Source organism: Tenrec ecaudatus, chromosome 8, assembly GCF_050624435.1.
Source record: "Tenrec ecaudatus isolate mTenEca1 chromosome 8, mTenEca1.hap1, whole genome shotgun sequence".
Taxonomy (NCBI): Eukaryota; Metazoa; Chordata; class Mammalia; order Afrosoricida; family Tenrecidae; genus Tenrec; species Tenrec ecaudatus.
In genome coordinates, this window is record NC_134537.1 from 19,408,636 (window position 1) to 19,552,814 (window position 144,179).

Consider the following 144,179-nt stretch of genomic DNA (forward strand, 5'->3'; position numbering starts at 1 on the left):
AAACACCAAATTATTGTGCTTGTTTGTGCATTTCTCGTGGTGCAGAGAAGTAATTCATGGTAGTCAAAATTCGTTTGAGAAAACCATTCTGGTAAACAGATTCCCAGTAACTGTGTAGTCTAAACTGCGTTCCACAGCTACAGTCAAGAACCGCGATGATCACTGTTAGCTCCTGGTTTTGTTTTGTTTAGAATCATTTCAGTGTTGCTAAAAGGTGCTTTATTCTAACTATAAGAAATACCAGACTTGTTAATTTCTAAACGAAACCGATTCCCATGAAGTGTCATAAAATACCCTGCATCAGAAAGAATAAAACATCTGCAAAATTCTTACTCATTTTTCCATTACCCAAAAAGTAGTAGAACCTGCGGACAATGTTCATTCCCCATTCTGATGCAAGGAACACTGACATGACCTCATAACTCATTTGTCTCTGTAACCGTTTTGCAGGACGAGCAGACTGACAAGCTGTGGGGTGCTCCGTGAGCCCAAAGTTTCTGCTGCTCAGGGGCGCTTCAAGGGGATAGTCAGCCCAGGGACTCATGAAAACTACATTGCTAAGCTGCCAGCAATAGAAGAAAGCATACTGAAATTTCAGACTGAAAATGAGCCCTTGTTTTCTTGCTATTCCTGAAATCCTGACGGACACAATGCAGCAGAGGCAGCTAAGAGGGGGCCTTTTGTTGCGGATAGAAGATGCAGACATCGAGACGAGAGATTTGAAAGAGCTCAATGACTCAGGAGAGTCAACTATGAAATTATCTATCAAAATTAGGCTTATCTTTTTAAAAATAGATTAGGTGACTAATGGTGAAGAATACTGAGACTACCAGGGGCTTCCAAAAAAACCAAATCTTTCTTGGAAGAAGTACAGCCCTTCTGTCTCTAATGGGGCAGGATGCTTCTCAGAAGCAAGGGTGGTAAGACTCATGTACTCTGGACAAGTTATGCTTGGGAAGGAACAGCATGTGTGGTGAAGTAGAAACCAAACGAAAACCAAACTCACGGCCATCAAATTGATGCTGACTCACAGTGGCCCTACAGGACAGGGTAGAACTGCGCCTATGAGTTTCAGAAATTATAATAACCCCTTATGAGAGTAGAGTGCCCCATCTTTCTCCTTGGTCAAGTACATGAGAAGAGGAGGGAGAGAAACGCAGTCTAGGAAATGGATTGACAAGGGGGCGCCACAATGGACTCAGATACAACAAATGGTAGATGGCCTTTGATTAGTTGGAGTGAATTCAAAGACACCCAGGAACAGCAGTGGGCAACCCCTGCCGACCAGGATGTCCACCATTCCTTCAGCCTCCAGGAAGACCCTTATACCCCCACGAACACCATGCCTTACCCATACCAGCGCTCACCCCGAGCAGAAGGAGTTGTCCAATATCCACCATCGCATTGCGATTCTTGGCAAGGGCATTCTGGCTGCAGGTGAGTCCTTGGGTAGACACCGAGAAGAACTACTGCTTCTACCGCCAGGTGCTGCTGACTGATGCTGGTCAGGTGAACCCCTTCATTGGGGGTGCCCTTTCCCATGAGACTCTCTACCACAGGGTGGACGATGGGCATCCCATCCCCCATGTTATCCACTCCAAGGGTGGTGTTGTGGGCATTAAGGTCGACAAGGGAGTGGTGCCTCTGGCAGGAACCCCCTGCGAGACCACCACCCGAGGGCTGGCTGGGCTGTCTGAACACCGTGCCCGGTACAGAAAGGAGGGCGCTGACTTTGACAAGTGGCGCTGTGTGCTCAGGAGAGGATGACCTTACCCCTTCAGCCCTCGCCATCATGGAAAATGCCAACGTGCTGGCCTGTTATGCCAGCATCTGTCCGCAGAATGGCACCGTGCCCACTGTGCAGCCAGACTCACCTGATGCCGAATGTGACCTGGAGCGCTGCCAGTATATCACTGGGAAGGGGCTGGCTCCCATCTACCAGCCCCTGAGTGTCCACCCCGTCTACCTGGAAGACCCCTTACAGAAGCCCAATGGCAACGGCTGGCCATGCCTACACACAGCAGTTTTTGCAGGAGGAGATTGCCATGGCAACTGTCACAGCACAGAGCCTGCACAGTGAGCCTGACCTCTTCTGTTACTGCGGTCACCTTCATGTCTGGGGTCCAGAGTGAGGAGGAGGTGTCCATCGCCCACAACACGATGGACAAGTGCGCCTGCTGAAACCATGGGCCTTGACCTCCTTTGAGCGAGCCCTGCAGGCGTCTGCCCTGGCGTGGCAAGAAAGAGACCCTGAGTCAGCCCAGGAGGAGGAGTCAAGCGAGCCCTGGCGAACAACCTTCCCTGCCAAGGAAAGTACAGCCCAAGTGGTCAGGCTGGGGCTGCAGCCAGCAGTCCCTCTTCCTTTGTAGTCACCATGAGTCAGCATTGGCTCAGTTGCATGAGGTTTCTATTGTTTTCCTTCTCAGACTGTCCCTTCTATTATGCACTGCTTTGAATGTCTCCTTAACACAGGCCTTTAGCCTATGTTACCATCTAATCTGATGGCTCCAGTCTCTCTACTTTCAAAGACATCGCTAATATTCCAGTCACAGGTTAATTTGGTCTAATTGTCTATGGTAGCTGTTAATTGGGTGTGAGATGTTGACGGTCCCATCTAAATGCTTCAGTACAGGATTTAGAGATTTGAGTGCACTCGCAAAAAATTATAAAAGGAATGGACAAAAGGTTTCTAAACCACAGGAAGAAATTGCTGCCTAAAACTTGACAGTGAAAAGCAGACTAAATAAAAGTGGTTATTTCAACACTCGAAATGAGTCAGTATTGGCTAGCTTTAAGCCACAGAACAGACCTGAAAATTCATTCACACTCCAATGCTGAGAAGGCAAAAAGGAGCCCCTGAAAATTATCACTGAGCTGCATGCCTCCATTAATTAGGCATTGAGTCATTTGTAATAAAAAATTACTATCACTTCCCACTCACTGAATGGCAATTATCAGGAAAAATGGAAAATAACAGGTGCTGGCAAGGATATGGAGACATTGGAAGCCTTATCTGTTACTGATGGGAATATAAAATGGTGCAGTCATTATGAAAAACAATTTGACAGTTTCTCTAAAAAATAAACATAGAATTATGGTGTGATCCAGTAACTCCAATCCTAGGGAGCTACCCAAAGGATTTGGAAGAAGAAACTCAAGACACTGGTCCAACATTGTTGGCAGCATTAGTCACAACATGCAACAGGTGACAACAACACAATGCACCAATACATGAACAGATCAACAAAATGTGTATACACGGGGACTTCAAAGAGAAGGTGGAAGGAAGAATTTTCCTATCTTTCAAGATCATTCCATTTTCCACAGACTCTTTGAAGTCCCCTCCTACATTCAATGGAGTAGCATTCACCCATAAAGATATGTGGAAACCCCAATACACATTACAAATGGATGAATGTTGAAATATTATGCTGAGCAAAAGGCCAGTCATAGGGGACAGAGACTCCATGATCTCTCTCTCTCTCTCTCTCTCTCTCTCTCTCTCTCTCTCTCTATATATATATATATATATATATATATATATGAAACACATAGACTAGGTAAAGGTATCGAGATAGAACTTTCTTAGTGGTTCTTAGGGCTGACGAGAGTTGAGGGGATTAATTGCATAAGGAGTGGGGTGATAGAAAAATGTTTTGAATTAGATAGTGGTGATGCTGTATTGCAGTGTGGTGAAATAACTAATGCCATTGATTGCACAGAAAAAAGAGTTAAAGGGGCAATGCTTTGTAATATATGTTTGGCCACAATAAATCTAAAATTTAAAAAATCTCTTCTCTCTTCAAATGGGATACTCACAATGCCAATTAGAGGGGGAGAAAGCAAAACTAAGTAAGAGAAAAAATATATCGAGCATATGAAACTGACTGCTGTCGGGTTGATTCCAAACCCTTGTAGCCCTACAGAGACCCGCTCCACGGGGCTTCCGGGGCTGTTTCCCAGAGCAGACAGCCTCAACTTCTCCTGCAATCTATCAAGGTGTTCATGAAAGAATGCAATGGAAGCCGAACACTTTACAAGCATAATTGTCTTCATGGGATGTTTTCCTGTGGCTGAGAGGATAGCAAGTGACTGCCATTAGCTTGTTAAATGCTTCAGTTAATATAACAGGATGCTTACTTCCATCTGAGCATCATGGATTGCTTTGATGCAACATGACACTGGACCACAGATGTCAGGCAAATTACGCCTGTTAAGTCTGGCCCATGCCTTTCTAAGTCCATGGAAATGTGGGCTGATTTTCCATTCCAAATTGGTGAGGGCAAAGCTGAGAGGCTTCTGTGGCAGGCATCTTTGCAAGGAGAGTGTCTCTCACGATTTAATTTCCATAGCAATTTAAGGAAATGTTGTGGGGGCGGGGAAAGGCAGTGAGTTGGTAGAATAATTGCTTAGATCTGACAGGGTAAGAGAAACTTGAGCAGTTTCATGGGTATAATATTAACCTCCACACATTTCCAAAATGGCCTTTTTATTTAGGAAAAAAAATCTTCTCAATATCTGTGAATAGTTGTTCTGAATCTGAGTGGCATCATGACAGGTCAGAAATTGCCACAAGGCATAACAATATATATATTTTTTAAATCCAATCTGAAGTTTCTTGTAACGGTCAGGAAGGAGGTTTTAAAATATACACTGACATCTCTCAAAGATTATAAATTTGTGTTCCTTCCAACTTCTGTTTTATTAGAAATCCCAAGTAACAATAGTCAAAATAAATTTAGACTATGATGATAGATTGTGCTTTTTACACTAAGACACAACATTCAGACATTTTCTACAAAGGTAGGAAGTTGTTTGTTAGAATTCAGTCTTCAATAAAATAGTTCGTGTTTATGAAAATCTCTGTATTACACAGAAAATATAAGGTAGAAAATATTTCAAATAGTTAACATGAGACTGGATGAAGAAGGGACTAAAGAGTTTCCTTTGAAGTCAGATACATATGATTTCTATCCCAGCTATAACTCTCATCAATCATGAGAACTGAGGAATCACTGAACCTCATGGGATCTCCACTGTGTAATCTGTAACAGCACTAAGAGTTCCATTTCCTAGTCCAAGAGGAAACAGAAGCCATCGAGTCAATGCTGACTCGTAGCGACCCTATCGGACACAGAAGAACTGCCCCTGTGGGTTTCTGAGACTAATTTTCAGAGGAGCAAAAAGCCTTGTCTTTCACCTGTGGACCAGCTGGTGGTTTTGAACTGCTGGTTTGGGGTTAGCATCACTACTTGTAACCTACTATAACACCAGAACTCCCGCTCCTATCCTAGGATCACCATGAAATCAGTTATCCGCTTAAATAAGGCTTCTCTCACAGAGCCAGGTTGTAGAATATACTCAGTACTTTCCACCCAGGAAGAAACACCTGTTGTTCTTGATACCACTGCAAGTTAAAAGTGTGTTCCATTGTGATTCCTATTGTTTTCAGCCCTTAAAATAAGTTGAGCCAACTTTAGGAGGGACAATGTTGACTGAGTTATAATTCTTATTTAATTTCACACTATATGTACAGATGCGTTGGCTCTTTGTGTGCTGTAAACACAACTTGAATCTTCTGAAAACAGTATCTTGAGATTTCAGGTCAAAAGTAGTTGCGGGAGGGTGGGGGAGGGCCGGGATTGTTCAAAAGATTTTTTGAATCGTTTCTAGGGAATTTGAAGATGAAATTACTTTTGATTTTTTTTTTAAGGAAAGTCTATCATGTTCTACTCGGATCACATCACTCTCTGGGCTGCAGGATTCTCTAAAAAAAATGAAAGAAATATCCAGATAATTTCCCTGACATTCAAGTATGTCCATATCATCATTCTGTTGGGAGTTCTGACTTTATTCTTCATAACATGTCCCTCAGAATGAGATTCTGATTGAGCATACACCATAATTTAAGATGCCTATTGACGTAATCACTGTATTTTGTGCAGTTAGTTCGCAATCTCCTTTCCCCATTCTCATGCCGTCTCTACATATCCAAATCATATTATCCTGAAAATATCACCTGTTCTCCAAAGTCATCCCTAATTCACTTCTTTCCTCTAAACTCCTCTAGAAGCCTCCACCTCTCTTTTTGATGAATTATAAAATGGAGATTGCATATTGTTCCCTGTGTCTTTCTATTGGAGAGTCAGAACACGCACCTGGAGGTGAAGCAGATAGAACTGACAGACGGTGGACGTACAGAGAGACCTTTCTGGCTCAGGATCAGGTCATTTCCTTGACCGCATAAGACAAAGCATATCACCTTTCTGAGCCTCAAGCTCCCTGAGAAAAAAGATGAACACTAAAAACACATAAATGAGTAAGCATACCCGCTCTTGACATGGAAGTGGTGAAGGCAAGAAAAACAAATAAACAAAAAAACCTCTGCAAAGTCTGAGCCACGGTGATGAAAAATCATAACAGGACCACGTCTCATGCCTTGGAAATATAGCAGATCTCTTTTTCAGAAAACCAAAGGGAAAAGTTGGAAAGAGCCAGTAGACAGAACACCTTAGCTACAGTGGAGCGCTCCTGACCATACTAATACAGTGTGGGCTCATCTAGACGCTCCAGGAGTGCTGGCCCCCGCCCCCTCCAGACTCCGGATTCAGTCTGTGATGCCCTTGAAGGCCATTGCAGGATTTCACAAGTGCAGATTTCATTCCCACTACAAAGCCCACCTCAAAACCGCTCTCTACTCCAGGGCATCTGCAAGTCTATGGCAAACCACTTTCCGACCACGGCATTTCTGTACAGTAAGCTGCATCATTTCTTCTGGGGGGAAATGTCTCTTTCGATTCACTGAATGCAATCCTAAAAATGTGCTTCTTGTGTTCCTTTATTCCCCCTTGTATTTTTGCTATATATCTGCGTGTGTTTCTCATGGACTCTGGACTCTTTAAGGGTATATTGGTATTTCCTCACTACAAAGGGCTTCTGGCTTGATAATTGCATTATTCTGAGCAAGTGAGTGAAATTTTTTTTAGAAGAAATCCAAAGGGTCATTGAAGAGCAAAGAAAATACCTAAACTTCTAACATGTACTTGATGGTTTCATTTTTCAATATGAACCCTTTTATTCTAGTTGAGTGGTGGAAATGGCTGTTCAGATGATTTCGCTTAGTGCTGAATTTTGCAGTGAGGTTACTAGAGAGCCCCTAGAAAATTAAGATTTGGGCCCCAGCTTCTCCCCTTTCCCTAGGAAACAAACACTTATCGATCCTAAGGCAATTCACACTAATTTTGCTATCTTGCTTCTGATTATTTTGTTTTCTGGATTTTCTAATAATGAACATTGATCTTTCCATTTAAAAACATGTTTGGCAGATCACACCACTGAAAAGGTCATGTTAATGATTTCTCATTAGTACACATCACAAAGTATTTGCTAATAAAAATAGAAGGAAAATGTGTCAGTATATTTGAGAAGAAACGTAGCAGCTACTCACCTTGATTTCATTTTATTTATTTTAAAACATTTATTGCTTTAAATTGTTTTCCTGGCATATACCTCATGTATTAGAAAATGCAGTCATTCAATTATATGAGGAAGCGTTCTGCAACCATCCCAATAATTTTCCAAACATTTTCTTGAGTACTCGTTGTTAGCTTCCATTTCCTCCAAACTTCCTTGTGGTGCCCTTTGGTAATTATGCCTATCTCTGTAGATTGACCTAACCTGAGTTTCATATACAGAAAATCGTACAAACCACAAACATAAAGCAAGCAGCAACAACAAAAAACCTGAGCAGAAGAATAAAAAACAACAATGACTAGACAAACGTGGAAAAACCTCAAGCAAAAAGAAAGCAGAACATTATAAAATCTGAAACGACTTTAATATGGGCCAGAAGGTACATGCGACCCGGATGTGCAGGCTCAGTGAGCTTAACAGTTTTCCCTGAAAGCAAGGCTATCACATCCTTAGAGCACGTTCAGAGGGGATTCATCAGAGCCTTAACCCATATGGGACCCTGAAAATGGATTTTGGACCTCTACTGTCATCCATGGCTTTCTGCACACTGAGCGTTCACAACTTAAACTCTGATACTGTTCATCCAGATTTGGATTTTATTATTTAAGCACACAGCGGGTATGCTTCTTCCACATGGACTTAGTGGGTGCCTCACTTAGATGGCTGCTGGTTTTCAGACCAGCCTTTAAGACAGACATTAGTCTTTCTGGTAGCTAGGCACCGTCATGTTTCTTCATAATACTTTGCTGTAGCACTCAAACCTTCAGCGAGCTCTTCACAAGGGTGAATATTGAGTTGGGCCATGTCATGAGAACCGATTGTTCTTGGGTTAGGGCTAGAATTAAATGCAGCAACTCTCGATCTTAAAAGCAAACTCACTGCCATTGAGTCATCGCCAATTCACGGAGACCCTATAGGACAGGGTGGAACTGCCCTGCAGTTGACTTGAACTACATAACTCTTTATGGGAGCGAACAGTCCTATCTTTCTCCCAGGAAGCAGCTGCTGGTTTCAGACATTGAAGTCAGCACACCAGAATATAACCACTAGACCACTTAACTTTAGGCAACTCAAAAGGAAATACCAAAATAAACATGCCAGGGGCACAATTCTGAAAATAGATAATACCTGGCAAAGATCGATAACTTAACAGATTCCGTCTGGGAAAAGTAGCTCCAAGATGTCACTCGCTTTAATGAACTGATGTTTACTGCCATGTTTTTAAGGTAGATATAAAGTTATTAGTCTCTTAGAACCAAATGTTAAAGGTAAGCCAAACATTACCACTTAGACAATTATTTGGGTGTGAACACAGTTCTCAAACATATTATTTATAGTTCTTAATAATTATAAAAACTATTCTTTCTAAGAATACAATTGGTTGTGCCAATTTTAAAATGTTCAATTGTCCCCATTCCAATCGTCTCAATAGTCGTTTAGTGTCTGACTCCATCCTGTCTCAAGCTTTGCCACATCCTTGTCGCCATAGAACCCACCCACCTTGAATCCTGCATCCAACAGGGCACAACCTTCCACTGCAACAGACCTACTAGAGGTCTTTCCTGTCTGGTCAGTTCTTCAGTGCCCACCGCAGATGAAACCTCATCGGTAAACACGTTTCCATGCCTTCAGTCAAAGTCATACTTCCTTCCTACGTACATTCAAGGCGCATAGCAAACAGCAATGCTTGGAAAGCTCTCTCAACTGATTGTCATTACCTATTCTTTGGCTTACCAAGTAGATTAGCCCTTACAAGCAACAATGGCTCATTGGTCTTTTTAGCGTCAGTGATAAAATGGAACTTGAAAAGTAGTAATAATGGTAATAATAATAAACATTGCTGTCAAATCGGTGGCAACTCAAGGCAGCACCCTATGTGTCAGGGTATAAATTTTCTCCACAGATTTTGTTTTTTTTTTAAATCATTTCATTGATGCCTCTTATCACAGTCCATTATAACAGCTCTTATCACATACATCCATTGTGTCTAGCACTTTTGTACATATGCTGCCATCATTTTCAAAACATTTTCTTTCTACTTGAGCCCTTGGTATTAGCTCTTTTTTCCTCTCCATACCCCACCCTCTCTCCCTCATAAATCCTTAAAAAATTATACATTGTTATTATTTTTTTCATATCTTACACTGACCAATGTGTCCCTTCACCTACTTTTCCGTTGTCTGTCCCCCTGGGAGGGGGTTATATGTCGATCATTGTACTCTGTTCCTCCTTTACTCCCCCACCTTACCCTTACTCTCCTGGTATTGCTACTCTCAATATTGGTCCTGAGGAATTTATCTGTCCTGGATTCCTTGTGTTTCAAGCTCTTATCTGTACCCGTGTACAGGCTCTGGTCTAGCTGGATTAGTAAAGTAGATTTGGGCTCATGATAGTGGGTGGGGGAAGAAACATTAAAGTCTAGAGGGATGCTGTATGTTTCATTGGTGCTATATACTGCACACCCCCCTGACTGGCTCCTCTCTTCCCCACGACCCTTCTGTAAGGGGATGTCTATAGATGGGCTTTGGGTCTCTACTCCACACTTCCCCTCATTCACACTGATATGATTTTTTGCTTTCGGTCTTTGATGCCTGATACCTGATCTCATCCATATTTCTGATCACACAGGCTGGTGTGCTTCTTCCATGTGGACTTTGTTGCTTCTCAGCTAGATGGCCACTTGTTTATCTTGAAGCTTTAAAGACCCCAGACGCTATTTCTTTTGATAGCTGGGTGCCATCAGCTTTCTTTACCAAATTTTCTTATGCACCTATTTTTTTCTTCAGCGATCTTGTCAGGAAGGTGAGCCTCAGAGAATGCCAGGTTATTAGAACAAATTGTTCTTGCACTGAGCGAGTACTTGAGTGGAGGCCCAATGTATGTCTGCTACCTTGATATTTAAAATATAAATATATGTACATAAATGTATTTCCCTATCATTATGTATAAATATCTTTACATATGTCCATACTTGTATTTAGATCTCAATAAATGTCCTTTGCCTCCTAGTCCTTTCCTCTATTTCCCTTTACTTTCCTCTTGTCCCACTCTCATGCTCAGCCTTCCTTTGGGTTTCAGTGATAGCTCTCAGTTATATTAACCTTGACCAAACCCTGCCAGGCATCCAACCCAACTCCTCCCACAGATTTCAATCACTTTTCCTTTGTTGCTGGGTTTGTTAACACCAACTTCCTTTCCCCCACCTCTCCCTCTCCCATGTCCCTCAGAACCGTGGGTCCCTTTGTTTTCTCTCTGGATTGTTTATTCTGCCTATCATATCTAGATAGACATGCAGAGACAATAATAAGCCCCAAAACAAGACAGAGCAAAACAAAACAACAAAAGATAATAAACAACAAAAAAACCACCGGGCAAAACAGAAAAGCCTACAAATAGTTCCAGCTGTGCTTTTTGATCTTCAGGCGTGTTTTCCGGTCAAGTCTGATGGGTGCCACACCCTGGCCCCAGAGTCAATTTTTGGTATTCCCCTGGGATTTCATTGCTTTGTTCCCCTTACTGCTCTGTTGGGCGTTTTGCCCAGGTATGGTGGACTCAGATTAGACATAGTTCCCGCACTGTGCCTCCAGTGTTGTGCCCCGTAATGCTATGGGTCAGCGAGGGAAGTTATGTCTCATGGTGGGGCTGGTTGTATTGTCCTCTCTGTGCACTGGCTGCTCTGAGCAAGAATATCATCCTAGGGGGTTGGTGGGCCAGGATGCGTTCCACCCTCTCTCCTTCCCTCTTCATTTGTTCCTGTGTTTGTATCGGACACACCCTTCTTCCTGAGCTGGAGCTTCAGTGCTGATCTCTGAAGTGAATTCTTCTGGGGGGTGGGGGTTGTCCATGTAGTTGGGATTGGGGCCAGCCGCACAATCACTATTGGTTCCCTGCTTCATGCTGGTATGTTGCATTCATGTCTTGGAGCACCAAGTTACAGTGTGTCCCTTTCTCCCTCTCCTGTCTCCACAGAATTTTTAATGGCTAAGTTTTGGGAAGCAGGAACCACACTTGTCTTTCAAGGAGCTTCTGAGTGAACTTGAATTTCCAACTTCTTGGTTAGCAGCCAAGACCCTTAACAATTTGCATCACCTAAGAATTCCAATGATAAGACTCTCAAGTATTTATTGGGCACTTACTTTGTGTAAGGCATTGTCCTGATGATGTTACATTTATTTAACTCATTTAATTCTCACAAGTTCCTGTAGGATAGGTATCAGTTCCCTTGTTCTAAAGATGCAGAAGCTGAAGAAAAATGAAAATAATTTATGGGATAAAGTTTCATGGCTAAGAAATTGTGGGAAAATGATAATAGGCACGAAGCGATATTTGGTGAAAAATAGGATGAATTATTATCATCAATCTGACCTCCTGTACTGTTTACTGTGCTCCCTGGGGAGAATCCGGTCCTTCCATAGGCATGCATCACTCAGTCTTCCTCTTCTTTTTCCTATCAACATCTGCTCAGCGTCTTCCTCTGAACTTGTCATTCTCTACAGGGACACCGTTTAGGTTACTTTGTCAGGAGGGAGATTTCTGCAAACACACGTGCTCTAGCATTCAAATGGATTAACATCCCACCCACCACTGTGGAACACACCACAGTTTGGCTGTGGTTAGGGGCCATCTTGTCAGTTCATGCTGCCCAGTCCTGCCGTGTGTTTTACCATCAGTGCTATGTTCTCCTCAATTTCACTGACTAACTCTTTTACCATGCACGATGTCCTTCTCCAGGGTCTGATAACGTGTCTAAAGGGCTTGCAGCAAAATCTTACCATCCTTGCTTCGAAGGAGCATGCTTACTGTCATTCTTCCAAGACAGATGGTTTTGGTTTTGTTCTTTTGGCCAATCATGGATTTCTCTATATTCTTCACCAACACCACGATTCAAAGGTGTTGGCCCTTTTTTGGTGTTCTTTCTTTATTGTGTAGATTTCTTGTCATGGGTTGGGACTGGCACCCCTTAGCCCTCAAAGTGATGTTTTTGTTCTTCAACACTTTAAATGGGTCTTCTAGAGCAAATTTCCCTAATGAAATATATCTTGACTACTATTTCAGTGGATATGGATAATATATCCAAGCCAAATTATGCCCTGGACAATTTCCTCATTTTCTCCATTTATCGTGTTGTTTACTGGTCCATTTGTGATGGTTCCTGTTTCCTTTATGTTGAGGCATTACTGATACCGATAGTCTTTGATATTCCCAGGAAGAAGTTTCAGAAGTCTTCTTCATTTTCAGCAAGCAAGATTGTGGCATCACCAGAATGCAAATTTTTTATGGAATCTTACTCCATTTCTGATGCTGCATTCTTTTTCATAAAGTCTAGCTTCTCAGATACTTTGCCCAGCAGTCCATATTAGGGGGAAATATTTTAATCAAGGACTCCGTCTACTATTAAAATATAATTTTGATGAGAAAATATAGCATTATTCATGTGTTTGGTTCTTGAACAGTAAAGCTGCTGCCCAACCCATGTAAGTATACACAAAGGCGGAGAATTAGGATGTCGGCAAAGAATGGGTCCTTTCCCAGAAAGCACACACATCATAACAAGAGCTCCCGATGGAAGAGTGAACACTCACTGTAGACATAGCTGCAATTCTCCTCAAAACAACCGTAACCAGCAGCTGCGTTCATTCACCATTTTACTGATTAAAACTCAAGGGTCATGATGGCTTCTTCAGTTCACCTAAGAACACACAGTTAGTTCAAAGAAGCTTTTAAAAGCAAGTCTATCTGTATCTATGGAAACCTTAATGGCCCTCCAAAATCTGCTACCTCAAGTTTATCAGCAGAAAATCATCCTGGTAAATCACAATAGGATAATTAGTGCAACCCAGGCATATTTCATAAGCTACATAATATTATGCCACTATATTTGGGCCTGAAAAATAATAAAAATGCTTCCGATGTAAGCAAACACTTAATTTGGTCTATTTTACTTCGGTGGTGCTTTCAGAGTCCTCTTGAAATGCGGGGCACTCACTTGAAACTGATCTGATTATGGATTTTACAGTTAATTGGTTTTTGCATTTGAATTAATTGCATAAATGTTCAAAGAATTTCTGAGAAGGATTGTGCTCAGTTAAAATTGATACCCTGGGAAGCATCACAATCTTTAATATGAACATCATTATTTTATTTCTAAGGATGTTTTCCTTTTTCCCTAATCTCAGAATCTTAAAGCCAATGACACATTTTGCTTCTTAACATGGCTCTTGGTGAGCTAAATTTCATGACGTGTTCTGTGGGAAATGGGCCTTTGTAGTTTCACTGATTGCAATCATCAGTAGTTTGCCAAAAATTGGAATGAAATTGCTATGAAATAACAGATGCTTGTTTTATTTTTCCTCAATCGGACAACATCGTAACTACAACTCTTTTTGAAATAACTGTGGTATCATGGTGTAATCACAGTTTATGCAAACACCATACATTCCTTAAGACATTCCTTAAGACATTTCCATACACATTATTTCACTGGATTCTCAAGAATATCATATGTATGTTAGTCTGGGCTGGCTAGAGAAACAAATCCTGAGGCACTCAAATATATCTAAGAAAGAGCTTTATTTAAAGAGTAATTGTCCACTAAGAAAACATCCCAGCCCAGTCCAGATCAAGTCCATAAGTCCGATATTAGCCCATGTGTCTGATACCAATCTATAAAGTCATCTTCAGACTCATGAAACACATGCAGTGAGGGTGTGGATCCTGGTGTTGTAAGATCTCAGTGCTGGCAGGGGTCTCCATGTGGCTCCTTCAGCTACAGGCTCTAGTGTAGCTCCATATGACTTGTCTGCAGGAGTGTCTTTCAGGGAGTGAGCATGTGTCCTGCACCCAGCACGCTATTTATCTCCTTAGCACCTCCAAATTAAGTCATCAAGCTTTGACCTGATTGACAGGCAAAACTCCACCCTTTTCCTCTTAAGTCTCAAATTGACAACATATTATGTAACTACCACAATACTTGACTTAAAAATGGGAGCTGTCGAAAAAAACTTGAGGCTTGTAAAGGCTATGGATAAGTTGCTGATGATCACAGAAATAATAAGAATTAAAACTAATATAAAATAAATACTAAAAACTAATATAAGAGCAAATCCCATGGACACTGAGTCAATTCTGATGCACAGTGACCTTAATGGGGTTTCCGAGGCCATATAACTTTATGGGACCAGATTGCCTCATCTTTCTTTCATTGGATTTGAACCTCAAACCTTACAACTAGCAATTCATCACTTACCACCAATGCACCTCAAACCTTACAACTAGCAATTCATCACTTACCACCAATGCCACCAGGGTCCCTGAGACTAATTTGTGATTGTTGAGTAAGTTGTGAATGATAGTATATAAAAGTTACAGTTTTGACTCTCGATACATTCTTAAGAAGGATGATTACTGGGACAATTAAAAACATAAAGGGTTAAGTCTTAAAAAATACTGATGTTCAGTAATAACTTAGTTATTCCAAGCCACCAAAACAAACTTAGTTTTTTATTCTTTATGACATATTCATATCTAGATGGATCTAGATAAATAGTATTGGGTTACTCATTGATTCATCTAAGCCATTCTCTGACAGATACTGTGCTAACTATGAGGAAGATAGAGGTGAGAATTACTGACTTGATTCAAGAAACCTTTAATCACAGAGCACACATTGAAAAAGGAATCAATGACAGTATAACCAAAATTCTAAGAGATTATTTTTGCAGGGATAAAATTTATCCCTTGGAAAGTAGAGACATGCATGAAGGATCAATAGAAGTTAAGTAATTTAAACAGAAGAGAAAAAATAATTATTTTGCTTTGGTTCCTACTTTACAGCCTTTGTGAAAGAAAATGTTTTTCAAAATATGATTGTTCATTAATTTGGAAATTTGTTACATCACTGAATATAACAATGTGGAAAGCAAGGATATACTCTCTCCTGGGGTTTTCTAATGTTTAATGACATGAGAACATTATGTAGCTCTTAAGTAATGAATCTGGACAACAGAGGAGTGTGTGCTCTTGGAGGATTCTTTGTTTCCCTCTCCCAAGCACGCAATCTATGGTCATAATTCTGTCCTGAGAACGATTGCAGACAAGAATGTGGGTGGGACGGTGGAATATCATTTTTGGATTGGAGGGAAAAAAAAGGAAAGTACAGCTGCTCCTCACGTCACACTCTCCTTTAAACTTTGCATTAAAATGCCAGCTTATTATACAGTTGCTACACATTCTGTAACAATAGAGTCGGAGTCTGATCTTTCTCTCTGTTGTGTTTGGAACAAAGACTTCCTGCTAATTTGTAATATTTTTTATAAACATTGCAATTTTTTCAAAGTGTCACTAAAATTTCTTATAAGATTTGCACTTTGTGTGACTGAATATTCAGTAGTTACAGTCTTAAAGTTTACATAGCATCTGTTAGAATATCATTATGTGGTATAGTGCAATTCTAATTGATAGCACATTTTAAAAAGTCAACTCTAAACTTAAATTTTATTTTTTTACATAATAGACAATGCCAGCTCAGTAACAGATAGCGATAAAGGAAAGTTAATACAAGGAAGGTACCAACAAAAGGTAAAAATTAGAATATATTTTAAAATATATTCCCCAATACTGATTTTACTCAAATTCTTTAACCTAGAAATTTCTAGAATGAGTCTTTAGAACTTTAATCAAAAGTAATTGATGTGGCATTGACTCTGACTCATGACAACTCAAGAGTGTCTGATTAACACTTTGCTCTACAAGGTTTGTGATGGCTGATTTTTCAGACAGATTGTCCGGCCTTTCATCCAGTGCACTTCCGAGTGGACTCAAACGTGCGACGTTTTTGTTAGCAGCAAAACTCATTAACTATTAGTAACACCCAAGACTCCTTTAAAATTTTGAAATCACAAAATATCAACATTGGATGGAACCTTTGGAAACAGTCTGCTTTTATAAATCAAGTAACTGAATTCAGTCATGAGATGACTTCAGAAAGGCCACAATACTAATTGCAATGCTGGAGTGCCCCAATATCTTGACTCAGAGTACAGTTCTCTTTGACTTTCTCCACCCTCTCAGTGTTATATTTCATACCAAACCAAACCCACTCAATTCTGACTCAGCTGCCCCTTATAGGCTTTCCAAGGCTACCCATGCTCATGGGATCAGGATAGCCTCGTCTTTCTACCACAGAGTAGATGAGGGGTTTGAACTTCCAACCTTGAGGTTCACAGCTCAATGTTTACCCAGCATTGTCACTAGGGCTCCTTATATGTCATGTTGTTAGGTACTGTTGAGTTGGTTCTGGCTCATAGCAATCCTACGTACAACAGAGCAAAGCACTGCCATCTTCACTCATGTTACGTTTGAGTCCATTGTTGGGCACAATTTGTCAATCTGTCTCTTTAAGGAGCTTCCTCTTTTTGCTGCCTTTCCACTTGACCAAGCATGATGTGCTTCTCCCAGGGCTGGCTTTTACTGATAACAGCTCCAAAGTATGTGAGGCTTTGCTTCAATTTCAAAGAAAGTTCAAAGGGTTTTTGAGCTAATTTCATAGAAGTTTCACAATATTTTCAAGCAGAATTTCAAATGATTCTTTTCTAAGTTCAAATGCATATGTGTGCTTTTATGGTATTTATATGAAAAAGATAACACATAACTAGCTCATATTGGTCAGTGTTCTTGACCTTTTCTGGCCCTAGGAAGAGGTCTATATGGTTCAAAGAGTTTACAAAAAATATTTTATAACCCATCACTGACAAATGGGAAATTGATAAAGCTAATGGGAAAGCAGAGACATGAGTGCCATTGATTGCTTTACCGCCCATGTAGCTCTGTGTATGTATCTAGCTGTAGACCTATCTATGGGTCTCTCTTGGAATCCTTTATGTATCATCACTCTACTCATTCATCTATGTAGTTTGTGGCAGAGTGACATTTCTTAATATGGCCTATCTATCCATGTCTCTATAATTCACTGCCATCAAGTCAATTCTGACTCATGGTGACTCTGTATGACAGAGTAGAGCTGCCCTGTGAGTTTCTGAGACTGTAACTGTTTGCAGCATATAAAGCTCCATCTTTTGCCCATGAGCTGTCTGGTGGCATCGAACTGCCCATAACCACAATGCCAACAGAGTTGCTCATGTAACCAAACAACTGGCTTATCCAAATAGGGCATTTGGAACACGAATAGAGAGGATCGGTCCGCTTCAATGACCCTTCCCCTAGCGATAAAGAAGAGCCATCTTTGCAGAAGAAGCAGAGAGAGAAAGCTTAGGACCACACAAAAGAGCATGTTCCAGATCTCTGTCTGAAATGCAGATGACCCAAACCAGAGACACCAGAAACTGTGGCACGAAGACAATGGGCCAGAACAGGAGGAGCAGCACTGAGATGGGGCAGTGAGACAGAGGGACAGGTGGGCTTCCTAGTCCATGGAGGCAGACGTCAATGAGGCTAAAGACTAGAGAGAAACTTGGCTGCTGACCAATGACCACCTTTACTGTTTACTGTTCCTGCCTTGAAGTAACCTATTAACCCCACTAATAAACCTCCATAATGGTGAATGTGTATGGATTCTGCATGGCCACTGTAATCAACGATCAAACCAAGCTTAAAAGTAGAGTGCAAAAGAAAGGAAGGTTGGTGTCAGAGTAGGTAAAGAAAGATGGAGTGGAGACATGACTGACCCCTGCCTTTTGGCAATATGGTAGCCAGAAGAAGTTAGATATTGTGCCCCACTCCTTTATTGATTAGTTCTATCCACTGGTCTATGAATTTGCGTATGTATTTATCTGCTCAGGTGAGCACTTTGCCAGAAAGTTGAATTCATTATGTCTCTAGGAATAGAGACAGTAATAGTCATTTCTAAACAGAGTAAAGTTTAGAAAAGACAGAGTAATAGTAATTATTAAATGGAGTAAGGTTATCTCTATCACAGTTATCTTTCAAATCGAGAAGATATATATGTATCACCATTTGGTAGGCCGAGAACCCTAAGTTGCAGAGTGGTTATATGTTGGATTTTGATACGCACATCCATAGTTCAAAACCACCAACCACTCCATGGGAGAAAGGTGGGATTTCTACCCCCGTAGTGCCAGTCTTGGAAACTCACAGGGGCAGTTCTACCCTGTCTTTCAGGGTTCCTATGAGTCGGCATCGACTTGATGACAATGAGTTTGATTTGGGTATGGGTGGGGGGGTGGCTAGGCTATGTACTCCAACTTCACTACTGAAGCAATTAAGTGTAAGATGTGAACCCAACTTCTCCAACTCAAGAAATAGAAGACAGAGGATTTTTCCAATGTATTGATTTGTTTATAATTTCTATTCCGAAAAGTTTTATCTGAAAGTTTCCATGCAGAAAATGAAGCGTGCACAGCAGGATGCCTTGCTATAAATAGACTCACTGGGTATTTAAGGTGGATATTATTTTTATAAAATGGTCAGGTAGGAAGGGAGAACCTAGCCCTTATAACAGGCATGCTGTAGAATGCTAGTCATCAGGCTGACAGCAGAATTTATATCTAGGACAGAGGCACTTGAAACACATCTAGGAATTCTGAGCAACAGAGAAAGGATAAAACAAATCCTCAGATAATGTTATTGCTATTGCTAGAAACCATCAAGTCTCTTTTTGTACAACAAGAAAAAACACAGCCTGGCTCTGCACTATCCTCAAAATATGTTGCGACGTTTGAGCCCATTGTTGCAGCCACTGCGTTCATCGATCTCCGTGGCTGAATGATGCCATGGCTTGGGCCAGGCACACTTTATCCTCAAATGGACATTTTTACTCTTTAACATTTCCCAGCAGTCTTCTGGCCAATGCGATCCTGGGTTTGATTCCTTGCCTGCTACTTACATGAGTCTATATTGTGAATCCAAGAAAAATCAAATCTTTCACAAAGTTGGTATTTTCTCCATGTATCATGATGTTGTCTATTGGTCCAGTGGTGAGGACTTTTTTTTTAAACATTAATTCATAATGAAGGGTAGATTCTTTGAAAAACCAAAATGTTTGTTGAGTCCTCTATCAATTAATGTTACAAGACATACATTCAGTAACTTTAACTTAATTATATGAGAAAAAATTTACTAGGAGGTACATTGAAGTTTTTTTAATTCTTTTTTTAGTTTTTTCCCTACCCCTACCCCTAACACTTACCCCTACCCCTACCCCTAACCCTAACCCTAACCCTAACCCTGGTACATTGAAGTTTTGAAGAGAGTTCCTGATTATTGAACTACCAGAACTTGAGGTCCAAGAACCAAGCAATATCTCACATTGGAGTGATTTAACTTGCTCTATTCTTACAACCTTGAGTCTAAATAAGATTACAACTAAATGATGTCAGCTAGGCTTAAACCTGTCTCCATTTTATAAGCAAGTAAAGCATGTGAATATATCTCTTTCAGTGCATTTTCACGTAGGATTACTTTCTAAATATTGTTAATCTTTCAGTATTTACCTGTAGGTTTCTTGATCCCTGCTCTGCTTCATTTTTTACCATAATCACCATTTAAAACAATATGACATTCCATCATAGGACTACCCTGCAATTCATTTTGTAAATGGAACTTTTATGCCCACTATTTGCAAAATTGAATTTGGTATCCAGGTTGGTATAAAATATTTTGAATTCAGGATGATTGCATTACAAATTACTCTCCTTTGTGAAATGTCTATTTACCACCGTCTCAACAAATACAACAATGACATATGTTGTTAAGTGGATACTTTAATTGTGTGTGTGTTGTTTCCTAACACAAAACCAGAAAAAAATTAAACAAAAACTCACAGGGGAAAAAAGTGTTTTGGGTTCTCTGAGTCTGAGTAAGACAAAAATGTACTTCTAAATGTGTATGCTAAGTCCATACCGAAGAACCAAGCCTAAATTCATTGAGTCAGTTCTGACTTATAGCTACCCTAAACAAGATTTCTGAGACTGCAAACCTTTATGGGAGCAGATTGCCCCACCTACATTGGATGTTAAATCATTATTGTAATTCCTAGAACAATTTGGTCACATAAAACAGTAATACAGTGTTTATTTTAAAAAAAAACCAAAGAATTTTCCCCCACTGAACTTAACCCTATTGAGAGATGTAGAAAATGATTGTGTTTACATTATACATAAAAAGATGAAACACATAAGGTATCCATATAATATGAATTCTAAGTCTAAAGAAACACATGAGTCTAAACCATTTGGAATTGTAACACTTGAATTGCATTCTAAGCAGTTTATAAACATGGAGGATTTATCAAACCACTGGGTCACACTGTCCACTGGGGGATAGTGCACTCTGTTGCTTTCTAAGCCACAAGTTAGAATCAGTGTGGAGTATAAAAAGAGACTATACGCCCAGTCACTGAGTCGCCGCCGAGGACTCAGCAGCCTCCCCCTCGAGCCCCCTCGCTTCCCGACGCTCCGTCCCCCCTGCCCGCCTTCTCCAGCCGCCGCCTTCCGCAGGCCGTTTCCACCGAGGAAAAGGAATCTTATCGTATGTCCGCTATCCAGAACCTCCACTCTTTCGACCCCTTTGCTGATGCAAGTAAGGGTGATGACCTGCTGCCTGCGGGGACAGAGGATTATATCCATATAAGAATTCAACAGCGCAACGGCAGGAAGACCCTGACCACTGTCCAAGGGATCGCTGATGACTACGACAAAAAGAAGCTAGTGAAGGCCTTTAAGAAGAAATTTGCCTGCAATGGTACTGTGATTGAGCATCCAGGATATGGAGAAGTGATTCAGCTCCAGGGTGACCAGCGCAAGAACATATGCCAGTTCCTTGTAGAGATTGGACTGGCTAAGGACGACCAGCTGAAGGTTCATGGGTTTTAAGTGCTTGTGGCTCACGGAAGCTTAAGTGAGGATTTCCTTGCAATGAGTAGAAAAATTCCCTCTGTCCCTTGTCACAAGTTTAAAACCTCACAGCTTGTATGATGTAACCATTTGGGGTCCACTTTTAACTTGGACTAGTGTAACTCCTTCATGCAATAAACTGAAAAGAGCCAAAAAAAAAAAAGAGACTATACATTTGAAATATAACAAGTATTTGAATTTGAATTCAAAATTAATTTTCCAACTAAATGAATAAGCTTTGGAATTATATGACTAAGAAAATAAACTATTTTAAAGTTAATATTTTTTGGAAATCAAGATTTTATAGACACCTATCATCGTTAATTTGGTAGTTTATTCTCTCTAAATGTAATCTTACTAAGTAATTGCACAAAGGGACATGTGAATTAAAAGATATTAATTAATATGTTATTTGATATCTAACAATAAGAATTATTTGAAATAACTTAGGTATATACATTTGATGAAATATTATTAAAGAATGAAATGGTTTTTGAAACAAGAACAATTATATAACAACATACAAAATGTTTATGTTGTACTTCTCCGGTCGTAAGCAACAGAAATAAATATTGCCTACGTAAACCAAAGGATATAGCGCATCTCAAAGAGTAAGAAGAATAGAATGAATGAGAAGAGAAAGAGGAAGAGAAAGTGGACAAAGAAGAAAAAGAGGGAGGAGGCAATCAACCACGGAATCCCACTCAGAAAGGGTAGACCTCGGACCCAGGCTTCAGGAGCTTACGCCATCCTCGTATTCACCTAGAACTACGACTAGGATGATATCGCCCTAATCGCGACCATGATTCTCTGTCTTTAAACTCAACTCTCCAAAGTTACTGCCACCACGTTGATTTCAACTCCCTGCTGACATAGTGGGTTACACATTGGACATCTACCCATAAGGTCAGCAGTTGGAAGCCGCCACCCACTCTGAGGAGGAAGATGATGTTTTCTACTCTTAGAAAGATGGACAGTCTCAGAAATCCACAGGAATAATTTTACTCTTCCCAATAGGTCACAATAAGTATGAGTCTTTAAAACACTCTACTTAAATTCAACGTGTCCAGAGAGAATCTAGTAGTCAAGAACATCTTTTTAGTCAAGAGTCTACCACTTCACTAAGAACACTAGACTGGCAGGTGTATCAAAACAGCATAAGGGTGGTGGTGAGGAGACAGGAAAGTAAGAATAATATATTAATAATGCAATTAACATGATGATCGTTTTATTGATTATTTTCCAAGTTTTATTCATTGAGGTGATTTTTTGCCCAGAAATTTCAAGTTGATTTATTTGAAAAGAAAAAGAGCAAAGATAATTGGCTTAGATAGGAACTGAGTTTGCCACCTTGTGCCTATTAAAACTCTTACCAATTGAGCATGTTTCATGGATGTAGAAATCAATATCTATTCATATGTTTTGATGAGAGATTTTTTCTCTAGTCTAAATTCAGGACTACATAGAAAGGCCTCACAGATGATTTGCCTTTCTCTTACATATTTCCAAACCGCTCTTTAGTTTACATCGATTACTTATGTAAAATTGAAAATATGTTTTGTTTTGAAGTAGCAGATTAGCCTTTCACTGAAAAGTTTTTATTTAAGTAAAATAATAATAATAAAATAAAAACCCGGGGTTAAATAAAAAGTTCATTTCATTGAGCTATTGGAAGTACAATCTTTTTTTTTAACAATTTATTGGGGACTCATACAACTCTTATCACCATCCATACATATACATACATCAATTGTGTAAAGCACATCCATACATTCCCTGCCCCAATCATTCTCAAAGCATTTGCTCTCCACTTAAGCCCCTTGCATCAGGTCCTCTTTTGTTTTCCCCCTCCCTCCCCTTTCCCCCCTCCCTCATGTGCCCTTGGTAATTTATACCTCGTTATTTTGTCATATCTTGCCCTATCCGGAGTCTCCCTTCCCCCCTTCTCTGCCGTCCCTCTCCCAGGGAAGAGGTCACATGTGGATCCTTGTAATCAGTTCCCCCTTTCCAACCCACTCACCCTCCACTCTCCCAGCATCGTCCCTCACACCCTTGGTCCTGAAGGTATCATCCACCCTGGATTCCCTGTACCTCCAGCCCTCATATGTACCAGTGTACAGCCTCTGTCCTATCCAGGCCTGCAAGGTAGAATTCGGATCATGGTAGTTGGGGGGAGGAAGTGTCCAGGATCTGGGGGAAAGCTGTGTTCCATCGGTACTACATCACACCCTAATTAACCCATCTCCTCTCCTAAACCCCTCTATGAGGGGATCTCCATTGGCCGACACTTGGGCCTTGGGTCTCCACTCTGCACTTCCCCCTTCATTTAATATGGTATATACATATACATATATACATATACACACATATACACATACATACACACACTTATATCTTTTTAGAAATTAACAACTTTATATTTAATTAAGCATGGGCATTGTGTACAGAAAACTAAACCCTACTGAAAATGGATATAGCGTACTGTATATTGAAAAGCAAGGGACTGTGTGAAAGGAGGGCAGGTGGAATTCTCAGAATGAAATCAGTGAGTCCGCAATCAGAATCGAAAGACATTTATTGAAGCAGTTCAAACAAGGCACTAAATAAAGTTCCATCATTTTGATGGCTGGTGATTGGTTAGTGCCACAAGGTAAGAAGAGGTAAGAGTTGGTGGAGCCAGGAGGTAATTAGAGGACATTCTTCCTTAGAAACAATTTGCTCACAGGAAACCTTTGTTGCCAACAGTTGCCTAGGAAACTCCACATCACACTTTTTTCCTGAGACATTGTTTCCGGAAACATCTTAATGGCCCCTGGGAAACAGTTTATCAACATTTTCCTGATTTATATACAAAGAGGAAGGGAAAAGATTTTAAAATGTAACAAAACAGAAAAACTTCCCTTAGCTACACTTAATTGTGGACTTTGAAGAGTAAATTTGGAGGTTAGCAAGATGGGGTCCTAAGCTCTAAAACAGTCACATTATGTTAAGACAATACCCTCCATTTGCTTTCTCTTTTTCAAACAGCCTTTACATTGATAGACTGCTTTTCTTCCTTTACTTTGGAGCTGATAATTTATGATACATTTGCTTTTTCCCATTTAACATGTAACAGAGCAGTCAGTTCAAGTACAAATTCCAAAGGCATTTTACAGAATTTAAAAACTGTATTTGCAATTTATTGGAAAGGTATCACTTAAGTTAGGACCACAGCCTTAGGTGATTGTGAAAAAGATGACCAGCCAAGGAGGGTAATTAAAAATGAGTTTTCCATCCTTTCTTTGAAAGGATATAGGTTAAAAGAAGGTTAAAAAAAAGACCAGAAATAGAAATTGGAATGGAACGACATGGTGCATTTTTATAATGTGTTTTATCTGTCTGCTGTGGTGGAGCAGTGGGGTCTTGTACTGAACTGTTAGCGACCAGGTCAGCCGGTCGAAACCCACCAGGCGCGCTCTCCTTGAGAGAGACGCAGTTTTCTGTTTCTGCAAAGATTACAGGTCAGAACACCCCCCCGGGGCGGGGCACTTCTGCCTTGTCCTATGTTGTCGCTTGTGGTCGAAAAGGACTTGATGGCAGTGAATTTTGATCTTCAAATTTGTTGAAAAAAATGGCGGGAAATGATCTTATTACTTAAAATATTGACAAAAACATTGCTATGCAGTTTTAATAATTATAATCAGGAGCCCGGTGTTACAATAATTAAGCACTTAACGACTAACCAACAGGTTAGTGATTTGAAGCCGCAAGTCAATGGGGGGGGGGTGGGAGGGGGGGGAGGAGAATACCTAGCAACCTGCCCCCTGTCAAGATTACGACCTTACACTTGATGGGGGTGGTCCTGCTCTGTCTATGGAGACAAGTTGACTCAGCAGAGACACCATGCCAATAACACGCCGCTTTGCATGAAGTATCACAGGCCAGAGATTCACATCATTTTACTGCCATCCTGGTTTTGCCCTTTTCTGGCTTGATGACCTTGAGTTGGTTGCTTAATCTTGTTAAGTATCAGTATACTCTACTTAAGAAAGGAATTTGACACCGTTTGCTGCTATTCATAATTCACAGGGTTATTTGTGGATTAAAATATACACAGATCTATTATGGATGTGCTTGTGTGAGTATATATATATATATATATACTCATATATATATATATGGTATGTATATTTGGATTAAATGAATGTATACATTACAGATGTACAATTTTATTTCATACATTATATGGAAAAATGCTTTAAAATACCTAGGCATTCAAAGAAATGTAAAATGATAACATGTACTGTCATTATCACTGTTTCATGGTAAGAATATCAAAGAGAGGCTCAAATATCTAAACGATGCTTGGTGTCTGCACTATTGATACTTACCACTTCAGAACTCAAGAAATAGAAGTATTAATAAAAATGTCTTTTGTACCAATAAAGACACTACATAGATCTTTTGAGTTTTCATTGACATCCATATTATTAAACTGATTAAAAAAGCCATTTTTCAAAATGTATGCTATTTGAAGCAGCGTCCAATGAATTCTTCATTTCAATCACTTGGAAAAGTGGCAGATTGACAAGGCCAGACAGACCACGTTTATCTCATGGAAAAGGCAAGAGCAAAAGAAACTTCTACAGGCCTAGGCAAATCAATACCTCACCACAAGGAGCAATAGCGGTTTGTTCTCTGTGGGCTGTTTCATTCTGCAGGGACTCCTACAAAGGGCCTCATCTGCACCAGTGGCTTCTGTGTCACAATCCATTAAGAACTGAAATGGAGTCTGCAAATTTTCTTTATAGGCTGTGGAACAATGCGATAGAGCAATCTTGAGAACAGAAACAAATCTTTGTGTGGAAAGCCTTCTCTAAAGGCAGGCTAAAGGAAGCTGAGAGAAAAACCAGGTGATCTTCCTGAAGACCAGTCTTACAGAGAGCCCCGAGAGCCCCAGGTCAAGACCTGTTTGTCCACACGGGGCCAACGTGGATATATGGTGGCCTTTACAGGAGACATACAGTCCTTGCCCCATACTCAACTCTCTCTCTCTCTCTCTCTCTCTCTCTCTCTCTCTCTCTCTCTCTCTCTGTGCGTGTGTGCGTGTGTGTGTGTGTGTGTGTGTAAGACATTGAAGATATAAAATTTGCTTTTAGTTACAAGACCTTGTAAAAACCCTGTAACAGTAGGGCAGACCTAGTTTTGATTCTCAATTAGAAATAAATGAAGATATTAGTTTAGACAAGGGTTCAGCTAGACTGTTCCTCAAAGGTAAGGATGGAGAGGCTTCATCTCATATTCTTTGGACCTATCATCAAGGGAAAACCTGCCCTGGAGCAGGACATCATGTTTGATAAAGGAGAGGGGCAGCAAAAAAGAAAAAGATGTTCGACAAGATAGATTGACACCGTGGCATTAATGTGACCAGACGTAACAATTATGAGGAAGGTGTAGGACCATGTGGTATTTCATTCTCTTGTACATAGTGTCCCTGTAAGCCACAAGTGATTCGACTGTTGCGAATAAAAATATGCGTAAGGGGCAGGGTGCACTTTGATGATTGTGATTCGATCATTCCCAGAATATATCTTCACTTCCTTCAAGTCTCCTTATACTTATGCTCACCTGTCCAATTTAATAATTAGAGCTTTATACTTCTGGATTAAGGTTACACTTCCCCTCCTACCTAAAATAAAAATAACAAGTGAAAAATATTAAAATCAGAATATTTACCTCAAATTTAAATATATCCAATCCAATCTTTAAATTCAGATCCTCCAATCTTACACTGGGAATGTGCACATCAGGGTTGTATCCTCTCAGCATACTAATTCAAACTGTATGCTGAACAAAAAATCAGGGGGACTGGATTGCATCAATAAGAATTCAACATCAGGACTGAAGGAAGGCTTATTAACAACCTACGATATGCAGGTGACACAACCTTGTTTGTTGAAAGTGGGGAGGACTTGAAGTGCTTCCTGCTGAAGATCAAGGATTAGAGCCTTCAATATGAATTACAACTCAATGTATAGAAGACCAAAATCCCAGCACCAGACATTACAACCGTAGATTTGTGTCTCCCTACCTTGTGTGCTCTACACCCCCTCCCTTCCTTTATTTACCTATCCTTGGAATTCCTTTGTTTGCCTCACTCTTTAAAAAGAGGCTTGTGTAGCAATATAGAGAGACCTTGACAAAAAAAAAAAAAAAAAAAAGAAGACCAAAATCTTCACAATTGGACCAATAGGTGACAGTGCTCATAAGAAATAGAGAAAAGATTAAAATTATCACGAATTTCATCTTGCTTGCATCCACAGTCAATGCTCATGGAAGCAGCACTTAAGAAATCAAAAGATGCATTGCATTAAGTAAATCTGCTGCACAAGTCCCTTTAAAGCATTGCAAAGTAATACTGTTACTTTGAGAAATAAGGTGCACCTCATCCAAGTCATGGTATATACAATTGCCTCATATGCACGTGAAAGTTGGATATTGAATAAGAATGACTGAAGAAGAATAGATACATTTGACTTATGGTGTTGGTGAAGAATATTGAAAGCACCATGGACAGCCAAAAGGACTGACAGATCGGGGTTGGAAGGACAGCCAGAGTACACTGTTAGAGGCAAGGCAAGGATGGCAAGTCTTTGTCTCACATACTTTGGACAGGTTGTCAGGACCAGTTCCTTAAGAAGGACATCATTCTTGGCAAAGTACAGGCACAGGGAAAAAAGACCTGAACAAAAGAGGATTGACACAGTGTTTGAAAGGTGTCAATGAATTTGAACATATTGGGAAGGGGGTGTAGGACCAGGTATCATTTTGTCCCATTGTACATAGAGTTGCTATAGTTGGAACTGACTCAAGGTCATCTAAGAACAACAGTTGTACTTTGTCCTCAACTTGGAATTTAGCAGCAAGTTCCCTTACACTCAGAACTCTGATTATTCCAAGCAATGCCCTGGAGATCTTTACTCTCTTTTGAAGTAGCCCTGCTTTCCACAGGTCCTGAATCCTTAGCTCAGAACCCATTCTTCCACACCTGAACTTCCTTCTCTCAAGTCTATGTTCCTTTGTCTTTCATATTTTGGTTTCTGATACTTAACTCCTCGACTGTCTCTTTGTAGTTTATTTTGCATTTCCCACTGGATTTGGTGTCCTCCAAAGACTTAAATCTACCACCTATCTCTCAGTCAGCAATGCAGTGATAGTTCCTCTATTCTCGGATGATGGAGAAATGCCACCAACATTTCTAACACCAACAGGTTCATCCATGGTGAACAAGTGTCAGTGGAGCCTCCATAATAAGAAAAGGTAGGAAGAAAGGCCTGGTGATCTACTATTGGAACTTAGCCAAGGAGAACATAATGTATTCCAATAGTACATTGTTCAAATCATTTTCTTTAAACAACTCATTAAGAGGGCTCATTATCTGCTGTAGGACATCAAGAGAGGACCATTGTGGGCAAAGGAGACCCTTAGTGGGATGGATTGACACAGTAGTCACGCAAGGACTTGAACATGCCGGTAATTCCAATGGTGACATAAGACCCTTTTGTTCTGTTGTACTAACAGTTGAGCAATGGTCTATCACATATCATATATAAATGATATAATCTACCTGATTAGTGACTGGAGAGCTAAATGACAGAATCTACATGAGGGAATTAGCAAGCAAGTGCTCAAACATCAGTATTTATCAATGGACGGCAAATCTCTGCCAAGGGAATGGGTGAAGAGGTTTGGAGCCTGTCTGCATTCTCTTTTCCTTTGTGGGATACTGGGACAGAGAAGGATGATAACATGATCTTTCAAAATTTCCCCACAGAATCTCCTACAGCTATTGTGTCCGAATTAGCGCTAACAACACACGTACAGAGAATAGTAAAAGCGTGTGTACTTGTTGAAGGAACACACATTGAACCACTTAGAGGTGTTGGGGAGCAGCAAGGGCACTTCTCGTTTTTAAAAGCCCGTCTTTCCCCCATTCTGGCACACATGCCGTAGAGTGGTATCCAAGCTACATTGCAATAACACCTGTGCCATTTTCCTGCCCTAACCCATGTTTTCTTGTGGTTTCAGACTATTTTCTTTTCTTTTTTTAATCACCTTTTTGTGAGCTCATAAAACTCTTAACACAATCCATACCCATCCACTGTGTCAAGCACATTTGTACATTTGTTGCCCTCATTGTTCTCAAAGCATTTGCTTTCTACTTGAGCCTGTGGTATCAGCTCCTCATTTTCCCCCTCCGTACCCACCTCTCTCTACCTCATGAACCCTTGATAATTTATAAATTATTATTTTGCCATCTTACACTGTCTGACGTCTCCCTTCACCTACTTTTCTGTTGTCCATCCCCCAGGGAGGAGGTTATATGTAGATCCTTATAATTGGTTCCCCCTTTCCACCCCACCTCACTCTCCCTCCACCCTCCCAGTATCACCACTCTCCGCACTGGTCCTGAAGGGATCATCTGTTCTGGATTCCTTGTGTTTCCAGTTCCTATCTGTACCAGTGTACATCCTCTGGTCTAGCCAGGTTTGTAAGGTAGAATTGGGATCACGATAGGGCGGAGGGGCTTGGGGGTGATGGCAGGGGAGGAAGCATTTGAGAACTAGAGTATAGTTGTATGTTTCATCATGGTTACACTGCACCCCTGAACCCTGACTGGCTCGTCTGCTCCCCGCGACCCTTCCGTAAGACTTCAGATTATTTTTGATTGACAAACACTCCATGTTGTCTCCTGCCTCTATTTTCGTGCATGCCCTCTCCTTCCCTTGGAATGTTCATCTTCCCTTTCCACCTATCATGAAGTGCTGTTTGTCAGTAAGCCCGTGAAGCCTTATCTTTGGATACTACATCCAGTTATTGATTTTGCTATATTCAGACAGAAACAACCATGAGTGTAAGTCAATATCACCATTTCAGTCACTCTCTCGGATTTGTGTTTTCATATCCTGGTCTCACTCTCACTCACTGCCATCGAGTCAATGCAGACTCATAGCTACCCACTGTGGGTTTCCGAAACTATAACTGTTTATAGGATGAGAAAGCCCAGTCTTTCTCCCGAGGAACTGCTGGTAGTTCTTAACTGCCAACCATGTGGATCACACTTCAACACATAACCACTACTCTACCAAGCTCCTAACACAGAAGTTGTCATGTCTTATGCATCTAGCATCCAGTGTCTTCTGTGTGCTGAACAGATTAATGAGTTCTTTAGTACTTAGATGATAGATAGATAGATAGATAGATAGATAGATAGATAGATAGATAGATAGATAGCTATAGATTGATTTTCAACCTTGGAGGAGATTTTTGTTAACCTCCTATCAAATTCTAGTTGCAAAGTTGTGCTCTGTTTCTGACATTCTGTGTCTCTAATCCTGTTTATAACCCACTTCCTAGTCTGAGACGAAGATTCTCTTTATTGAATATTCTAATAGAAGCATCAAGATTTGAAAAAGCTGCATCCATATACTATTCTAACCACTCCATGTTAAGCTAAGAGTTGGTGTAAGCTAAGAGTTGGTGATTTAAACCTACCCATCAGCACTGGGGTGGATTTGGGGGTGGGGGTGGGTGGGAAAGAGGCCTAGAGATATGCTTCTATAAAGTTCAAGGCCAAGAAAGTCCTAAGCATAAGTTCTCTTTCTGTGACACATAGGATTTCCATAATTGGAATCTACTTGAGGGCAATAGAACTGTTTGTTTTTTTGTTTAAGATTCTGACAATACTCATGCACATAAAATAACAAGAGCATTGACTATGTTGTGCCCCCACTACGGTCAATGCTAGAGCTATTGGTAAAATGCTGTTTTTTTGTCCTCAAGGAGTTCTCAGAATAGGGAAAGAGACGGAAAGATGAACAACTAAGTGTGACAAAGTTCACTATACATTCAAGTGTAAGATTGCATGAGAACAATCCAGGGCTGGATTCAGATGAGGGCTACAAAAGCTGCAACCCTGGCTGGGGAGCTAAATGGAGAGTCACATTCACTCTGTGAAAAACATTCCTTTGACTCTCATCTGCTCAAAGTTGAGTAAATATTAAGTCGTCGTTGGCTTACTGTGGAGTAGAGCTCAACTCGTACTGCTCCGTGTCCAACAGGACTCTTCTCAAGCTATGTGCCTCGGCCAAATGGTGCAACGAGTATGACTGAAACCCAGTTGTAGAACAGACTGTTTTCATCTCCCTTAAAGACTCACCACTTTGCCAGGATGCCTGCAGACAACGTAAAAGGGGTGCATCACAGGCGGTCTCCCTGTAAATGTACCACATGGAACATTGGAGAGAAACACGTGTGTCCCTGGACTATGCAGCTGCCAAAGCTCTCGGCAGGAAATTTTCATTCTCCTTGATGTTTCCAGTTGTTTTTTAAATTAAACAAATGCATAAGTAGACTTTTTCTAGTACTACCCTATTCAAGGGTTCGGCAGATACCCTGCAACCAAGGCATGAAAACATCCATCGTCTCTGCCCTTGAACAAGTAGAAAGGGCATGTAACTTGGATTGAATCAATAAGGTATGGGAAGGCCTTGGTATTTAGTGTGGTACATAAACAACTGGATTCTTTTCCAGGGTTCCAGAAGAAGCTCATGAACACAACTCCAAGGGAAGTTACTGAGCAGCAGCTTTGCAAGTGGCCATTATTATTATTAATTATTAATTGTCCCCACCAATCAGATACCCAGGGCTGATCCTACAGCAATCTTTGGATTGCCTTCCATTGACCTGGACATGGTTGTTATCTTTCAGTGCCATTGAGCTGCAACACAGCCCAGGCCTGTGCATTTCTCAGAACTGTTACGTAGGAGTTCGTTGTTGAAATCATGGTGTCAATCTGTCTCATTGAGGATCTTAGTGTTTTTAGCTGGCCCTCTGCTTTGCCAAGATAAATTTCTTCTCCAGGCACTGATCTCTCCTGATACAATGTTCAAAGAAAGTGAGATGGAGTCTCGCCAACCTTGCTTCTAAGAAGCCTTCTAGCTGCCCTTCTTTTCAGACGAATGTCTGTTTTTTGGCAGCCCACCATCCTTGCAATATTGATTGTGAGCCCCAGAATTCAAATGCATCAATTATTTGTTCTTCCTACTTCAATGTCACACTTTCACATGCATATGAGGTGATTTAAAAGATCATCACTTGAGTCAAGAGCACTTAAGTCTCAAAGTGACATCTCCATTCTTCAGACATCTAGTGCAGCAGATTGACCCAATGCAGTGCTTCCTTGGATCTCTTGACTGCTGTTTCCATGAACAAGGGAAAGGCCTTAACGTCAAGCTTTCCTCCATTCATCCTGCTGTTGCCCATTATTTCAGTTTTGAGGATTTTCATCTCCTTTACATTGAGTTGCAAACCACATCGAAGGCTGTCGTCCTTGATCTTCAGAAGTGTGTGCTTCAAATCCTCCACACTTTCAACGTGCAACGATGTGCCATCATCATATTGAAGATTATGAATCAGCTTTCCTCCAATCCTAATGTCGAATTCTTCTGCATATAGCCCAGCTTCTCTGATTATTTGCTCAGCATAAAGAACATGAAAAGAAGTATCCCCAAGGCACATATTCTTGATTTTAAACCAGGCATATTTCCTGTGGTGTTCCAACAGCAGCCTCTTGATTCCTTTCTAGGTTCCATATGACAGCAAATAAGTGTTCTGGAATCCCTGTTCTTTTCAATGCCATTCAAAGTTGATCCTCCCTTTATCTTCTTCTCCCTTTTATCTGGAGAGGGCACTAAATCCAAAGTATATATTCTGCAGACTAATCAATTAGTCTGTTAACATGTACAAGATGTAAATACAATTTGGGAAACTTCAAAAGGTAAGGCATACACAAAGTTCCCAGAGGTAAGTTTTATGTCTTTGTTGACAACCCCGCCCTTCCGCCCAATACACACATGCTTTTTAGTTTTTATTTTCATTATCACCTATTGTGCATATCAGGGTCTTTTCTCTCACCAGTCCTAAATTCTAGAAAAACATATCCATACTTCAATGCCAAATTCATCTGGTCCAAGCACCAACGGAAGGTTTCTTCTACTTAGTCATCTTTGGTCCCAGGATAATAATTTTCTTCCTTCTCAAGAATATTTTATCCTGCTTTGAAATCATTTTGCCTTCTTTTGTTGTTTCTCTGAGTGATCTAAGCTCCTTCATTCATTTGCTTCCATAGGATACCATTCAAGGTTGCTATTTCTCATAAAACAAAAATCAAAAAGCATAAACCTCTTTCCCAATGCCAACAATGAGCTATCAGCCTCCAATAATTTACCTAAAAATACCTATGATGAGAGTTCCCATTTGTAAAGCAGACTACTGGTTCACAAGTCAGCCATTTAAATATGGAGTAACCCAATTGTTAGGCTACATCAGACCCACCCAGGTTAATGGGTTTGGGAGAATACCCTTGTAAATTAATGTGACCACAGCTCTGAAACTAATCAACACTATGATGGTCCACCCTAAGGTAAATCCCAATGAATGAACCAGGCCCTGCTGCAGTCTCCTGAAAACTGGAAAAACTAGGGACTTGCATCTAGCTAATGGAATATTACAAAAGTGATGGGATAGTCCCTCCCATTATTAAGCTTTATGAGGCTCTATTTTTAAAGACTGAAGGAAGAGATCTTCCTCCTGGCTTTGGAAAAGTAAATTGCTATCCAGATGGAAGGCCTGTGAGAAGGTAATGAGTCAATGAATGGTGGGAAATATTTATGCAAGAAAATGGGGATTTCTGTGCTATAACTGCAAAGATCTGAAGTCTGCTAGCACCCAGTTGATCAGACAGGAGATTCTAGAATATTCCAGAAGGAGTAGGAGGTAGCCTCTCTGTCCCTTGGATCGATGCTTTTTGAGAGTCTAAGCAGAGAGGTCATCTAAGTCATCACAGAACTCACAGAGACAACGTGAGATAATAAAGATATAGTGATTGAAACCACTAGGTTTGTGGTAATAGAAACCAAATACATATAGGATTTTTGGACAGCTTCGTCATGTCTGAGAGCCTGCAGTATCCTTTCAGTTATGTCACCATACCTACGATGTCCCTCAGGCTCCCCGATGGTTTAGTGGGGGTACATGTACAAAAGTCAGGAATTCAATACATTTTGGGAGTGTGGGGGTGGGGGGATAAGGGGCAGGGTGTGGGGGTGGGAGGATATGAGAGACATAGTTTAAACCATAGTCACTTAAAGAGGATATGACATATTCTTCTATAGTCCATAAGAATTTGTAAGCATATAGTTTGCATATTGAGTACATGGATATGGAATAAGACATTTAAAATCTAGCTCAGTACCTGGTATGGTAAGTATAATAAAAATAAGCAGAATGAGATGAGAAACTGATTCATGTTTTGAATTTGTGACCCTCTTTTGTAAAATATTTCCCGGATAGCTTCTGCAATATGTATCGGAATTTTTGTCAGGTGCCTATTTTTGAATACTAATAAAGCCTAAAGAGAATTGCATAATATAATAGTACCTGATTAACTCCCCCATGTTCTACAACCTGAAGATGTTTCCTGTGTTAGGTCGGGTTCTCTAGAGAAACAAAACCAAGACACTTATAAATATAAATATATATATGACATATATATGAGAAAGAGAGAGAGATTTACACAATGAGAAGGAATATAGCAGCTAATTAGTCCACACAGCAGGACAGAGTTCAACTCACTTTCATGGAACAGTTAATATCTGTCAACTCATGGGAGCTGCTGGTACAAAGTCAAGGAAGCAGAAAGTAGAGTCTGCCCTCAGGGAAGACAGGCAGATTGGAGCAACAATGGTCTAGTGTTGAGAGCTTTTTTGCTTAATGAAGCAGGCCCAGGTGGGATTTTGAATCCACAAGCAGTGTGGCAAAGCAGGTCTTGAAAGAGTCTCAAGCTCTAGTGACAAGATCCATGGTTTGACTCGGCCCACAAGTAGTACAGCACATGGTTAAGGCAAAGAGCTAGCTCAAGCAACAGCACACTTGTCTGGTCACTAGGAAGATACAGAAAGTATCTCGGTCTCCCTCCAATCAACCTGCAATCTGATTGAACTCTGCCCACATGTTGCTATGGAGGCCTAGTTGGTACCATAAACCTATCACCTTTCCCAAAGTTTCTATGGTTCTCTACAACCTGTATTTGTGCTAAACATGTTATAATGGAGAAAATGTGGGCTTGCTGAAGAGAGACCTGTCTCTGTGAAAATGTTTTTTTTTTTTTGTTTTTGTTTTTGTTTTTTTAGGATCCCATGCAACTGGGAGGCACTGACAGCAATAGAAAGAAATTCTGGATCATTATGAGGGATGCTGTCTTTAACAAGAGCTGTCGTCATACTTATTTCCACCCAGAGGAGAAGCAGAATAAACTTCTTGCAAGGCACTCTCAAAAGAAGAGCTCTTCTTGCAGGAGATGTTAATTTGCAATCAATAAAAGCAAAAGAATCTTTTCCAAAATGTCTAAATGGAATTCACTATGTAAATGTATGCACCACTCTCTCGTCTCCTGTCAGTAAGGGGTGAGTCTAAAACATTCAGTACACTGGTTACACCTTCTGCATAGAATGTGCTTCGATTTCTTTTTTCTTCACCTAGTCAAACAGTCTTCTTTTAAAGTCCCAGTTGAAATGCTACTTTCAATTGGGTTTGTACAATATCCTATTTATACCTCGATTTGAAACTTAGTTATTGCTGCATGTATGCTTTTCCGCAACACTCTAAAAGCCTGAAATGATCAGAACGGTGTGTGTGACGGAGGTATTTATACTTGTGCCCTGAGCTCTTGTAGCTGCTGTCGGGAGCCATCAAGTCAGCATGGACTCACAGTGACCCTGTCTGCATGAGAACAAAGTACTGCCCCTCCTCCCTGCTCCATTTCCACGAGCATGACTCTGTTGGAGCCCATGGTGGCAGCCACCTGTTGAGGGTCTTCCTCTTTATCGCTGCTCCTCTCTTCTACGAACCTTAGTGTCCTTGTTCAGGAACTCAGCTCACCCGGTAACCTGCCCACAGTATGGAAGACCATACTTCGCCATCTCCATTTCCAACGAGCATTCTGGCAGTTTTTCCAGGACAGTTTCGTTCATTCATTTGGCAGTCCACTATTTATGTATTCAATATTCTTCACCACAATTATAATTTAAATGTATCAACCTTTTTTCTATCTTCCTTACTTATTGTCTGTGCCAATCTGTGTATTTTAGAGAAGCAAATCCACAGATATTCATGTATAAGAGAGGGTTTTATACAAAGGGTAAGTGCACATCAGGAACACATCCCAACCCAGTGCAGTCCAAGCCCACAAGTCCAACATTAATCCATATGTCCAACACCAATCCACAAAGTCCTCCTCCATCTCACAAAACACACACAATGATGCCAACTGCAGGAGGAAAGCCGAGTCTGTGAACGTGTAAGCATCTCAGTGCTGGCAGGGGTCTCCACACAGCTGCTCCAGCACCCAGGGCTGCATCGGGGTAGGTCCATGTGGCTTCTCCTCGGGCATGTCTTGCAGGAAGTGAGCCTTGTCTGCTGAAGCAGGAAACTGACTAAGGCAGCTTCACCCTGGTCCGACCATCACAAAGCAAGAGACCTGAGAACTAGAAAGGCGAGGCTAACCGAGCCATTTATCTCTCAGCCCTTCAATTAACCCCACATGTGTTTATCGGCCAGGTTGGCACAATAAACATTAACTATCTCATTGTGCAACTTTCACATTCATATAAGACATGAGTTCCAAATTCCATCATTTGGCTCATTTGCACCTGAGTCCTCAAAGCCACATCTTTGCTCTGTAACTTTGGAATGAGGTCTTGTGCAGAGACATACCCAATACAAACCATGGTTTGACTTCTTGACAGCTGTTTCTCTAGGCTCTGGATGTGGATCCAAGTGAAATTAGATTCTGATCATTTTCATCTTTTCTCAATGTACCTTATAATAATTTTTATTGGTCCAGTTGGTAAGATTTTTGCTTTCTTGGTATTCAGGTGTGATTCGTTCCAATGGCTATAGTCATTGATCTTCATCAATACGTACTTCAAACGTTCTGGGCATTCAACAAACAAGGTCGTGTCATCTGCCTATGACTGATTAAGAGACTTTCTTCAGTCCTGATGGCACAGTCTTCTTTGCATTGTCCAGCTTCTTGGCTAATTTATTCAGCATTCTGATTTAATAAATATGGTGAAAAGATACAACATTGACACACGCCCTTCCTGTAGGATGCCTGTGTTTATTTGAGTGAACTGATTTTCTGTGTATGCAAAGGTTCTAGAGGAGTAGCATTAGGTGTTCTAGAATCCCCATTCTTCACAGTGTCAACTATCATTTGTTTGGCTCCTCACACACGAATGCTTTGCATAGTCTATAAAACACAGGTAGACAGCCTTCTGATATTCTCTGCTTCTAGCCAAGATCCTTCTGACATCAATAATGTTCTAAAATAGGCCCTGACTTAGCATAATAATCCAATGTATGTCTAACAAATAAAATTGCTTACAGAGATAATGCATCCAAAGTGAGAAGGGCTCCCCCCAAATATCCCAAATTCTCTCAGCATTACACCATGGGTGACCCTTACCCAGGGGTCCTCAACCACCAGTTGTCATTTGAAGATATAATACAGTACATGTCATGATAAAATTAGTCCTTTCGAGGAATGTTTATTATATAATGCTATCTCTACTGATATCCTGGCTTAGAATTTTGTTCTTGCCAGATAAAACAGGACAAGGAATGAGAACTGCAGTATTTTGAGACTCCCAGTGAATGGCACAGACTCCTTTTAGTACACATTACCAGACACACAGAACTTCATCTCTCAGTGAGGCCTGTGGAAAGAGGAACCTCGGGAGATCTGATGTTACAATAAGTCAGCTGGCCAATGCCTCATCCTCAACTTCTCCTGGTGCCTTTAGCCAGTTCAGACAGAGCCTAATAATCCCACTTACTTAGTATTTGGTGTCTTCAAAGCTCTTTAAAGCACTAAATAATCCATCATCTCCAACCCCCTGAGAGATCAGTGAAATTACCATTCTGCCTTTACAGATGGAATATTTGAAATGTAAAATAGCATATCCCAGTCCAGACAGGAACTAGCACCATGATTAAGTAAAAACTCTGAGTTCCCAACATCCAAGACTTGGCAAAGGAATGTGCCACGTTGCCTTTTTAGAGAGAAAGCATGGAAACCCAGGGGGGAGGCAGAAGAGAGCACTATGAATTTTAACTCGGTATGGAAATCTATTTCATTTAGGCTGCAGTTAATAGGTAATCAGCTCAATTTCTCCCCCTCTTGCCTGTCAACTAGCAATGTGAGGTCACTTATCAGGCCTTACCCAAGGTGAGAGAGACAAAGGGGGACACGAGGTAAAAAGCGGGTAGGGAGTTAGAAAGGACATTTCTAGGTTGCCATCTCTAACCCCCCCCCCCAGGAACCCAGAACAGCAATAACAACAAAAACAACCCCCTTCTTAAGAAACAGAGTCTCATAACTTACGGTGGAATCACATCACCAATTTAAAAATTTAAAAATAAACTTTAAGGAGGGTGTTGATCTAGGGAAGCCTTCTTTGCTCTGGGCCCCTTGATCCACATGTCTGGTAGCATGTGTTCATATTCCTCTGACTCTGATTACTGGCTAATCAATACAAAAGTAGGTGTGTCTGGCAAATCAGCACCGGATGAGAGATTACATCCAACTTGCCTCACCGGAGTCAAAGTTCAGTAAATAAATTCATCCCAGAGGGAGCTGAGTTGTGATAACAAGGCCAGTCAAACTCCCCAGGAAGTCATTTGACTTTCCCCAGACACGAGCTGGCTGTAATAGCTGATAACAGGCTGCGGGGATAAGGAGAGCATCGACCATAGATGCAATATTCTACTCTGGGTTTCCTCGTCGGGCCACTGTTTGCCCTTCTTTGGCTTCTCTTTCCTGGCAAGGGGCTAGAAGCACTACCTGCTCAAGTCCAGAGCCTGAGAGTGCTGGGACTAAGCCCCTGTAGCTGTGAGGCCAGGTGATATGTATATATATATTCCAGTGAAAAATGAGCATGCGTGGATACATGAGGCGCCTTGGCTGGGAATTAAACTCAGGTTGTCCTATATGATGTATGAGTGGTAGCCCTGTCCATGTCCACTCTGTCAGGTAAGCATAGCTAACCACAAGGTTAGTAGTTCAAACCCACCAGCATATGTACAGGAGAAACATGAGGCTCTCACTCCTGTAAAGACGTGCAGTCTGAGCAACCCCCCATAGGGTTATCGTGAGTTAGAATCAACCCAGGTTTAGTAAACGGTTCGGACTCGTGGGAGCCTATAGGGCAGAGAGGAATTGCCCCTGTAAGTTCCCAAGACTGTAACTCTTTAAAGAAGTAGAAAGCCTCCCCTTTCTCCCGTGGAGAGGTTGGTGGTTTCAAACTATTGATGTTGCCATTACAGTCCAATGTGTAACCACTCTGCCACCAGGGCTCCATGATGAAGCGTGAGGATTCTACTACCATCGAGCCACCAATGTCCTGGATGGAGAACAGGGATAGCAACAACCGCATAGAGGACATATATATATTTTTTCCCTTTCTGAGTGTGGTATAGTCTGTGTAAGACATTCAGAATCAATCTTGTGGGAGGTTTTTCACCAAATACTGCGAGGGAAGCAGGGCGTGGATTGTTATCTTCACCCTCAGGGAGTCCCAGAGCTTCAGAGATGCCCGGAGCAGCAACAATCAGGAAGTGACTGAGGCAGAGTGGGACTTCAGAACCTGCAATGGCAACCCCACCTTGTTCCTACTCCCGGACAGTTTTGCTCAGTGTTCAACTCGCTTGTTCATGGCTTCCAAATCAAAGCGATCGATCTATGTCTGATCAAAGGCGAGCGAGAGCGAGAGCCCGATGACCTCCTAGTATCTTTCCCCTCCCGAGCCTCGATCGCTGCACTGGTGGCTCTAACCGCTCTGAAATCAAGCCAGGGCTTCTACAGCGGCTTTTCACATCTGACATAAGTGATGATGATGGCCTTTTGCTGGGGGCCACCCACCATCCCACCTCCCGCTTCCCTGAGGGATTACAGATCGCCAGATCGCCGGAACCCTCATTGCTCAAGCACTCACTTCTTCACTCCCGTGGGATCATGTGCTCTGAGCAAGGCGCTTCCAGTCTAGCAGAGAAGATAAGCATACGCTGAGGCTGTTCTCAGTGGCTTCATTCCCCCTGTAATATGTAAGCAGTGTGTTTTTGTAACCAACCAGGCTGTTATGTAACCAACTTTTAAGGTTCCTGCAAAGGTGACGAAAATCCCTTTGGTCGACAATATATTTTTATTATTTGCACCATTGACATCCAGGAGGGTGGGGGTGGGTGGGGAATGGAGTGGGGGCAGACTACTTATAAGTGCTCACTAAAGAAGGTGCGGAAAAAAAAATCCCCTGAGGCCCCGTGCCACTAGCCTAATAAGGTAGTGGGGATTTTGGGAAACCTGTCATTCTGGACAAATGACTGCCTGGTAACTCAGGTGCGCATTTGCCGGCGACTGTCTGCCACTGTTCCAAGCAGCTTGCCACACTCTCTATATAGATGATTTCATCCGCTGTTGGAAGGCAGCAGCTGCTCTGCAGTGCACACAGACACGCTCCAAAGACGCAGCCAGGCCCTATCTGATTGAGTACTTCAACGCTGCAGAGATAGGCGCCTTGGAAATATTTAGATAAAATACCTTTAGCCAGATGGAAGCTGGCCAGGACGCCAGGATAAAATCTTCATCTTACAGAACTGCCAGAGAGTCTTGGCTGGGGGTATCCATGGAGGGCAGCAGCATCAGGAGAGACGCCACTCTGTCCCCTCCGCCCGAGCGCTGTCGGCATGACACGCAAAATAACAGGAGCTTGGATAAGTCCGCATTCGACTGTTTCCACCTCCTCTATCCATAACAGACAGAACAGAGCAGACCCACTGGGAAAACCTTCAGAATCATAATTATAAATAGGAGTCCCTAGATAGTGCGAAGGATGAAGCACCTTCCCACCAACAGAAAGGTTGCTGATTGGAACCAATTCAGAGGTGACTTGGAAGAAAGGCCTGGAGATCTGCTTCAGAAAGATCACAGTCATTGAAAACGTTATGAACACAGTTTACTCTAGCACACAAGCTAGAGTAATCAACTACTTGCACTGGCTTGGTTCATATTCTTTCTCTCTCTCTCTCTCTCTCTCCCCCCTCACCCCCTTTTTTCTAATTAAAACAGCTCCCTGTTTCATATTCTTACAAAAGACTTCTTTCCCCCGGCTCTCATATTTCTAGTCCAGGAAATCTACTAGCTGAGTAGAAACAGATATAGCCTAAGCATCTCTTTTTCCCAGGATTCATTGTTAGTCTTGTGAAGAGACACAAATGGACAGTTTCGTGGACTGAGGAATGAACTGGAAGCAGTTTTCCAGGCTCCACAACAAAGGATCCATGTGGTCCCACCCACCGCTTGTTGACAGGGCCTCCCTTTCCCATCTGTGAGTGTTAGACACGAGGTCTAACTTTGAGCTTTCTCTCAGCCACGATCAAACCTGTGGGACAGTTTTTTCAAGCAATTCTCTTTTGGAAGATATTAAGGAAGGAAAAACAAAGGAGGTTAATAAAAGAAAATACCTTGTATTTTCATGTAACTTACTATTTAGATAAAATGTGTTATTTGGAAATCTCCTTTTGGGGCAAATGAAGTAGTGTTTTCATTTAGATGAATCAGAAAAAGAATTTGGACCAGGGGTTTCTACAGACACACACCCCAATTTATATTCACTTTCTGATGCTTGGACCTGGACTTTTCGCAGGACTCTTTCTCAGCCACTTCTTTTCTCAGTATTTCTGAGAAAGGTTCCTAAAGTTTTTGGCCTACTACCCACTGTTCAGGAGGAAAAAAAATTACTCATCACTCCAGGCAATTAAAAACTTTCATATTCTAGTCCATAATCCAGGATAAAGTGTAGATCTCTGTTTTTTAAAGGTCCACCTGGATGGTTCCAGAGCTTCCCAGGGGGCAGAATCACCTACTTTGGGAAATACTGAGTTTAAAAGTGCTTGAGTCCTACTCAAAATGTTGGTATTTTGGCCCATGCAGGGGAAACATGGAAGAAAGGCCTGACAATCTCCTGATAAAAGGTCATGAAAGCCTGAAGGAGCAGTTTTCCCTGACACACATGTGGTCACCATGAATCAGAACTGACTTGATAACAATCATTTGGGATTTTTATTGTGTTTTTCCCCTCTCTCTATTCTATCAGTGATGAAAGGATTGTTGATTGACTAATAGAAATGCCCCCTCTAAGTGTGATAGTTATGTGGTCACTGAAAACTACCTATGCAGGGAATTACAAATTCTGAGCTTTGTGTCAGGATGTGTATTTGGATTTAGGGGTTTGGGCATAAAGGACACAGTCTTTTCTCTGTAGATTCACAGTCTAATGAGAAAGCTAGATTAGTTAACCCATAATGGACAAGCAATATGGCAAATCAGAGAACCAGGCACAGCGTTTACAATTGGGAAGAAGAGTTAGGTGGTTAGGTGAGGAGGCTTTGTGGAAGTGGATAGGTGTTGCTCAGTTGGAAAGGGATCCGCACTAGGAGAATGTGGATTATCTTCAAGGTGGGTTCTGGATGCATTAAGTACTATGTGAGTGAATGGAATGCTGGTGGTCAGTTATGAACTGTAAGCCAACATGGTGCACCTGCCAAAATGATGGGGGTCTTTGCTTGAACATGCAGAAGGCGAAGTTCATAGGCAGGTTGATATTAGAACCTAATGCTCAAAATTAAAGATAGGTGTGCACACTAATAGACAATCATTGGAATTCATCCTATACTTTCTTTTTATTGTCATTTAGGTTTCCTAACCCACTGAGGACAGAGGAATTTAAATAACAACCACTGCTAGGCAGAATTCCTTCAAGAGAGGTTCTTTAAGCCAAAATTTTCCCTATTTATAATCATTGTTCTAAGGAAAACTTTGATCTTGAGGAAACAGGGAAGTCAGAGACTAGGAAATTAACATTAAAGTGGAACAGAGGTCAGTGCTACGTAAGCCTCCCATAAAATTGTTTTTAAAAAAAACAACACCTCAGGGATCAGATGTTTTCTTTGCACTGGTTTTAAATGAGTTATTTGCTCAAGATTCTTTAAAAATTATTCTTACACTATTAGTAATATAAGGAAGCATTTCAAACAGGGATAAGAGTTACCAATATTTTTCAAAGTGTAAAGGAAACATTTCAATGTGGTGAAAATATGTACTATCGACAATTAAACTACTCCAACGCAAATAATGAAAGTTTTAGAAATTTCTCAGCAACTTTTTCCCCACATCCCACAACTAACCTAATATATGGTTTTCTAAGGAACCTTCAGAGCATAATAGGATGGAAAACATGAGAAACTGTCATCTATGTGAGAACATTGAGGGATATTCAGAAAAATAAAATGCACTGCCTGTTGTAGGAAAAGCACTAAATAACATTACAGAGAAGTTAAATTAAAAAGACCTATTTCTGTCAACTAAAATGAAAATCAAAGTCAAGCCCACTGAGTACGAGTTGATTCTGACTCATAGCGGTTGTATAGGACAGGATAGAATTGCCTGTATGGGTCTCTGAGACTCACTCTATAGGAATAGATACCTCATCTTTCTCCTGTGGAGCTGCAGGTCACTTCAAATTGTAGCCCATACACATAGAAGCCCAAGGTATAACCACTACATTTTACTTATTCTCTAGTTCAGAAATTATCATTTAGGTCAGAAGTAAATTACTATAATGTAGCTTTCCCAACTAATAGAAACAAATTTTGTATGTAAAAATCTATATGTATTATAGTTCAATTCTCACCCTGACCCAAGTTTTTTTTCCTAGCTCCATTTTAAAGTCGGGGAAAGAGACCTAGAAAGTTAAATGCCTTAAATATGGCTCAAAAATTTTTTACAGCGTTTTTAAGAATCCAGATTCGACACTAGGTCCATCAATTCCAATGTTCATTGAGCCACTGCCGATTTTGTAGAATCTAGCTAGAAATAGTTTTTACTTTATTGCATCATTGAGGACAATAAAAACAGGCATACACTTTGTGATGCATGGCTTATATAGCTATTTCAAAAGTTACTATCCATCCAGACCAGTGGTCTTTGAGTTTCTTTGAACTCGTATCAACCCAGAGTTGAGCTGTGCTTCATCGGGGTTTGGATGGCCAGTATTTTGAGGATAGATCACCAGCTCTTTCTTTTGAGATGTCTCTGGCGTTGTTGGTAGGTGCCATGCAGTCGGTTCTAAATCCTAGGGACCCTGTGCACAGCTGAACTATCATGTGTCGTCCTCACAATTGTTCTGATGTTTAAGCCATTGTTGAAGACACTGTGCCTTCCTCTTTTGAGGGGTCTCTCTCCACTCTGCCAAACATGATGTCTTTCTTCAGGGACAGGTCTCCCCTGACAACATGGCCATAGAACGCGAGATGAAGTCTCACCATCCTTGCCTCTAAGGAGCATTCTGGATGTACTTCTTCCAAGGTACTTCGGACTGGACTCAAACATCCAACCTTTTGAGTAGTAGCTGAAAATATTGAACATGTCTTCACCTAGCTATTCAAGGTCTTGTCACTAGAGCCACTCTCGTTTATTTGTTATTTGTAGCTGTTCTTCTGCTACCTCGAAGATTTGAATTAGACTCATAAAGACCCTTTAGACTTTAGTAGTTCTCAACCTTCCTCATGCCGCAACCCATTAATACAGTTCCTAATGTTGTGATCCCCCAACCATAAAGTTATTTCGTCACTACTTCATCACTGTGATTTTGCTACTGTTATGAATCACCCAACCCCTGTGAAAGGGTTGTTTGACCCCCCAGTGAAAGGGTTGTTTGACCCCCCAAAGGGGTCGTGGCCCACAGATTGAGAACTGCTACTTTATAGAAAGCATTTGTTCTATACATTATAGATACCAAACTATTGCCTCATATGCACATGAAAGTTGTACAATGAACAAGAAAGACCAAAGGAGGATCTAGGCATTTCAATTAGAGTGCTGGTGAACAATACTGAAAGTATCATGAACTTCCGAAAGAACAAACAAATCCATCTTGGAAGAAGCATAATCAGGATGCTCCTTAAAGGCAAGGATGGTGAGACTTTGTCTCATGTTGCAGGAGAGAGCAGTCCCTGGAGAGGGATGTCGTCTTAGGTGAAATAGAGGGGACATGAAAAAGAGGGAGGCCCAGAGTGGGATGGATGGACGCAGTTGCTGCAGCCAGGGGCTCAAATGCAGGAGCAATTGTGAGGATGAGGATGGTGCGGGTTGGGCAGTGTTTCTTTCTGTTGTTCATAGGGTCGCTCTGAGTTGGAATTGGCTTGATGCCACCCAACAACGAAAACAAACCAATACACCAAAAGAACAATGTTAAAAGAATCACCTTTAGGACTCAACTAAGTATAAAGTTTACGGAAATGCCCTTTACTTTTGAGGAAGGCGTGTCGATGAGCTCCGTGATGGTTGGTCTACAATAATCACAAGAGTGAATTCCATGCTCAAACAATGCCTGTATGCTATGTCTCCTACATTGTAAGTAGATTGGCCTGAGTCAGTGTTTACTGTTTGGGGCGATCAAATTGCTTTAGGTTTATGCTGATCTCCTGTATAGCAGAACAAAGCAAGATTGTTGAGAGATCCTGCACCAACTTCATGATCATTTATTTGCACACTGGGATCCATAAATCGTGTCCATTCATCCAGCCGAGGGTTTCCTTTGTTTTCTCGGACCCTCTGCTTTACAAAACATGATGCTCTTTTCTGGTGGTTGATCTTTCCTAAATGTATTTTCAAAGTAAGCAAGCCGAAATAGCTGCATTCTCTCTTTTAAGAAGCATCTGTTTGTACTGTATCAGCCAAACACTGCAAGTCATACTTGCAATGCAAAATCAAAACTTGCTGTATGTGGTCTAAGTTTGAGGAAACATGTGAAAATACTAAGATAGATTAGTACCAACCCTTAAAAAAAAAGTAAGTGCTGTTCCCATGTATTGTTCCAAATATTCATTTTGCAAGGACTTATTTTTAGGGTACCATTTTAGGCAAGGATTCAGGTTATGGAATACCTGCTTGGCCATGCTAAGGGGATTTCTTTTCTCTGAAGTTGATAAGGAACCACGAGGGCTTTAAAATCTTGGAGGGACTCGGGGAATTCTAGGAGGTAACAGGCCAGCTGATGGAGGGCAGTCCAGAACTGCCAGCAGTGCACAGGTGGAAGAAAGGGATGAAATGTCATTGAAGTAAGGAGACTGGGAATTTCGAGAAAGGATAGAAGCTGTAGTGTCAAATGAAGCAGAAAAGTCTTGAAACCCATCCGTTGGGTCACTCAGTTAGAAGGGCATTAGTGACTCCCCAAGGCCAGTTTCAGAAGGAGGGTAAAGTCAAATATTAGGCAGAAGTAGACTAAAAAGTGAATGGAATGATCTTAGAGACTCTCCCTGCTAAAAAATTCAGATGCAGTGGAGAGCTACGAGTCAGTTGTCTATTGAGAGTTCCAAGACAAGTGAAATTTGTTTTCTCCTTTTTTATGCATAGGAAAGGTTTCAGCGTGCATATAGGCTGAGGAGAGTGAATCAGGGAAAGGGCGGGGCCAGAGATTTTGACTGAAGAGGCTAATTGGATTCCATCAAGGAAGCCTACTAGGGCATGTTTTTGCAGCTTGATAGAGTGGGTGGAGTTGCTGGCGCTGGTAGGGTGGAATTTGAACACAAATGGAGGCATCCTTTCTTTCCCACAACGGAGGCAAGGGAAATGAATTGAATGGCAGATATAAATAAGCTTGTTGGGGTTTATCTGGGGAGGACTTGAAAGATATTGGTTTTTTGACCTTGGTTTTCTAAAGGAAGGAGGAGACAAGGTCATTAACTGAGATCAAAGAAGATAGGACTAGGAGGGAATTTGGAGGGAACAAGTGAGTTTCCTTAAATGAGGCTGCTGCATACCTGGAGGCAAGTAGGGTAATCCTCTTTTCTCCTTCCACTCCCACTTAGGCATTAAGTAAGCCTTTCCAGCCTCTGAAAAGAGACTTTCTCCCAATGACCTTAAACATTTCTTGCACTCTACTGATGCTTCAAGGTAGATCGCTTTGTTTTCTCATTTTCTTAGGTTATTTGCCACATCTCAGCTGTCATCTGTTGGTGCTCCCAAGATTACATAACTTTGAGGAAGGATTTTGGACACCTAATTCAGTTACTTACTTTAATCATGGCTTACCTCCCCCTGGGCTTCCTGTTTTAGTTTATTGTCATTGTGCAAGTACCTTTATGCGGTTAGAGATTTCTCTTTTCCAGTTTTATGTGAGATGCAATTATAAGGACTTTGTTTTTTAAGATCTTATCATCAGAAAAAAAGTTCAGTCTTCCATTTTTAACATTATACTGACCTCTAGAGTACAAAAGATTGAATGCCACCAACAAAGGAAAATAGCAAGATAACCAGGATTTATAATGACTTGTTTTTTAAATTCCAGTAATCCTCAGTAAGGGCGTGTTAATTGAGGAACAGCAACTTTCTCTCTACTTTATATGGGCTTCCAAATAATTAAACTTTTCATACAAGATTGCAAGAGAAATAAATATGAGAATATTAATGCAGACCTACCCACAATATAATATTTTTAGAACAAGATGAGCTTAGAAACAGCCATATATTCACATTTTACAATATCCTCTCTTTAAAGTGTGGAAAAGACAATTGTTTAAACGGTTAGACATATCAAAAAGGATAAACAAATGGGAATTTCAGGAAGATGAAATAGAATAAAGATGGAATAAAATAGAGAATTAGAGCTAAAAAGACTAACATTCATTCTCAACATTTCCCCCAGTTTCCTCTCCCTCCCCCTTTAAACATAAGAAGCTGGGGGCCTCAGGAAGGCCTCTATGATTTGCAAACTCAAGTCCCCTGCCTCCTAATCCATGGTCTTCCTCGAGTAATGCTGCCTCTTCAAGTGGAAATAGAACTGAGAAGAACAACAGAGACTCAGATCGGCAATGACAGGTGGCCTCAATACCCAAGAGAAGTGGGAAGAACACAGCTAGTTTTCATTCTACTGTGTGCTGAGCAAATGCCATTTGAAAATGGGCCAACCTTATGCTTTCTGAGCTCAGACAACCCAAAAAAGTCCCCTATGGATGGTTCCACTGGACCTTGAAGATATCATATGTGTCCGATATAATGTTTCTCTATCAGATGCCTCCAGACTAGATTAGAAGAGATTCCATTTTTTATTCTGCTTACTAGGCCCTAACATACTATCTGCATGTACCTAGCCTGCGTAGGCAGTCATCTAATGTAATCTAATTGAGGAAATAAGTGTCATTATCCAAGCTTTATAAATCTTGATTCAGAAGAGTTAAATAATATAGGTTTCACTTTGATTTGAAGTTGCAAAACTGGCCTTTGAACCCATGTTATCTGATGATGAGTTCCTTTCACCCACCCTGCCTCCAGTAGTGAATGACCTTCACATTTAGGAAAGGCATATGTCTAATGATGATCTGTTTGGTGGTGAGTTTGGCTTGTTTTCTGAGCAGCTGTTCTTATCTATTAAATTTCAAACCAACAACTAGAGGCCCTCGTAAGGCACTAGACCATCCCCTGGGTCTTAATAAGTCAAAGGAATAGTTGTCCATATGAAGACAGTTCCCAAGGGGGTACCCCAAGGTGGCTCCAGAGACTTGGCAGTAGGGAGCCAGTTTTTTTTTAATAAAATGAGGTCAGACTCAAAATGAGGCATAATTTTAAAGCATGCTCAATTTCAGTAGAACCACAGCCTTCTCTCTTCCTTCCAATCCCCACCCCCAAACCAACAAATAGCACACTGTTTACGTCCTTACATCCACATTGTTACCTCCCGACACCACGGAAAGTGTGGTCTCCTCAGACTAGGCAGCTGTGGATGCGGAGTCAACTTGGGGATAACCAGAAAGTTGACGACATTGATTCTCTTAACCTTTTATCATCTACAGACTTCCTCTGGCTTCCATTTTGGTATCAGCCAGTTCTCCAAGTCAAAGCAGTGGGGTCCACTCCCTATTTAAAAAAAAAAAATCACACAGTAGGCTCAAGTCTTACTAAAATGTTGAGGTTACGTAACAGCAACAACTAATGCTCAGCCCAGAAGGAAATGTATTTTTGGAAGTTTCAAAGTTTTTACACAAAAAGAGAAAAATATCAGAGTCATTTTGGTTCACCTATGGAGATAGCCAGTCATGTTGACATCTTGCTACTGAGAAGATTCCCTCCCAGCATCCAGATAAATCTCAGAAATGCTATCTCAATACCACAACAGTCCGGAACGATAAAGAGACTTACTTTCTAAACTGAGAGTCAAACTGCAGAGAAGCCTGCATTCATCCTTGCTGATCCTTCAGGTCAGTATTTAGAGAGTGCCTCCGTGCATATTGAGCACTGAGCATTGCACTCTCCTGGAAGTGCTCTCTGACTTGTTTCATTTTAATCTCCTCCACAAAAGCTTATTTAAAAAAGGTCATTTGTCCCCGCTTGTAACTTTTCAGAACTTATTCATCTTTTGAAGATCAGAGTGGGAGTGACATTCAAAATTTGAACCTCAACCATATTTTCGTGATTCCCTGTAAGGGAAATAAGAGTCTCTGTGTTGAGGTCTAAAATCTGCAAAATAACTTCCCAGTCACTGTCTGCCCAGATGTTGACTCCAGACATGAACTAGGATCTGGGTTCTAGTTCTCAAACCAACTACCTGGGTTCAATCCCAGCTATAGTATTGATCATAGACATGGTGACCCTCCTCCTCCTCAGCTCCTTTATTGTAAGGTAGGGAGGAAAATGGTCTCTACTTCATAGTGTTGTTATGAGGATTAATGGAGAAGTTTTAAAAAAACAACAATAAATAAGACACCCAAACTGTTGCCATCAGATGATTCTGAGTCACGGTGACATGGGGGGTAGGGGGGGGGGCAAAGAGAATTAGCTCATAAGATTTCCAAAATGATCATCTATGCAGAAGCAGATTGTCATGTCTTTCTCTCGTGAAGTGACACATGGGCTTAAACCACCACCATTTTGTCTAGTAGCCAAATGCTTAGCCACTGCACCACCAAACACAAAGCACCGAACCCATTGTCCTCTGGTCAGCTCCAACCCAGAACTGAACCTGGGACAGGGGAGAACTCTTCCATCCTTCTGGAAGCAGACTGGCTCGTTTTCCCCCCTGGAGTAGCTGGCGGGTTTGAATTGCTTTCCTTTCTGTTAGTGGCCCATGCTTAACCTACAGTGCCATGCAGACGCCTTCCATTGGGATAAACCACGTAAAATCCTCAATAATCATCAGGCCTTTAGTAAGTAGGCTGGAAGTGACAAGTAGGCTTACCTTGAATGCCCACTCCGCCCCTGTGGAGTAGCTGTCCGGAACAATAGACTGAGAAGCATTCAGACTAGGCCTCTGAGTCGAACTTAGGGGCAAAAATAATAACACTAATAGTCCACTCCCATGCAGGCGATTCTGATTCGTGGTCACTGTTTGCACAGTTTCTCATACTGCACAGCATGCACAGAAGAGTTGGTGGCTTTGAGCCATTTGTCTTGGGTTTAGTATCTCCATGCCCAGAGCACTAAGGGGCAATCCAGTGATTTTAAAAAAAACAAACAAGGATTCAATGAAATAAACAGGCCAATGAATGAAGGAATTTATACAAAACACATGCTGAACTTAGTCTCATATTTCTCAACTCCTCTCTTCTTGTTTCCTAATTGCAGCCCACAAATAAGTACTTCCACGAAAACTTCAGCTAGCCTCAGAGAAAAGGCATTAAAAACATGTAGCATCTCTCTCAGTGCGCAGTAATAGACCTAATGCACTTGAAGCTCTAAAACTCTATGACTCACTTTGCAGAGCATCCTGCTTCAATCAGTTGTCCCAAGTGGGCTTTGTCTCTGGGATGACGGAAATGACATCATGCACAGAAGCAGAGCCACACAGTCCAACTTCCAAACGGTAAAAATGTGCTAGGTTCACAGTAAGTTCCAGTCAGAGGATTACATTTTCCATACAAAAACAGCAACAAAAGCCCATCTGTCTGGCTTTTGGCTTTATCTAGCACGTCTTAGGTTCGTGTCAGAAACAGTCACATCTTCCTAAAGTGCATGGGGGATGGGGGAAGAGGGTGTGGGGGGATGCTTATCCTTCTAAAGAAAAGGGGGAAAAACCTTTAGACAGAGGGATATGATTTTCAGATTCATGATACAATGACCTTGAAGGGACTTAGGAAAATTAAAGGAAAAGTCTCCTCTGAGCAACTTTGGAGAAAATTACTGAAAACGCTATTTTAAAAGGATTCAACAATAAACAGATGTTTGCATGTTCAAAAGTAGACTTTAGCATTAGTTTCTCTTGTCTTTTCCCAAGACAACAAAAACAAATTGTCCCGTGTGCATTCTTATTTTTTGTAATATGCGTACACATCTAGAGGAGAGAGGAGCCAGGGTGCGAAGGCTTAAGCCCAAGCGAAGGCAAGCAGAGAAGACGGGGCTGGAAATGATCGGCCCCAGGAAGGTCTATTTGTGAAACTGGATTTATGTACAGATGAAAAGTAAGGCGCATTGTATTACCATGAGCTTCATAAGACAGAAAATTATGAGTCATTTTTCATTATTCATATTTCATTATAAGAGCATCTAGCAAGACTCAAAGACTATTTCAGAATGAATTTATGTGCAAGCAGACCCAATATCCACTTTTCAAAAATGTCTATGACATTAGGTTTCCTCTGAACTGAACAACTGGGAATTACTGGCATATTGGTATATAAATATGTCATTAAGTTTCTAGTGAAATATGAGTATAAAACAGCTACTATTTGTATAATTTTTAATATCTTCTTATGTATTTTTCATGTGCTTTGACTCATTTAATTCTCAAAATTACCCCAAGTGGTCACTATTATAATATTCATCTTAAAGATGTAGAAACAAAATCCCAGAAAATTTAAATAACTGTCCCAAAGCTCAAAAGAAATTATGGGCAAATCCAGCACTCAGGGGTAGAATTTTGGGTTTAAACTCTATACCATTTCCAGCAGTGACAGCAGCAAGAAAATTGTGGGTGGCGGGGGCAAGGGAGGGAGGGAACCTGGTGCATACATATAACAGATTTCTTCTACGGAGTCTGTTTGTGGAGACCGTCTCATTAGTTTCTCAATATTTCAGAAAGGTAGAAGGGAAACTACTGTATTCCCATTTTGTATTTTGTTTCCCTTCACATTAAACCCCAACAATATTTGCTACTTCTTCAAGAACGCACAGCATCCAAAGCCAATTAAATTGAACAGCCCTCTTGGACACTGCTTATGGATTCAGCTGAAAGCCCCCGAGTAGCTCAAACAAGCAGTGGACAAATTGGTGCAACGCGCTGAGGTTATTGGCAAAATTCACCTATTGAAGAGATGCAGCTCTGACCCACTTTAATTACTTTGAGCCGGATCCTGCCTCTGCTGTCGAAGTTCTCCAGGAGGAGAGAGAGTGATCGCTAGGCTGGGCTTTCAATGGCTCCAATCGACCAGCCGCCCTAATCCTTTAAAGAACAGCAACAAGCTGAGGATTCTTAATAGATATAAATCCCAAATAGAATTGGTACAAAAATATTTGATAAGTCTGCAAGTGATGTCCATGTGTATAAAAAACCTGATCAATGGATACTAGCTTGTCCTTGGGCAAACTGCTTCCTAGCTCTGAACCCGGTTTCCCTCTCTTTGAAACAAGGGTGGTGTGAAATGCTTGGTGGAGCCATGACAGCTAAGGGAGGGCATGCGTGGGGCCCAATAAATGTCACCACCAACTTTTTTCATGTTTCTGGATACTTCAGCTTGATATTTGAGGATGTGGCTTTTGCAAGTGGCTGCTCAGTGATTTTTAACTGATGCCGAGGCTCTGTGTGCAGAGTAGAGTTGCTGCATATGGTTTTCACGACTGACTCCTTCAGAGGCAGGGGTCTAACCCCACATGCTTTCATGTAACTGTGGGCTTAGCCTACCACAGGAATAGAACCCGCTGAAAAAAATCCCCCATTTTGTCAGAGATGGAAGTGATTTGCAGTGGTGAAATGATACTCTTTCATGCTTCATTTGCAGCTGTTGGCCTTCTGGGTCCCTTCCCATGGAAACCTCTGGAAAGATCTTATATCCCCGTCAGTGTTTTCAGTCCAAGATTTTTTTTTTCAGTCTCAGAAAGCCATCAATGTCTTTTCTCAATAAGAATCTGAAGCTGGCCTAGAGACTTTGTAGCTTAAGGAATGAGTTTTCTGCAGTCCAGCCTCCAGTAGGAACAGAAAAGGCCAGCAAACCTTTGCCAGACGTTCCCTTTTCCTAATGGGGCAAATTAGCTGAAAACTCAGTCCCACAATCTGGAAACGTGAACGATAACCTGTAGAAAATGTTGAAAGGAGGGTGACACCGGGTTGGATAGAGAGGCACTGCTTTTGAGCAAGGTCTACCCCCCCCCACCACCACCTTATTCTACTCTGAAACCTGTAGTTCAAGCACTAAGTTTTCTGATCACAAAGTAAAAATCGCCAAGAGCATCACATTTGGGAGTAAAAGTGCTGAGAATGAGAGAAAGTTTAAAATAGAATTATGTGTTTCTTCGGTGTCAGGATACATAAATTTCTCTCTTATCACATAGCTGGTACAATTTCAAACTGCCTATAAAATAGATTCTTTTATTTCAAAGCCTCAGAGGTGTTTGTTTTTATTAAGTAACCAGTGGTGTTATACATGGGACAGAAAACAGGGATGATTTCAGATCTTGCTAGGACATATAACATGCATTGCGTTATGTATCTACAATTCACTTGTCTGAACTGAGACTGCTTCCATTCCAAAGAATTAGGACCCTACTGAGGTCCTAGAGCACAGCTGTTCAACTCCTTTGGGAATATTAGGAATTGATATGTGGCTGGAGTTCATGTCTTAAGGGTTCCTCTTACTTGCTTATGGTATATTATTCAACTCTGAAGTACAAAGAAACGTCCACTTTCTGACTGTCTTATCCTCCACCCTGGCACCTAAAATGAAATGAACAATATTTAAAGTATAGACATAAGCATTACTGCAGGGTAGTGATGGATTTCTCTTTAGCAACTAGGCAGCGTGGTGTCTCATTCCTGACTGAAGACCTAGGACAGCAAATAGAGCGGATCTCTGACAGTGAAGAGACGACGCAGAGAAAGGGCGTCGCTGCCAGCAGGCAAGAAAGGAGCGCGCACGCCCTCAGTCTTGCTCTTCTGTTTCAACTCGGCTCACGTTTTAGAAAGGGGTGCCTGAGTTAGTGGCCCTGTAACAGAAAGACCACAAGGGCATGGCTTCGTTTGCAGGACCGATGTTTCTTTCCTAGTCATCCAGGAAGCTAGAAGTTCACACTGTGGCTCTAGGGAGAGGCATTTTCTTTTCTGTTTCATGTTTTAGTAGCTGTCAGTCCACAGGCTTTCCGAGTTTGCAGACACATCTACCTCCATTCCATTGGCTAGCAGCTGTCTTCCTCCTGTGTCAATCTGCTCTTTTTATAATTCACAAATGATTAGGTTTAGGAGACACTCTGCACTAAGATGATCTCATTAACCTAACAAAGCAAATCGTCTTCCAAGTGGGATTTTATTCACAGGTATAATACATCCACGGGCATTGGAGTTTATGATTTCAACACATATTTTATGGGGACATAATTCAATCTATAACAAGGTGAAAGGCATTTTCTCCATTTTGGCTTGCCGTTATTCCAACAATGTCTTTAAAAGAATAGAAGTTGAAAAAAAAAAAAGAACAGAAGTTCATTTTGATGTGGTTCAATTAATCTTTTTTCCCCTATCATGTATTATGCTTTTGGTATATTTTATGACTTTATGATCATTTTGCCAATTATTAATATTATTAAGCAGTTTATTTTATATTTTTATTCACTACCTTTTCTTCTTTGAGCTGTCTCCTTATGTCTTTCACCTAGTTTCCTATAGTGTAGTTATTTCTTCTTCAATAATCAAAGTTCATGAAAGTATCCTAAGTACTAACATTTTAAAATTTCTTATTCCAAGGTATGGCTTCCTTTTCACATTTGGAAATTATATTTTGATACGCAAAGATGCTAAATTTTAACATAGTTCATTTATTATTTTTCTCTTTATGGTTTGTGGGGGGTTTTTCACAGGGGTGGGGGAAGGCAGTAATCTAATGTTTATGAACTACTTCTCTATCTCAAGTAAAAAATATATACTTTTCTGTTTTTAAAAATCCAGCTTTGATTTTCACATTTTACTTTTCAGTCTGGTCGGAATATAAATGTTTCATGTTAGAAAGTAGAAAAGCTATTCTTTCCATGTGAATAGCCACTTCACTTCCAGTTCCATCCAGAGGGGAGTCTATTCTTTCCCACTCTATTTTACTTCTGTCATAGAGCATTTGCAGGCAATCTTTTCTGTTCCTGAATTTAATTTTCTATAAATATTCCAAAACTGCTATGGATTTACAATATCTGATAGTGAGAGTTCCCCTACCTGATCCTTTAAAAATATAGCCTTTGATGGTCTTTTTAAACAAGTCATCTTCAAAAGTTTCTGGGGGATGAAATTGCATAGTATTATGTTATTTCTCTCGTCTATTTATTTTCAAATGTTTTATCTGACAATACTTAAACATGTATAGATGAGCTACAAAGTTTTATATGAATTCTATGAGTTTCCTTCATTTCACCAAGGTTCTCCAAATGGGAACTCTCTCTTTCCATGCTTGCTCTCTCTCTCTCCTTCTCTTGCTCTGCGCATAACTCTATGCATGTACACTTGTGTACACACACACACACACACACACACACACCACTTATTTTCTGAACTGCTTGAGACACAAGGCATATTTATCCGGAGACATTTTAATGCTTCTTCCATAAAACATGGGCATTCTATTACACGAGCACAGGTGGGTTTTCAAAATTGAGAAATTAACCTTGAGACAGTGCATTTATTTACTCATTATTTATTTAAAATTAACCGACTCCGGCATTTTTTAATTTTATACTAAAAGGGGAAAAAAACACATTTTCTTGTTCTCTCTGGTAGTCCATATAAGGATGCCTGGTGGCAATGTCAGATAAGCACTGGACCGCTAGCCATAAACTTGGTGGCTCAAATGCATCAGCAGTTTAGAGGGAGAAAGAGGAGCCTGTCGGCTCCTGTAAAGACTGAGTCTCAAAGGCCTGCTATCGGCTCACAATGAGCCAGAACTCACTCAGTGCTGGTGCGTTTGGTTTGGGTTTGCAGACGTTATACTTCTTCCGGCTTGGCAACCTATCTCTTTAGTTGCCATGATCCTTATTATCTTTTAATCTCTATGTACTTTTACAACTTCCTTCAGGAATATTCCACAATTATCAGGGAAAGGGTTTTGTCATGTATGAGTATTTTGTTTACATTATTTCTAATAATTTTATTGCTTTCTTGGCAATATGTCAAATGGATTTTTAAATTTTTTAACTCATGCGTTGCTTACTTTGAATGCATTAAAATGAATTTTTCTCTCTATTACCCTTATATTCTATGATGTTGCTAAATTCATTTTAATTTTTGGTTGTTGTTCTTTAGAATACTAAGGATCTCCTACTTAAAACAAATCATGTTATCTATAAAAAGAGAAGAGTTGTATTAATGATTTGTGCTGTTTAGCTTGCTTTGTTGAAATCGCTGGCTGCTTTAGCACAATCTAAATAAGGGGAGTGAGATCTGGCTTCTTTAAATTATTCACAAACTGAAAAGGTAACTATTGAATATTTGCTTTGAGGAATTGCTCTTATATTATTAATATTCTAAGTTTTAGCCATCAACCAATTTTGCATTTTGGCCATATTTTTCTACTGCAGTGACAGAAATGAACACATCAATAGTGGTTTTGGTGTTAGGGTACCTTCGGGCTAGTTTCTCATCATTGCTTCCTCACGTACAATGGCTCAAAATCCTGCCCAGTCCTGCGCCAGCCTCATGAGCATTTGCATATTGGAGCCCATCGATGCAGCCACTGTGTCCACTTGTCTCCTGCAGGCTCATCCTGTTTTTTCACTGGCCTCCACTTTATCAAGCATGAAGCCTTCTCCCGGGACGTGTGCTTCCTCATAACCTGGCCAAAGCATTCTTTGTTTGTTAGTCAAAGTTTCTAAGGAGAATTTAAGCTGCACTTCTTCCAACACAGTGGTCTGGCGATCCGTGGTACATTTATTATTCTCTGTCAACACCACAGTTCAAATACATCCATTCTTCTTCAGTTTTCTTTACTCGTTGTCTAGCTTTTGTTTGAATATGAGATGATTTAAAATACGATGGCTTGGGTCAGGTATACTTTAGTCCTCAAAGTAACCATTGTGCTCTTTCCACGCTTAAAGATGAGTTGATTCAAGAAAAATGAAATCGTTGACAACTTTGAATGTTCTCTTTAGCATCATGCCACTTGTTGGTCTAGTTGCAAGTAATTCGGTTTTCTACTTGTTGGGTGTAGTTTATTCTGAAGGGTACTTTTTATCTTCAGGGATAAGTACTTCATGTCCTCTTAACTTTCAACAAGCCAGGTTACGCCATCTGCATTTATAGTGAATTCTTCTAATCCTGACGCTGTCTTCTTTTACATATCATTTAGCTTCTTAGGTGATTCAGTAGTATACTGACAGAATATGCTAATTGAAAGCAGGATTTTGAAACGTTAAAGCCAGTTCAGTCATGGTGTAAATAGCAACATTGGACCAGATCTTAATTTTAAAATTTGGATGAAGTGAAACAACAATAACAACAACAACCAATATGATGGAAGCGCTATGTGTCAGTCTGGGTAGACTAGAGAAACAAATTCATATGCATGCATATGTGTATAAGGCAGAGGTTTATATACAAGAGCAATTGAATATTGAGACAATGTCCCAGCCCAGTCCAGATCAAGTCGTTAAGTCCAATATTAGCCTTTACACCCAATACCAATCCGTAAAGTCCTCTTCAGACTCACAGAATGCATGCAAGGAGGTCAAATGCAGGAAGAACACAGGCCAGTGGGTTGTAGGTTTTGTGGATCCAGTGACATGTATACACATCTCAGTGTTGGCAGGGGTCTCTACATAGCTTCTCCAGTCCAGAGGTCCGGCTCCGGAGGTCTGGCTACATCAGGGTAGGTCCATGTGGCTTCTCCACTTCTCAGGGTGTAGCACCATGTGTCTTGTCAGTAGAGCATGTCTCAGGGAGTGAGCAGAGAGAGAGAAGGTATCTCTTGCCTCTCAGGAGGAAAACTACAGGAATTCTGAGAATTCTCAGGAGAGTGCCATGCCTACACAGAGACTTCATTGGTTATACCTTGATTGACAGGCCAGTCTCCACCCCTTCACTTTTAATCCTTTCAATTGACACCAGATTATGGATCTACCACACTCTGGAATGGCAGAATCAAAAGAGTTGTTGTGAGACCTTTCAGGAGGCTTCAGCGGGAGCTTTTCTTGTTTTCAAGATGATGGACAGTGATCCACAGTCAAAGCATTGCTGTGGGCCACCATCTTTGAGTTGGGCACCCTTGATACTGACTCCATCTATTTAAAGATCTGGTTGCTATTCAGTGGACATGCTGCCCTTGTTTGCTAAGAAGGAAGTTAAATTTCTAGCACAGGGTTGACTAGTAATCTTTCCCTTCCTGGTTATTGTTCCATGTCATCACATTTTACAAATTTGAGTCCATTTCAGTTTATTTTCTTTCATTATGCCTGAGCCAAGAAGAACTCATTCAAAGTCCTGGGTTAAAGGTCATAATCTTGACAGACAGCTTTCCCGGTTTTAAATTATGCAGTATCACTTTGTGCTGTTCAAATGATTGGCCTTTGATCTATTGTTCACACTAATTTTTTTTTCTTGAGCATCATCATGTGTCCTGGAATTGTTGTTATCCATGATTTGCTATGATCCCCATAGTCAAATGCTTTTGCACATCAGTGAAATACACAGGTAAATATCTTCCTGATATTCTCTGATTACAGCAAAGACCCATTTGATGTCAGCAGTGAAATGCCTCATTCCACATCCTTCCCTGAATCCAGTTTTCTGTCATTCTTTAGTTAACCATACTTTGCTGACTTCTGCAGTTTGATATTGATCAAAGATGAAACTAAGATGCAATATCTGGTGATTGGAATATGAACCTTGGAAACAATGAAGAAAGATCAGCAGCTGGTGATACAGCCTTGGTGATAGAAGCAACATGAGATATCACATGATAGAATTTTCAACTCAATAATTTATTGAGAATATCTTTTTTCATCTTCAGAAATAATGAGCAATCATGTGGCCTTTTTTTAGCATTAGATTTTCAGTATCTGACAATGCTTAGATTCTGTTAATCAGGATTTCAGTAGCTAATTACTCAGACACGAATATTATATCCCTTCTTCGAAGCCTATTCCAAAAGCTCTGCTAACACCTGCTCACTTTGGGTGACCCACTGGCATTTGAAATACCAAGGACAGAGCATCCGGCACCACAGCAACATGGAAGGCACCACAACACAACAAATGGAGAGACAAGATAACAAAAACCCCATGAAAAGAAGGGGAACACTATCGGAGATGGCGCCAGCAGATGAACCCCCCAGGTTGGAGGGCGCTCAGTAGATGCACGAGGAAGAGCTGCGTCGACCATAATGACCAGGATGGAGTAAGACCTGCATGTAATGCCTTTAGGACCTTCATTTGCTGATGGAACATGGCTCAGAATGAGTAGCTATGGCTGCAAACATCAACTAATAATGGGAAGGTCCAAATTCTGTACAAAGTATGAATCTAGGGAAACTAGAAGCTGTAAAAATTAAAATGGAACCCATAAAATTGACATTTTAGTCATTAATGGCTAAACTGGACAGACATTTGCAATTGGAATAAAAAAATCATACTGTTTACCATGCTGGAACTGATAGAATCAAGAAGAATGGCATTGCATTCTTAGTCAAAAAGACATTTCCGTTCAGCGCTGTATGTGATAGCATTATCTCTGACCACATTCAAGGAAATCCAATCTATACGGCTATTATGCAATGTCTGCACCAAACCCAAAAGCTAGCAGGGAAGAAATTGAGGAATTTTACCAACATCTCCACTCTGAAACCGATCAGACATGCAATCAAGAAGCAGTGAAAATTATTGGAGATCAGAATGCAAAAGTTGGAAACAAAGAAGGAACAGTAGTTGGAAATATGGCCTTGGTGATTGAAATGAACCTGGAGATGGAATTTTACAAGATCAAGGACTTCTTGATCGCCAATGCATTTTCCCCCCACAACATAAAAGGCTTCTGCAGTGAAACACAGAGAAATCAAACTGACCAGACCTGTAGGAAGAGACCCTGGAGAAGCTGAATATCAGCAGTTCAAACCAGGCCAAGAGATGACTGTGGAACAGACCATCAATTGTTCATGTGTAAGTTCAGAAAAAAAAGCTGAAGATGAATAAAACAAGTCTACAAAAGCTAACATATGATCGCGAGCCTATCCCACGTAAACTTTCAGAACATCTGAAGAGGATCTATTCTGCACGGAACACTAATTAAAGAAGGCCTGATGAGCTTTGGTATGACGTTACGACCATGATATATATGAAGAGCGTGAAAGGTCATTAAAACGACAGGAAAGAAGGGAAAGATCAGTGTGGATGTCAGAGGCCAGAAGAAACTCTGAAACTCACTGTAAATTTCAGAGGAGCAAAGGCATATGGGGGAAATGATGAAATCAAAGAGCTGCGCAGAAAATTTAAAAACACAGCTCAAGAAGACAAAGTAAAATAGTATAATGACATGTGCAAAGACGTAGAGTTAGAAAACCAAAAAGAAGAGCATGCTCAGCATGTCTGAAGCTGAAAGAACTTAAGGAAAATGTCCAGCCTCAAGTTACAACATTGAAAAGGTTCTACGGGCAAAAGATGGAAGGATGCATGAAGCACCAAGAGAAGGTGAAGGCTGAGTCGCTGTACCAAAAAGAACTCATCTACAGTCAGCCACGTCTGGAGGTGGCACATGAGAAAGACCCAAGAGTAGCGAAAGAAGAATTTCAAGCTGAACTGAAAGCTTCAGCCAAAATCAAGACTCCAGGAGTTGATGGGATAATAATTGAAATGTAGCAGCAAGCTGAGGGACCACTACAAATACTCACTTGTCTGTGTCCGGAAATTTTGAGGACATCTACTTGGCCCACTGAGTGTAAGGGATCTATATTTGTACCCATTCCCCAAAAAGGGTCAGCCAAAAGAATGTTCAAATTATAGAACAATATCATTAATCTCAAATCTTCTGCTGAAGACCTTCAAAAGTGGTTGCAGCAGTACACTGAGAGGGAGCTTCCAGAATCCAAGCTGGAGTGGAACGGGACTGCAACAGGGGACATCATAGCTGATGTCAGATGGATCTTGGCTGACAGCAGAGAATACCAGAAAGATACTTACTTGTACTTTATCGACTATGCCAAGGTATATGACTGCGTGGATCCTAACAAAAGAGCCTTCAGAAAAATGACAATTCGGTAACACTACATTCTGCTCATGCAGAAACTATGTGATCAAGAGGCAGTTGTGGAAACCTAAGGGTTATAGTGCATGGTATAAAATCAGGAAAGGTGGGCTACAGAGTTGTGTCCTCTGACCACACTTAATCATTCTTGCACTGAGCAAATCATCAGAGGAGGAAGGCTTGTTAAAACATGCCATAAACTGATGACTCACCTGGCTTGCTGAAAGTGAGGAGGACTTGAAGCACTTGCTGATGCAGACCCAGGACTGCCCTCAGTGTGGAGGACACCCTCACAACCGGACCAGTGGGTAACATCATGGTAAACACACAAAAGTTCAAAACGGTCGAGGGTTTTGTCTTGGTTTGATGCACAACCGGTGCTTGTGGAAACTGCAGTCAGCGAGCAAATGACACATTGCATTGCATCAATCTACTGCACAGACTTTTCAAAGTGTTGAAAGGCAGGGGGTTCTCTTGAGTGCTAAGGTCTGCATGACAGAGCCATGATATTTTCAAACGGCTCATACGTGTGCAAAAGTTGGACCTAGAATAAGGAAGACTGAAGAAGAACCCATACACTTGAATTATAGTGCTGGCAAAGAATATTAAAAATGCCATGAACTGCCAAAAAAACAAACAAATCCATCTTGGAAGCAAAACAGCTAGAATGCTTCTTGGAGGTAAGAATGTGGAGGCTTGGGCTCACCCTCTTTGGACATTTTTCATGGGAAACCTGTCCCTAGAAGACGTCATGCTTGGTAAAGTAAAGGAGCAATGAAAGAGACGGAGACCTTCAACAAGATGTATTGACGCCATAGGCTCATCAGTGACGGGCTCAAAGAAAAGAACAATTATAAGAAAGACACAAGACCTATTTCATCTGTTGTGCATAAGGGGGGTTGCCGGGAGTAGGAACCAAATCATCTGCACCTGACAACAACAATAACACACATGTGGACACATGGAGGGAAAAAAAATAGAAATCCAATTGATTGCATCTCTAGAAAGAGATAAGGTGGAAACTCAATATCCTCAGCCAGATCAGGCCAGGGACACCCATGGAAAAGACCATTAAATGCTCGTATGCCAATTCAAGATGAAGAAAATGCGAACAAATCTATGAGTCAAAATAGGGACTTGGCTACCAACCACCTGAATTTAGAGACCATCTTTTTTTTAAAACGTTTTATTAGGGGCTCATACAACTCTTATCACAATCCATACATATACATACATCTATTGTATAAAGCACATCCATACATTCCCTGCCCCAATCATTCTCAAAGCATTTGCTCTCCACTTAAGCCCTTTGAATCAGGTCCTCTTTTTTTCCCCCTCCCTCCCTGCTCCACCCTCCCTCATGTGCCCTTGGTAATTTATACCTCGTTATTTTGTCATATCTTGCCCTATCCGGAGTCTCCCTTCCCCCCCTTCTCTGCCGTCCCTCTCCCAGGGAAGAGGTCACATATGGATCCTTGTAATCAGTTCCCCCTTTCCAACCCACTCGCCCTCCACTCTCCCAGCATCGTCCCTCACACCCTTGGTCCTGAAGGTATCATCTACCCTGGATTCCCTGTGCCTCCAGCTCCCATATGTACCAGTGTACAGCCTCTGCCCTATCCAGCCCTGCAAGGTAGAATTCGGATCATGGTAGTTGGGGGGAGGAAGCATCCAGGATCTGGGGGGAAGCTGTGTTCTTCATCGATACTACCTCACACCCTAATTATCCCATCTCCTCTCCTAAACACCTCTATGAGGGGATTACAGACCATCTTAAGAATCAGTTTGACTCACTGAACACTAATGATTGAAGATCAGAAGAATTGAAAGATGACATCACACGTGAAGAAAATACCATTAGAAAGACAGAAAGAAAAGATAAAGAAGTATTGAGATGAGACTCTGAAGTTTGTTTTTGAATGAGCTAAATATACAAGATACCATGTAAATATTCTCCTTTGTTCTATTAATATAGTGAAGTAGATGATTGATTTTAAATACTAATATAATACTGCATTAACATGATATATCTAAAATACTGCATTAGAATTTTTAGATATTACTAATTCTACTTTCCAATATTTTGTGAAAAAAATTATTAAATACTTTTATTAGGGGCTATACATCTCCCATCACAATCCATACATTCATCCATTGTGTCATGCACATTTGTACATATGCTGCCATCATCATTTTCAAAACATTTTCTTTCTTTGTGTCCTTGATATCAGCTTCTCAGTTTCCCCCTCTCTCACTCCCCCTCTCTCCTTCATGAACCCTAGATAAGTTATAGATTATTATTTTCATATCTTACATCATCTTCTGTCATCCTTCACCCACTTTTCTGTTGTTTGTCCCCCTGGGAAGGGGTTATATGTTGATCCTTGTGATCAATTTCTTTTGTATGTTTTAGAAGACACATTAGTATAGTTTCATTTATTCCTTATAATATCTTTCCCAGTTTTATTATTAATATAATGTATAATGATGATCTTAATATATTTAACTGTGATGTATTTTTCTTCTCCATTCTAGAAGAGTATGGTTATAATTGTATTTTTTAAAATAATGTTGAGAATCCACTAGTGAAGCAAATGTTAGAAGTTTTCCTTTGTGTGAACATTTTAAACAATGTATTCTGCTTACATGACACAATAGTCAGGGAATCTACCTGTCCCTGGAGACCCTGGGTGAGTCAAAAGGTTAACAAGCTTGGCTGCTAGCCAAAAGGGTGTTGGTGAAATTCCACCTTTCTGTTTGGGCTGAGTTTGCTTTGTGCTTGTCATATTTTATTTTTAACTTTAAACCCTTGATTTTAGATATATTTTGGACTTGTTTCTGTTTGTTTAAATACGATCATTAGTACTTCAGGCTATGTACATTTCTGCTAAGTGCAATCTTACCCAATTCCCATGAACACTGATAGTTTACATCTTGTTATCATTCAGGTTGAAATCCGTGTGTGTGTGTGTGCGTGGCTTGTTTCTTGACTCACGGGTCAGCAAAGTGTGTTGTTTTATTTTGAAAAATATATTTGAGAGATTTCAAATTATTTTATGGAAATCCATGTCTAATTTATGCATGCTTTGCAGAAGAAAATATAGTGAGCATTGTCTTACGGCCAAGATCGACAGCTGAATGACTGTAACCTATGTGTGTCCTTGGGGGAGGAGGGGGAAAGTACATCTTTGAGTTGTAGTGTGTTCTCTTCTACATCTATCAGTTAGATCAAGGTCATTGGTAGTTTGCCAAAGTGTGAAAATTTTATTTCACTTTGGCTGGTTACCTTTTCTCCCAGTTTGTGAGAGTGAGGTGTTACAATACTTATTACATTGTTCATTTGTTCACATACCCTTGAGCATCATTTATATTATAGAACCTTATGCGTTAAATTTCTATACATTATAAATTACACAAGACAATAGTGTAATTTTTGCTTTAAATAACCATATATAACTTAAAAGAGACTAGGAGAAATTTTTTTTTATCCATATACTCACGATTTCTGAAGTTTATGATTCATTCCTAGATATCTTAGTTTCCCTCTGATACAAGCAGCCCAAAACTTCCTCTAGCATTTCTTTTAGTGTGGGATCTATGACAACACATTGTCTTGTTTCTTCTGAAACCAAAATGTTGTGTTATCATTTCATCTCCATACGAGGAGCACGTTTTCCTCAATATAGAATTCTGGATTGGTAGATTTCTTTAGAAAGCTATTATTCTACTATCATCTAGTTCCCATTATTTTAATGAAATGTCCTCACCCATCGTGAAATTGTTCCACTGCATGTTATGTGCTCTCTGTATTGTCTGATTAATACCAGGGTTTTCTCTCAGGTTGTAGTTTTGGTAATGACTTACCCTGGTTTTTTTCCTTTAATTTTCAAAATCCTCTTTGAGTTTTTATAAGGTTCTTATTTATGTGACTTTATATCTTTTACCAAATTGAAGAATTGCTCACCATTAGTTTCTCAATATTTTATCCTATTGTCTTTTCTTCTACACTTTCAAATTTTCACATGCTAGAGTTTTGAAACTGCTTCACAAGTCCTTGGAGTACTGTTGATATTTGTTTTGTGGTGGGTATACACACACACACACATATTTGCCAATTCAACAACTTCCAAATTTTAAAATTTGGTGGCATTTATTTTATCTTGAGCCACCATCATCGTATTCTTTTTCTAAGATAATCTACTGTTGTTAATATAAACTCAAAAACCCTCTAACAAAACCTCACTTGCCCCTCCAGCTCATCCCCAGAAACTCTTTTTCATTTCTTGACATTTGCTTATTGGGTAACCTTTTTACTTTTTTCCTATATATTCACTTATTTTATATTATTGACTTTTTATTTTAAAATTTCATTTACTATATCACCTATTTTTATTTTTAGACATTTAAAATTTTATTACTCCTAAGTATAACTTAATTACCAAACTGAAACCTGTGGAGATTGCTTTAACGTCATTTTCGATACCTAGGTAATTTCTAGCTTAAATATCTATATTATTTCTGTTTTGTCTTTTGTAGCTTGCCTTTCTTTGGAACTAGGTATGTTGTCTGGTTCTTTTGGAAGTATTTCTGTCCAGAAAGTCTGTGAGCTTTCTATCAGAAGTTTGTTATTTCTGTCCTGCAAGACACAAACTGTCCACTCTCGGGACAAATCCAAAACAACAAGGACCTCATACCATTCAAGTCACTAAGTTTGTAGCTCCGTCAAAAATCTACACGCCATTGTTCATTCTCCAGAACCTCCAGTTGGATTTGTGTGTGTGTGTGTGTGTGAGTTTCAGATTTCAAACCCTTTATTTGTAGGAAAATTAGTTTACTAGACATCTACTTTTCCAATCCAGAATAGCTAAGTGTCTTTATTTGCTAGATATAATTTCTTTAGAATAAAGATCTCAGAACCCTTAACTCTACCTCCTGAACTCCTGATATATGTCACTAAATCATATACTTTAATTACCCACATTTTAGGGCAATGAATGTTATTATTTTAGTATATAACTAACATTAACATAAAGTTGTCTTTATATTTAGACGTGTCTGGGTCTTGGACTCCTTCCTATACTTCTAAACTTCTGAGATTTTCCAACAGCTTAAAAAAATTCTTGAGTATTAGTATATGTACAAATTCTTTCACACATTGTCTGAAAATGGTTTCTTTTCCCTCTTATTCTTAAAGAATATTTTTATCAAACTTAGAATTCAAAACCAGCTATTATTGAGAAGATAACTTGCATGTCTCCAAGCCTTCTTTTTTTCTGTTAAAAATCCAGTTATCAATCTGTTGTTCCTTTGAGAATAATGTATTATTATTATGCTTCTGGCTGATATTAAGATTTCCTCACTGAATTTAGGTTCTAAGTAGTTTTATTAGAATGGCTGTTTTATGATGATGACATGATTTCCTTTTTAAATGTCCTACTTTGAGTGTCAAGAAGGCACCCCAGCCTAGTCCACAAGTCCATGGCTCAATGCTAGCAGGAGCCCTCTGTGGACTCATGTTGCTGCAGCCCGATGATGCAGAAAGGTAAAGGAGGAACCCGGAAACTCACAGACCAATGGGTGCAGAGTCATGTGGCCCCAAGGTCAGTGGAAACATGTCATGTCAGTGCACCAACAGTTCTCAGGGTCAAGGGGCCCACAGGAGGCTACCCTTAAAGACAAACAGAGTCTCAGCCAGCAGGAAGGCAAAAAGAACAGAAAGAGGGAAGACGGGTCCCCATTCTCTCTTATCAAAAGACCGTACCTCCCTAGAAGCATCATCAGGCTGGACTCTGCTCTTACACAAATACAATTTGGCATAAAATCTAACTGCCAAATATGTCTTTCCTTAATTTTAGAAAATTCTAGATTATTATCTTTTCAAATATTTTCTTCTGGTTTATTTTCCCTTTTATTCTAAGATAATCTGTTTGACCTCTTTTTTCTTATACTTTTGTAATTTTTTTCTTATTTTATTCTGGTGGATTCATTTCTTACCTATCAATTCCAGTTCATTAATTCTTTCTTTGACTATTGTACTTTTAATTGCATCAATTTAGCTCCTAATTTCATTATTTATAATATTCAATTATAAAATGTACATGGGGTTCTTTTGCAATTTTCAGTTCCCATTTTCAATTCCAATCTAAAAATCCATGGGCTTAATAAAACTTTCATTAAATGACTTATAATGACCCACTGTCAGTTTCCAAGACTGTATCTGTTTATAATAATGGAAAGGCCGGTCTTTCTCCTGTGGAATCAGTGCTTTTGAACTGCAGACCATGCGCCAGCCGTCCAGTTTGTAACCACTGCACCAACAGAGCTCCTTGGACTTAATCAACATACCTAATTTAAATAAGTATTCTTGGAGGAAGTACAACCAGAAAGCTCCTTAGACAGTGACTTTCAACCTTCCTAGCGCTGTGGCCCTTTATACAGTGTGGTGGTGACCCCCAACCATAAAAATTATTTTCATTGCTACTTCACAACTGGAATTTTGCTACTGATATGATTCGAAGTGACCCCTGTGAAAGGGTTGTTCGACCCTAAAGGGGCCGCAATCCACAGGTTGAAACCACTTCCTCAGAGGAAAGGAAGATGAAACTGTCACAGATGGTGCCTTGGGAATGTTGTGAGGATAGACCAAATGTGTCAGACTGGAGGCCCTTGGGCCACATGTGGCCTCCAAGGTAATCTTTTGTGGCCCTCAATGCTCTGAAATAAAATAAAAATAGAAAAAATTGGTATGAAGAAAATAGCACTTAGGGGAGATCAAGGAAACACCGTACACACAATTCCCTCATTAATCCTTTAACTACTGAAGACAAGTGTACACGTGGCCCAGTGCCTTTCCTGGGGGGCTGTGGGCGTGTATAAACACGCTGACTCAGTTCCGGCGACATTTGGAAGCGATATGTTCTGCCACTCTCAGTGTCACGTCATGTAAACAGATCCCAACAGCGAAAAGGTTAGAAAGAGCCCTCTGGGTTGTGCTGTTATGAATTATACCTAGCGGCAGCACTAGCTGACATTTTCAGAGGGAAGCCATTACGATTGTGCGTCACGTTGGTCAGCCGTCCAACATTGTGTGTTATTTATTAGTTACTTTGTTATAATTTCCGGTCACAACATAAGAGGTAAGTGAAAACTAGTAGGAGGAAAGCACTGGCAAGTTTTGGGTAAAAAAGGATAATTTTAGTGTTATAAATACATTAAATAAAGTAACTGTTTAAATAAAAGCAATTATGCAGTGTTTTAATTATCCTATCCCTATCCCTGAATCCTCACTTCAAAAGATAAACTTAACAAAATTTGTAAATGTGATGTGGCCCGCGGGAAATCTTGCCTGCTGAGTTTGACACCCGTGGGATTGACTAATCCTTGGAAAAGGACTTCATCTTGTTAAAGTAAAAGGACAACGAAAAAGACCATCGACAAGGCGGCTCCACACGTGGCTGTAAGAAAGGGCTCACATGGAAGGGTCACTGCGAGGATGGCACAGGACCAGGCAGTGTTCGGGTCTATGAAGCTGAACCTGCGCTATGACACCTACCAACAATTTCCATGACGTCTTTGTTAACTTCAGTGTCTGGAGTCCCCGCGGCTCCGTTTCTAAAGTTGACTTTATTAGTAATATTATTTATCTCAGTTTTTTACTTAATGATTAATATTTTCATGTTAATATTATAGTTCTAAAATCATTTGCAGGTGTAGTTGGAATGCCAGAATGAGGCGATCATTTTCCCAGAAGCATGGAGGCCTTTGCCTTACCTTGCCTGGTGTTATTCAAAACTTATAAATGCAAAATAGATCTACAACACTGCAAGAGACATTTTTCTCGTTTGGTTTTTTATTCAGCCCGTCGAGGGTCCAGCTAATCATAAGGAATGCTTATCAGAACTTACTTCGGAAGGTCCAGAATTCCAAGACGCTTGTCCTTAGCCTGATTAGGCTGTCATATGGGCATTGGTTCCCTGCCTTTCTGCTGCCCCTATGTTGCGGTTGTTTAACTTTTCATTTGATCTCAAGGGGAGACATGGAGAGATCGACCTAGCTTGTCATTATTAGAAACAGGAATCTAAAGTTGAATAATTTAAAATGTTTTATAAGAAGACACCAAACTATTTAGTTATAGGATTAGGATTTACTTTATCAATTCCAGGATATTATGGAACCAATAAATATTACCTATTATCATAAAAGTAATCAAATGTCTGTACTTGAATATAATTTTTTTAATTTGGTAAATATATTCTAGTTATTATTCCAATAAGGGAGGTTAGGTTTCAAAAGCATTGTTTTGAAACACTACAGTGTACTTTTGATATACATGTAGTATGACTTTCCCATTGTATCTCACATTTAAAATTAAAGTCCCTGGACATAATCATTACTAGATATTCTAGTAGTTGGCTTTCTACCCCCTTCCTTTCTTTTGTATTTACTTAGAAAAGTCAGAAAAAATATATTGTATTTTATACCTTTGTTATTAATTTCCACTTTTATCATTATTCTGGTTATCATATTTCTTTGGTGTTTAATTGGACTATTTTCTACTTTATTTGCTTGGTTCATATGCTTTTATAGTTCTTCAATTTATAACAATGTTTTTAATGGCAAAAATTTGTCAAGCAGTGTTTCTCTGGCTACATCATTATTTTAATTACTAGATAATCTATAATTATTGGTTTGTTTGATTCATTCCTTAATCCAAGTGTGACTGAAGGTAAACATTTTTCAGTTTTTGAAGTGCAACTAAATCATACAAATGAGTTAAAATATTTGAGGAACAGTGTTCTTCAGATGTGATCCTCATGAAATGTAAGGATGTTCCCTGAAAATGAGATCTCAAATTATTTTCGGACAAACAAATGCCATTTTGGTTAGAGGGCCAAATATTTTGTCCAACCTTTCACCCTCAAGGATTAATTTTAAAATATTTCCTCAGTATTAAATTGTAACTTATTTTTTCCCTAATAAATAAAAAGCATTTATTTAAATTATCTCCACTAACATGGTCTCCAGTGGTGCCTGCCTTCTGTTTTTCTACTCCCGGCACAGTCGTCTACCCATAAATGTACTCCGGATTCATTGATTTGCTGCCAATGAACAGAAGAACAGACATCGCTTGTGAGATTAGGCGTTCCAAAAGAGCTGCGGCTTTTACCTCTGGGGCTCGCACTTGCTCTCTTGCTGGGCTCATTCTTGGGAGGACAGCAGCTATGTCATGAAGGAGTTTGAAAGTGCATCTGAGACCCACCAAGAGCCACATTTGTGAAATCAGTGGTGAATTCTTCGACAGTTGAAGCTGAAAACAGCTGCAGGTTTGGCCAATGCCTGGACTACAACTTTCAAACACCCACAGATCCAGAAGAACTCAACTGAACTCCTCTCAGATACCTATCAGTAGAATAATAAATGTTTGTTGCTGCAAGCCACTGCGTTTTTGATTAATCTGTTTGGCAGAAACAGTTGACTAGCATAACTTTCCCTTTAGTTTTAATCAATATCAAGTAATACAGGAAAATCTCAAGTTGGAAAGCGATGTATGTCGGGTCAGGGAGAGAGTGTGGTCAACTCAAGTATGATTAAAACAAAATTATGACCATGTCTCAATTGCCAATATGGAGGGAAACAAAACTTATTTGCCTAGGGGAGGGAATTACACGCCTGGCTACTGATCCTAGTGATCAGGAAGAAAGGAACCCAAGCTTAGAACTAACCTAATGCCACCCAGTCCATTTTGACCCATAAAAATCCAATTGGATGGAACAGAATTGCTCTCTGGGGTTTCTACTGATGGAAAAGCCTCATCTTTCTCCCCCAGAAGAGATCGTGTGCTTGAACCACCAACCTTTTGATTAGCAGGCCAATATTGAACCTTTTGTGCCATCAGGGAACCTGAGCTTGGTACCAGAGGAGACGGATTAAGTGTATAGTCTAAAACCCTCCAAGCAGCTGCTCCACATGGAGATTAGACCATGGCCATGGTATGATCTTTGCAGTTCGCAACCTCACACAATCATCCTCAGTTTAATTATAGATTTTTCTGAATAATATCTTGAAGGCAGTTGAGCATCAGGTGCAGGGCAGCGCCCCATACTCCAATGTTTTATTCTTGAATGCACTTAGCCCAAAGGATTGTGGTTTTAATTGAAGGCAAATGCTAAGATTTTTTTTAGCGAAGTATACTTAATTTAAATCACGTAGAAATGTTATGCTCTATCCAATCCTTTAGGGAGAATCCTCAAGAAAATTACATTTCCTGCTGTGTGCTTTATTTCTCTCATGATATGAAAGATGGGACTTTTCCTTCTGGAGTGTTATCTCCGACATCTAGTTTGGAAAGTGATGAACGTGCAGCTTCAGGAAGGCCTAGCCTTTGTCGCAGGAGACATCCATGGACAGACTGTGCCTGGATGTCCATACTCGTGCACTCCATCAGGGCCATAGTTTCCTGTGAAAATATGGATTGGGTCCTGTCATGTGACTTGTAGAGAGTGGGTTATCTTCTTTCAAAATCGCTTTGCTAACCATCAGTCATCATTGGTGGAAACATCTTTTCTTCTTCCTGCCCCATCTTGTCTAATAATTCAACAAGCATTCTTTCTCGATCATATTTTTGTTGTCTTTTCTCTGCTTGTTCTTCTTTCCTCCGATTTTTCATTTTACTATTGCTGCTCCAATTTCTAATGTCCTTTGAAAAATCGACATAAAGCGTCTTCCCTCTTTCTTCACTGTTTTCACTTGTCCGATCTGGAAATCTGAAGCCGAACGCAAACACCCAGAAAGCAAAAAACCATGATTCTCACTCAGAGGGACAAAGTTCAACTGTCCCACAGGGTTTCTAAAGCTGCCATCTCTTTCTCCCCCAGAGCAGCTGGTGGTATTGAACCACTGACCCTTCTGTGAGCATCCAAGTACTTACCTACTGAGCCACAAAGGCTCCAAATTTGACACAGAAATTTATATTTCCACTGCAAAAAGGCTGCCAACACATATCTTCCAATGTATGACTATAAATATCAGTCATTTGTGGAAACATTGTTTAGGTAAGTTGCTCTCACAAGCAGTACAGATAATGGATAATATCTCAGTTTTTGGAAACATTATTTAGCCTTCTGACTCGGCTAATTAACTATGTGGCATTGGAGAAAGTTTTATCGTTTCTCTGAACATGATTTTCCTTATTTATTAAACAGTATTTATATAGGAAATTGCTTTGAGCTTTAAAAATAATAATGAATGTTAAGTACTTTAAAATATCTTTGATACATAATGAATGTTTTCCTTGCCCCGAAACATTGGTTTGCTAACTATGCTGTCATATTATAGACCTTCCATATAATAGTAAAATAGCTATTTTCTCCATTATTAAATAAACAAGAAGGGCATTTATCCTGCACAGCAGCCATATTTGGGAAATTATATGACCTTTGTAATGGAGTTTACTTCAAATATCTTTAGTGTTTGTGGATACTTCTTGGCTAAATAATAATATGATAATCACTTTTTATTGTGCTTATCAAATAACAATATGTTGAGAAGGAATTCCTGAATGGAGCAAACAGTACATGCTAAAGCTACTAATTAAAAGGTTGTTGATTCAAATCCACAAAGAAGCATCTTGGAAGAAAGACTTGGTGGATGCTCTACTTCTGAATGATCACACACCCATGGAACATCATACTATGGTCAAGTGAAATGTCTTAATGTGACTTTTTCTCCAGGTCTCTGTACTCCCACCAAATGTTTCAGCAGGACCGTGCAAATAGGTGTATGGAATACTAATAGAAAGGATTAGTCAGATTTGGCTGCTACTTGCTTGTGTATAAGGTGGTCATCCCAGAATAGAGGGTTCTCAGGGACGTCAAGGAGAAAGAACCACCAGTGGATCACGTTTGAGATCCCTGCCTGAAGTGGCGAAGGCCAAGATCAGAGGCACTAGAGACCACAGCACACCTGAGACCAAAGGGACTCATGCTGCAGCAGAGCGGAAGGGCTGCACACCTGGTACTTGGGACCGTGAGGCAGTAAAGTAGAGCGGCACACAGGCCCTTGCCCATAGAGGGAGAAATCAAGGGGCCATGTGGTTGAGGGGTGGTGAGCCAGAAAAGCTTGGCAGTTGACAGAGGAGAGATATTGCTGGGGATCAATGATTGTGTCCTTTGTGTTTTCTGATCCCAACTTCTAGTAGTCTGCTAACATATTAATAAATTCCTATAATCATGAGTGTTGTCTGTGATCTTTGTGTGGCCACTGCAGTGAATGAATTATGAAACCCAGCGGGAAGAATGATTGTTTTGGAATAAAGAAAGACGGAGGGTGAAGGCACGCCTGACTTCTGCCTTGTGGTAATTGGCCTTTGCCTGGTTCGGAGTTGGATTCTCCTCTCCCTTAGGCAGTGGGAAGAGCCCCACACTGTTTTTCTCACCTACAAAATATGGTTCTACCTTGGGATCACCATAAATTGGAATTGGCTAGATAGTAACTTTTGAAATGTATTATCCTGGAATTGTACAGACAGGATTACCAAGTTATAGAATTTGAAAACTGCAAGCAATCTTGGATAGTTTTTGATGCACCCTTAATTTTGAAGATGAAGAAGAGAGCTAAACTTATAAAAATGCCGTTCTCCCAGATTCCACTCTTAGCACTAGTTCCCCTTCATCAATATGTGGGATAAAATCACCTCCAGGGAATCTTGGAGTCAAGTAGATCTCTGCAACTAGTTTTTCAACACAAAATATTTGAAGAATTTGAGAAAGGAATTTCCCTTACAGAAAAATCTTTGCAGATTAATTGCTTTTTTGCTGAGCCCGAGCATCTTTTCCCAGAACTGTCTATACACCTGCCTCTGAGCCTGCTTCTCCTTGTGTGTAGGACACTCACTAGTCCTTGGAGGGAAGAATGGATTTTCTATTTAAATTCATTCAAGCACATTCAATCAAAGTGCATTAGAGGTAATAAGTGCACTTACTGAGCAAAATCCCCAAAGTGTACAGCTTTCTCGCGGCCACTATGTTAAGTCTTTTGGCAAAATGTTTTTGTTTTGTTTTCCATTTCAAAAGCATTATAAAGAGAAAAATAAATCTTCTTCATTACAGATTCCACTAAAATGTTCTGAATACCAACTAGATCTTAAGGACTTGAGAAGGCACTTTCACGTACATCATCTTAATTACTCCCACACCTTTGAAGGGTCAGTGAAATCTATGTGTTACTAACAATAAGACAAAAGTATACACAATTAGGTTACCTATCTGCATTCACAGATATAAACGATAGCCCACATTCCAACCTGTTTCCATTCCAATGCGTTACACTGTAATTCCCTCTGAATTCTCTTGGGCTTGAGTCATTTCATTGTTTATGTATTTGAGCCTAAAAGGCAATAGTAAGTAATATTCAACAAAATGAATTTAAATAAAACACAAACCTATGATTTGGCAAAATGCTTTAAATCAGAGGTTCTCAACCTGTGGGTTGCAACCCTTTGGAGGTCGAATGACCCTTTCACAGAGGTCGCCCGATTCATAATAGTAGAAAAATGACAGTGATGAAGTAGCAAGAAAAATAATTTTATGGTTGGGGGATCACCACAACATGAGGAATTATATTAGGTCACGGCATTAGGAAGGTTGAAACCCGCTGCTTTAAATAAATTCACTTATTGATACTTACTCAAAACCCTAACTACATAAAGTTCTAACCATAGTGTCCGCTTACTTTTACTCTCATTTTAGTACATTAAAAGCACCACTGTGTCTTTCCACATGCTTTATGCATTTTTATAATTGTATAATATTTCATTATTATGACAATAGCTCATTCTGTACTCTACTAATAATACAATAAGCAATGTAATGCACATGGTTGTATTTTCCTTATGTTAGACAATTTCATTGGCATATTTTGGATGATAAAGATGGACATTTTAATGTATTTTTAATTATGGTATACTGACATATTATGTTCTAAAATGATCATATCAATTTAAGTATTTAATATTTTTTCTTGGTTTCTCTTTACCTCTTTACCAGATACCCTTCCCTCACATGAATAATCATGGAATTATGATTAAAGAATAATAGACCAGTAAGACATAACCATAACACACAAATATGCCCCTAATAAAGATCATCAAAAACATCAATTAAATCCACAGAGTTCAAGAGAGAAACAGCTCAACAGTAATAGGAAACTTCAATATACTACTCTCAAAGATAAACCTATCATCAGAAAAGAAACTCAGTAAAGAAACAGAAGAACGAAAAAACACAGTCTACCAACTCTATCTCCTAGGTAAGTACAGAGCGCTACACCCAACAACAGCACAATCCACATTCGCATGAAATACCCTAAAATAGATCACATGTTCAGCTACAAAGCAAGATTTAACAAATCCAAAACCATGAGGCCCTACAATCCATTTAATCAGACCACAATGCTGTAACATGGGAAATTAAAAAATGGAAAGAATAGAAACACAAAAACAAAAATTTGGGGACTAAACACCATCCTACTTAAAAACAAATAATTAATAGATCAAATAAGTGATGAACTTAAGTAACTTTTTGAAACAAACAATAACAATAACAACACACAAAAGTCTTTGGAATACAGCAAAAGCCGTTATTAAAGGACAATTTATAAATATCAACGCACCCATGAAAAACAAAAGAAATCCTAAACTAACACCTTAATACAATACCTCTAGCAACTAGAACAAGTGCAGCAACATAAACTCCACTTCAACAGAAGAACATAAATCATAAAGATCAGAGCAGAAATAAATGAACTGGGGAAGGGGGCATAGAAAAATGAACAAAACAAGAAGTTTGTTTTTGAAAAATATTATTAACAGTAAAAATCCTCAAGCAAGCTTAACAAAGGAAGTGAAGATGCAACTATCTAGAATTAGCGAGGTGCCTTCCCCCTCTGTCCCTACGCGTCTCTGCTAACTGGGACTCCATATGTGCTGCCCAGGGCAGCTTCATGAGGACCGCCAGCCTTGGGAGCCAATCTTGGCTCCATTTGACTCTGCATTTGATTCTGATCTTCCTGGATAGCTCTGCACCATCTGTTCTCAGCAGCCTACAGCTCCATGAGTTAGGAGAGAACTTCAACTAGCATTGGACCTTCAATTTGAGTTGGACTGGGCTGGATTACCGTATTTATATAAATTTTTTTCTTTTATATATATGGGTGTTAGTGGTTTTATTTCTCTAGAGAACCCCGCCTAACAGAACACTTTTTAATAAGGTTGCTCTATTGATTTGTGTATGTAAATCATATGCCAATAAAACTTTAAAAAATGCAAAGCTATCACCAAGATAGACAACATTAGACCAATATCCCTTATGAACAAAGGCACAAAAATTCTCAATAAAATCCTGATGAATAGAATAGAACAATATACAAAAAATAATAATACACCATGATAAAGTAAGATTCATACCCGGACCTAAGAATGATTCAACATTAGTGAAACAATTGATGTAACCCACCACATCAACAAAACAAAAAATAAGAGCTGCATGATCATATCAATTGACACAGAAAAGGCAGTTGACATTATCCAACAGTCATTGCTAATAAAAATACTCAACAAAATAGAAGTGACATTTCTCAATGAAAGGCCAACATCTCACACAACCCACTTAAAGAGACAAATCAAAAAACCAAAGTTATCAAAAAACAACAAATGCTGGAGAGAATGTGACGTGAATGGAATCCTCATGCACTGTTTGGGGGACTGGACATATATAAACACGGTGGAAAGTAATATGATGCTACTGAACACAATGGAGAAAGGCAATTCCATACAATCCAGCAATAACTCTGCTGGACACATACCCCAAAGAAGTAAGAGACATAACACGAATAAACACAGGCATTCTCAAGTTCATGTCAGCACTGTTCACAATAGAAAAAAGTTGGAAACAATCCAAAACCCCACCAGTAGAAGATGACTTAAGAAACTTTGGTACTTACACACAACAGGATACTACGCAGTGTTGAACAAGATTGATGAAATTATGAAGCACCTCATGACATAAATGGACCTGGAGAATATTAAATGAAGTTAGTCAATCACAAAAGGATAAATGTTGCATGAAGTCATTAATATAAGGACAATAACCAAGAAAAAGACAGGCATTGAATCTTGGGCCTTCTAATCACTAATCTCCCAAATAATGTGTTAGGGAGTCAATTTAATGCTTATGATCCATTATCTTGCACTAATTTGTACATCTTATAATCCACTTCTTTAGAGGAAGCCCCACCTTAGCTGGGGTCAGATTTTTATTTAGTGGGGAGAGAGACAGGACAAAATAGTTCTTAACGTACAAAATTGTTCCATGGTTACTTCAAACTAATACACACTCCTATAAATTTTTTCAGTGAATTTCATTAGGGACTCAGGAGGAGGTGTCTGGGGGTGGAGATTCAAATCTCTCAGAAAAGGTTTCTCTTCTGTTGGTGCATAGACCAAGGAGAGCCAGCCTTCCCTTGGGGAAAATACTTATCATTACCTATAGTGTTATTATAAATTTACTGACATATAGTTCACATATCATACAATTCGGTAGTTCAGTCATATTAAAAAGAGTTGTGCAATCATCACTACAATCAATTTTAGAACATGTTCTTCTAGATATTTGTATCTTTCATTGTCTTCCATGCCATGCAGTGGGGTGGGGTGGGGGATCAATTTCTTTTTTCTTGTACTCCTTGTTAACTTCCTATTTCCCCCAACCTCCATTGCCATGGCCCTAGGGAATTATTAATCCAGTTACCATCTTTCTAGATTTACCTATTCTGGATTTCCTATGCAGAAAAATATGCAAAATACAATAACAGCAACAAACTAACAATAGTGACAAAAATAAATCAGAGAAATACATCGATCCAGAGGACAGCAGAAAATATTTAAACTGGGACAACTTTAAAATGGGTCAAAAGGGAAATCAAATGATAAGGTGTTCAATTTTAACACAAATGCATATGCAATAATCCACTTTACAACACACCCTTGTCTGATAAAAAGGTTTTCATGTCCCTGGAAAGTGCTCAGAGGGGATTCATCAGAGGCTTAAGAACCCATGTGGGGACCCGCAAACGGCTTTTATGTATCCACTCATCCATCGCCTTCTGCAGACTGGGTGTTCAGCAGTTAAGCTCTAATACCATTGTCCTTTTCTGATTTGGATTTATTATTTATAATCCTTGGATCATGCAGGCTGGTGCACTAAATTGGCACCTCAAAAGGAGAGTCTAATGTCCCATTTTTCTATTGCATGTGACCTGAGTTACTACGGGCTAGATAGAAACTAGATCAAAAGTGTATGATTTGAAGCATAATATCAGATGTATTCTCCCCTTCGGGTCTGTATATGTAGTGTTAAGATTTTTCCCAATTTCAGGTTGCCTCTCCCATTTTACCCATTAACAGATGTGTAAGCATGTTTTGACCAAGTTTCTTTTCAGCCCTCAGTGACCCTCTTAGATGTAAAATTTGATTTTTTTCTAGGTATACAACATTCCTCATAGACCACCTCAGAATTATGTGGTTTAGAAACCTTAGTAAGGGAACTGGACTTCACATTAAACACACCTCTTGCAGATTAAAAGAACTAAACTCTTCTTTTAGAGTTAAACCTGAAACACCCTAATGTGAGAAGCAGAGGGCTGTTATCCCAAGGTCATGAATTTGGAAATCGGTGGACTTTGCTTCAAATCTCGTTTTTTTGTGATCAAGCAATAACTGTAAAATTTAGCCTCCCCATACTTGCTATTTTCGTACTTTCTTTGCTTTGGGGACATGTCTTCGACCTGCAGACGTAATTTTGCTTTACTGAAAGTGGTAGTTACACACTTGAATGTCAACGTGAGTATATACGAACGTATGGGGGTGGATTTCAGACTGTCAATCAGGTCACAGCCTGATCCTGATGCTGACTCTGTATGGGTGTGGTCTTCTCATCAGGAGGGCCCTGGGAACCTCTTCCTTCCTCTGTGCTGCCACCTTCCTGCTGGCTGACCCAGATTGCTGCCAGAGCCTGACATGCATCCACCTCCATTGGATCCACAAGACTTTGCACCTTGTGATCTTCCTGCAGTCTGCGTCATTGCATGTGGCTGTGTGAGTCTGAAAATGGACTTATGGACTAGTATTGAACTTATCCACTTGACTTTGCCTGGGCTGGGATGTTTCCTCAATATACAATTACTTCTTGAAATAAGCTCCTTCTTACACATACATGAGTGTCTGTGGATTTGTTTTTCTAGTCGCCCTGGTATAAAACACTAAATACACAAGATAGCCTGTGTCTAATTTCATCGCTTTGTTAAACAATATTTAAGTTTTTAACCCATATAAGGAAACATCCCACTTAGAGTGTTCCTATATGTACATGCTTTACATTTATCAATAGTACTTTCAATTCTATACCCTTGACTGTCTGAATCATACTATTATGAGAACTATAAAATAGCTCATGTAGGTTATTTAAATTGTTCTCAATAAACTGATAGTGATGTCAGTTGGATCTTGGCTCACAGCAGAGAACACCAGAAAGATGTTTATTTACTGTGCCAAGGCATCTGAATGTGTGGAATGTAACAAACTATGGATAATCCTGAGAAGAATAGGAATCCCAGAACATTTCATTGTGTTCCTGGGGAACTTGCACAAGGATCAAGAGGCATGTGTACAAACAGAACAGGGAATGAGGCATGACTTAAAATCAGGAAAGGTACTTTGACAGGGTGGTATCCTCTCACCATATTTATTTAATCTCTATGCTGAGCAAATAATAAGAGAAGTTGAATATTATGAAGAAGAATGTGACAATAGGATTGGAGGAAAGTATATTAATAACCTGCAATATGCAGATGACACAGACTTGCTTGCTGAACATCAGGGGGACTTGAACATTTAATGATGAAGATGAAAGATTGATCGCAGTCTTTAATATGTTAGTAAGAATAAATGTTCTCACAGTTATATTAATAGGTAATTTCATGATAAATAGAGAAAAAGTTGAAGCTGTCAAGGATCTTTGTATTGTTTGGATCCACAATCAATGCTCATGCAAGATTCAGTCAAGAGATCTGTAAAGCAGATTCACCTAATGCAAAAAACAAACAAACAAACAAACGTGTTGCATTAGGTAAATCTGCTGTACAAGATCTCCTGAAAGTATTGAAAAGCAAGGATGTTACTTTGAGAAATAAGGTGCGCCTAAGCCAGGCCATGGTGTTTTCAGTTTCCTCATACGCAGGTGAAAGTTGGACACTGATTAAAGAAGCCAGGAGATGAACTGATGTGCCTGAGTTGTGGGGCTGGAGAAGAACGTTGAAAGTACATGGAGTGCCGTAAGGACAAACCGATCTGTCTCAGAAGAAGTACGGCCAGATACTCCTTGGAGGCCAGGATAGTGAGGTTTGTCTTGCATATTTCGGACATGTCCTTAGGAGAGACCTGTCCCTGGAAAAGTGGGTCAGTTTTGGTAAAGGATAAAGGCAGTGAAGACCTGGGGTTTTAAGTGACTCACTGGCTCCTAACAACAACAAAAACCAGTGATAAATATCAACAATAAATTTAAGAAGGGGTTTTGAGTTTGCGCTTACTCATCAATTTTAATCGAAGGAAAACTAGTTATTACAATGTGGCCTGGCTCAATACTTCCCCTAAGGAAGTAATCACTGAAGGTATGATTGCTACACCAAGGTGTTGTGAAGAAATCAGACGGTGCCTCAGAATAGAATCTAAGATCTTAAAGGCTTGTGTTAAAATAAGCAGCCATTTATGTGACATGTCAACTAAGACCATACAGAAGGATCACCCTTACTCCTTTATGATAAATATGATATGATATGATAGCTCCTTTATAATCGTGTTATCGAGTGATGATAAATAACTAGAGATGTAAGTGGCTTTCCCCTCAGAGTGCATTGGAAAGTAGACAACTGCAGAGAAATTTAAGTTAAAATTAACTTATTAAATATGTTAAATAACATTTAACATTTGTTTTCCCTTTTGACACATTGTTAATTTGTTATAATTTCTATTATCTTCTGTTTTCTCTTGGATTGAGATTTTTTTTCTGTGTTTTATTTTATTGTCATTGCTGGAGTCTTTTTCCCCTCAATAATTCATACAATTGAATATCTCATACAGTCAATATCATACAATTGAATAGCTCAGTCTTTCAATCATATCAAGGGGGAATTGCAAAATCACCAGCACACCTGTCTTAGCCACCCCCCCCATGGTTAAATCACCTTTAAAATGAGTTATGCACGTAGGATCATTTATAGTGCTCCCTGCCCACTCCAGCCTTCATAATGACTCCCGAAATCCCCTTTCCCCTCTAGTGCCCTTCCTCTACCCCTGAAGACCCTACAGCACTTTGCATCAGTCACAATCCTTTCACGGTCCCTCCTCCTGTGCTTCAGGGCTGGAAAGTCCACAGGAAACCACGAAAAACAAATTGCTCTCAGGTGGTAAGGATAAGATCAGATTAGGATAAAGACAAAAGTACAAATAATGCACCAGTGGGCGAAGGCCCTCAACATTCCAGAAGGCAGGGAAGAAAAACTGTCACGGAACAACTATGAGATGCTTGCACCCAGTACAAATTCAGGTCGTGTCTATAGGGCGGCTGACTGACCAAGTATTAAATTTGGTACAGCATTGTGTTAGACAGGGATCTCTAGAGAAACAAAACCAGGACACTAATAATTTTATATGTATTTATAGATAACATAAGAAATAAATAGTTAATTAATCTATGAAGGAGTACAAATGGCTCAGTGCAACTCACTTCCGTGAAACAGCTCATACACTGGCAGTCCAAGTTTTGAGGGCCGCTGGGTAGTCCTCTGTAGAGCAATTCAGGCTTTCCGGGCACAGGCAGCAAACAGCAAGCAGGTCACCAAGTCAGTCAGATGACAGGGTCCGACAGTCCCTAGCTCAAAAGATGTACCTTCCAGTAGCGTGGCAAAGCAGGTCTTGAAGGAACCTCAAGTTTCAGCAACACAGTCCACGGTTAGGTGCCCCACAGGTAGTGTAGCTTGCAAATGGAGGCTCAGAACAAGCAAGGCAGCCGCACACCCGTGGGATGATCAAAGAGTAAGAGAGCAAGAGGCGAGCCTTGCTGAGCTATTTATCTCTCCGGCCCTTCAACTAATTTCACTTGAGTGCTTTGGCCATGTTGGCACAACAAACCTACCTATCACAAGCACAATGAAGCATACAATGGCTTCCACCTGCTGGTAGGGATGTTCAGGACTCTCGCCTGTGGCTAGAGCGAATCTGCCAGGGGCTCATTTTACTAGACCATCTGCAGATGGGCTTGGGGCTCCCACTGTCCTCCACAGCCATCTACAAATTGGGTGTTCATAATTTAGCCTCGATACTTTTCTCCTCAACGTATTTGAATTTTTGTGTGATCTTTTGGTCACTCGAGCTGGTGTGCTTGGTTGTGTTTTGTTTTTTGTATGAGTGTCTGTCTATGAAACGCAGGATAGGTAATCCATAGAAACAGTTACTGGATTAATTGTTTCTTAGGGTTAGAACAGGGGACAGCTGAGGGATTATAGGCAGTTAATAATGGGTACAAGAATGAAGAAAATGTTCTAAAATTGATTCCGGAAAATGCACAACTCTTTGTAACATATCGAAACAGTTGGATTGTATGATGCATGAATTATATACCAGTAAAATTATTTTAAAGTTAATGAAATCTAGAAATGGAACCATATTTTAATTTGAATTGTTTGGCTTGGGGGGCAGTGTATGTATCCTCCCCTAATCTCATTTGCTTATGACATGGAGCTGTATGTCTATTGAGTATAGGAGATATTTGTGAATTTATTAGATGGCCTTCTCTTTTACAAATTGTGATTGTTACACAATTTCATGCAAACTTGATAAAAGAATGAAGGGGCAGAGTTTTTAACCTGTCAATTAGGTCACAGCCTGATGTTCCCTCCTTGTGGGTGTGGCCTTCTCATGAGGATTCTGGGGACTTCCTCTCTCTTGATTCTGCTATCAGAAGAGGCAGACCTCTCTCTCTCTCTCTCTCTCTCTCTCTCTCTCTCTCTCTCTCTCTCTCTCTCTCTATCTCTCTCTCTCTCTCTCTCTCTCTCTGTTACACATTCCTGTTGACAAGCCACATGGAGCCATGATGATGGCACCTGGAGCCCTGGAGATGTGTCCACTGCCATTGGATCCACAGGTCTCTCCACCCAGTAGCCTGTGATCTTCCTGCACTTGGCATCACTGCATGTGCTGAAGGAGTCTGAAGAGAATTCATGTGCTAATGCTGGACTTAAGGGCTAATGTAGAATTGACAGACTAGATCTGAACTGGGCTGGATGTTTTATGCATACATTATTACTTCTTCATATAAAGTTCTGTCTTATACATATATGAGTGTCCCTGGATTTTGTTTCTCTAGTTGACCTGGTCTAACATACAACTAAATTAGACTATGGCTTTTTTTATAATACTGAATTTGGCCAGAACTACCCACACTCAGTATATCCCATTAAGTTAAAAATTTAACATGAAAAGACTGTGGCATAAAAAGCAAACAAAATGAAAGCATTTTATTCTGGAAAAGGCCCAGCAAGCTTCTAAAACACTTTATACAAGGTATATTTTCAGAGCTGAATTTTGGTGATAAAATATCATCTCAGGTAGGTCACTGGGCACATGGTGCATTTCTTGCTATTATTTTATAGATATATTATTTAGCATTACAGCTATTTATAAGAATGATATTTCCCATATTTAAAAAAATTTAGGCCAAAGATTTTTTTCTCCTTTTTTGTAACTATAAATAAAAATTGGCTTTTAATAAATGATAGTAGTATATTTATTAATGAATTACTATTTACTGGTCAATTGTATTTCATTCATTAATATGCTTAACAGCCCATAAAACCAATTATTTAAATAATAAAAGCCTATGCAAATGAATTCATTTCAGGTCAAATTTGTTTATTAGCTATAAATGATCTAAATTATATAAATAATACAATTCAAAATATGTAATGTTTTAAATAATATATATGATACATAACAACATAAAAATATCTGATATAGAATTAAGTGAAATAATGTAACAAAACAGTATTTTTATTACGATCATATTTTGACATAAAATATAATAATTTCTATGTAGAGAAAATAAAATATCTCCAAGGAAAAGGAAACAAATTAATAATTTCTCTAAAGTATGAGAATTCAGGGGTACCTATGATTATTTGAATGTTTATAATAAGCTTGTATTTATTTATAGGAGAATAAATGTAAAATTGAAAGAATAGAAGAACAAAATATATCTTCAGAGTCAATAGAGGCTTTCTATTTTTGTTTAAATCATTTTATTGGGGTCTCATACAACTATTATTATCACAATCCATCCATCCATCCATCGTGTCAAGCACATTTGTACATTTGTTGCCTTCATCATTCTCAAAACATTTGCTTTCTACTTCAACCCTTGGTATCAACTCCTCATTTTGCCCCTCCCTCCCTGCTCCCACCTCCCTCATGAACCCTTGATAATTTATAAATTATTATCATTTTGTTATGTCTTACACCATCTGACATCACCCTTCACCTATCTGTAGATCTTTGTAATTGGTTCCCTCTTTCCACCTCACCCTCCCTGGGTCACATGATATTTTCCACCTGAATGCAGTTATTTAAAATTATGACACCCTGTCATTAAGATTTTTATTGTAATTGGTAGTAAACTTTCTTTAAAACAACCAGTCATTTCTTTTTCTATAAAATGAATTTTAATTTTATTTCAAGAATTATATGACAAATTCCTGAAATCTACTTGACAAAATAATTTACAATGTTTGGTTTTGGGGTTCCAAAACACTACCATCATACTGACTCCAACTCATTCTCCAGGCCTTGAGTAAATGCTGAGTAACGGAGCACCAAAGACAGGGAACCCTCTGACTAACGGTGCACCAAAGACAGGGAACACTCTGACTAACGGAGCACCAAAGACAGGGAACACTCTGACTAATGGAGCACCAAAGACAGGGAACACTCTGACTAACGGAGCACCAAAGACAGAGAACACTCTGACTAACGGAGCACCAAGGACAGGGAACACTCTGATTAATGGAGCACCAAGGACAGAGTGAATGCTGGCTAATGGTGACGACTCATGGAACACTAAAAACAGAGTAGAGTCACCTATGATTTTCCAAGACAGTGACTCCTGATGGGAATAGAAAGTCTCACGTGTTTCCTCCAAAACTGCAGAGCAGTTGGGGATTTGAACCCGCTGTCCCACAAGGCTCTTTTCTGGTTCAGGGAAACCGTATAAAGGGTCTCTGGGGCTATGACGTTTCATGGGAGCAGATGGTATCATCTTTCTCTTGAGAAGTGGCTGCACTCATTAACACTGAACTATTGTATGAACCCAAAGAATTTGTTTCCTTTTAACATTGATTAGAACGATTTATAGTTGTTGTGCTCCAGATTAAAAGAAAAGTATATTAAAATTTTAATTTATACATTAAAGCAAAAATAATACAGCCCATTATATTTGAGGGGATTTGATATAATGCTAATTGAAATATTTCAACAACTGATATAACAATGCAAGCACTCACTAGTCTATGACAAGAAATTTGGAAGAGAGTCGGCTGGCCAAACGACTGGAAGAGATCCATACCTACACATATACTAAATAAAGGTGATCCAACAGATTATGCAATTTAACAAACAGTAACATTAATACAACAATCAAGTGAAGTACTGATGAAGTTAATTCAAAACCTGATGTAACAGCACACCAACAGAAAGGTGCACACCACTGGACTGGGCTGGGATGTGTTTTAACTATTCAATTGCTCTTGTATATAAACCTCTTTCTTATATTCATATAAGTCTCCTTGGATTTGTTACTTTACTCTACCCAGGCTAACACACCACAGAAACCCATGGACCTGGTTCACAGGGACTAAAGGAGAGATGGTAGTGGGTTGGCTGGTCTGAAGTTTAACAGCATTATGCAGAACCTGAGCCTATGGCATAATTTAGCTCAGTGAAACTACAATTGTTGATCATTTGTGATGGGGCACATGGCCGAAAGGTAAGGTGGCCAATGGGCACCCTGGTGAGGCTAAGTGCGGTGCCCCACATGAGAGGGCCAGAACCAGATCACATGAAGAGAAGATTTTGAGTCTGTGAATTGGTGCATATTTCTTCTGACTTTATGGACTGCCTGTACTAGTTGCAGTTTGCTCATGGATGCAGACTTTCAAGGTTATAACTGGAATGAAATTTCTCCATACCAAAGAAAATGCTTGTCTCCTCAGAGCACTGGGTTGATAGAAAGGGCAGTATAGAAATTGAATACTGCAAATTGGAGGGATAAAGGCATGAAGTGGTTGGCTTACAAACTTTCATGGGTGGGGATTATGTTAAAAGGATTATGTTGTAGTATCACATAACTATAATTGTTAGGCATAGAATATTTTTGCTTGTTTACTTATACAATATTATATTTAAAAGAGGCTGGAAAATTTTGAGTTGTATACATTTTAGTTTTATCCTGTCAGGTACAAATATGATTTTACTATTGTCTTTCTTTTAAAAATTATGTATGGCTAAAGATCTGTGTAGAGGTGTCAAGTTGACAGGAAGTGGTCTATGCTAGTTACATAATTTCATGTCAACTTGAAGATATGTAAGACTGCAGGGGTGCAGTTTGCCTGTCAGGTCATAGCTCGTGGTGACTCCTTTGGGCATGACCTTCTCAAAAGGAGGGCTCTGGGAGCCCTCACTTCTCTCTCTACCTTCACCTTCCTGCTTGCAGGCCACTCTAGGACTTGCCACAACCCAGTGATGTTTCCATTTCCCTTGGATCCACAGGCTTTGCCCCAACTGGCCTGTGATACTCCTGCATTCTGCATGAGTCTGCAGAGGGACTTTAGGACTAGTGTTAGACATAGGGGCTTGTGTTTGGGCTGGGGTGGGATGTTTTCCTGATACACAATTACTTTCGATCTAAAGCTCTTTCTTACATATATGAGGGGTACTGGATTTGTTTCTCTAGTCCACCTGGCCTAGCACAGCGTCTGAATCCAAGGTTCGTCTATTTGCATCAAACGTTGGTATTGCACAACATAATTGACGGCGACAATTGAATATGTTAAAGATCTTTACTATAACTATAGTGAGTAGTAAAGGAATTGAGTAACATAGTGCATTGTGAACTGGGCTAACTGCGAGGTCTGAAATTCAAGCTCACCAGTGGCTTCACAGGACAAAAAGGAGGTTTTCTGCTCCTAGAAAGACCTATAGCCCCAGAAACCCTTGGCAGCAGTTCTTCTACTCTACCCTGTAGGGTTGCTATGAATCAGAATTGACTTGATGGCAGTGAATTCATCTTAGATATCAAAGAAAAGAAACATCGTATCAATTCAAGAGAAAGACCACAGATCAAATTCAGTGCCTTTCATGGATATTTTTCCCTACTTATTGAACAAGGATCTGCATATTTTCATTTCACTTTGAGCCTTGCAAATTATGTAGTCAGCCCTGTCTTTACATATTGAGAAGCTGCCATGTTTGGGTGGCAGATATACCATTTTTAAAAATTCTGATTTTAACTTGAAAGCTCTAATTTTACCATTGACCACAAATACTGTCAGTTGTTTTTTTTTTTAATGACAGGTTCACTTGATTCTTTTCCAAGAAAGTACCTGTCAACTATCCAATTCTGAAGAGTAACAATTTCTTTCGCATAAAAATAGCATTTCTTGAAAAGGGGCTAGATCAGTTTTGTAGGTAGCAAAAGCACTTTGTATATACTTCCCATTTTGTGGCACAGACTACTAAAAAGATTTATAGTTAATAGTTCAGATGTAATAAAATCAATACTTTTTATTGTTTTAGACATTTGTAAGGGAAATTGAGATATACACCCTACTGAGTGGCAATGAAGACTACAATGCCTTTCAATACAATTGATTATCTAAATCTTAATTCTTGGTATGACATCCACAGCTTGCTTCATCTTCTGTGAAAACAAGAACACAGTGAAATTATATTTATATATGTATATGTGAGAAAATTATTATAGAAATCATTTGGCCCACATGGAACAAGCACACCAGCCAGTGCAATCACAAGGTCTTGAAGGGATCAGGTATCAGGCATCATCAGAAAAAATAATCTTACCATAGTGAGTGAGGGGTGGGGGGCAGTGCAGAGTAGAGACCCAAAGCCCATTTGTAGGCCACTGAACATCCCCTTACAGAAGGGTCTCAGGGAGGAGATGAGCCAGTCCGGGTGCCATGTAGCAACGATGAAAAATACAACTTTCCTCTAGTTCTAAATGTTTTCTATCCTCCCTCCCCCAACCACTATCATGATCCGAATTCTGCCTTGCAAGGATGTACAGTGGTACAGATAGGAACTGGAAATACAGGGAATTCAGGGTAGATGATCCCTTCAGGACCAGTGGTGTGAGTGGCAATACTGAGAGTGTGGAAGGAGAGTGGGTTGGAAAGGGGACCCGATTACAAAGATCTACATGTGACCTCCTCCCTGGGAGACAGACAACAGAAAAGTGGATGAAGGAAGACATCGGACAGGGCAAGATATGACAAAATAATAATTTATAAATTATCAAGGGCTCATGAGGGAGGGGGAAGCAGGGAGGGAAGGGAAAAATGAGGAGCTGATGCCAGGGGCTTAAGTGGAGAGCAAATGTTTTGAGAATGATGAGGGCAATGAATGTTCAAATGTGCCTTGCACAATTGATGTATGCATGGATTGTAATAAGAGTTGTATGAGCCCCTAATAAAACAATTTAAAAAAAAGAAATCATTTTGACCTCATGGACCTCTTAAAAGAGTCTCCAGAAATTCATAGACCCCATTTTGAGAATCATTGTGATAGTTAAACCAATGTAATGGAGAAAAGAAAATAGTATACTTTCTTTTAAATATAGTTACTATTTAGAAAAATAAAATATAAGCTTTATTATTATTTAATATATAAATGAATACTCATTTTTGCATGACTAATCCTTATGTTCGTCTACAGTAGGCAAAATAGCCTAAGAATAGTAAAATTTCCTCAACCCCAAGACCTTGACAGAGATGCCTTTATTCTTTTGTTCTTTTACATAATTTTTAAAAACATTTTATTAGGGGCTCATACAACTCTTATCACAATCCATACATAGATCAATTGTATAAAGCATATCTGTACATTCTTTGCCCTAATCATTTTCAAAGCATTTGCTCTCCACTTAAGCCCTTATCAAGTGGATCTTCTGATAACAATTTGCAATTTATTTAGACTACTTCCCTCTGCTTCATATAGTCCACTATGCTTGGAAATATAGAGAGTCAGGGAAGGGGGAAGCCTCCATGAGGCTGTGAGAGCCACAGTGCTCAGGCGCAGCAGTGACTGAGACCTGGCTCCGGATCGGGTGGTGCTTGTTCTGTTGTGCACAGAGTCACTATGAGTCAGAACCGACCCAATGGGGCCTTAACAACAGCAACAATTGCCATGACAACTTTCAAATAACTTTCCTATCTTTTTACAAAGAAACAAGGGACTGAAAAATAATAAACTGCAGCAAACAAAAATAAAATGACAGAGCTAGCATTTCTGTTCCTGAACTAAGCTACCACCAATCAAATTATGAGGGAAAACTCAATGACAAACGAACCAGAAATGACCACAAGTCACTCAGATGTGTTCAAAAGTTTCAAAAAGACTGAGTATAAGGTTCAGTGTATAACACCCTACCAGGGGGATGAATAATGGAAAAGTGGTGAGAGGCAACAGAGGATGATGTAAGCTATGGAAACAATAATGTATAACTTATCAAGCGTTCGTGAAGGAGGGAGGCGGCGGAGGGAGGAGGAAGGAATGCGGAGCTGATATCAGGTGGTCAAGTGGGAAGAGAATGCTTTGAAAATGATGATGGCGGCATATGTATAAATGTGCTTGACACACTGGAAGAATGTATGCATTGTGATGAGATGTAAGAGCCCCCAATAAAAGTATAACTTAAAATACTATCAGTAATTGTAAGTTATATCTATATATGTATCTATCTTAGACTTGTGCCTATAAAATATATGATATATGTATGTATTACATAATGTATTTATAGTATCTTATATATCTATCTCTACCATCTATCAATCTATGTATCTTTTATAACTTGAGACTTCAACGATAATGTTACCTGTATATATATGCATTAGTGATTATTCATGTGTGTAGGCATGCACATGTTAGGGCCCATAGAGTCAGTTCCAACCCATAAAAGCCCTATGGGCTACAGAACAGAGTGCTGCCCAGCTCTGCACCATCCTTGTGATTTTCCCCACACTTGAACATGTTGTTGCAGTCACTGTATCAATGTGTCTGCTCAAGGGCCTTCCTCTTTGTCATGGCACCTCTACTTTACCAAGCATATTGTCCTTCTCCAGGAACTGGTCTCTGATTATTTGTAATTATGAAAATAAAAAGAAATACAATTACATGAATTAAAAAACTAAAGATATGGGTCAATGAGGAGAGCGTTTGGGGAACTGCAGAGTCTTGTTTTGCACAAATGAGGTTCACAAATAAAAAATGGAGCAAAAATTACCAAATGATAACTTAAAAATTGGCACAATAATAATATTAGACAAAATAGAATTTAAGGTAAAATATCAATAGGGGTAGTGACCAAAAAACATGAAAAACCAAATTTCCATATAGAATATATAATAATCATAAATATATCACTGAAAACAATCCTATTATATGAAGAAATAAATTAGTATTAAGGAGAAACTGGCACATCCACAAAGTAGGAATTACAAGATAGACTAAAATTACTAAAGACATAGGACCAATGGCCATTAGTATTTGCAAACAAGTTTTAATAGATTTGGCAATATATATTAAATTAGACAGTCATTTTTGTCTATCCTACATTATAAATGATGGATATCTTGTCAAACATTTTAAAAAACTATAATAACTGAAAAAGGACCAGTTAAAAATACAAAGCTATTAAAAAGGAGACCTAAGCTGTTGCCATATTTTTAAGTGATGAACAAAATAAGACATAAAACAAAGTAAGGTATGTGTAGTATGTGAATACAGAAAACACACCTGCATATATTTATCAATGAAATATTTATTTCAATGTTTTATAAAGCATGTACTAACTAAACTCCTGAACATAATTATCTTTGAGAAATGGTGAAGGGAAATGTTTGCATTTTAATTTACACCTATATGTATTTCTTGAAATTTTCTAAGACAAGAAGTTACCTATATATTAGTGGTATCATACAAAAACCAAGAGAGAGTCTGTAGCTAAGTCTCTAGGTAATGTCAGGCTACTATGACCAAAACAGATAGTAGTCTTTGAGTTGACAAGAATGTGGGGAACTGTGGAAGGATAAATGTGCATAATAGAAATGTGTTAGTACTGACATAATCTAAATTATTTTGGAAAATGGTTGTATATAAATCTGTATTAAATAAAACTCATTTCCAGGGTGGAGGGAAGGTGAGGGAGAAAGGGGAAACAGATTACAAAGATGTACATATAACCTCCTCCCTGGGGGACGGACAGCAGAGAAGTGGGTGAACGGAGATATCCGATGGTGTAAGATATGACAAAATAATAATAATTTATAAATCAATCAAGAGTTCAAGGGGGAGGGGTGAGGCAGGAGGGAGGGGGGACATGAGGAACTGATACCAAGGGCTCAAGTAGAAGGCAAATGTTTTGAGAATGATGATGGCAACAAATGTACAAATGTGCTTGACACAAGAGAAATATGTATAGATTGTGATGAGTTGTACAAGCCCCTAATAAAGTGATTTTAAAAAATTGAGAATTGACTCAGAAAAGACCAAGATTTTAATTTTATTTATTTTAAAATCATTTTATTGGGGACTATTGGTAAGGTAGAATTTGGATCATGATAGTAGGTGGGGGGGGGACATTAAAGAAGTAGAAGAAAGTTGTATGTTTCATTAGTCCTATACTGCACCCTGACTGGCTCAACTCTTCCCCATGACCCTTCTGTAAGGAGATGTCCAGTTGCCTACAGATGGGCTTTGGTTCCCTGCTCTGAACTCCCCCTCATTCACAGTGACGTGATTTTTTTTGTTCTTTGATGCTTAATAACTTGATTCTGTTGACACCTCGTGATCACACAGGCTGGTGTACTTCTTCCATGTGGTCCTTTTTGCTTCTCAGCTAGATGGTCACTTATTTATCCTCAAGCCTTTAAGACCCAAGATGCTATATCTTTTGAAAGCCGGGCACCATCAGTTTTCTTCACCACATTTGCTTATGTACCTGCTTTGTCTTAAACGATCATGTTGGGAAGGTGAGTTTCATGGACTGCCAGGTTAATAGAACAAAGGGTTCTTGCATTGAGGAAGTACTTGAGTAGAGGTCCAATGTCCATATGGTACATTAATATCAAACCTATAAATATATGCACATAGATCTATTTCCTCATATTCATACATGAATATATTTACATATATACATACCTGTATAAATGTCCTTTGCCTCCTAGGTCTTTCCTCTATTCCCTTTTACTTTCCTCTTAAGACCAAGATTTTAAAACAGAGATGTGTAGTTATTAAATATGAGTATGTTGCATCCTAATTGTGCTGTAAGAGATGAGTAGGGAAGGATTCTGCTGAAGAATAAGCTGCCTTGGGTGTCAAAATTATATAAATTCAACGAAATCAGGATTGATTCATTTTCTCTTCATAATAAATTTTCCTATAGCAACAAGTTCTCATTGGTTCAAAAGCCCTTAAACATTATAAAAAGTAAAAAACTGGAACTCAATGAGACTGCTTTTTTTTTTCTAAGTCTCACAAGTTTGTTTGTTTTTACCTCTACCGGATGAAGCCATAGTATTTTATTCTATCCCTCACTGGAGTAGAAATACTTGAGCTTTTCTTCTCTGATAAATGTTCAGTTGACACAACTTTCTGCTTTCACAGATTTCACTGCATTATCCTTAGCAATAACTTTGTAAGAGTTTGAATGATTTCTATTATTGTTAAGGCTCCAGGGTTTCAGTTCTGACTCTGGACAATCATACATACAAAAGAAGTAGGCGCTTCCTGGTCTACTTCATTCTCTTGATATGTCATGTCATGTCATGTCATGTCATGCTATGTTATGTTGTGGTGATGTGATGTGATGTTGTTATGTGATGTGATGTGTTTTGTGTTGTGTTGTGATGTGGTGTGGTGTGGTGATAGGGTGGGGGGTGTGGTGTGGTGTGGTGATGTGATGTTATGTTATGTGATGTGATGTGTTGTATTGTGTTGTGATGTGTTGTAATGTGATGCTGTGTTGTGTTGTGACATGACGTGACGTGGTGATGTGATGTTGTGATGTGATGTGATGTGTTGTGCTGTGCTGTGATGTGTTGTGTTGTGTTGTGTTGTGATGTGATGTGATGTTATGTTACGTTATGTTATTATGTTATGTGATATGATGTGTTGTATTGTGTTGTGATGTGATGTTATATGATGCTGTGTTGTGTTGTGACGTGACGTGGCGTGACGTGGTGATGTGATGTGATGTGTTGTGCTGTGCCGTGTTGTGTTGTGTTGTGTTGTGATGTGATGTGTTGTGGTGTGTTGTGTTGTGATGTGATGTTATTATGTTATGTTACGTTATGTTATTATGTTATGTGATGTGATGTGCTGTATTGTGTTGTGATGTGATGTTGTGTTGTGTTGTGACATGATGTGACGTGACGTGGTGATGTGATGTTGTGATGTGTTGTGTTGTGACGTGACATGACGTGACATGACGTGGTGATGTGATGTTGTGATCTGATGTGATGTGATGTGTTGCGTTGTGATGCGATGCGATGCGATGCGATGTGATAGTCTCCTGACTGTTGTTAGGCTTGAGCTCCCTGTTGTAGGCATAGGGCCAGTAGTCTTGTGAGGGTCTTCTTCTTCGACGGACCCTCTCCATTACGAAGCGTGCTGTCTTGTTTATGCAGACATAATTATCAACGGTGGTATTTTCAAGGAGCTCGCTCTAATATTAATAGCAAAAGACTGTTCTAAGTTCAAGATATTCTTGAAACACATCCCCTGTGTGAACCATGACATGGAAATAGTCATCAGGAGACCAGCTACAAACCATGACCAAGAGAACAGGAAACTGCAACATTACTGACAGGATGTAGTTGGCTTCAGTCCACTATTGTCTAATTTAAAATACACCTAGCTGGCAGCCAAGAGTTAGCCAATTAATCAGTCATTATTTGAACAAAATAACTTTTTAGAATTGCTTATATTTGTACTTGAGGACTATCTGGAGAAGTATCATAAGGAACAGAAACATGTCTTTAATCTTGGATCAGAAGTGTGAAAAGAAATTATTTGCCTTTGAAAACCTATAAAGGGTGGAAAGATTAATGAAAATTAGGCCAGGAAAAAATATAGTGAGTCCAAATTCAAGATGTCAGCAGGATGATGCTCTCCCTAAGGACTGATCTTCCTTTATCTCCTCCAGCTTCTGGCATTCTTTGGTTTCGATATCTCTCTAGATGTTGTCTTCCCCCACTGTGTGTAGGCCTGTACCTAGCCCTCATTTTCATAAAATTTCATTTCACATTCAGAAGGAAATAGGAGTAGGGCTAAGTGATAATATCTTCAAAGAAAGACTTTTTCTACATAAGTTCACTTTCACAGATGAGAACTCAATATAGCTTTTGAGGAAAACAATTCCATCCAGAAGAACTCTCAGAAAATGGATGGATGGATGGATAGATGGGTGAATGAATGCAAGAATGTTGATACAATCTCATATGTTTTAGAAATTACTTATTAAAAAGTTAAAAGGAAGCCTTATTATGAATAATAATGTACATTTTAAGAGTTTCTTGGAAAATAATATCCCCAAAAGAAATACAGCATAATATAAAATACTAAGGTATGAGACAAGAAGAAGAAAACAACTAAATGGATCAAAGAAAATAATTGATTTAAATATAAGGGAAAGTAATAGTGAGGTACTGTATTAAATAAAAGAAACCACGTCAGTAGTGAACCCAGACTCATTTCTTGTTGATTTAAATTTATTTAAACTAGCTGAGCATGAGAGCTTCTGATTCAGTAACACAGATCAAGCAAGATTTGCACATAATGAGACTAGTGCTGACAGCCCAAGATGATGGCTGAATATGACAGAAATGTGAAAAAGAAAACTGATCACATTTTTTTACATCTCCAAATGCTGAAATGGCTGGCTGTAAAGATCACATTTTTTCACATCCCCAAATGCTGAAATGGCTGGCTGTTCCCTTCGCAGCAAGATGTTTAGATTGTCAGAGCATTTATTTCACATGTGGAAACATTACCCTATCTTCTCAGTCTGCATTACACCAGGGAAAATCTCTCTCATGTACAGCCAATTCTTCTTTTTTTTTTTACTCTCAAGGCAATGAGCCTTAATTATTCCCTGTAGATTAACTCTCCTAGAACAAATACCATGCAATAGTGTGTGACAACGTGAGCCCAAAGCTGGAAGGAGTTAAGGCGAAGCTGGCCTAATCCCAAAGCAAGAGAAAAAGCCTTTGGCTCTGAGACCCTAGACTTTATCCAACTCATTACTTAGATCTTAGAAAACATCAGAGATGCACGAGAGCTACGCAGCACATGTGGGTGAAATATTTATAACATCGTGTTGTTTTGAAACTGTCAGAGAAAAAAGCACATATGCACTGGTATAGGCAAACAAAGCACGTACATGTGAAAAAAAAGAATTGGAGGGAACATAGCAAACTGCGAACAGAATGGATTAGTTTGATTTTTGAAATGTTTCCTTTTCCTGACTTACCCCATTTCTGTGATGGTATTATAGTAACTATTAATTTTAATATATAAACAGAGTTTAGATCTTAGATCACTCAGATTAGTTATTATTCATGAAAAATAGCAGTGTGTAACTTGAATTTTTCCCCAAAGCCTCACATTTAAAGATAGACGATTAAGTCAGTTAGGCAGTAAGATTGTAAAGGATTTAAGGAACGGTAGATAAAACTTATGAGAACATTTTTCTGATCACAAGGAGAGTATCTCTCCTCACCAATGCACTCCCTAACACATCTTGAGTCTGAATCTGTTGTTCATACCCTCTTTAAAAATATCAATAGAGCTCTTTCTCTTGGCCTGGGACCAGGCGCGGCGGGGTTCTAAAGCTCAGCCAGTCAAGGCAAAGATTAAGGCCTGGACCATCAAGGCAAGAAGAAGGTACAGCTGCTCAAACAGCTGGATGATCTGCAGGTGCAATTGTCGCGGCTGCACGTTGCCAAAGTGACCGGCGGCACAGCGTCCAAGCTCTGCGAAATCTGAGTTGCCCACAAATCCATTGCTCAAGTTGTCACCGTCATCAACCAGACTCCGAAGGAAAACCTCAGGAAGTTCTACAAGGGTAAGAAGGTGAAGACGCTGGATCTGTGGCCCCAGAAGCCGCCGGCTCAACAATAAACAGGAGAGTCTGAAGGCCAGGAAGCAGCAGCAGAAGCAGCAGCTATATCCATTGTGCAAGGACGCAGTCAAGGCCTGAGCCAGGCTGCAACAAAACAAACTGGATGGACAAAAAATCCATAGAGTTATTATGGTTCTTTTGTTTGTGTTTTCTCTCTGAACCTAGCCATGCTAGATAAACTGATCATTTCTATCCATACGGAGGCATTCGGGAGAAGAATACCCATAAAATAATAAAAAACAATGTAATAAATTAATGAACTGCACAGTTTGATTAGAGAGTAAAATCATATAGCAGTTTCTTTCCAAAGAAAAACTATAAACTTCTATAGATAAGAACAAAGATGCGATTGGGGCAATAATGCCCATCACCCCCAGATGCATATCAACGTTCATCTCAGTTACTTTACTTAATGGCATTCATGCTTGCTGATTTTGAAGCATATTAAACATTATAGTTTCCTTATATAAAATGACTGGGAAAAAATAATAAAAATTGTAATAGGAGGAACTATGATTATTGAGAGCATCACACTGGATTTAGTACATAGGTTTTTGAAAGTCATTCAGATAATAACCGATTTATGATAGGAGATCTTCTAAATGTAATGGCTCAAATGATATTACAGTTACTTAATGTGAAAAGGATTTGGAGAAAGGTAAGATACCATTTGAAACGTAAGGGAAGATTAAATATAAAGCCTCCTTTCACACGGGAAAGAGAAGAAAACAAAAAATGGAAGTGAAAAACTTGGGCAAAAGTACAGTTGTCCCTGTTATTAATTCCAGGCATCTGGATGCAGAGGGATGGTGCTTACACAATTTTGGATGATGAGGAGGAGGGTGAGTGATTTTGTGTTTGTTAAATTTTGAAAATCATTTTATTGTGCTTTAGGTGAAAGTTCATACAGCACATTAATTCACACACACTAATTGTTCAGTGGCATTCGTTTCAAACAGAGATTAAGCATAAAAATAATTGTTTGGCTAGTCAAGCTAAATTTTCAGTGTTGAGGACTTTCTAGAAAGATTTCTTGTAGGATGTTTGAACTGAGCGACTGGCAGTTGCTGGGGAGAAGTTGATCAAATATTCCACTTTGGAAGCAATTGCTTTATTAGAATTTAAAACAGAAACAGAGAATGGAAGCCTTCATAAAATAAACAAAGATTAAGGACAGAGGATCAAGAAATCATGCTTAGAAACTACCCATGGTTGGGAGACTGAAAGAAGAGATAGCAATGTTGAAAAGATAGAACATGAAGAATTGGAACAAAGCTAGATCAGTGGAGGGAAAAAAGGAGGCGTTGTCAGTGAAGAGGCTCGAGTTGTCAAGGAAATCAGATGTCACTGAGATGTCAAGAAAAAGAGGGCTGAGGAGCATTTTTCAAATCTGATTATAGGGCCTTGCAGTGCCATTTGGAAAGACGGGCTCCAAATCAGCGGTCGATGCAGAATGTGGTCAGAAACCAAGTTTGGGCAGCCAAGAGGTCAATCCAGTTAAGCCAATAGCTACAAAGTGCAGCAGACTTAGTAAGAGGTTGTTGATGATCCCTTACCACTCCTCCTCTGGACACAGAGATGAGGTTTATAAATGTAAACACTGAAAGATGTAAACAGCAAAGGAAGATTGATGGTCCCGACGAGAGGAAGGTAAGTATGACCATAAGTTTTTAGAAAGGGAAGACCGTGGAGGTCGATACCAAGAACCCAGTCAGAATGGTGAGGCTCAGAGAAGAAGCAGAATAGAGCTACAGAGACCAAGGTAGGTAAGAGGATTTGGAAAAAGGATTTTTACACACACACACACACACACGAGAGAGAGAGAGAGAGAGAGAGAGAGAGAGAGAGAGAGAGAGAGAGAGAGAGAGAGAGAGAGAGAGAGAGAGAGAGAGAGAGAAAGCACGAGCCCTGCTGGCATAGTGGTTGTGCATATGGGCTACTAACCACAAAGTCAGCAGTTCAAAACCACCAACCACTCTAAGGGAGAAACACTAGGCATTTTAGTCCCATAAAGAGTTACAAGTCTTAATTGTACAAAACTCTTCTTAATATAATTGAACTATTGAATTATATGATATGTAGATTATAGGACAATAAAATTGTTTAAAAGGAATAAAAAGTCTGTTTCAGAGCATGAAGGGAGAAAAGTGCCAGAACCAGCCATGCTGCCTGGTGGGTTTTTCACTCTCCTGGGTATCTGAATAAAATCTCTACATAGATTCCCCCCTACTCATCCAAAAGGAGTTTCAGTCCTGTAAAACCAGAGGGGTGTTTCTACACTGGCCTATAGAGTTGCTATGAATCAGAATCAACCCAATGGTAATGAGTTTGTTTATATATATCTCAATGTGTGTGTGAGGGGGTGTCCCCAAAGGAACAAAATTATGCTGGGCAGAGAGGAGCTTTCATCGTATGCATTTTCCCTGCGGGGTGAGCATCCAGCAACTTGCTCTGAGTTAGTGCACCCAGTGGCATCACCTGGGAAGGTTCTCTCTGGTTACTGAATTTTTCGGTAAAAGCAGTTTCACTCGAACCTCATTTTTTGTGATGGCCGATTTAAGAGAACAGTGTGCAGCTTTGGAATTGTGTCACATGCTTGGGAAAAAGTACTGCAAAAACTGTTGTGATGTTGAGCACAGCTTACAAGGACAACATTATAGGAAAAACTCATGCGTGTGAGTGATTTTCTTGTTTCCTAAAAGGTGAAATTTCAATTGATGACAAAACTCATTTTGATCGTCCCATCAACTTTCTGAACAGAAGAAAATGCCGACTCATAGTGTATTTGAAGCTCATTCCACCAGGTCACACTGTTAATCAAGCTTTCTATTTAGAGTTTCTGAAAAGATTGCGTGACAGTGTGCAACAAAAAAGGCTTGATTTGTGGCAGACACTGGACTGGTTTTGCCACCACGACAATGCACCTGCTCATGCAGCCTTCTCAGTGCACACGTTTTTGGCAAAAAGCAGCACACATCTCTAGCCCCACACACCTTACTCACCTGATCTTGCCTATAACACTTATTTTTGTTTCCACAACTGAAGAGAAACAAGAAAGGACAGCAAATTGATGAAGTAGAAGAGGTAAAGGAAAAACTGAGGGAGGTGCTGTGAGCCATCCAAACAGGTGAGTTTGAAAAATGCTTCCAAGAATGGAATTACAGATTTGACAAGCGTATTAAGTGTAATGAAGAGCATTTTGAAGGTGATAAGGTTGTTGGTAGAAAAATTTAAATACATAGCGTTAAAAAAATTTCCAATTTTTTTGATACCCCCTTGTGTGCGTGTGTGTGTGTACTATACTGACTGTTCAGAAACTTGCTTCACTTAATGGTACAAAGAAGGTAGATTGGGAGGTGATTATTACAAAGGCACAGGTTTGTGACAAACCTAGTTACTAGGTCCTAGTATGCTCAGTGTAAGGTACAAAATTTGGTGTAACTGGTGTAGATGTGCATCAGAAAGCGACAGCCATTAAGAGATTCCAGGGAAACAGTGGGAATCACTTTTGTTGCCACCTGAATAATAGCTTTTCTGGGACCTAAGTCACCTCATATGACCCCCAAAGAGAATCTCCTAGTTCCTCATCTGGTGCCCTTCCCCCTCCACTGAGTCCACCTAATGTGAATACTGACCAGAATGGAGTACAATTGAATCTGGGCACAGCTGGTTGGATGTGAGGGCATTTCCCATAATACAAACTTCTCCCTGCCAGTGTGTCCCCTTCCATTATAAATTGAAAAACTAGTTAAGCACTTGACTAACAAGTACAAAAAGGAAATCAATGTAATTCTGAGTTCAAAAAAAAACATAAACAACTCAAATGACCATATTAAAGTTGTCTGAAAATGTGTTCTTCCTTAAATCTTTTAAAATAGTCCATAAATTATTGATGATAATTATTTTTCAGGCCAAAACAGTGCTTCTAATTCTAAAACACGAAAGGTAAACTATTTAATTATTGTTACTATTTTGTGAATACCTCCAATATTACTGGAAGTTGCAGGGTTTCTAGATAATCCAGGGCTTTTTCAGATGTATGAACACAGGTAGGCAACAACATTTTACCACATACTTACTTAGGTGCCAGCAGCTCTAGTAGGGTAGTTGGTTGTGCGCTGCACTGCTAACTGCCAATTGAGCAGTTCAACATCAGCCGCTCTGACAGAGGACGATGAGACTTTCTACTCTATTAGCGTCACAATCTCGGAAACTCACAACTCTGCTATTAGTTGGGATCGACCCAATCGCTGTGAATTTGAGTTTGCTTACTCAGGTGGCAGGAACCATTCTATGCATCAGTGATAGTAGTGAGGGAAAAAAGAAACAATACCTAATTACACAAATGAATCTATAAGCCACAGTGTGGAAAGAAAAGTATTAGTACTCTTTAAGAGTGTCACACACACACACAAACACACACACACACCCATATCTTAACATGGACTGGATAATGGTGAACTTTCGCTGGAGTTTTAAAAAAGTGACATTTAAATGAACATCAAAGCAATGATAAGTATCTAATAAATGGAGGAAGTCGGTGGGAAACTCCTTTCAAATCAAGAAGAAGAGACCATATGGCCCCAGGGGCCCTATAAAACCTACTTCCAAATTTAAAAAAGTGCTAGTACATTGACCCCAGTTTATGGTGACTCCATGTAGGTCAGAGTATAAATATGTTTCCTGGGTCTTCAGTTGGCTGGTTTTTCAAAGGCCTTTCTTTGGAGGAAACTTTGCGTGCTCTTGAAACTCAAACCTTTTGGTTAGAAATCGAGAGGGTCGAGATTTCCTTTTAAGGGAGGTGTCAGATCCCTTACTCCCTGAAAGCCTTATAAAGGAGAATTGTTTCCTTAAGGACTTTAAACCCTTTGTTTCCTTGAGGTCTTCATTTCTAATAAAGCAAACAGACATCCTTCAAGATGGTAAGCCCAGGAAAACTCTCCAACAGGACAAAGAAAACAGGGAGCTAGCTACCCCGGGTTTGGAAAACAGGATGTGAGATTATCAATAGAAATGCCTGCGTGAAGCAAAGTGGCCAACGTCCTTAACTACTCTCCCAAAGGTTAGGAGTTTGAAGGTTCCCAGGAGCTCCTTTGAAGGCCAGGTAATCTACTTAGAAAAACTGGTCATTAACAATCCCTATGGAGAACAGGTCTCTAACACACTTGTCATCGCAGCCCATGCCATGAGTTGAAATAGAATATTTCTAGATAGTCAGTAAAGGGATATGTCAAATCACTGATCTTAAACATCTATCTAGCTATCTATCATCATCTAATTCTAAGTATATATATATATATATTCTAAAATAAGGAATCTGAGGCAGAAGGCATTATAATAACGTAACTTTTTTTCCAGGTTTTTGAGAGCAGACTTGGGAGCTTGACAAGAAATAAAGAACCAAAGATGTATCCTTGGCCTTTTCATGCCAGACAACTTCTGGCACAGGGAATACACCATCTTATCCTCTCCTGGAGACAGTGCTGGAGAATGACATTTTGACAGTGCATTGCATTTATCTCACTTTCTTCCCATCGTGTCTCTCCGCATGTGGTTTCACATTGGTGTATGCTCATTTAGCCAATGGGGAACTGCTGCATAAAGAAATCTGAAGTCGATTGGAAAACAAAAATACCTCAGTTCCCAAACAAATCATTCTCTCTGACATATAAAATTTATGATGAACTCTTTCCCCCCACATCCTTTGAAAGACTTGCAATAGTGATCTCTTAAGCAGCCTGACAAAACGGGATGCTGTTTGTAGATGAAATCACACTAACGAGCTCGGCAGCAGAAATGCTGTAATCACTATCTTCCCATCTCTAGTTCAGCTTGGATGGTTTTTTGTTTTCATTTTTGTTCTTAAGTAAGTCAAGGTAGCCTCCAATATCTCATCAAAGAAATCAATCAAATGCGGTAGCCAAAATGGTATTCCAGAATCTATTTTTGCATGTTTATTAAAGTTTACATAAAGCTGTTCAGAAGCCAGTTTTACGACTTTCTGAATTCTAAATTACACACATGCTATTGAGTGTAAAATTGTGGAAGCACAGAGCTGGACAGCCTAAACGAGCTACATTCCCCATGACAGCTGGATCTGTGAAATCTTAAACGGATGTAAATAAGGATTTATGTCATTCTCTCTAACGCCCCAACCCCTACTGAGCGAATAACCCATAGATTTGAACGTTGTAGCAATCAGTTCAAGTAGCAGACCAGACTAGTGCAACCTGCTGATATATCTCCGAGTTTTCTTCTGCTTTCTCGTGATTTTGGAGGGTCTTTCCTTCATTAATTTTGCACGTTTTCTTCGAATGTTTCTTAAAGTAGAGATTCTCTACAGTGAGGCTGTTAAATGAGGTTGGGCAGGCACCAGGCAATGCTTGCTTCATTCCCTGTGAGCATCAGACAACTGTCATTCTGCTAAATTCAAGGTCATTTGCAGACAGATTTCCCTTCCAGCCTTCTGGATTCACACACACACACACACACACACACACACACACACACACACACACACACAGTCCAAACTTAAAAACAATGATTTGTCAAAGGAGTCCTGATGGGTTTGGAGACCTAGTTTGTCTCCAACCTCCTTTCTTCTTCCTAGTGTCTGAGGACATCTTTATAAGGTAATGCAGTGTTTGGCTTAGGGGTGTTGGCCTGACATTCCCACTGCAGACGGATATTTTTAAAGCATGAGGATCAATATTATCCTTTTAGCCAGGACATCCGTGGCTACCATGTTAGGTACTACAAAGTACATACCAGAAGTCGAATGACCAATAAGTTAGGGTGATCTGCAAATACAAATTACCAATTATTGTTTGGAATTTTTGTGAAAAATTACGGCTTCAGCCTTTGCAGTATTGTTTTATAAGCATAGTTTTACTCTGGTAATTTCAGTACTTTCCCTGAATTCTAACCCAGTCACACTGTTGCATATTCAAACTATAGACACCCCCGCCTCCCAAAGGGCTGCTTTTCTCTGTGCCTCATCTTCTATATTCCTCGTACCAATATCTTAAATTCATTGGTGTTTTAATAAAATATGCATAAAATGAAGAAATTCCATACTTCTGAAATGATAGAAATTTTCTAGCATTAAATGGTAATCATTCCATTGACTCAAAAGTGTTAACTAGTTCCTCATGAGACTATTACTCTCAACCTGGTCTCTCCTAGGCATCAATGGTATCAATGGAAAAAATATTAAGTTACTTTAAATATTTCAAAAATGAAAATAGTAATCATGCATTTGCCAGTAATGAAATCATGTAGCCTGACTTAAATGTCAAGTTTCTTTGCTTTGGCTGGAGTTACATCTTACTTTCAGCATTACTAAAATGGCACCGGCATTTTGATGATGGCTCCACTCCATGGATACATTGTAGTACACAATACATCTTGTGAAATGTCATGTACTATAACAGGAAATGCGTGTCATGCCTGTATACATTGAACAGTCATAACAATTAACATATATTTTCACCCCACCTGCCCAACAAAATAGGCTACGCTGCATTGCCTGGCCAGGATAATAGCATTAACCTTGAACATCGGTGGATTTATGGAGATAAAATGTTTGGAATCTTTTATAAGACTCATCAACTGCTTGATGAAGAGCAGAGAATAGGATGGCTTCTTTCAGATGCATGATTGTGCCATGCCTCCGGCCTCCTACCAGCCCATTCATCAGCTACAGGACACTCATCAGCTTTCTGCCATTCGGCACAAACCAGACCTGGGCTATTGGACAGTTACTCTCTTATACCCCTCTCTGAATGGTTAAGGCTCCAGAGGACAAAGGTCTGGGTCGTGTTCTTTTTGTGAGTGTTGTATTTTTGGTGTCAACTCATTAGTTTTGACTCATAGTGACCCAACTACAGCAGGAGGACACGCTGCCCATCCATACAATCGTTGCTGTGTGATTTCTTGATCACGGCTTGCACGATCATTGATTGTGGGTCCAAGCAACATAAATAAGCCCCGTGAAAACTGTAATCTTTTTTCTGTTGATGAGGGGGTGGGGGTGGAGGAAGAACTCTCAATGAACTGCATTGACACAGTGGCCGCCACTATAGATTTGGACATTTAGCTGTCTGCAGATGGTATGGGATCCGGGAGTACTTTGTTCTACTGGACGCATGCCATCCTCTCATCAGATCGCATGATTCAGAGCCGTCTCAGCAGCACTTACCAACAAAAACTCCTTCACCAAGGCACAAAAAGTTGACTTAAGGACTGTAAATCAGGTTAGGAAATAGGCCGCCAGCTCAGGTCCCAAGAAATGGAGGTCAAGTGGAGGTCAAGTCAAATGTAGAATCAAGGACAAGAACATGAACTTTGTGGACGTTGCTCAACGAAGCTGCAGAAATGTGAAATGATCAAACGTGAAAGGAGGTCTTCCTTACTTAGCCAAACAAGAAAGCACAGCCAGGATTCAAGTCACATGAAGACAATCCAAGTCCTAGACAACTGGTTTTGGGGGGAAGTAATTGGGATCTGATTGGTGTTCATCACTCGGGGGCTCAGCATTTTTCTGAGCACTTGATGCCTATTATCTGGTGAGCTTGCTCATTCAGGGAGAAGGTCACAAAAAAATGGCATCTTGCCCAACCCCAGTCCTTTGTCTGGAGATGTGGAATTTGCCTTCTGTAATAAAAGGTGTGGCAGAGAACACATTAATCTCATAGGCAGGCCAGGGCTAGTCTCAGTTAATTAAACTGAGAGCTGGCCTGTTGCCTATTAAGGAAGGGGTCAGCAGAAAACAGGAAGTTGGATCTTGTGTTAACAGGTAGCAATGATGATGTCTGATCTTCAGATAACATTCTCAAAGAAACTTAAGGTTGTAATTTAAGTCACAATTTCCAGTAAGGTGAAAATGCAAGATCTATCCCACATTAATTCTGCTTATTACTATGACCTATAACTCACTCCAAAATGTGGCTATCATCATAGGCGTGGAAGCTAGGATTTACAATTGATCACAAAATGGGGGGCTGTGAGTAAAAGGAGTGTATTAAGTAATTAATTATACTCACAAAGCAAAAATCTACTACATTGTCGTCAATTTTTACTCCCCCTTTTTTGCGGCTGCTCTTATTGGCATGTGCATTTCTTTAAAAGAAAGAAAAGGAATTATACTAAATAAATGCAGCCTATTTACTGTTCTACAAAGTATAAAGGAGACTCATTCGAGATTGAGAATAACAAAAGGACTCTTTAGTACTAAAAAGGGTGGGGACTTAAGTGATCCTTTTTTATCTTTCCTTTTTGTTCTTTAAAAGGTAAAAAAAAAGATTCAGAAAAGTAGAGAAGGGAATGATTACAGACTGCATGTAGAACCTCTGGTTCATCTTTTTCACTTCTTTGTTAAGATCAACGTTGCCTTTAATCTCTTCCCTAATCTCAATTCTCATATTCCCTGTTCTGGGTCAACTATTATCAAAAAGTTATTTGATCTATATTTCACATCTATTCATTAATGCTTTTCTTGAACATGTACTCATATGTATCCACAGATAGAATATGAGATTATTTTGTGTGAATTGTAATATTTAAACAAATGGTATAGTAGACTTTGTATAATCTGGCATTTTTCTTCCACTCAATATTACATTTTTTAAGTCATGTAAAGCAAACTTCTTACTATTGAATAGATCTCTCTTAGAGGAATCTTATAGTGGTTATGTGCCTTCAAGCTGGTTCCAACTGTAGTGAACAAACCAAACAAAAGTAAATACTAGCCAGACCTACATCATCCTCACAATTGTTCTTTGGCTTGCTTCCATTGCTGTAGGCACCGTGTCCACCCATCTTGTCTAGGGTTTTCCTGTTTTCACTAGCCCTCTACTTTCTCAAGCTTGATGGTGTCTTTTCCCAAGGTTGGGTCTCTCCTAAGAACGTGTCCAAAGTGTGTGAGACATCGTGTCACCATCCTTGCTTCTAAGGCGCATTCTGGCTGTACTTCTTCCAAGACTGATTTGTTTGTTCTTTTGGCAATTCAGGACACGTTCAATATTCTTTGCCTGCAGCATAATTTAAGGACATAGATCTTTCTTCATTCTTCCACCCCTTGTCTTTATCAGTTTGTTGTCCTTGTCATCTTATGTGTTGCTGTGATGCTGGGAGTGTTGTCATTTGTGTTGCGCATACCCACAGAGTCACCCAAAGTGAAAAGGTTTCAGCAGAGCTTTTAGACGAAGAACAGACTATGAAGAGGAAGAGGCTGTCCACTTCAGAGAAATCAGCTACTGAGAACATTATGGATATCAACAGAACTTTGTCAGAGACTGAAATTATATGAACATAGTACAATTTATTTACCTTAAGTTTCATATCACAACAGATATTAAATTTATTTACAATTGTGTTTTAGATGATAAGTAATGCTACACTACCGATACTTAGTATCTTAAATACTTAATATTTAGCAGACAGGATTTTTAGGGAAGGATTGAGCAAATTAGAGGCACTAAAATGGGGCTGGGTTAAGGACTATCCTATGTAGAACATGAGCAGACTGGATTGAATTAATCATCATAGAGAAAAACAGAGCGTCACCTTGGGATATTAACATATATTTAGTTAATGAGAGGCGAATGCTATGTTTTCAATAGATGCTTAATAAAATCTATTTCAGCAGAACTAAAACAAAGATTAGGAGTCTTGCTGGTGCGATGATGAAGTGCTCATTACTAACCTAAAAGTTGACTGTTGACCTCACCCGGCGCACCTTAGGAGAAGATCTAATGATCTGCTTCCATGAATGTTACAGCTCAGAAAGCCTTATGGGGAAGTTCTACTCTTTCACATGAATTTGATATGAATCTGCTCGAGGGCACTTGGTAACAACAGCTAAGAAAAGACTGCGGTGAAATTTTGTTTGCAGAATAACACTGGTTTCCAGGCAGGTGAAATGACTGCAAACACATGAGGGTTCTTATAACGTACTGTTCTCTTATTTGATCCTATCTTCGGGCTCACTGCCAGACTGAGTCTGTCTTTCCAGCAAAAGATCTCCAGCATGAACCCTCCACTCTTAGCCAAGCCTCTGCACGCATCTACTGTGCACAAAATTAGCTCTCACCTCTTCCGTGCCTGGGTTTCTGCTGTGCCCATCCTGGGAAGGGCTTGCTCTGACGCATGGGATTCTTCCCTGCCTCTAGATTCCTGTCATCCTTAGCCTGAGCAAGCCACATCTACTTATGTTCTGACATCCTCATTGTAGCTGACTTGTGTTGGATATAATCGGTCAAGGCCATTAAGGTCTCGGCTAAGCAATTTTCACACTCTGCCACCCCCACGCTCCAAGGCTTATGTTCTATGTATTCGACAGAACTGTCTAAATGCAATATGTGTAGGGTTTTCTTTCTTAGAAGCTGAATATTTGTTCAAAGTTTTAGTGAATCATGACAACCTTAGAGGCATCTGGTGATGTAAATGACAAACACTCAACTGCTAACGATAGGTTGGTGGTTTGAAGCTACACAGACGCTCTGAGGGAGAAAGACACAGAGGTTAGTTTCTATAAAGACCACAGCCAAGCAAACCCTATTGAACCAGTCAACTTTCACATAGGGTCACTGTGGGTCAAAATAAACTGGAAAGCATTCAACAACAAAACTAGCCACGTTAATGGGGCAATTGCAATAAAAGTGCATGTGTACGGAGAGAAAGAGAGAGAGACACTGCTTAATATGTGCCAGAGTATTTACTAAGTACTTAGTGTGTATTGTTTCAGTTAATCTTCACAAATGCCTGGAAAAATGGAAAAACAGAGAATAAAGGGTTCTACTTAGGAAGGGTTTTACATTGTAGGAAGCTGAATGAGGCTGCAAACCCGGGATTGTCTCCTTCAGAGCATATTCACGCTGAAATGTCTTCCTTGTTAAGAACTGGAGTGACACAGGGAGCCCCTCCGTTTACAAATGAAATCCCCTCCTAGTGTATCTTCAAGTCAGATTTTTATGTAAATTAGAACATTAGTTTCTTATTTAACCTTCCTCTAGTGCCTTGAAGTTTTTCCATGTTTTAAATACTACACATTCAGAAATTAAAGGTGATTGTGATTAAAAATTTGTTTCCATTTGGGTTTCAATAATTTCTCTCCATTACATTGCCCTTGCTGAATCCCTACCAGGCCTCTCCCACCCTCCTTGCCACTGATTTTTGATCACTTGTTGCTCCCCTGTCCTGGATTGGTCAGCACCACCTCCTTACCCCCGCCTCCCTCTCTCCTGTGTCCCCCCCGGAACCAGTGGTCCCATTGTTTTCTCCTACAGACTATTCATCCAGTCTATCTTATCTAGATAGATTTGTAGAGCTAATAATATGCACCAAAAATCAAGCCAGAGCAAGATAGGCGATGAGTGAGAACACAGCGATGACAACAGAGAAGAAAACCAATTACCCATAGAAGAATAAATTAATGAAAGAATAAAAAATTAAAAGAAAGAAAAGCCTGTAAATAGATCAAGGTCTGATTTTTTATCTCTAGGTGTGTCCTTTAGTCAGGTCTGATGGGGTACCATGCTCTGGCCCCAGAGTCTGTCCTTTGTACTCCCCCAGGGGCTCCCTGCTCTTCTCCATGGTTGCTCTGCTGCATGCTTTTAGTGGTTTTCCTCGGTGTCACAGGGTCAGTCTGGGCCAGTCCCGACACGGAGTCTCCAGTGTTGTCTCCCTTAGTGCCCTGGGTCATGAAGGGACAGCATGTCTCATAGTGGGATCAGCTATATTGTCCACTCTGTGCATTGGCTGTTCAGAGCGGAGATATAGTCCTCCAGGCCTGGTGGGTCAGGATGTGCTCCATTCTTTCTTCCTCCCCCTTCATTTGCTCCCATTTACTCAGATTAGACATGCCCCTCTTCCCTAGCTGCAGCTTCAGTGCCATCCCCTGAAGTAAATTCTTCGGGGGGGAGGGGCAGTTGTCCACATAGCTGGTATAGGGGTCAAGCCCTCAGGCCCCTCCACTGGCTCCCCACTCCTTGCTGGCATGCTGCATTCATCTGGCACTGGCTTTAAATCTGGTCCCTCTTTCCCTGTTATTGAAACCCAAATGAAGGCTGAGCATGATAGTGGGACAAGAGGAAAGTAAACGGAAATAGAGGAAAGAACTAGGTGACAAGGGTATTTATAGGGGTCTAAAGACTGGAATATACATATGTAAATATATTTATATAAGAATGTGGGGAAACAGATCTACGTGCATATATTTATAGGTTTAGTATTAAGGCAGCACATGGACATTGGGCCTCCACTCAAGCACTTACTCAATGTAACAACACATTGTTCTATTAATTGGCATTCCAGGACACGATTGCTGAAGAAAATATGAGCATAAGCAAATGTAGTGAAGAAAGCTGATGAGGTCCGGCTATCAAAATATATAGGGTCTGTGGTCTTAAAGGCTCAAAGATAAACAATTGGCCATCTGGCTGAGAAGCATCAAAGCCCACATGGAAGAAGCACACCAGCCTATCTGACCACGAGGTGTAGAAGGGACCAGTTATCAAATATCAAAGAACTAAAAATCATATCAGTGGGTGCCCACCTCCCTGACATGATCACTGAAGACAAATGTGTGCATAAGCAAATGTGGTGAAGAAAGCTGATGGTATGTGGCTATCAAAAGTTATAGCATCTGGAGTCTTACAGGCTTGAAGATAAACAAGTGGCCATCTAGCTCAGAAGCAATAAAGCCCACATGGAAGAAGCACACCAGCCAGTGTGACCATGCCTGTCAAAGGGATCAGGTGTCAAGCATCAAAGAACAAAAAAGCATATCATTGTAAATGTGGGTGAGTGCAGAGTGGAGACTCAAAGTTCATCAGTAGGCAACCGGACACACCCTTACTGAAGAGTTGTGGGGAGGAGATGAGCCAGTCAGGGTGCAGGGTAGCAACGATGAAACATATAACTTTCCTCTAGGTCTTAAATGCTTCCTCTGTCCCACTATCATGACTCAATTTTACCTTACAAATCTGGCTAGACCAGAGGTTGTACATTGGTACAGATAGCAACTGGAAACAGGGAATCCAGGAGAGATGCCTCCTTCAGGACCAGGGGCAAGAGTGGCGATGCCTGGAGGGTGGAGGGAATGTGGGGTAGAAAGGGGGAACTTATTATAAGAATCTACATATAACCTCCTCCCTGGAGGATGAACAGTAGAGAAGAGGGTGGGGGGAGACATCGGACAGTGTAAGATATGACAAAATAATAATAATTTATGAATTATGAAGGGTTCACGGGAGGGTCAGTGGGGAGGAAGGGGGGAAATGAGCAGCCAATATTAAGGGCTCAAGTAGAAGGCAAATGTTTTGAGAATGATGATGGCAACAAATGTACATATGTCCTTGACACAATGGATGTATGTATGGATTGTGATAAGAATAGTATGAGCCCCCAATAAAATGACTTTAAAAAAACCTTGTTTCCAGTAGGGGTTGGTTCAATCCTTTCACTCTGAGAACAAGTTTACGTAATGGTAAGGGCAAGTGTGATTTGTCAGCTAGTCAGACATTGGTAGCCCAGGGACTCAGAGTACACACCTTTGGTCTGTGGAAAAGGAAGAAAGGCCGCCTTATCCATAGAAGAATGAATAGCCGTGTGACAGGTGTGAAAGGAATCGAATCTGGACCCACTTCGATCTGAGTTCAAACCCCACCTTTATTATATACCAGCAATATGGCAATTTCCTCCATTACTTGGAAAACTATTCTTTTGTTTTTGTTTTTATTTCTAAATAGAGACATCTCCTGAGCTCTGGTCTGTTGACACACAAATGACAATTCTTTGTCACTTTTCTTGGTCTGTGTTGTCATAATATTTGATAAACGTCTCAGTTTTCACAGTTTCTCTATTGTATTATGTTTTTATGCATTCATCTGTTCAATATGCATTAATTAAATGTCAACTATGTGTTGGCACGATTGGTCAGAATCACCAAGATGGCACATAACAACCTCGTCCCTGGGCAGTGCGCATGATTCATTTGCTCAGGTGCCAGCTGAAGAGTTGAAGATGTAAGTCTAGCCAGCAGCCCCTGAAGAAATGCCTGGTGATCTCCTAAAGAAAAAACAGTCATGAAGGATAGGTTATTCTGAGACACATGAATGGACAGCAATTTTTGATTGTTTTGTTTATTTGTTGGCTGTGTTTTGTTTTTTAAAGGAGGAAAGTACTCTATGGAAAGTAATAAAGTGTTTCGGGGAGCTATGTTGCCATTTTCACTTTGTTTAATGAGTAGCGGTGGCCTGATAACGCAAAGTCAAGTGCACTTGTATTTTTTTAATTGTTTATTAGGGGCTCCTACAACTCTTATCACAATCCATACATATATCAATTGTGTAAAGCACATTTGTACATTCATTGCCCTCATTATTCTCAAAACATTTGCTCTCCACTTAAGCCTCTGGCATCAGCTATTCATTTTCTCTCTCCTTCCCTGCTCCCCCTCCCTCATGAATCCTTGATAATTTATAAACTATTATTTTGTCATATCTTGACCTGTCCGATGTCTCCCTTCACCCACATTTCTGTTGTCCATCCCCCAGGGAGGAGGTCACATGTAGATCCTTGCAATCGGCTCCCCTTTTCCAACCCACCCTCCCTCTACACTCCCAGTATCGCCACTCACACCACTGGTCCTGAGGGGTTCATGTGTCCTGGACTCCCTGTGTTTCCAGTTCCTCTCTGTACCAGTGTACCTCCTCTGGTTTAGCCAGACTTGCAAGGTAGAATTGGGATCATGATAGTGGGGGGGGGGGGGGGGGGGAGAAGGAAGCATTTAGGAACTAGAAGAAAGTTGTATTTTTCATTGTTGCTACATCACACTCTGACTAGCATGTCTATTTTTACAATTATGGAGTTTTGTACATACTAAAAACAAACTCACTGCCCGTGAGTCAATTCTGAGCATAGTGACCTTCTATGGTTGACTAGACCTTCCTTGTGGACTTCTGAGACTATAACCCTTTATGAGAGTAGATGATCTCTCATGTTCCACAGCGAGCTACTAGTAGTTTCGAACTGCAGATCTTCTGATTTGCAGCCCAAAGTGTAAAGCACTTCACCACCAATGCTCCCATTGAATTGCTATGAAAAACACTGTTGGTTTAAAAAGCTGTCATTTCCCTATTCCTATTTTGTGTGTTAAAAAAAGAGTGGAGGGTGAGTGGGTTGGAAAGGGGGAACTGATTACAAGGATCCACATGTAACCTCTTCCCTGGGAGAGGGACAGCAGAGAAGGGGGGGAAGGGAGACTCTGGATAGGGCAAGATATGACAAAATAACGATGTATAAATTACCAAGGGCACATGAGGGAGGGGGGAAAGGGGAGGGAAGGGAAAAAAAAAAGAGGACCTGATGCAAGGGGCTTAAGTGGAGAGCAAATGCTTTGAGAATGATTTGGGCAGGGAATGTATGGATGTGCTTTATACAATTGATGTATGTATATGTATGGATTGTGATAAGAGTTGTATGAGCCCCTAATAAAATGTAAAAAAAAAAAGAAAATGATTAGGGCAAAGAATGTACAGATGTGCTTTATACAATTGATGTATGTATATGTATGGATTGTGATAAGAGTTGTGTGAGCCCCTAATAAAATGTTTTTTTAAAATATATATATCATTTTTGAGGGGTCATTGAGCCAATTCTTGGTTCCATAGTTTGTATGATACAAACAGTTCTCACCGTAAATCTGTCTCCTTTACGAGGCACTCATTTTCCCCCAGGACATATTTCTCTTCTAAGAAGATTCTACTATATGTATTTGTCAACCTAGTGTAGTGTAATGATAACAATGTACAAATCCTAGTTGCTACATCTTAGAGTTACTACTTCTATTTCTACAACATTTACACTCTATGCTGTGTGGCTTCAGAACATCTTTAGACATGAACTTCATGATTATGATTTGGCCTTTCAGAGAGTGCATATAAAATAAGAAATAAAAGGAGGAAAGTGGTAACTACTGGCTATGGGAAAAGTGTCTCGCCCTATCCCCTTGATCTTTCTGGGAGGTCCTTTCCATTTTTGATATGTTTTCCCCAAACAGTCACGAATGCTGGCAACATTATAGCTCCTCTCCTAGGGCTGACCCTCATTTACCTGAACTACAGGATGGCCCTCAGTAAGCATCACTGTTTCTACTTACAGTTTCACAAAATTACCCCCACTGAATACAGGTCCCTTGGTAGAACTGGTAATGAGGCTCTCAGTGACATGCTGGATACCCATTCCCATGGACCTCCTTGGCCCCTGATGTCTCTCCCTCGTGGATCAATGGCTTTTCCCATGTCCTTAGGAATGTGGGAGGCTACTTCACAGTCCTCTTTTGCCCTTCTCTAGTTCCTGGTCCTTGCCGTCAACCTTGAAAAGCAATGCCCTTCCTTGCATCCCCTGGTTGTATCCCAGTTCCATCTCTTCATTGGTATCATGCAGCATTTTCCAATAGGTTTTCAGCAATGGTAATAAACTAAAATTTATTTTAGTTGACATGGCAAAAATAATGTTAAGTCTCTCAAATCTCAAAAATGCAAGTATTAATCTAATAAAGATATATTTCAGAGAAAAAGTAAGTTCACCCAAATGGATGTTTATTTTAAAAATCACTTGATGCATATGTAAAATTACTGTTCCCCTGCACATACTCTAATAAATGCAAACTATAATTAATATTAGAAACATCACTTTGAGTTCAAGTTTCTTAATATACACTTAGTCTTTCACAAATGCTGGGGGGAAAACTTTTATAAAGTACTCCTTTTAGAATAGATTAATCAACTTTGCATATGAAAAAACACCATCTTAAGCAGATCAGATATTTTATTTATAAGAAAAAGCCAAGAGTCAAACAGTATTGCTACAAAAGCATAGAAATTTTTATTAAATAAAATTAGAAAATGTAAAGCTATCATTTTCTTGTCATGTCCTCCATCAAGATCTATACATTTCTCAAGTCAGTGTTTCTATTACTCTAACCTTTCCCCAAAGAAGTCTCTGCTTTTTATTTTATACCACATCAGAAGGAAATTGTTGGTATCCCTGAAGGGCTCTGTGCTTATTTGGGTAGACTAGAGAAACAAATCCAGAGACATTCATATGTGTATAAGACAGAGCTTTATATACAAGAGCAATTGAATATTGAGAAAACATCCCAGCCCAGTTAAGATCAAGTCCATAAGTCCAATATTAGCCCATATATCCAATACCAATCTATAAATTCCTCTTCAGACTCAGGAAACACATTCATGAACGCAATGCAGGAAGATCACAAGCCAGTGGATGGAAAGTCCTGTGGATCAAGTGGCAGTAGAAGCATCTCAGCGCTGGGGTGGGTCTCCACGTGGCTCCTCCTGCTCCAGGTCTCTGGCTACTTCGGCATAGCTCCATCAGGATCATTGTTAGTCATGACTCACAGGGAGTGAGCCTGTGTCCTGCCCCCAGTCAGCTATTTATCTCCTTAGCACCTCCAAATGAGGTCATTAAGCTTTGACCTGATTGACAGGCTAAACTCCACCCCTTCACTCTTAACAGTCTCAAATTGACAACAGATTATGTAAATACCACAGACACAAATCACGTTCCTTAGAAATGTCCTTTGAGTCTGGGCAACAAGTGTGAAATCTGAAGAGCCAAAGATCAGAATTGTAGGGCGAATAGAACAAACTTCTCCAATTGGACAGCCCTTGCTACTCAAAAGAATGAACAGGGACTTTGTCACGATGGAAAAATTCAATCCTTGAGACAACTCTCTGGCCTTTTCTCACCAATTTGTTTTTCAATTGTCTTAAAGCTTCTTCTTAATAAGCCCTCCTGTTTGCATTGTGTCCTTTGAGAAGAGCTATTAAGATTCCTCCTTGGAATTCTAAAAACATAGCCACCATAATCTTCTGAATTGAGTTATTTGCATTGAACTGGGCCAGGATATACCCTCAGAAATCACTTTTAATTGTCTCTTTCTTTTGAAGGCCTTATAAGGCCTGGGGAGCTTAGTGGTTACGAATTGGACTGCGAGTTGTAAGGTTAGTAGTTTAAAGCTATGACCCACTCCTTGGAAGAAAGAAAAGGCTCTCAACTCCTGCAAAGAATACTATCTTGGCAACTCACAGGAGTAGTGGACCCTGTTCTATAGAGTCGCTGTGATAGGCCAGTTGGACTTGGAAAGAAACCCAGTGACACTCAAATATGTGTAGTCACATATCAAGAAAACATCCCAACTGAAGCCCATACATTTGTCCCTCTTTAGACTCCACAATCACATGCAACAATGCAGAATGCATGAAGATCACAGGCCAGTGGGTGCAGTGTTGTGTAGACCCAAGGTGGGCAGGAGCCTTGTTGCTCTCCTGTTGGCCAGCAGTATCTATTAGAGTAAATCCCCCCCCCATTTTTAATGCCTTTGAAAATGTTCTATATTACTACATTGTCCAGGATATTCTATTTTAATCTTGATAAGAACAGTTGGTCATAGCAGCTGGGCACCATGTAGTGATTCTGTTCTCCAACTAGTAGGCCATAATTGGAATGGTTTATTTGTCCTTTGGACTAATTGTCTCTTTTAATCTGGAATTTTCCTCACTTTTCTTTGTTTGAGAGAAGGAGACATCAACAGTTGCATCTTACATTGGTGTTAGAAAGTGTTTGAGAATCTATCAGTACTCATAAAAGCAATATGTAGAACATTGTCTTTGGAGACCACAATATTCAATGGCTGAATTGGGGGAAGTAGAACAATAGGTATTTCTTTTGACCTGCCTCTGGGTGAACTTGACCATCCATTCTTTTGATTAGTAACTGAAAACATTAACCATTTGTACTACACAGGGCTCCCAAGGATTGGCATCTCCCCTCTTTCCATTTATTCTCCAGAACCTGATTTCTTAACAAGGTAAGGATTTCCAAAGACTGTGAAACAGTGGAAATGAGAGATTAGAAGACTATCAAGTTTCATCTTAATTCCAGATTTACAAGAACCAAGCTTTTCACTTCCTTTTTCCTTCTGAAATATGCCTGGCCTGAGCATGGTAGAAGGGAAATCGCTTTGGATTCTGGTCCAACACCTGTGTTGGAATTCTGGCACTGGCACTTATCTTTGTAAAAACCTAAGTAAGATATTTAGCATCTTCATCTGGGAACAAATTAATAATCAAGGTATCTTTTAATCTTATCGGTCAATGGGAGAATTTAACCAGATATTATATGTTGATGTTTTCTTCCTTTTTGAAAGGGTTAGAAAAAATAGTATTTATCTTCATCTTCTATGGAACAAATGAAAACAATGTAGCAATCTTTCTCCTGACTCTTTTGGGTTGGATTTGATTTTGTTCCCTACAGTCCTTTATGTGGTTGGCATAACTGTTGTCAAGATGATGTGTGGAGGTGGGACCCAGACTCCTTGGGGGTGATTCCTTAGAATTAAATCTACATTTAGAGACTACTGTAATGGGGTCATTATTCCATGAAAATGTTCCATAATAATGTAGATTATAATCTGTAAGGTGACTGCTTCTTTGAACATAAGTTGTCTGGTGTCATCAAATGTGTGCATACATGCATGGTCAAGGGGCACTCATCCCTCTCCTTCTACCCAATGTCAGGTTTCCAAAGATTTGAAGGTTTGCAATCAGCCAGAGATACCTCAAAAGGGAGGCTTAGTGTTCTACTTCTGAAAACTCAGTGGCTGAAAAACTAGACTTTAAAAATACGTCCGTGGGAACTCTTTGAAACATTATCCAACTCTGATGCGCAAAGAGTCGTCATGAGTTGAAAGGAATTCTGTGACAACTGGTTGACCGAATACTCCTTAGTGGTCTCTCTCAGATCATTTAACATCTGGAACACATGCACCATATAGTGGCCAAAGGGTTCGTTTACATACCTTTATTTGACCCAGTAATTTCTGCCACTTCCTCTTACTTCAATCAACATATAATCTATGTAGAATAGTTTGATGTACAAAAATAAACACAAGTTTCAATCCAACTCCTTCGGCTCACCCATCTCCCAAGTTTTTTCAATCAGATTACCACTTGACCTTCTCCGTATTGACATATTGAGACTATGACTTGTTTTGGAGTGTTTGTTTACATTCAGCTAGTTCTTCAGAGTCTTTGCATGAACATTTAACTACTAGCCAAAAGATCGGTTGTTTGAACATAGGAGAACCTCAGGAAATAGGCCTGGTGGTCCCCTTCAGAAAGAGTACAGGCTGGGAAACCCTGTGGAGCAAGTTCCTCTTTTCATACACAGGATTCCCCAGGAGGCACAATCAGTTGAAAGGCAACTAACAACAATCACAACAACTAATAACAATTGTTCTTCACTTCCTATTGAAAGGATCCTAGCTAGCTTTGGAATAGTTCACCGAATGCTACCCAAGTAGATATTAGAGAACAGAGGTAGAGATCTATTTCTTAGTTTGGGAGCAAAAAAAATTTTTTTTAAAGGATGCACAAAAAATAGACCAAGATGTTGGCACAAGGGGATGGGAAGAGAGCAGTAGAGAGCTGGATAGGTCATGAGGTATTAATAGAAAGCTTCTCAAATAAAGCATATGAGTATGAGATTAGATACCAGAAAAAATATTCATTAGGAAAAATGAATCCTCTGGGGAAGGAAGGGGACTAAAATGTGGCCTCGTTACAGTGACAATTTAAGGCTGAAGTAAAATCACCAGTGGAAAGAGCTAGCAGGCCTTCCGATGCTACAAAGCCTAACTTAGCTTTCAGTTTGGGAGAAAGTGCAGTAACAGATGCCAAGTTCAACAGAAACGCCTCTGGCAATGACAGAAACTCTAACAAAAGCAACCTGCAGCTTAGAAACAAACTGCCAGCCCATTAAACAAAGAGGAGCACATCCCTGACCCCAGCACAGAACAACAGACTCATGTCTGTACCCTGGGATACTGCTGGAACTGTCCACATGAAATTGTCACTTCTTGAAATACACAGTGCAGACACACAGCAAACCTCTGCTTTGAGACCTAGAACTATAGAGAAAACTAGAATAAAATAAAATTGCCTGCCTCTGGACCATGGAGTTAGCTGAGCACATTTTCAGTCTAAAATTTTTATCACCGACTTGTGTATACTTTTCCCCACAAACTTTGTGGCACCAAGAGAATATGTGCAGAAGAACTGAATATTGGTAAGAAAATTAAACCTATTAAAGATAGTGGTTTAAAAGTTCATGGGAAAAGGGTAAACATCAGCTCATTAATGAACTGATGTCACCTAATATTTAATGCACACTTACTATGTGCATGGCAAGGTCTATAGTAGGTGCTGAGTATGTGTGTTAGTCCGGGTCAAGCTAGAGAATCAAATTCATAGACACTCATATGTGTATAAGAAAGAAGTTTATATATAGAAACAATTGAATATTGAAAAAACATCCCAGCCCAGTCCAGATCAAGTCCATAAGTCCGATATTAGCCCATATGTTTGATACCAATCTATAAAGTCCTCTTCAGACTCATGAAACACATGCAATTATGCCAAATGCAGGAAGATCACAGGCCAGTGGGTAGAAAATCTTATGGATCTATTGGTGATGTATACATGTCAGTGCTGGCAGGGGTCTCCAAGTGGCTCTCCAGACATCAGCCTGTCTCCATGTGTCTTCTCAACAGGGATGTCTCACAGGGAGTGAACACAGAGAAGGAGTGCCTCCTGCTTTCAAGGAGGAAGACAGGAGTTCCCAGAATCCTCAGGAGGAGGCCAGGTGCATACAGAGGCCTCATTGGCTATGACCTGACAGGCTAGATTCCACCTCTTCATTCTTAATCCACTCAAATTGACAAACGATTATATAACTACCACAGTATGCATTTAAAATAGTGCTTCCTCTCACTTGGCTCTGGGTTGAGAGGACCTGATTCAGGCTTTGAATTTGTTTCAGAGGAACAGATTTTAATAAATGTGTAAATAAGCCAAAGAGTTGAAAAGTTTGAGAGCAGCATCACATGAGGATGCTGGGACTGCAGAGATGAGAATGCTACGCTTGGAGCTGCCTTGGGCACTTGCCGTTTTCAAACATGTTTAGAGCTAATGTCTCAAAGAGAGTAGATGTATTCTGGGGAACTACAGAGGACAGAGCCATCAAAGTGATCGTGTAGAATATTTTGATCTAGTAAAACAAGGAACAAAATGGTCTGTGTTAAAAAACAGTGGTCTCATTGACCCAAAGTAATTCAAATAAAGGCTGAATCCCCACGTGTTCAAGATAGCCTCAAGAGGTGTTCTTTTTTAAGAAGTTAGGTGAAAGCTCTGAAGTTCCTTCCCTCACAGAGGGGCAGATCGTGGTTTTGTAGGTGTCCATCTCAGTGATTCTTTTTTATTAAAAATTCATAAGTTTAGCATATTATGTCTTTAAAGTGATATACCAAGGTCGTATTTCCTAGGGTAAGGTGACCAGATGTCCAGCTTTTGGCGGGACAGTCTGATTTTTAACAATTTTTCCTGCATCCCGCAGCATTTTTAAAAGTCCCGATTTTTGGAAAGAATGCATGACAAGCTAGGCTATATGGTTTTTGGCTGCCATGTAGCTTTTCGCCAGGATATGAGTTTTATCAATGGTGTCCCGCAGCTGTCCGACTTTACCAATGTTAAAATCTGGGGTGGGGGGGGAATGTAAGTATAAGGTTTAAAAAAGGTAGACCCATAGCAAGGAGTAGATCTGTGCCTAAGTCCTGGGCATCAGGGTAAGGATGAGCATAAAGAATAGCTGCTGAGACTGGCTCTGGCCGCCATGGCACACCACCATTACCCCCTGGAGGAGCCTAGGTCTTAGAACTTTTCAAAAAAGCCATTGCTCACAATTATGCCACCGAACAACAAGTAAGAGACACACTGATGAATCCCTGAGGGCAGGTCTAAGGTCATATTAGAATTGAGATGCCACTCGGGCACTGGAGATGCAGTGTTTATTGAGATAGAAATGTTCTGTTACCACTAGTTGGTCATGGATGTTACAGCCTGAGTACCTTGTGCTCAAGGATGCACTGTTTGTATGAATATTGCCTGTCCGTTTCAGTGTTCACTAAGACAGTAGCTATTTTCGTTCTGGGCATTACAAGGCGACATTACGTAGGCTATCAAATTGCTTTCCAAACCCATTGAAGAGGCAGTTGTTCGAGGATTAACTGGATCATCAGAGTCTACAGAATCTGAAGTTGAATCAGAATTTGCTTCCTCGCTGCATCACCTTTGTCCTCTATAGAATCATCAAACATCTTTTTAAGCCCTTTAATAGTTGCACTCTCTTTCTTAAAAGAGATGGGCTAGCTTTCTATCAACAGGATGTATATACAGACTGTCTATGACATTTTGCTTTTTCCTAGAATTTGAACAAATAAGACAGAAACGCATGAACACGGGTAATGGGGTTGGAGGCATGCAAGAGGGATTGTCGCTATCAGCCATTCGCGTCCTCTGCTGCTGTGAATTGCCATGGGGTCCTTTGGACTCATAGGGATCCTAAGCACAGCAGAATTCCCCACTGCCCTGCATCACACTGTTTTCACAATTGTTAAGTTTGAGGTTCTAGTGGAAAACACTATGTTAACCCATCTCCTTGGTGGTTTTCCTCTTTTTTTGCAGACCCTCTACTTTACCAAGCATGATTTAGAATTATACTATTTGGGACAGGATAGTGTACATATAAGAAAATACATGTCTGAAACAGATGCACCTATAAGAATTTAGAATAAAGGTGTCCCCGCCCCCAATAAATGGTGCTGAGGAAACTATTTAGGGAAGGGGGCAGAAAAATTTGAAGCTGACTTTTTGCCATTATAAATTTAATCAGGATTAAATAATCATATATAAGGAGAGTGACCTATCCTGAGAGGAGATAAAAATAGATGTTTCTGTGGCATACTGGTGGAAAAAGACTTTCTAGACTTCACACCCAAAGCAGAAACTACAGTGTAAACGATGAGTAAAAGCAAGTCTTATTCATCTGGGGGTTCTCCAGAGAGAGATAGAGATAGAGAAGGAAAAGACAAGTACTTTGTACTAACAGAGAGCGATAGCAAAGTAGTAAGATAGCACCATGTCAAAGGTAGAAAACTTGGGCAAACTGGAAAAACAAAGCTGCCCCAGACAGCTCAGCTCTCATAGGTTTCACTATGCAAATATAGAGATTTTGACTTTACAACAGCAGCTCACAAGGTCATCACTCACTGCCATCCAGTCGAGCCTGACTCAACGTGGCTCTATGGAACAGCGTAGCGCTGCCTCCTGGGCGTTTCTAAAACTAACCGTTACAAGAGTGAAAAAGCCCAGTCTTTCTCCCGAGGCGCGCCTGGTGGTTTCAAACGGCTGACCTTTCATCACAGCCCAATGGGTAACCACTACGCCACTAGGGCTCCCTCAGAAGGTCAATGGACATGGATGGTCCAGAATCTACTGATTGGGAACACAATCTTATGAAATGGGTAGGCCAGGTGGTGCTCTGGACCACTTGGCATGTCCATGTACAGTCCTGTACAGTCTTGTCAAGCATGTCCATGTACAGTAAAGCATGTTCATGTACGGTCTTGAGACAGACTCCTTCTCCCTCTGGAAATTGCTGTGATTGCTAATAAGGTCTTCAACTGATTGGATGAGGCCTACTCACAATAAGACAGTCATGGGCTTAATTTACAGTCAATGATTTCAAAGTAGGTGCCCTTGTGGTGTAGTGGGTTATGCATTGCAGTGCAAACCCCATTTTCAGCAGTTCAAAGCTATCAGCCAATCTGCTGGGAGAAAAAATAGGTTTTCTAATAAACAGTTAACAGTCTCAGAAATCCACCTGGGCAACTCTACTCTGTCCCACAGGTTCAAAGGGTGAAGTTAAAATTGACTTCAGGCACTGAGCTTGAGCTTGATTTAAACGTCACCTGAAAATGTATCCATTGGATCACCTAGATTACTGTTTGACTAAACAAATAGGTACCATTGTCTAGTCAAATTGACACATAAAATTAGACATAACCAAAGGACCACGCCCACTGCTATCACGTTGATTCCAACTCATAGCATCCCGATGTAGGGCTTTGGAGATTCTAAATCTTTACAGGAGCAAACAGCCACATCTGTCTCCCACCAACTGGTTGGTGGGAGTGGGTTTGAACTTCTAACCTTTCAATTAGTAGCCCAATGCCCAAGGCTTTAGTGCCACAACGGCTGCTTATAAAATTAATCATCATATGCAATTACCTAAAAATTAGGAAATCCTGTGTGGCAAGAAAGGAAATAATAAAAATTAAATGGGAAAAAATATTTGCAGCACATAAGATGTATGTGTGTGTATGTAATAAAGATAAGAAGCAAACTACTACTCCCCAAATGATATCAGAACAGGAAGAGTTAACAACAGAAGGAAGCATAACCAACACACAATGTAAAGTTTTAAGTCCATTAATAATTAAATTAAAATTTCTAAAGATTAGAAAACATGATACCTTTTTCTTAACGTGGAGGAAAGTTATAATACGTAGTGTCAAAGAGAAGAAGAAATAGAAATCCTCATCTTCTGTTGGTGGGAATGTAAAATTTTTAAAACATTTATTGTGCAATCAATTAAGTACAATGTTTTAAAACCTTTCTAGTTGGAAGATTTGCAAAACATATTGAAATCTTTATTTTGTGTAAATCCTTTGACTCAAAATTTCATTTGCAGAAATTTATCCTAAGAGAGTTAAAAAGGTCAAATGCATCTAAAAGCATAAAATGAAATGCTTAAGTGTCCATAAATGACACGGTCTATATATGTGTTATCTTTATGACATTAATGAAGTTTTCAGTGTTTTGCTATTTTAATGGGTACTATAAGAAATAGCCTTTGGCATGTATTGATATATTGAATCATAGAGTTTCTTCTTTATCGTTAAGATTAGTAATAACATGGATTAACCTTTTCTGTACATAGCAGTCTCTTTTGTCTCATGTGAAGCCCAGTTCTTCTCCCTTGATCAGCTCCTAATGATCTCATCTATCTTTCCTTTTATCCATCCATCTTTCCCTCCATTTGCCATCATGCTACCTGTCCATCTAAATCATCATAGGTTGGAATTATGGTAAAAAATAAGTTAACCGATACCCACTCTGAGCTACAGATATCAGATGAAGAGCCAAATTAGCATTTGACCCAACAAACCAGCCTAATCACATGTGCAAGTGAGGAGTGGGCACCTGTGCACTATGTCCATTATCATTTGATTGGTTTCAAAGGCATGTAGAGAAAACATCCCCATTTTTGCCCGTAGACATAACCACTAGTTAGAGTCTTCCTGATGAGTTGTTTTAGCTTCTTTTTTTCATGATAGCCCACTCTTCAAAAATGTCAAGGGTAGGTAAACTCTCCCTCACTACTTATCCTTTGTTGTAATTAATAGCCAACGATTATTTTCAGCTATCACTGGTGGAGGCCCTGGTAGATTTGGAGAACGTTTCATTGGAATAAAGGATGTGAAGGAAAGCCTACTGCTTCCTATACAGTAAACATGCGTATGCCTATAATTGCGGTCAATGGCTGCTTCTCTTGCTTCCCCTCAATTGAATGTACCAGTACAATGGTATCGTAAACCTGCATCCTTTCAGCAATTTTCCCTACTCTTTCTTCATTGTTGTCAAACCTAACCAATTCCTTAGTCACTGGGAAAGGTTGGATGGTTCTGTATGATCCTCCAGTCCTGTCCTACCTGCTGGCCAGATGCCCCACTGTGTCCCATCATGTTGACTAATCTTGGGGAAAGGTGGTTATAAGCAAGACGTCTCTTAGATATACTGTAAGAGTCTCTGACTGGCACAAATAATTAGGTGTTCCGCTACTGACTGCAAGGTTGGTAGCTCAAATCCACCCAGAGGTAGCTGAACCAATTTTTGAAGACCTTGGCCATTGCCACCTGTAGAGGACAGTTTCAGGGCAGTCCGAACCACACGGGATCAACTGAACAACTGAAGCCAGCCCTTTGGTTTAATATAGAGCATGTCTTTTAATATACGCCATGCCGTTGATAAACAGCTTTGCTGCACAGAAAGTCAAAGATATGGGTAACATCGCACTCTCCTCTGCTGTTTTCTTTCCAAAAGGGTCAGGCAAGAAGGTTCCAGTCAGTCACCAATACATCTGAATTCTAAAGCCCCAGCAGCTGGCCTCCTTCCCACAGCCTCGTCCACTTGAAATTTTCTCTCAGATTTTCCCTTTCTCGGAAATCTTTGTTCTAATTGTTCCTCTCAGACAAAGTTCCTGTCACATTTATCGGATAATTTCTGTTCCAGGAGCAGAGCATACCACGCGCACAGAGTAGAGTTTGAGCAATGAATTTGTGGGAAGAAGGAAGGAGGGAAGTTTCCCAGAGTCTCTCAAGGGTCATGAGGACTGACTTTCATAAAGATGAATTCTGAAAGCCGTACCTCCAGAAAGGACTTCCATAGTAACTAGAGCCCACCCCACCTTGTGGGAAGCTCAAAGATCCAGGTGCCTACACGCGTTCAGAGAGCATCAGAGTTCATAAACGATGTGGTCTGAGTGTAAGAGCATAGGCCCGGCTAACAGGCACAAATTAAAAACACATGCATGACACAGACGCAAAAAAGAATGGAACGCTATGCAGAAATACAGGCGTTCCAGTTTTAAGCAATGTCATTGGAATGCTTATGAAAGCCGATAACCGGTTGGCTACAGAGCTCCACCAGGGGTACCAATCTGGGCTCTGCGCCTTGGCTGTTTGCCACTACAATTAGTTGTCTGGCAACCTTGCAAGATCTTAATAAAAAGAACTCATCAGATTCAGTCACATCAGAGAGACCATCAAAATGAGTGATCACAAATGTTTTGAAAGGGTCACCAGCGAAGTCAGCATTTAGGATATGTGTTTTTTAAAATTTTTAATTGCCATATATCTTTTATCTCCAAAGAAAACACTGGAAGACTATTGGTACAACTCATGCAAGCCTGCTCCATCCTCCAAAATCTATTAATATCACATTTTGAAGTTGGTGCCATTGTCAGGAGGCCAATAGATTCCACAGCATATTTTTTTCCTTCCTTCCTTCGTTCTTTCTTTCTTTCTTTCTTTCTTTCTTTCTTTCTTTCTTTCTTTCTGTTCTCTTTCCTTAGAGCAGGGCCCAGTCTCTCGTCGGGCTGCGCGCCTTTCCATGCATTCTAACCTAGCCCCTCGCAGACGTATTTCTTACCTGCAATTACATCAGTTTCGTGACCCAAATGACCCTAGAAAGGAAGATAATTATATTATTTATATAAATAATGACACCCAAGGGACCTTGTTGAGAACCTCACAGTTCACAGGGCACAATTACACGTCGTTGTTGTTTCATCCTAAATGATGGATTGGCTTGGGCACATGAGAGTGTGTATTTAAGAAGCAGGAAACAAGCATAGACAGAAGGTAAGGAGACATTGGACATCCCCATACAGAAGGGTCATGGGGAGGAGATGAGCCAGTCAGGGTGCAGGATAGCACCGGTGAAACATATAACACACACCGGTGAAACATTCCTCTTTAATGCTTCCTCCTCCCACTATCATGACCCCAATTCTCTCTTACAAATCTGGCTAGGCCAAAGCATGTACAGTGGTACAGATAAGAGCTCGCAACACATGGAATCCGTGACAGATAAACCCCCCAGGACCAATGATGAGAGAAATGATTTCAGGAAAATTAGGGGAAAGTCAGGGAGATGGGGGAATTGATCACAATGATCTACATATAACCCACTCCCCGGGGTACAGGGAATACAAAAGTGGGCCAAGGGAGAAAGCGGTCAGTGTAAGACATGAGAAAAAAATTTTATAAATTATCAGGAGTTCATAAGGAAAGGAAGGTGGGGAGGAGGAAATGAGCTTATACCAAGGGCTCAACTAAAATGAAAATGTTTTGAAAATGGTGATGGCAACATATGTACAAATGTCCTTGACACATGGATGGATGTGTGGATTGTGATAAGAGCTGTAAGAGCCCCCAAGAGAATGATTTAAAAAACAAACAAATAATTAATAAAAAAATTTTGAAAAACTTCCTGCCCTAACCCTCACCTTAAGCATGAAAGAGATGCTTTCCAATCTACCACTCTGAATGTAGATAAATAATCTGTCTACATTGGCAGAGTAAGCCAAAGAAACAATGTTCTATTATAGAAAACTAGTCAGTGGAAGGCCTATGTATCACAGCACAGTGGTCTATTCCACAGCCATTGGGGGACAGCGCAGGGCTGGACAGTGTTTGGTACCATTACATGTGAGGTCGCCAGGAATCAGGGGCCAACTTAACAGCAGCTATCAAAACAGAAGCGATATTGCTTTAAAAATAAAGAAATGCATTGGGAAAGAAAAGGTTTATGGTTTCACTGAAATACGGTTTTAATAAAAACAATAAACTGTCATTGACAAATAGCTTTGTTTACCTTTAATGTGTTGTGAGAGAAAACGGCTAGAAGAGAGTTACAGGGCTGACTGCTCTGTAAGTTCCCCAGTGGGGTTACCAAGGGAAATAAAGTGCCCCGTTTTACTCCGTCCTTTTAAGCCATGATATGATTAACTTTTAGAAAACAACACACAGAGGGAAAAAGTATTTGAGAGAAGGGCCTGGACGAGTTAGATGAGCATATAGCCTGGCATGTTGGTAGCCCAGGAATGGCAGCATATGTTCCTGTGAACCTGGCATTTGGTTCCTGAACCAGTGTCCGGCCCGGCTTCTGCAGCCATCTGCTTCGCATGGTTGTCAGCCTTGAAAATAGCACGAGAGGACTGGCCCCTCCAGAACACATTTTTCCTACTGTCTTTGTTAGAAAAAGCATTCCAACCTGAATCATTCTCTGTTTTAACTCAAGCATAAATTGGACAACCTTCCTAAATGTGGTCCTTTAGTATACCCACTAGAGTAGACGTTAGGCTCCCAGATCAGTGATATAGCTGACGTCGGGGAGGCGCAGAGCAGATGCGACACAAGAGCTATCTAGTCACATTTTCTTGGCTCCCTGTCTGCTGAGAGGAGGAAGGGAGGAGCATGCACTAAAAAGAAACCAAACAAAAAACCCATCAGGTCAGGGATATTGAAAAGCTCTTGTGCTGCTCTTCTGCGTTCATGTCTTTAATGCCCTTTTGAATCATAGAGCTATTTCAAGTTATAGAACGGAGAAGCCCTGGTGGCGCTGAGGGTTAAGTATCAGACTGTCAACTGCAGAGTGGTGGTTCACCACTCGGTCTGCTGATTTGTTCGTGTTTGGGTTTTATCACTTCCCTACGCCCCACATACTGTGTGTTCATGCCCCTCTGTAGAGTCTGTGCCTGCAGGTTCTCTGCAGTCGATGACTGAAGCGTGTCCTCCAAAATGTGTGCTTGGACAAATCCTGAAAGCACAGCCTCTGAAAACAGTAATATTCCGCCCCACATAGGACTCACAGGGGATCACCTGTGTTCCCATGAAGCAAGCCTATTGAAGAAAGATGGCCGAGACATCATTTTCACAAAGAGCCGTTTTAAAAATAAATAAAATGGCCTCAAATGAAACAAAATGAAAAAGATCGTAGGGGGAGATACGGAGAGGACATTACTCACTGATGTCATTGCCTTTAGACACATGGGAGACACACGCACTGAGTTGCTTCGTGTCTGAACGGGATGGGAGCGCTGCAGTGAGCCTCCCGCGACTCCGTTCATTGCCTTCATTCAATTTTACATTGTTCTGAAGGTCCAGGCAGTGGGTATGTAATTGGACATTTGGTGAATGCAGAGGAGTAAAATTGTGTCCAAAGTTATTAGCTTATCTTAGTTTGAAGAGCAAGGAGAACATTTTATTCCATCTAACTTTTTATAGCAATCAATTTATCCTCAGCTTCAGGATGACAACAGGCGCCTTGATTCATTCTCATGGAAACATTGACATCTAGTGGGTCACGCCATTAATGCAGGGCAGCTCCCGGGCAGGGAAGCAGGCCTCAAATCTGAGCTAGTCAGTGAAGTGTGCTGGCTTCATTAATTAATTTGACCCACTAAGCTTCCTAGCCAGTCTATGCTGATAATAAGGGCACACACAAAACCAAAGTATTTCTAAAACTGTGTGAAATAAAATTAGCTTACCAAACCAATAGCTTTCAGCCACCTGGTGAATAATATTCCTCAAGGATTATTTCAGTTTAAGATTTAATAGTTATCCATGTGACCCAAATTCCAAAAAGAAATCACTGAATTTACCTAAAGATAGAAACCAAGTCTAAATGGTTGGAAAGCTAGGTTCCTATGTATTTATTTATTCATTTATTTTTCTATTTATTTTTTATGTATTCATTAATGCAGGGGATCTTTGATCAAAGGCATAAGGATTTGCCAAAGCAATTTTATGTATGAAAAGGCACATTGCATTTTATATATAATTTCAATTATTATTAATATCTAGAACTTATTATTATTATTATTACCTGGAATAGTAATACTATAAACGCAGCTCTTCCATAGCCCCTACTAGTTGCTGGGCACTATTCAAGGTGTTGTTCATCTATTGATCTCATTAATTTTTTCAATTTGTTTCTTAACCCATTGCACTGAGTGGGGACATGAAGACACAGGGAAATGTGCCCAAAGCCACATAGCACTATAACCATTGCTTGAGTCAGTTCCAATCACAGTGACCCTAACTATGTACAGAGTAGAACTGATCCACAGGGTTTCCTAGGCTGTACATCTTTATAGAAGTAGACTACTTGGCTTCTTCCTCCAGTGGGGCCGCTGGTGGGTTCAAACCACCAACCTTTTGGTTAACATCTGAACCCTTACCCCAATCCCCCAGCAGAGCTTTGACACTGCACTGTAAGATAGAGAGGATCCCCGGTGGTGCAGTGGTCCAGAGTTGGGCTGTGATCCCAGAGGTCAACATTTTGAAAACACCAGCTCAATCCTCTGGATGAAGCAGGGCCTTCCACTCCAGCAAAGAGTTGCAGTCTCAGAAAGCTGTAGGGGTAGCCTTACCCTGTCCTATAGGGTCACTATGGGTTGCCACAGGCTCGAGGGCAGTGAGAGGAAATGATAGTGTTAGGATTCAAATTCAGGGAGGCTAGCTCTTTAGCTATGCTGTTTGATGCATTTCTCGGGCTTCTCCCAGAAGGATGAATGCTGAGAGGAGTAGATGACAGAAAGAAGTCTTGGACATTGGTTTCATCACGGCTCATCTTTCTATAGAAATCTCTGCTGACTAGTTATTTTGTATGCTTCCATTGCCCAGAATTACATCACAGAAGATAAATTACTGGGAAAGCAGAAGGCAGATGGGAAAAGGTTGTTATATTTTGTAGCCCTAAAAGAGAGTTATCATGCAAATCTAACTTACCAGATTCAACATTAGAGCCCTGTAGCCTTGAGCTAATAATACTGAGAGCACAAAAGACCAGTACATGAACGACCAAAATGGTGAACTTGAGCGAAGAAGAATGTCGGCTCTGCAGGGTGGGAGATCCAACAGATTTTCCTCTTTGTATCGAAGGGCCTTCACCCTTATGCCTTTATGACTTGTACTTCAAATACCCCCCCTTCAAAGACCAACTACATGAAATTGAACTCCTGTGGTCACACTGGAGTCCCTGGGCAGTGAGTGCAAATAGGTAGCACATTTGGCTGCCAACCACAAGGTTTGAGAATTGGAAGAAAGGCTGGACTATTTTAGAAGAAGTCAGCCATCGAAACACTAAGGAGTACGGTCCTCTGAAGCACACAGGGTCACCTTAAGTCAGCATCTGCTCCATGGGGTACTCATGCTAGGAGGGAAAAGTTACCATCTCTCTTCCCTCAAACTGAAGTCCCCTTGGAGTATGATGCTATGGAGGGAAGGCAAGTAGTGATTGCCACCGTCAAAGATGTCACCAGTGCTGAACAGTCCCGGTGGTTTCCTGCATCATGGTTGCTGGGCAGCGAGAAGCTGCGGTTACCGGACAGCATGGCATCTTCTCAGTAGTGCTCTCCTTTCCAACCACAAAGCACTTCATAGTAACACAGCACACCCTCTTTGGGACTTCTAGGTGATAAGAGAGGGGGTGGGAGGAAGTTCCCACTTCTCTGAAAAGATCTGTTTATTTCCAATGTGGCTTTTATAAATGCTGAGATTGTGACCTTGACCTATGCCTTTCTTTTGAAAGAGATTTTGTAGAGACTTTGAAAGCACTCTCCTCTATGCTAGAGTGTCCCCCCTCCTCTACTCTTGGCCTAAAACCATATCCAAGCTAGAACTCATCATCATTGTCGCACAAATGCAGCTGGGCTTGTTAACACCTAACTTCTGATGCGGATGAAGAGGCACAGACGTGAGCGTCCACGGATGGTAACGTTTTCTCCAGAGCACTCTGATGATGCTAAAAGAAAGGCTCCCATGGTTTCCCATTAAGAAAATGCCTGCCAAGCAATGGGTAATTCCATATGTTCGGAGCCTCCTAACTGGAAGTAAATGGCCGGAAGCTTTTTGCCGAAACTGAACAGATAAGAAAAGGAGTACTTTTGCTGGTGGCCCACTATTCAGAACTTCTGAAAAGTCATCACTGCATTTCTAGACCACCACTATTATGTAAGTGCACTTGAATGTCCTAATTCTCTCATTAATCCAGGAACAAGTGTCCCTCTTTGCTCTGTCTTGGACAATACCATTTTCTTCAGGAAGATAAGTCTGTGGATTCCTAGCGCAGCGTTAAGTGTTTTTTCATCTTTTCTATGTAGACCTGTGCTAGGGACTTCACCCCTGGGCTACCAATTTCTCTTCACCAGCTCCTGAGGGATTAAATCAAAAGGCTTTTCAAAATCAGAATAAACTTTATCTACGGCCTCACCATTTTCTTATTCTTTTCAGGACCCTTTGAAAGAGCTGCTCAATAAATGTTAAAGGCCTATTAAAGGTCACAGAAAGGGCATCATTTCTTTGAAAGGAGCTACATTTACTTTTCTAATTATAGGAGCATCTGGCACCTTGTTAAAAAGAGAATTTTGGTTTTATTTTTTTCTTCTCAGAGTCCCGGAATTGTAACAAGGTAACCCGAGAGTGCTCTCCTCATCCAGGTATCTACAGATACCTCACCTTTGGCCATAGACTTGATTCCAGCAATGGGGATCCTGTGTGCTCGAGAAAACAAACATCTCCTTGGAGTTGTCAATGGTTGCTTCTTTGGAAGTATACTGAAGGCCCTTTTCCAAGGTGCCTCTGGGTGGATCTGAATTTCCAGATTCTTAGTCTGCCACCAAGTATGTTAACTGCACCACCCAGGGCCCAGGAACTGATATCCCAAACCAAACCCACTGATGTCTAATCAATTCTGACTCATAACACCGTCTAAGGCAAAGTCAACCTTCCTCTAAGGAAGCAGACGACCTTGTTTTTCGCCCACAGAGCCGTTGGTCAATTTGAACACTGACTTTTCAGCTTGCAGGCCAAAGTGTAACTCACACTTCCACTAGGGTTTCTTTTACATGCAGGGTACCACCAACAAAGAGATGAGGTTCAAAACCTTGTTTTGCTAAAGGCCGGTGAAACTCCTTTATACCACTGAGGTTAGGGATGGATTTCTGATTTTAAGGCCTTGCTTGATTAGTATCATGTTGATATTTCTTTAAATGGATTGAAGAGTCAAATGTAAAAACAAAACCCACACACATACACACCCATTTAAAAAGGCGGTAGGAGAAATTATAAGTAAATATGTGTCTCACCTTGGAGTTTATATGGCCTTTGTAAAGGAAACATTTAAAAGAAGAGAATGTTAAAGTATGATATTTTTAATGATGTAAATAATTTTTAAAATAGATACTACATATGACAGGCACATGCTTGACAGTCTTTGTATAGATTAGTTTCGAAGAGGACTGGAAGTAGTTGCAGATGAAGGTCAAAGTCTATAGCTGTCAGTATGGGGTTATACTTCAACATAAGGAAAGCAAAATTTCTCACTACTGGACCAATAAGCAACATAATGATACATGGATAAAAACTTGACGTTGTCAAATATATCATTTCTTGTGATCTATAATCAATGTCATTGGAAACAGAAGTCAAGAAATCAAAACACACATTACATTGAACAAATCTGCTGCCAAAGACCCCTTTCAAGTGTTAAAGAGTGATGGTGTCACTTTGGGGAGTAAGGTGAGCTTGCTCAAAACCATGGAATTTTATGATTGATCATAAGCGGGAAAATGATGGAAAATGAATAAGGATGACCAAATAAGAATTGACACCTTTGAATTATGATGTGGGGGAATAATATGAAATACACCCTGGACTGCCAGACTAATGAGTAATAGTATCTAGGAATAGGTACATACAGAATGCTCCTCATAAAGGCAAATGGTGACATTGCCTCTCACATAGTTTGGACTTGTTGTCAAAGAAACCTACCCCTGGACATCATGGTTGGCAAATAAGAAAGTGAGAGAAAAACAGAATGACTCTCAATGAGATGGATTGACACAGTGGCTTCAAAAACATGGACTCAAGCCTACAATGGTAAGAGTGTTACAGGACCAAGTATTGCTTCCTTCTCTTTTACAAAGGGCTGCTGTGAGAGTTGGGATTTTTGTGCCACAAGGTACCTTAAGAAGATATGGGTGGAGCTTAGCCTGTCAATCCGGTCACAGTTTAATGACCTCTTTGGAGGTACGACTAAGATAAATGGCTCTCTGGACGTCTGCCCTCTTTTTCTCTGTCGCTCTCTCTCTCTCTGCCTTCACCTTCCTGTTGGCAAGTCACACTAAGACCGGTATGAGCTCTGAGACTCAGCCACTGCCAATGGATCCACACAATTCTACATCCGCTTGCCTGTGATCTTCCTGCATTCTTCATCGTTGCATGTGGCTGCATGAGTCTGAAGAAGATTTATAGACTAGTGTCAGATTTATGGACTTGATCTGGACTGAACTGAGATGTTTGCTTGATATATAATGACTTCCTCATATAAAAGCTCTATCTTACACATGTATGAGTGTCACTGGATTTGTTCTTCAAGTCAAACTGGCCAAACAGGTGCTTTGAGTTGAACCTGAGTAGAGGGTGACTACTGGTAAGAATGGGACTAACTATAGGCAAAGCACACAGAGTAGCGATGTGCTGAAGAAAATATATATCAAATAGTCAACAACCATTTAAAAAAATCTTTAACTTATGCAAAATGGTCTATAGGGACTCAAAGAACAATAAAACATTTTATCTATAAAATTGGAAGAGATAATTAAATACACAATAAGTGTTGATAAAATTCCAATGAAATAGAGATATGAATAGACTTATCACCATTCTGAAGGTTAATTTGGAAATAAGGATCATTCTTAGAGTTGTGAATTCCTGATATATCTATTTTAAAGATTTTTTTCTATAAAATGATCAAATATGTGCACAACCTTTATACCCAAGAATGTCCCGGGAACATAGTGAAATGTTTCAAAAAGCGTCCCCATCCAACAGTAGTGTATCAGTGGCGCTTATATTGTTATATTATTAAAACAGCAACAACAAATCCGCCGCCTGTGAGCCTATTTCAACCCATAGTAGCCTGTGAATCCATTCCACCTCATAGTCACTCTACAAGACAGAATAGAACTGATCAATAAGATCTCCAAGGTTCCAAATCTTTATTGAAGCAGATCGCTCCATCTGTCTCCCATGGGAGCAGCCAAGCACGTAACCACAGACCCACCAGGGAACTGTCTGTTGCATCATCCTACCCACAAAAACCACCTCCAGAGAGTGGATCCTGACTCGTAGAGACACGATGTAGAGTTTCTGAAGTGTAAATCTTTTAAAAAGCAGTTAATCCCATCTTTCTCCCAAAGTCCTTTTGGTAGATTCAAAGCACTGACTTTGTGGTGAGCAAGCCACCATTTATCTGACAAGGTTCCTGTTATGCTATTTAAAATAAGTCAACTCACTACCATCCAGTGGATTTCAACTCAGGAGCCCTATAGCATTGAGTAAAATGATCCTTTGTGTTTCAGGACTTTACAGGAATAGCCAGCCTGATATTTTCCTGTGGAGAAACTGGTGGGTTTAAACCACTGACCTTGAGGTTAGAGGCTCAATACTTAGCCCACTACACTACCAGGGCACCTTCTGTTATTCTATTCAGTGGTTCAAATAATTTCTCACAGAAAATTTAGCAGCTGAAATGATGCATAATATGTAAATGGAAAAAGATCATATAAAAATTCATATATAGCATAAAATCAATTTGAACATTCTATTAAAATCTTCCATATAATAGCTATTGTTTCTGTTATTTTGTTGTTGTTGTCCAATTGATTCTTACTCACAGGGGCTCCACGTGTGCAGAGTAGAACTATTCCACAGAGTTTTCAAAACTGTCATATTTTAGTAGCCAATCACCAGGTCTGTTTCTCAAGGTGAGAACAGAGGTGGGCATGGGGGCAGGGATGCAAACCACTTGGCTAATAGTCAAGCACTAGCCATTTGTGTCATCAAGGGTCTCCAAAAAGATTATATATATATATATATATATATATATATATACACAGATTAAAAGGTTTTTAAGGAACAGCTAAAACTTTTATGGGTGAAATTATGAACATTAGATAATGTTTTTCCAGAAGTCTTATCTTTATAATCAGAAAGAGTAAATAAATTTACTTCTGTGATTGATATTAGGACATACTTCAATGGCTTCGATAGTTTATTACTATTTATATGTCATTTTAACATTGCTTGGGAGTAAAATTTCTTAATAAAAACAAAGTGACAGAGAAAAATAACCACATTATTTCAGATAGCTTCAGGAGGCTCAAAGTACTGAAACTAAAGCCCTCATAAAATCCATTGAGGGAGTCTAAATATTAATGTTCCCACTTTGTTTTGAGACAGCTGTTTAGATAAAATGCAATTGTGCCTACAAATATCACCAAAGTCCAATTAAGAAGCTCGTCTCAGTTAAAACAGCAGATAGAGTAAAAATATAGATATAAGGATTAGATAGTTCGTTTTCCACCTGGGATTTGCCAACATAAGTCAGTGTTTCTGCCTTAGCCAGGAATAGTCATGACATCATTATGTTCATATTCCACCCAAAAACAGGAATCGAGATGGAAATCGATGTTTGAAATTCTACTTCGGAACAAATAACAATTTTTGAGTGTGCATGATTTACTAGCTAACAGCATTTGCTGAGTAATCTTTAAGCTTCTTTTCCTGGTTTACAGAGGAAGTCCCAGCTGCTGTCTTAGTTACATAACTTGAATTGACAGCAGATATCGGCATTCACAAGAAAAATACTATTTCCAGTTGTGTTCAAATATCCTTAAATCAGTTTCCTATTGCACTCTGAAAAATTTATTAGGAAAATCAACTTGATTCTACTTTTCTAGTACTGCTAATCAGAGTCCAATTCCCAAAAGCCAGTCCTTACATAATCCTCCCGTAACTCCATAATGTGTTCACATTGGGGTGAGTAATAGTTGCAAGTCCATTTCACAGAAAATATCCCTGATATATTTCTCAATAGTTTGATATTTATTCCCTAATATTAATACCGAACAATTTGAAATATCCTGTGGGATATTTCCATTAATAAGAAAATATAGCAGGAAAAAGCAGTTTGTCATGGACCAATGTTGCCTCTGAAAATCCAGATAAAGTATGATAATCACCTCTTTGAAGTCAGCAGACTTCTACAGTGGCAAAGAGAATTAGATCAGTCATCACTCCAGAAAGGAAAGACTAGAACATTAAGCAAATATCTGTATTTGCTTTGCCTGAAGCATATTTCCAGATTCTCTTTTGTGTAGCCAGAGCAGGCTGCTACAGAGGACACAGGAAAGGAATAGAAACTATGCTTTCAGTCGAGCCCTGGAGTCTATCTGACCTGAACTTGGAAATCATCTCAAAAACAGATCTGATGCGTTGAACACTCGTCACAGAAGACCAGAAGTGCTGTGGGGAAGACATCAAGAACATCATGTATGAAGAAAGCAAAAGGTCATTAAAAAGACAAGAAAGAAAGAATAGTTCTAACTAAATGTAAGAAGAGAGTCTGAAACTTGCTCTTAATCATAGAGTGGAGAAGGCAAATCAAAGAAATGAATGAAATAAAGGAGCTGAAGAGAAAATGTCAAAGGGCAGCTTGAAAGTAAAATGTTATAATGAAATGTTCAAAGACCTAGAGTTATAACCCCAAAGGAAGAACATGCCAGAATATCTTAAACTGAAAGAACCAAAGAAAAAAATCAAAAACTGAAAGATTCTATGGGAAAAATACTGGGTGCTGCACAAAGCAAATAGAATAAGGGTTTTGGGGGTAGGGGGTACAGTGGTGGTGGGTGAGGAGTCCATGTAGAAGGTGTCCATGTAGAAAGTCCATGTCAAGGAGTCCATGTGGAAAGGGATGTTTAGAAACTGATTGTGGCCGCAAATGTACAATTCTACTGGGTGTGATTGAACTATGGAATGATATATGCATTGATTTCTGATTAATAACATTCTTTTAAAAAGAAGACGGAGAGAATACAAAGTCACTGTACCAAAGTGAGCTAGTTGATATTCAATCATTTCAAGATATAGTGTATCAAGAATCTATGGTACTGAAGGAAGAATTCCAAGATGCACTGAAAGCATTAGACAAAAACAAGGCTCCAGGAATTGATGGAATACCAATCGAAATGTTTCAATAAGCTGATGAAGCACTGGAAGCACTTATTTGTCTACATCAAGAAATTTGGAAGACCGTTACCTGGCCAACTAAGGAGGAGATCCATATTGCACCTGTTCCAAAGAAAGGTGACCAACCAGAAAGCTCAAGTTATCAACCATATCTTTAATATCACTTGCAAGTAAAGTTTTGCTGAATATCATCCAACAATGGTTACCACAGTACATTGACAGAGAGTTGCCAGAGGTATAGGCTGGATTCAGAAGAGGACATGGAACAAAAGGTATCATTGCTGATGTCAGATGGATCATGACTGAAAGCATAGACTACCAGAAAGGTGTGTTTAATTGACTATGCAAAAGCATTTGAATGCGTGGACCCTGACCGACTATGAATAACCTTGAGAATAATGAAAATACCAGAACATTTATTGTTCTTCTACGGATGACCCAACCTTGCTTGCTGAAAATGATGATTTCAAGTACTTGCTGATGAAGATCATGCCTAGCAGCCTTACAACTCAGTGTAAAGAAAACAAAAAGATTCACAATTGGACCAATAGGTAAGGTCATGATTAACGGAGACAAGATAGAAGTTGTCAAGGATTTTTTATAGAAGCAGCAATGAAGAAAGAGATCAAAGCACTGCATTGGGTATATCTGCTGCACAAGATCTCTTTTAAAGTGTTGTAAAGTGAGGACGTCACTTTGAGGACTAAGGTGCACCTGACTCAAGCCATGGTATTTTCGTGAATCAATCATAATACCCCAATGTAAACTGTACAAATATCCAACACAGTGGACTGAATAAATAAAGGGTGGAATAGTCATGCAACGAGTACTATTCATCAGTGAGAATAAAGAAACAATATATAACTAGGTGAAAAAACCTCAGAAACTCACTGCAGAGCAAATGAAGCAAGACAACCAAATAGGGCATACAATATGTACCCATTGATGCAGTCTATAAACGGGAACAGGTACTAGATGTCAGGACAGTTGCTACCTTTTGGGAGACAGCAATGGTCTGGGCACAAGGGAGGACATTGGGTATCCAGGCATAATTCTTTTTTTAAAATATAGCTGCTTGTGGTAGTTACATAATTTCATGTTAACTTGATAAATAAGTGCAGGGGTGGAGTCTAGCCTGTCAACCAGAGCCTGGTGACACCTCCTTGTGGGCATTGAGTTCTCATGAGGTTTCTGGGACTGACTTCTCTTGCTTCATGGAGTTGGGCCACACGCTTTCTCTCTGCTTCACTTTCCTGCTGCAGAGACCCATGTAGAGAGCTGGAGGAGCCACATGCAGACCTGCACCAGTGCTGAGATGCTGCCACCACCACCACTGCAGACACAAGACTTTTAACCCACTGCCCTGTGATCTCCTTGCGTTTGGCATCATTGCATGTGCTGTGTGAGTCTGAAGAGCAATTTAGAGACTAGTATCAGATGTAGGGGCTAATATCAGGCTTAATGCACTTGATCTGGTGGACTGGACTGGGATGCTTTCTCAATAAACAATGGTTCTTGGATATAAAGCTCTCTCTTACACAAATTTGAATATATCTGCATTTGGTTCTCTGGTCAACACGGACTAACACAACACGTTTTTGTGAAAATGTATCATACTAAATAATGATAATGTCTACATTATTTTGTAAAACATTATATTTTCATATTTACATTAAAATTAAAGAAACCTGGTGGTGCAGTGGTTCAAGTGCTCAACTGCTAGCCAAAGGGTTACATTGAACCACTGGCAGCTATGAAAAAGAAAGATGGGCCTATCTGTTTCTGTAAAGGTTCACCACCTTAGGATCCCGATGAGGCAGTTCTACTCAGTAGTTCAGTCATGGACTCTGCCACAGTTAATGGTGTTACAGCAAATTTGGAGACAGAGAGAACCTGCCAAAAGTGAATCCAAGAATTGTATGAGCCCCAATAAATTGTTAAAAAAAAAAGTGAATCCAAGATAACTGCCTTAGATTGAGATCAGTATGAAAATGTCATTGTGCTTCCAACCCTTAGGTTAGGCTTACTCAATTAATTTCAACCTAGTTATGTACCAGCTGCCCAACAAATATTAATAAAATATCTACTTGCTATGTAGTGGAAGGAGACAAGACAACTATTCTCATTGTATTTTAAATCTCTTTTAAGAGACAAGAGTGATGACAAAATAATTAGTAAATAGAGTGAAATTTATGGCTAAGCACTCTCTCACTGACAAAAAATGGACGTATGTGTGTGTATATATGTGTGTGTGTGTATTTAAGTATACATGTGTGTGTATATATATACATTTTGTCATTGAGAGAGTGATGTGCATATGTATATATACACACATTCATATACTCATTGATGTAGACATATATTCACACATATATATGCTCATATACATTCAAAATAAGGAATGAAATCAGTAACATATGGATTAAGCTGAAAATCCTTCTTAATAGGATTTTGTTTAGCGTTGTTTAGAATTTTATTGTATAAAATGTAAATAACTGTATACGGAGAGAAAATTATTTTAGGAAGCTTCACCTGGAGACATATCTATTTGTAGTATTGTATACTATATTGAGGTTACCACTTATTTAAAAGATGGCAGAGTATGCTTGTTTACTGTTGGGCTGTCCGCCAAGTTTCACCATTCACACTCCACAGCTGCCCCACAGCAGAAAGATAAGGTGCTCTGCTTCCATAAATTATTCACAGGGTCAGAAACCTGATGGGGCAGTTCTGTTATGTCACATAGGGCCCCTATGCATCAGAGTAATTTAATGGAAGCAGGTTTGGCTGGGTTTTTACTTATTGAAAGTATCAGGTAGTCTTCAATAACATAATGTCATTGGAACTTCTAGTGACTTTGGGGGATGTGTAAAGAAGAGACACCAAAGTTCTCCAAAGTCCTTGCTACACAAACTCAAATAAGGTAAAGGTATCTTGTAGGTAAATGAGACGTGAACAATCAAAAAGTACCTCTGGGCAAATATGAATAGAGAAGAAAGGTTGTTTTGCATAAACAAGGGAATAAAAGAAATAGTAAACAAAGCAAAAGGCTTTGAAGAGGACCTCGTAGAAGATAAGCCTCCCATTGGACTAAGGTTCTTTCTTTGGGGGCCACTTTTCAACCGTTTCCGGGGTTTCAGCCACAACAGGCAAATCATTCAAGAGTGCCCAAGAATCCAGACTGCTGGGCGCTTTCAGGAGTCGCTTGCCATGAATTGTAGGCAATCATGAGAAACCTCAGCTGACTCAGTTTCAGAAACTATGTCAGCCACCAAAATATTCTTTAAGATTCCAATGTCCTGCCCACAGAATATGATCAGGTTACTTAGAAATGGCATGACCAGACCCTGAAAACCTCCAAACCCAGAGTAGCAAGTAGAAAGAAAGCTCCAATTCCAGAACGACTTGCTAGCCACACTTTCCTTCTGTGGAGGCCAAACTGGGGCAGTTCCCATTCTAGTCAACGCTGCTCCTTGGCCACCAGGGAGACCTGTACTGCGGGTTCCTTGTACAGCTAGGTCCTCATTAGACTGGCCTTATCCTGAGCCCTGCAGCCTTGGCTGGCTCAGCTCTTGACTCTCACAGATTCGACTGTGTCCACTCTCCCCCGGGTCTGCTGAGACCTGCCCTCATTTGGAAAGTTAATGTCACTGGAAGAGGTTATTCGTTCGATCTGTTCAACATGCAAAGATCATTGATGTCCACTCCATAAACACACTGATGTTACCAACACATATTTTAATTTAATTTTCGAAAGCATAGTCTGATAATGTTTTAATTCCCTAGTGTTACCAGAACAGAAATACAAGAAGGTCCCTTGAAACAACAGAAACTTACTTTCTCTCCCAATTCAGGAGGCTAGAAGTCTGAATTCAGTGTGACTCGTCTGTGAGAAAGGCCTGTCTCATCTATTTCATCTGCTAGTACCTGCCCGCAGTCATTGATGTTCCTGGGTTTATCGATGCACACCTGTCCTTTCTCTCTACTTTCGCTTCCTCCTGCACATGCCTCTGTGTCTATGAGGGTCATTTGAAAACTCAGAAATTCTAGGGGAGAGGGACATGTCTGATCAGAGCACATGGGAGAAAATGAATGGGGAAGAAGAGAGAGTGGAGCACATTCTGGCTCACCAGGCCTGGAGGATGATATCCCCACTCTGAACAGTTAATGCACAGAGTGGACAATATGGCTTATCCCACTATGAGAGCCACCGTCCCTCGCTGGCCCAGGACCCTATGGGGGCCAACACTGGAGACTCAGTGTCAGGATTGGTCCAGACAGACCCCGCAACACTGAAGCAAACACTAAAGGCATGCAACAGAGCAACAGGGAGAACAAAGCAGGGAGCTAGCTCCCGAGGGAGTACAAAGGACAGACTCTGGGGCCAGAGTGTGGCACCCCATCGGACCTGACTGAAGGCCATGCCTGGAGTTCAAAAATCAGACCTTGATCTATGTACAGGTTTTTCTTTGTTTTTTAATTTTTTTATTTGAATTCATCTATTCTTTTATGGGTCATTGATTTTCTTTTTGGTTGCCATCGTTGTGTTCTCATTCGTCACCTGTCTTGCTATTCCTTGTCTTTTGGTACATATTATCTCTACAGATCTTTCTATATAAGATAGGCTGGATGAACACTCTGGAGGAGAAAACAACGGGACCAATGGTTCCGGGGAGACAGGGGAGAGGGGGATGACGGGGTAAGGAGGTGGTGTTGACCAACCCAGAGACAGGGGAGCAACAAGTGGTCCAAAATTAGTGGCAAGGAGGGTGTGAGAGGCCTGGTAGAGATTCAGCAAGGGCAATGTAACTGGGAGAAATTACTGAACCCCAATGAAGGCTGAGCAGGATAGCAGGACAAGAGGAAAGTAAAAGGATATAGAGGAAAGAACTAGGCGACAAAGGGTGTGTATAGAGGTCTAAATACAGGTATGTACATATGTAAATATATTTATATAGGATGGTGAGGAAATAGGTCTACATGCATATACTATAGGTTTAGTATTAAGGCAGCATATGGACATTGGACCTCCACTCAAGTACTTACTCAATGCAAGAACACGTTGTTCTATTAAAGTGGTATTCCATGATGCACACCTTCCCGACACGATTGCTGAGGACAAATGTGTACATAAGCAAATGTGGTGAAGAAAGCTGATGGTGCCTGGCTATCAAAAGATATAACATCTGGAGTCTTAAAGGCTTGCGGATAAACAAGCGGCCATCTAGCTCAGAAAGCATCAAAGCCCACATGGAAGAAGCACACCAGCCTGTCTGACCACGAGGTATAGAAGGGATTAGGTATCAGACATCAAAGAACAAAATTTCATATCAGTCGGTGCCCACCTTCCTGATATGATCACTGAAGACAACCGTGTGCATAAGCAAATGTGGTGAAGAAAGCTGATGGTGCCCGGCTATCAAAATATATAGCATTTGGGGTCTTAAACACTTGGAGGTAAGCAAGCAGCCATCTAGCTCAGAAGCAACAAAGCCCACATGGAAGAAGCACAGAAGCCTGAATGGCCACAAAGAGTCAAAGGGATTAGGTATCAGGTATCAAAGAATGAAAAATCGTATCATTGTGAATGAGGGGAAGTGCAGAGTGAAGACTCAAAGTCCATCGGTAGGCATCTGTACACCCCATAACTGAAGGGTTGTGGGGAGGAGATGAGCCAGCCAGGGTGCAGGGTAGCAATGATGAAACACATAACTTTCCTCTAGTTCTTAAATGCTCTCTCCCCCCCACTATCATGATCCCAATTCTACCTTACAAATCTGGCTAGACCAGAGAATGTACACTGGTACAGATAGAACCTGGAAACAGAGAGTCCAGGACAGATGACCCCTTCAGGACCAGTGGGGAGAGTGGCGATGCCTGGAGGGTGGAGGGAATGTTGGGTGGAAAAAAGGGAACCAATTACAAGAATCTATGTATAACCTCCTCCCTGGGTCATGGACAACAGAGAAGTGGTGAGGGGAAATGTCAGACAGTGTAACATGTAACAAAAATAATAAAAATTTATAAATTATGAAGGGTTCATGCAGGAAGGGCAAGTGGA

At 40.0% G+C, this 144,179-nt stretch overlaps 3 pseudogenes; all 3 read left to right on the forward strand.

Moving 5' to 3' along the window:
• Positions 1-1,289: 1,289 nt before the first annotated feature.
• LOC142454656 (fructose-bisphosphate aldolase A pseudogene) lies at positions 1,290-2,455 on the forward strand (annotated as a pseudogene).
• An 18,396-nt stretch (positions 2,456-20,851) lies between these two features.
• LOC142454216 (eukaryotic translation initiation factor 1 pseudogene) lies at positions 20,852-21,493 on the forward strand (annotated as a pseudogene).
• A 39,106-nt stretch (positions 21,494-60,599) lies between these two features.
• Positions 60,600-97,551, forward strand: LOC142454657 (large ribosomal subunit protein uL29-like; annotated as a pseudogene).
• Positions 97,552-144,179: the final 46,628 nt, after the last annotated feature.